At 49.0% G+C, this 114,898-nt stretch overlaps 2 protein-coding genes and 1 non-coding gene across 6 annotated transcripts; 2 read left to right on the top strand and 1 right to left on the bottom strand.

Annotated features, from left to right (window-relative positions):
* Positions 1-8,522: 8,522 nt before the first annotated feature.
* Positions 8,523-8,595, bottom strand: TRNAD-GUC (transfer RNA aspartic acid (anticodon GUC)). Its single transcript has one exon. It is a non-coding gene; the product is annotated as a tRNA-Asp (tRNA).
* Positions 8,596-13,599: 5,004 nt separating this feature from the next.
* ULK2 (unc-51 like autophagy activating kinase 2) lies at positions 13,600-75,875 on the top strand. 4 transcript variants are annotated; one of them, XM_057714848.1, is made up of 27 exons: positions 13,600-13,807; positions 14,682-14,774; positions 15,910-15,951; positions 24,943-24,975; positions 25,652-25,688; positions 28,566-28,739; positions 30,386-30,459; positions 32,197-32,298; positions 33,517-33,575; positions 35,341-35,423; positions 36,940-36,987; positions 37,319-37,407; positions 42,992-43,163; positions 51,913-51,973; positions 57,295-57,432; positions 59,880-60,025; positions 61,745-61,825; positions 63,318-63,604; positions 64,472-64,659; positions 65,293-65,396; positions 67,970-68,119; positions 69,497-69,705; positions 71,255-71,433; positions 72,069-72,187; positions 72,535-72,692; positions 74,560-74,695; positions 75,524-75,875. In XM_057714848.1, exons 1-27 carry the CDS (start codon positions 13,718-13,720, stop codon positions 75,580-75,582), a joined length of 3,111 nt encoding a protein of 1,036 aa, XP_057570831.1. In that variant the 5' UTR covers positions 13,600-13,717; the 3' UTR covers positions 75,583-75,875. The 4 variants fall into 4 exon arrangements, with proteins under 4 accessions (XP_057570831.1, XP_057570832.1, XP_057570834.1 ...); XM_057714849.1 differs by lacking the exons at positions 14,682-14,774; positions 15,910-15,951; XM_057714851.1 differs by lacking the exons at positions 13,600-13,807; positions 14,682-14,774 and having other exon boundaries at positions 28,533-28,739.
* Positions 75,876-97,383: 21,508 nt separating this feature from the next.
* On the top strand, positions 97,384-105,116 carry ALDH3A1 (aldehyde dehydrogenase 3 family member A1). Its single transcript, XM_057715606.1, has 11 exons — positions 97,384-97,395; positions 99,658-99,824; positions 101,146-101,377; positions 101,654-101,739; positions 101,982-102,190; positions 102,443-102,560; positions 103,049-103,190; positions 103,806-103,972; positions 104,381-104,480; positions 104,781-104,911; positions 104,982-105,116. The coding sequence occupies exons 1-11, from the start codon at positions 97,389-97,391 to the stop codon at positions 104,994-104,996; spliced, it is 1,374 nt and encodes a 457-aa protein (XP_057571589.1). The 5' UTR covers positions 97,384-97,388; the 3' UTR covers positions 104,997-105,116.
* The last annotated feature ends 9,782 nt before the right edge of the window (positions 105,117-114,898 follow it).

Here is a 114,898-nt window from a genome sequence, read left to right as displayed (position 1 = left end):
CGGGGCTTTTGCACTTGGAATTCCTCCACTCTGCCTGGATCACAGCCGCACTTCCGTCGGGTCTTGACGCCAGGTCATCTTTTCATAAATTATGCCCCTCCCCCCATACTTCCTTTCTCCCTCCCAGATTCAGTTTTCTCCTTGGTCCCTATCACTAGCTAACCTCCTAGCTGTTTTATTTACCCCATTTATGGTCTGTTTCCCCCACTAGAGAATACGCTCCTCGAGGGCAGGCACCTTGTCCACGTCATCCCTTTATGAGCACTTGCTGGGTGAACGAATGAGTGAACTGTCCAGGGGACGAGAACTCTTGTATCACGAGATCCTGGCATCCACAGTCTTGCAAAGCCACCGGGGAGCCAAAGCACCAGGGGTACTGAGTGAGCAAGACCAAGTCAGGTTACTCGCCAACCTTGGGTAACAGTGGGAGGCCCTCACCCATCGAGGCAACTGAAATCCTGACCCTCTGTCTCCTTGACTCCGCTTTTTACTCTTCCTCGGTCCCCAGCCCCTTTCTGGTTGGCGTTGGCTTTCTTTCCTCCCTCCCTCCCTCCTTTTTTTCTTTCTTTCCTTTCTTCCTTTCCTCCTTTCTTTCCCCCCCTTCCTTCCTTCCCTCCTTCCTTCCTTCCTTTCTTCTTTTTTTCAGGAACTGCCAAAGTTTCCCTGTTTAATACCACAACTGACCAAGGTCCAAGATATGAAGTTACCATGTTCAGGAAGCATGGGGGGCTGGGAGGGAAATCACCCCATAGACTCACCATGAATCATGTGTTAAGAAGAATACAGGGGAGTCCCTGGAGGTCCAGTGATTAGAACTTGGTGCTTTCACTGCCAGGGTCCAGATTCGATCCCTTGTTAGGAAACTAAGATCCCCACAAGCCAAGCAGCGTGACCAAAAAAAAAAAAAAAAAAAAGGAAGAATGCACACTTAATAACATAAAACCTGTCTATGTGTAGTAGTTAGTCGCAAAAAGCCATCTGTCTTCTCCCGGCTTGTAGAAAGGGTGTTCCAGGCTTCAGTGCAAATGCACACCCACAGCTCTTCAGGGTGTCAGGGATCTGGTCGTCACCGTCCAGCTCTTCTACCCCAGCCTGTGTCATGAGGTCTGCGATGATTTTCTCCAGGTCACCAATGTGACTGCTCACTCCTCAATTCTTCCAACAATCTGCTCGGTCGTGGTCTGACATTTGTCTTGCGTCTGTTGCAGGAGTGTCTGCAGCACTGAGGTGAGACCCTGTACAGTCTCGGGGGCAGATCCAGTCAGTGACTGTGAGTGTCTCTGCCAAGGCCAGTGTCCCTCATGTTCCCAAAGTTTTCTACAGTAATTTGCTATAGCTTTTATTATAAGTAAGGATAATATTAGAAACAAGAAAATCAGAGGAGGTGTCCTTATACCCACCGAATTCCTATCATGGCCTGTTTTGCTGTCCCAGGTCCATCTTCCTCTCTCTTTTGTCTCAGGCCCTCTGTCGACTTTACCTCCCGCAGGTTCCCTGGCAGTTCCCATCCAGGTGGTAAACAAATGTTTGCTGGATGAAGATCTGCTGTGTCCCCGCCTTATCCTCCTGGCTCGATCCCCTTCATCCCCTGCCCACCCCCCTGTACCGGCCGCCCTGGGTTAGTCACAGTAGCTGGACCTGGGCACTGGGAACCCTTGCTTCCTCACGTGCACCTGACCCACCTTCCCGATGCACCTGAAACACCACCGCAGCGTCTCCTGACTCCATCCAGGTACAATGAGCGGCTCCTCGTTCTACCTACTTCTGCTCTCAGCAGACCACCCAGCTTGTGGGAGGCCCCGGCCAGCGCAGGACAGGTGAATCGAGAGACAAGATGTATTCATTCAACAAACCCAGTCTTTACTGTGTGTCAGGCCCTTTTCTAGGCCCGGGGCTAGAGCAATAAATACGTTCCAGTGGGAGGACAGACACGGAGGCAGACAGGGAAAATGGGCGAGGAGGAGGTGAGGGGCCACGTGGAAGGAAGAGGCTCCCGGCCGAGGGAACAGCAGAGGCAAAGGCCTTAATGGGAGGCACGGAGGAGGTCCAGGAGGGACTGGAGGATCCCAGAGAGCCTTCCTGGAGGCGGCCTCTGAGCCGGGCCTTTGATACAGAACAGAGTCACGCCAGGCAGGGTTATGACAGCGATGTGAAGGGGTGGGTGGGCTTGGGAAATGACTGCTTCACGGAACGTCTGCTTTGTGGTGGGTAAGGATGATGAGAAACAGAGGCTTCCCTGGGGGTCCAGTGGTTAAGAATCTGCCTGCCAATGCAGGGGACACGGGTTCGAGCCCTGCTCCAGGAAGATCCCACATGCCGCGGAGCAACTAAGCCCGTGTGCCACAACTACGGAGCCTGTGTGCCACAACTGCTGAAGCCTGCACACATGAAGCCCGTTCCCCATAACAAGAGAAGCCACTGCAATGAGAAGCCTGTACACCGCAACGAAGAGTAGCCCCCACTCACCACCACTACAGAAAGCCCCTGGGCAGCAACGAAGGCTCAACACAGCCAATAAATAAATAAAGTAAATAAATAACTCCCCGCTCCCAACGCAGGGTCACGGATTTGATCCCTGGTTGGGGAACTAGATCCCACATGCCGCTTGGCATGGCCAAAAATAAAGCAGGAAGGGGTCAGGAGCCAGGTCTCCTGACTCAGGGTCTGGGGCTGCCACAGGCTCTGAGGGAACCCGGAGAACAAAACCAGCACCCACATCCCCGAATTAACATCCGCTGAGTTTCAAATCACCACTGGTGCAACCGACTGCCAGGAAGCCGCGCTCCGGAGGGCTGCTCCTCACGGCGGCTGGTCGCCCGCCGGTGTCGCCGGCCCCTGGGGACGTCCCTGGGCCGTCGGATGCAGCTTACGACCTGCCAGGAGGCGGTCAAGGCCGTCCTGTCACTCTCACCGAGTGGATGAGAAGACCACGCACGGGTGGGCGTGCAGAGCGGCAGACGGCCCGGGCCGGGCCGGCGGGTGGCACGGCCCGACCGCCCCGGGGCCCACTTTGTTAGCACCCGTCGGTGCTGAGATGTGCCCTGCGGACTCTCGTGGTCGCAGCGTCCGCGTCCTGGAGTAACAGACGCAGGCCGGACACGGCCGCGGAGCCTGTCCACGGCAGAGGGGTCGTAAGTCGAGGCGTCCTCACGCCGTGGGGCCCTGGGGAAAGGCCCGAAGGAGGGTGACTGCGGACAGCAGGGATGCCCCCGGCCCTGGCGCTGAGGAGGGAAGCCCACGCGAACCGGACAGAGCTGACCCACGGCCGGGACGGTGTTCCTCTCGTGGGGCCAGGGACGGCACGCGTGACTCCAGCCCACCCGCGATGCTCGAGCCCGGACCCGGGAGAGGCGCCAGACGTCCATGCCAGGGGGCTGTCCCGGACCCTCCCGCCCCAGCGGCGCCTTTCCGATGGGCCACCTATGCCAGGCAGCTTTCAGGATCTTAGGTCCCCGACCAGGGATCAAACCCAGGCCCGCAGCAGTGAGTGCACGGAGGCCTAACCACTGCACCGCCAGGGAATTCCCACAATTTCTGTCCTTGAGGGGCTACTGAGGACAGGGACCAAATCTTTCCTGTATTCTAGGTGATGTTGAGACTATTTGACAATACTAAATACAAACAATATTGTATGTGAAAATACAAATAATTTTAATCATTCTTGTTTATTCTCGGAGGGAACGAAACAACATATACCATTAAAGCCTCTTACCAACACATACAAGAAGCAGCACACATTACTTTTGTAATTACTTTGATAATTCCTGAATAATTTAGTATTTTGAAATGGGTGGGTGATTATTTCTGATGTGGCTATCACAAATTAGATGACAGTTCAGTCTGAACCATGATTTAACAGGAGGGAAGTACAGCAAACTCTTCTGAAGACTTCTCCATGAAATTTAAAGTCGTAAGGTGTTTCAGCATTCTTAATTTAAGAATAATTTCAGCGTTCTTATTAAGTAGCGAATGTCTATTGATATTAACTATGTTGTTCTTGGCTCTGAATCCTTTCTTAATCCTTGTAATAAGCTCAGAGATTTTAAAATATATTTAACATCTTTATCGTCAAGTATGTATGAAATAATTCATTGGTGTGTCTAATTAGTTGGCATAATTTCATTAATATTTGTTCATCTTCAATCCATGAGGCTGAAACATCATTTGGATGAGTTTCGGAATTTAATAAATGGAAAGACTTAAAAGTTCGCTCTCATGTTCACTGCCGTCATTAGAAAATAAGCTCCTTATCTGATCATTAAGCAGTTTAAAATTCTCTCTGGGAATTGATACTTTATTTCTGATAGTATGCCGTATCTCTTTATTTCTCTCTCTTCCTCTCATGTTTCAGAGTTTCCCTGACTTAGTTTTACACGTTGTCACTTTTTATCACTTGCTTAGTTAATCCAAACTTCTGTCTCAAGAGTTGAAACCCCTGGCATGTTTTCTGAATTAAAGATTAAAACTGAGAAATTAAAAATATGTTTATTCTTAGTTTATTTAAAAACAATAAGCCCATTATAAATTAACGTAAGTAACATTATTATGAAAAATAACTTTAGTGAGAAAGGTGATTTTGCATCATCAGTGCCAATATGGACATAATAAAAAAGACAGTTTGTATCTCTGAGTTCTTATGAAAAGAGTTGTGGACTCACCGGAACCTCTGAAAGTGTCTCATAGGCCCTCAGGAGACCACCCTTTGAGGACCAGTGAACTGATCTACCAGCTTCAGCAATATCCTGTAAAGATTTCGACTTCTCTAACACATAAGAGATAATGCATAATATCATGTATTAAATCCAAACAAAATTTTTCATTTATTATTTATTTAGCCACTCCCATTTTGTAATTTTTATTAAATTCTATAGAGCAGGATTGATAGAATTTTTAAACTGCTTTGTCATCCTAGGATAACAGGCTGCCTGTCAAGTTTTACGTCTTCATCCAAGTGCCATTATTTTGATCCCAGCTTTCAGATATTTTATCTCATTCTCCCTACTGTTTATTTGACATGTGCTAATATATACAAAATCTATCAAGGGGAGACTTAAAGCCAGTTAATTGAGTTGCAAATTTGTTGCATCATCCAGAGATAAATGAATACAGTGACGAAGCATCTCATGAAAACGTCGGAAAGTTTTCTATATTTGGCTATTTGGCTGAAATGCTAGACTTTCTCCCTAGCATGACAGTGGCACCAGCTGTACAAAATCCAGTACATTTTTCACATATATATTTATGAATGAAACCATTTCTCTTGACCATCAAATTCAATGGACAATTTTACATGTTGTTCCACGGGCTGCACATGCCCTGCAAGGCCCATTAAGTGACTTCCAAGTCTTCAGTTTCGCAGTTTGTTTGTTTTTAATGTGGACTGTTCTTCAAGTCTTTATTGAATTTGTTACAACATTGCTTCTGTTTTATGTTTTGGTTTTTTGGCCGCAAGGCATGTGGGATCCTTGCTCCCCAACCAGGGGTGGAACCTGCACCCCCTGCATTGGAAGGCGAAGTCTTTGCCACTGGACCGCCAGGGAAGCCCCTTCAGTTTTGCAGTTTAAGTACAGTACAGTCGGCCATCCACATCTGTGAATGCGCGTTGGTTGGATTCATGGATGGGAACCGCGGATGCGGAACCCGCGGATGCGGGGAGGGGCCGCTGAACCACCCGTTTTATGTGTTGACTTGAGCATCCGCGGCTGGGTCCTGGAACCAACCCCACATGAACACGGAGGAGGGACGACTGTATTGCTGCAGGTGGGGGCTGCCCCCAGCCTGAACCCTTGGGTCCACACTCCCAGACTGTTAAGGGAGAGAAGATGGTGGAGGAGGGCCAGCCCACTGTCCAGAGAAGGAAGTGGTTTGGGCCCTTGTTTGCTGCCCGTTTGCGCCTCCTTTGTAGGATCTTTTTGGAGGACTGTGGGCCTCTGGACTGGTCACCCCCCACCCCACCCTTTCCCTGTCCCCTGTCCAGCCCTCTCCAGGGGAGGAAGGGCCTGGCTTGGGGGTGGTGTGACCTGGCTCACAGTCCCACCCTTGGACCTTATGTCACTGAGTCATGATGCCTGGTTTCCCAGCAAAGCCCTCGTGGGTGCAGTCAGTGTGATGGGGGAGGGGAGGTGTGGGCGGGGGCTGCAGGGTCCTGGCTGACCCTGGGCGGGTGGATTCGTGAGGGCAGGGGACCAGCAGGGGACCAGCAGGGGACCAGCGCTCAACGCCAGGGAACTAAACTCCTGTTGGGTTGGGAATGGTGAGTTGAACATGCGAACGGAAGAGGGATGGGTGCGTCTCTGATGTGTTCCATTCTGAGAGTGCTTTCCTAAGTCAGCACAGTTAGCCTAGGTTCCCAGCTAATGGAATGGGCTGTGCCGTGCTGCACTGTAATAGGTTTATAAGACTCTTCACACAGGTATCTTACATCTGCTGAAATAAATACAGGTACTAGGGATCCAAAGAAATCATGACCGCATATAATACTGAACTCAGTTTTAACACGTGTGGTCACAGTGAAGTCACTGGATTAAAAAGATGATGTCTGATTTTTATCTATCAATCCAATATCTGTAATATCTAATGTACATTCCTAGTCAAAATTCTTCAGACTGAAATTCTTTTGTGGGCTTGAAATATATTTTTTTATAAAATATTTATTTATTTATTTATTTATTTATTTATTTATGGCTGTGCAGAGGCTCTCTCTAGTTGTGGGGAGCAGGGGGTACCCTTTGTTGCAGTGCACAGGCTTCTCACGGCAGTGGCTTCTCTTACTGCAGAGCATGGGCTCTAGGCACACAGGCTTCAGTAGTTGCAGCATGTGGGTTCAGTAGTTGTGGCCCACGGGCTTAGTTGCTCCGTAGCATGTCGGATCTTCCCAGATCAGGGCTCGAACCTGTGTCCCCTGCATTGGCAGGCGGATTCTTAACCACTGCGCCACCAGGGAAGTCCGAAATATAATTTTTAGAGAAATATTTTATCTAAGGTTGCATAGTCTAAGTTCTGCACTAGTATCAAAGAAATGAACACTTCTGTTTTTTACTAGTACTGTACTACTGTTCTGTGTACACTACTGTACAGTAAAGTACACAAAAGCACAACCGCTTGTAGAGGACGCACGCACGTGACAATGTATGCCAGACACGTGAACTAACTTACGTGATCAGACGTGCGAACGCACATTCACATCTTTGAAAGTTTGCAACTTGAAGGTTCGTATGTAGGGGACTAACTGTTGTTGAAGATGTGAAGCAAAGTAGCTGTGGAGCTCCCCATCTTCCAGCCCTGCTCCCATAGACACACACACAGAGCAGCTCTCACCCTGCCCAGAACTCGGAACCTCCCAGGAACATTCTCTTCCCGCAGCTTGGCCTCCAGCCCTGGATTCCCTCAGGAAGTCTAAGACCTTGGCTACCTGGTGCACCTGGGGAACCTGGGTTTGTTTTCTGTCTTCTCCAACCTCTCTCCAGATCTTCATCCCATCCAAGTTTGGGGATGAGGCTTAAAATCTTAATAAATAGTGTCTTATTGTTTAATCTGTGGCTGGACCTGTGAGCAGCCCTGGAATCAAGCCTTCTGTGAGCTCAGCCGGGGAGCCGTTCCCAGGCCCACCCCAGCAGCCTGGGACCTTTGGACAGACAGACAGATGGACAAATGGAGCACAGCAGTGCTCTGAACATTTCCAAGATAAACTGCATTTTTCCTTAAAAACAAAAAAACAAAGGAAGAATACTTGTCTGTGAAACAGTAGACTTCTCGTTGGTAATAGAAGTTTTACAGCCCGACTCATACCTTTCCAGAGTTGTGGTCTGTGGTCGCCTGGGAGACGTGCCACCCAGACTTCCCTGGGAGGAAGAACAGTCAGTCCCCAGCTGTCTGCTCCTCCGGGGCCTCAGCCCGAGGGCAGCCGGGCCAGCCATCCTGGGTCATGCCCTCCAGGGCAGCCCCAGCTGGCGATGGGTGAGCTGGGTGTTTTGGCTACTTCTGCTGGGGTGGCCCTGGCTTGGTCAAGCCTGCATCAGGGTTCTCCCCGTGCCCGTCACTGTGTCCTGTCCTGTCCTGTCCCTGCTGTCCTTCCCTCATGAACATCTCCATCCCAACTCCAGGTCCATGTCTGTTTCTGGAGAACCCGGCTGGGACAGCTGTTTTCTCATTTCAGTAGGTGTGTAATTTACAAGAGGGAGAGAAAAACTAGGCTGAAATGACACACTGATATTGTTCTTATTCTTGTCTAAAGCTCTAGTAAATCTGTTGTGGTTGAAGATGTGTTAGCTTTTTAAACCATGAAGTAGATTCAGTTTAAGAAGATTTCGGATAAAATTGCTTTGAAAGTAAAATTTTTTCATTTCCTTTATCATCATATCAATCAAGTATTTCTTTGAGGACTTTTAGTATTTCAGATGCTTTATTTGGACAATAGACTCATGATGTTCCCTGAAACTTATCCTCGTGATATTTGAAAATATTCTCTTTTTAAAATTAAAAAAAAATTTTTGGCTGTGCTGCGTAGCTTGCAGCAGTCTTAGTTCCCTAACCAGGGATGGAACCTGGGCCCTCAGCAGTGACAGTGCAGAGTCCTAACCACTGGACCGCCAGGGAATTCCCTGAAAATATTCTTTATTTCAATCATTAGTATTAACAGAACATTATGGTCATTCCTGTGAAATACATGCTAAGCATTTTAACTTTTAATGATTCAAGTTTTAAACACTTTGTGTCTAACAATTACAGCAGTAGCGAAAATAAGCTACTCCTATTTTTGGCTGAAATAATCAAATTGTCTTTCGTTATACAAATGAAAATGTTATCCTGATTCTTGCACAGTGTAGAAAGATGTGCCTTGCAGTTGCCATTTATCATAGGATCAGAAAATTCCTGGCTAAAGTCTATTTTTGGTATCATTTCAGAAGATTTGTGGTTATAATATTTCCTAAAAGCTTTAAGAAATATATCCAAACATTGTTGTCTCTTCCCTTTGTTTATTTCCATATTTTGCTATAAAATCGTCCACGTGTAAATATCAGTGCTCTACACACTAACTGTCCCAGGAATTTCAAGCCATCAGCCGTGTGATCGAAGCAGAGACAATAGAACCAAAATAGAAGCAATGATGTGATTTGAAGATAATAATAAACTGGCGACTCTCCTAATGCCTCCCTGCCCTGGAGATGGGGCCGTGAACGCCTGGCACGTTTACCCATCACAGGAGGCCCTTTTACCATCACAGCATCCCACCGCATTTGGCTGATAAACTAAGTTTATGTTAGAATTTTTATTAGTAAGTGATTTTACCTCTCACTGCAGTTACTATTATGCAATTTATGAACTGAAACATTTCGTTAGTTTGTCAACAGGCATGTTTACACACACACACACACACACACACACACACACGTTAACAGGACAGAGAACAAAGAAAGTGAATCAGGTTGGCAACTTCGAGTGATCCCAGAAGTGAAGTAAAAATCCCCGGCCTGCATCCTCGCATAAAGCCTACATTCAAGCCCTGGTCACCCTTCCTGGGTTGCCCACCCAGCCCCTGCTTCTTGGGGATCCCAACCCTCCCCCACCCCAGCACCCGTAGGCTTGTACAACTGACCTGCCCCCTCAACTCCAGATCCCACCTTGAGATGCTTGCTCAGTGCACCTCTCCTAAGCCGGGCTGATCAGAATCCCTTCCTTAAGAATGTGGGGTTATCGAATGTTCCTGGCTGCACTATTTATAATAGCCAGGTCATGGAAGCAACCTAAGTGTCCATCAACAGTTGAAGGGATAAAGAAGATGTGGTTCATGTATACAATGCTATATTACTCAGCCATAAAAGGAACGAAATTGGGACATTTGTAGAGACATGGATGGACCTAGAGACTGTCATACAGAGTGAAGTAAGAAGAAAAACAAATATTGTATATTAACACATAGATGTGGAATATAGAAAAATGGTACAAATCAACCGATTTGCAAGGCAGAAATAGAGACAGTTGTAGAGAACAAACATACGGACAGGGCTTCCTAGGTGGCGCAGTGGTTAAGAATCCGCCTGCCAATGCAGAGGTCACGGATTTGATCCCAGCTCCAGGAAGATCCCACATGCTGCAGAGCAACTAAGCCCGTGTGCCAAAAAATAAAAATAAATAAATAAATAAAATATTAATAAACTAAAATCTTTAAAAAAACAACAACATACGGACACCAAGCGGGGAAGGGGAGGGGTGAATTGGGAGATTGGGATTGCCATATAGACGTTACTAATGAGAAAAAAAATACCAAATTGTACACTCTAAGTACATGCAGTTTATTGTCTGTTAACTGTATCTCAATAAAAGCTCTAAAAAATGTAGTTTATTGTATGTCAATTGTATCTCAATAAAATTCTTTTTAAAAGAAAAAACAAAACAAAAACAAAGTTAGACATCCTATCCTAAAGGAAAAAAAATAAAATACGGTTACAAAAAAAAAGAATTTGGGGTTGAGACTGGTGGCTGCTGTCTGTCTGTCCTCCTGCCCTGTCCATGGACGGACGGACAGAGCACTGAGGGGAGAGAACAAAGAAGCAGACCCTTCCTCCAGTCCCCGGCTCTGCTGGGAACCCGAGACCCACACCCGTATCTTTATCTATGTTCCTCTTATTTTTTTTGCTTTATGACATTTGGCGTTGGTAATGTGCTCACCCACATAGTCCTAACTAAACGTCCCCTTAGCAAAGCTCCCCCACCCCACATGTCCCCACCACTTCTCCTCGGTAGTGAGCCTTGAGGTCAGAAAACCTCCTGTACAAGCTGCACACTTTATTTTTTAAAGCACTGGTGCATTCCCGGGGCCCGTGTTTAGCCTGTGAGTACAGGGCGGGATGCAGGTCTGAATGAAGAGCCTCTGGTGACTTCTAAAACATCTCCCAAATGACCTACTGTGGGGATGTCATTTTAATGATATTAAACAGCTTTAAATTGTACATTGGTTATTGGCTTCAACTGACTTAAATTCCTAGCGGTTACGACCTTGTGAACGGGGCTGAGTCATGAGCGATGTCTCAGGCACCAGCTCAGGGGACAGAGGATACACCTGTCCTCATCCGGATGCTGACGTGACCAGCAGGAAGGTCGAAGAGCTGCTCCTGGACGGTACTGAGGCCCCACGAGGCCCCTCAGTGGGCAGAACCCGAAACCAGCAGCTTCAGCGCCTCAGGACAGCTGGACCGCTCCCCCTCTTCTCCCTGGGATGGTGGCCGTTGCCAGGTACTGCGTGGGAAAGGCTGCCAGCCTTAGTCCAGGTGTGTTAGCCCTCCCCATGGCTTCCCTGCTGTCCAAAAATTTTATACCCATTGCTTCTACACAGAAAGTTTGTAGGAAGTGAAATCTCCAGGTGACAGTTGCACGGCTCTTACACAGGTGTAAAGGCCCATCCCTAGAACTGCAAAGCTTGCATTCTGCTCACCTAAGCACCGCCTGGAGAGTGGGCAGAGGAGGGAAGAGGGAGACCACAGCACTGGGCTGGGGTCAGGGAAGGGTCACCTACGGCCAGCTTTCATCTCCCTGTACACACCCAACACACATTTAAACAGTGCTTTGTAGAGTCAGGCACTGTTTCAAGCTCTTTCCACATTTCACTCCTTTAATCTTGTTAACAACCCAATGAAGTTATATATTGATGTTAATTCCTCATTTTACAGATGAGGAAACCTAGGCAGGGGAGGTGAAGTAGCTGGTTCAGGGTCCTACAGCCCATAAGATACTTATCCCGGAGAACGACTTTCCAGTGAATTTTGGCACATTGAATCCTATATCCTATTTAAATCCTCACTTAAAAAATTGTATTTATTTATTGGCTGCACTGGGTGTCTGTTGCTGCGCAAGGGCTTCCTCCAGTGGCAGCAAGCCGGGGCTACTCTTTGTTGCAGCGCGCTGGCTTCTCATTGCAGTGGCTTCCCTCGTTGCTGAGCACTGGGCTCTAGGCCTGTGGGCAGGCTTCAGTAGCTGTGGCTCGTGAGCTCTAGAGCGAAGGTTCAGTAGTTGTGGCGCCAGGCTTAGTTGCTCCACAGCATGTGGGATCTTCCGGGACCAGGGATGGAACCCGTGTCCCCTGCATTGGCAGGTGGATTCTTAACCACTGTGCCACCAGGGAAGCCCCTAAAACCCATATTTAAAGAGAAAGGAAGATAGAGACTCTTTCAAAGCAGTAAGGAATCATCTCCAAATGAACTTCTGTGCGTATATGCAAACTTGCTTCAGTTGCTCTTAATTTTTGAAGGCTGCAGATTTTCACAGGGTCTAACACTCACCTGGGCCAGGTGTTGAAGCGGGGGGGGGGCGGGGGGGGGGGGCGGGAATTATGTAGGTGTGCACGGTTGGGAGCCGAATCCCCAGACCTCACATTTTAAGGGTTTGAGAGAGAGGGCCGGTTCCTCTCTGGAGATTTCCCGGGTGGACTGCCTCAAGGTTGGAGGTTCTCAAGGTCCCTGTCCGGCCTTCAGAGGTCAGTGTGCAGGGATGGGCCTGGGACAGGAAATGCAACTCTGGAGGTGAGAGCAAACGCGCTAAACAGGCGCACATGCGGTCCAGGATGGGACCTGAGATTTCTGACAGTTTCAAGCACATGGTTTATAAAATGATTTTGTAAGACACCTCTTTAAGGGAAAGGTGACAAGTAAGTTCCTTGTTGCTTGAACTTTAATAACCGGGTGGAAAAGAAAACTCCCCTACACCATTGAAGGTAAGCCTGAGGTCACACCCGCAGGACCCCTGAGGCTGGGAAGCAAGGGTTCTCATTAGAGCCTTGAAAACATGCAAAACTGAGTCTGCGGGCATTGGCATTTCTCTGGGAGGACGGTCCTGAGCTGTCATCGGCTTCTCACAGAAGCCAAGCGACCCCCAAAGGTGCAGGATTCCTGCCCTACAGCACCTTGTGAGCGACCCTGAGCAGGAAACCTAGAAGGGTGGGGGCTTGCCAGCGTGACCCCTGACTTTGGAGGGCGCGGGGAAGGCTGGGCTCTGGGAGGTGCTCCTTTGCCCTCACCGCAGCCCCGGGGGCCACACTGCACAGGGCGGGAGTGCGAGACCCGCCTCCCCGAAGCCCGCCTTCTAGTCCATCCAGCCCCGGGCGCGCAGGCTCGCGCGTTCCCTCCCGCCTCCAACAGCAGCTGGGCACTCATTTTCCCGGCGGAGGGGGCGCTCCTGCCGCGCCGCGCGCTGCGGCCTACAAGAGGCCCTGACGTCGCGGAGGGCCGGCAGTCGGCGCGGAGCGGCCGGCACGCGCGGGCGGGTGCGCGGCGGCGGGGCTCAGGGCCGAGCCGGCCAAGGGCGAAGGGCGGCGGCCGGCGCGGAGCCGCGCTCGCGGGGAGGCCGAAGCGCCGACGGGCTGGGATGCGGGACGCCGGGGCCCGCACCTCTGCCGGGCGCGCGCGCGGCCCCGGGGGCGCCCAGTGACGGCGGCGGCGGCGGCGCCCCTGCCCGGCAGCGCCGAGCCCGCTGCGTGCGGGAGCCCGCTTCGCCAGGGAGCCCGCGGCCGGCGCCGGCCGGCATGAGGAGCGGCCGGGGCCGCGCCAGGCCTCGCTGACCCCGGCCCCGCGCGGCGCCGCCCCGTTTCCGCCCGGCCTCTCGGCATGCGCGCCCGCCCGGGCCCGGGGCCGCGGCTGCCCCAGCTCGGCGGCCGGCGGGCGCGCTCGGGGCCGGCGGGCCCGCGGTGCTGATCGCCGCCCGCCCGCGCCGACCCCGGGGCGCGGCCATGGAGGTGGTGGGCGACTTCGAGTACAGCAAGCGGGACCTCGTGGGACACGGGGCCTTCGCCGTGGTCTTCCGGGGGCGGCACCGCCAGGTGAGCCCCGCCGGCCGGGCCGGGCCGGGCGCGGCGCCTGAGGCGGGGCGGCGCTGAGGCGGGGCGGCGCTGAGGCGGCGGCCGCGCGCGGCCCCTCCCCGGCGGCCGGTCCTCGCGGAGCCAGCGGAAAACGGGCCGGCGGCTTCCCCGACTCGGTGTCGCGTCTCCCCGCGCGCGGCCCCGACGGCCGCACCGACCTCCGCCCCCGGGTCTGGGCGGGGGGCGGGGAGACCCAAGTCTCCCCGAAAGCGGGCTTCGCTCTTTTTTTTTTTAAAATAGCTTTCGCTGTTTCGCAGACACGCTCCCGGCAGGTTTTAGAATCTAAAGAGTTTGGGGAGGCACCTCGGGAGTGGAAATGATCCTAGCGGGCCGGGGCCGAGGGGCAGGTCCAGAGGCGGTGGCCTGGTTGCTTGGCCGGGAAAGTTATACGTGACCGCTGACTTTATCATGAGAAGGACTTCGAGCTTGAGGGGGAAAAAAAATAGCGAAAACGCGGTGAATCCTACCTAGCTGTCAAAATCCTGTTTTCAGTTAACGATATCACCTCCCAGATTATCCTCCGTAACTTTTAAATAGTTGTGAATAAACTGTGTCCTTTCTCCACTGAATGCCAGTTAATGCTACATGGTCTTCATATTTATTTCTTTTTAGTGGCTGTCTTGTAAGACATAAGCTTGCTACACCTTTAATTTATAAAATCATTTTCCTGTTAGAGATTCAGGTTCTTTTCCATTTTTCTTCTCAGTGCTGTTACATGAATTTGCAAAGAAAAAAAAATCTTTATGCTTATAGATTTTATAGGTTTTTTTTTTTTTTTCTGTTGAATTGTTTCTGTGGAATAATTTCCAGGAGTAACAGTGTTTTTCCTTTCCAGAAAACTGATTGGGAGGTAGCTATTAAAAGTATTAATAAAAAGAACTTGTCAAAATCACAAATACTGCTTGGGAAGGAAATTAAAATCTTAAAGGTATGTTTCTGTATGTGCTGTTTCATACTAGATTCAAACTTAAATGGATACATGATGACATCCTTTGCAATTTTGGTAGTTGGACCCAAGTTTGAGAATGTTCACCTGTTGCTCTCGTTTTTGCATGCTCAGTTTTTTGAAACATTGAGTACTGGGTAGCTATTTTCAAGAATAGATGTTTGTGGCTCTTGGCTAGTGCTTACTGGGATTAGATGAAAACTGACTTTAGCTTCTCATCATTTTTTTTCCCCTTAGTTATTGCGTTATTGTTGGAGAACAGGCAGTCCTCTCTTACACATTCTTTATCTCTTCTGTTGATCCCTTTCATGTTACAGTAAACTTTTTTTTTATTTTTTGAGGACTGGGGCAGTTGGAATCTTTTTTCCTTATAAACTGAACAAAGTTACTTTCCTTGGAAGTGGTTTATTTATTTATTTATTTATTTGGGACGTGGTCTTTTTAGATCACTCACAAGCAGTGTTATCCACGTGGGATGCTTTGAGGGAAAAAAAGTGGTCAAGTAAGTTTGGAAAATCCTGTTTACTAAATACTTCTTGAGAGTCATAAAGCATTTGACTCATTAAAGTTGAAAAATTTATGCAATGAAGAAACCAATTTAGTTGTGTTTAACCCAGTGTTTCCCAAAGTAATATAAACATGGAACCTTCATCTAACATTCATCAGAACTACTGTTCTGTGGACAGCTCTTTGCTAAGAATTATAGCTTGTTGAATTATACTTTGTTTTCTTTAGGCAAATCGTGCTTTTAAAAAGCACTTTGGAATTTTATGCCTTTCTTGTTGTCAGAAATTGTCTATTAAATCTAAAAGACTAGCAGAAAGTATGTGGTCATTCTAACTCTGACCTTTATTTTGTAAATGAGAGTAGTCACCTGTTAAGAGTGTGAAAAATTTGGACAGTAAAAAATATTTAGGCCCCAAGTAAAGTTCTATCAGGCTTGTTTCTTTTTATTCTTCAGTAGACCAGATTGTCCTAATCTAGTCACAGAAGTATGGTATACTAGAAGTAGTATAAATGGATGTGTGTGTGTGTATAGTTAATTTTATTTGTGTATTGAAATATTACAATTATTAGAATAAATACAAATATTTTGAATTCTCAATTTTCTTAACAGGAACTTCAACATGAAAACATTGTAGCGCTCTATGATGTTCAGGTACCTTATCTTGGATTTTTGAAGAAATATTTGTATGTTTGTTAATAAAGAACTTAAATTTTTTTTTCTGTTTCATACAAATTTAAGTGAACCTTAATAGAAATAGAAAATTACCTTATTCTTGTTGAAAAGATATATAGCTTGAGTTATATGTTCATTAATTAAGAATTTGTTTAAAATAGCATAGGGCAGAGGGATAAATAATGTGGTGCATGGGTAAACTTACTGACAAATGATAATATATACTACAGGGGTAGTGTTGTTTTAGGTCAAGTAGGGGAATATTCACGCTAGACCAGCATTTCTGTGATGAATGTAGAAAGGACTATTTTGGGCTATTAAAAAATCAGATAGAGCTTTTTTCTTATTGCAAAAGCAACCTTTGCTAATGGTGGCAATATTAGACAATACATGGAATAAAAACAAGGACACGGCGTGTTCATCACCTAGCTTTGCCTGTGACTGTCACTGTGGCAGGCAGTAGAGTTGCGTTACATGTGGAGGTTCTGAGGTTACCTTCTAAGGCAACGTTCCTGTATAGCCAAAATTACCCTTGGAAATCCTTTTAAAAACCCAACTTTGGGGAAAATTCTTTTTTTTTCCAGTGGAGTACAGAGCAAGTGGTTGGCTTGTATTTAGGGGCCGTATTGTGTTGTGAAAATGGTTGAATACTGGAATCACACTTGGCTAGGGGTGTTCACCTGGTGAGAGCCCCAGGGTCTGATGCTGGGGAGCGGCAGCTTCAGCTCCCCCCACCCTTCTCATTCCAGAGCAGACCAGGGTACCTGATATACGATGTTTTGTTCTTCTGTTTTGCTTAGTCTGGACAGTTGAATTCCAGGAAGAAAATGAACATGTTATGTGATTCTGCTATATGTATTTCCAGCTAAAACCATTCTGTATACGCTTGCATTACTCAAATTCATTCACCTCTTGAGGTTTGAGTGGCTGCTGTATGCCAGGCATTTCTGAGTGCTAGGAGCAAAGCCGTGAGTAAAACACAGTCCTTGCTCTCGGTGTGCTTGATTTTAGTGGACTGTTCTATATATCCTTTAAAAATATATATAGCCACTTCTCATGTAGTCAGGTCCTACTACAAAGTATTTATTTAACTAAACCCATCTTAAAAGATGTTTAGGTTTTTCCCATTATAAAAAAATGCTATGAGGATAATATATACCTTCTGAAGATGGCTGATTATTTCTTGTAAATTCAGTCTCTAGAATTGGAGTTATTAGGACAAACAGCACGCACACGTCTACAGTTTTTGATGGCAGTGTGTGACTATTCTCCAAAAATATTGCAGTTTAAACTCCACGCATGGAATGTGCGCATGCTGTGGGTATATTTTGTTACCTTTTAAATAGGTGTAATTCATTCTTTCATTTGAGAAATTCAGAGCAACCTAGAAAGAAGGGAAAAAAGTTTAAAGTAAAACTGATCTGATGTCACAGTCCCTATTGAGCTGTTTGTGTAGTTGTCTTAGTCTCTGTAGACAGAGGGCACCAAGTGGTACAAGTCAGCGCCTCGTACAAAAATTGTTAAATAATATTAACTCTTAATTTCCCATCTTTTGAGAGGTACAGAAAACCGTGTCAGTTTCAGTGTAGGTCTTGCTTTCAGGGTAGAGAGGGTAGTTGGATTTTTTCTATCAGAAAGAAAAATACTTAAAGTACTGGCTGTGGCTGCAGAATGAGATGTCATTAGGGAGAGCATGTACTCAGAAACCAGAATTCTGGAACAATTGGGAATGTCAAGGTGACAGCATAACAAAGTTTTCTGTTTTGTGCATTGTGTACTCCTGGAAATAACTTGTAAAAATAAACTTAAGAACTATTAGTCAAATGAACCTAGTCTTGAGCATTTGGCTCTCGAGTGAACAGAGTTCAGATTTGCTCCCTGGATTCTGACTGTTTGTCAAGGGTTATAGGGTGTTTGCAGAGGCTGGTGTAGTCGTTTTGCTCACTGGAAATGAGCACCGGTCTCACCCGCCATCTCTCCACCTCAAGTTTGTGTGCACTTTGATAAATTGAGAACTTTTGACATTGTAGTGATCAGGTTTCAGTTTAGATGACACTTAAAAAGAAACATTTTTCCTAATACAAAAGTAATATATGCCCACAGTAAAAATATTCCAGCATTGTCAAAATGAATAAATTAGGAAAGACATGGTACTTCCCATAGATAACCACTGTCTGTTACATTTATTTTAGAGTTTTCTAAATACATGTGTGAATCTAGTCATGTAATCTGACAGGAGGAGTCTGGGCTTGGGTCAGGGGCAGGGAGAGCCTGTGAGCTTCCCACACAGATGCAGCCCCTGTGAGGAGCCGACAGGAAAGAGGAGAGTATGAGGACCTGGAAGAAGGGATGTGGTGGGAGTGCAGGAGGGAGGGAGGAATAGTGCTGGGTGATGCAGGAGAGGATGGAGGGGCCACACGGGATGGAGCATTCTGGGCGTGAGGTAGGTATTGTCAGTTGGGAATCACTTAGTGTATGGATGTCAGTGATCTGGATAAGTGTCCGCCTCTTGGTAAGTTTTAGTGAGAACAAGAGTCATTTAATAGATGAGACCTCTGAGAAAAAAAGAAAGTTGGGTCTCTGTTTTCATCATTTTCCAAAATAATTTTTAGATGAATGAAAGGCTTAAATGTATAAAATAAGCAATAATGATCTCAGAATAATTTTTAGATGACTAAGAACTAGGAAGGTATTTTAAATCAAGATAAACTCGGGAGCCATAAAAGTAGTAGGGACATAATTTTTTAAAAAATTATTTTGTGGCAAATAATACTGTGAACAAATTAACAGCCATAAAAAGGAACTGACTTGATACGCGCTGTAACATATGAATCTCAAGCATTATGTTGAGAAAAAGAAGCCTTACACAGCTGCTGTGTGATTCTGGTCTTATGAGTTTCAAGAGGAGACAGAACTCAGCTTGGGTGATAGAAACCAGGGAAAGCGGGTCGGAGGTTGCTGCATGGTATTGGGGATGGACAGGAAGGGGGCATGTGGGAGCTTTCGGGGCTGATGGGAACGTTCTGTATTTTGATTGTAAGGGTAGTTACGTCATTGACTGTACGCTTAGATCTATACCACAGTAAAATGCAAGGAAATGCAGTTGATAAATGGTAGTTAGAGAAAATATTTTCAACCCAACAGATAACTGGCTAATATCTAAAGCATGTAAATCTTCTCACATATTCATAAGGAAAAGACATCCCAAAGAAAAAGTGAGCAAAGGATATAAATTGTTGGTTCTCATAAGAGAAATAAAAATGGCTAATAAATGGATGAAATGATATTCATGAACAAGTAGGGAAATGTAAATTAAGGTAACAGATGTCACTCCTCACCCTTCCGATTGGCAGAATTAAAAAGTGCAGTGATTCTTACTGGTGGGATTGGGGAGGAGGTGTAAAACATTCTCGTGTGTCAGTGGTACAGATGTGAATCGTTAGACTGTTTTGGAAATGCTGTCTGGCGATACTTTGCCTCCTAACCCTGAAGAATGGTCTCGACATTGCAGTCAGAGTACCCCTGGTAATGCCAGCCAGGGCGTGTCCTCCTCTGCATGGACCCCTGTCGTGGCTCCCCATGTCTTTGGGTGAAAGCCAAGCCTGTCATCTCTGGCTCTGGCTCCCCCTTCTCTGCACTTTGCTGCTTCTGTTCCGGGCTTCCTTGTGGTCCCTGAAGTGCTCTGTCCCTGGGCCCTTCCCCTCGTTCCTCCAGGTGCAGGTGCATCTCTACCTCTGTAGTCTGCACAGGTACACCCCACCCTTCTTTAGGTCTCTACTCAAGCGTTTTGTTTTCAGGGATGCTTTCTTCAGCCACCCTAAGTAAGACTGCAGTCCTTCCCCAGCACTGTCTCTCTTCCTTCCCTTTGTTTTTCCCAAAGCACCTTTCACGCTGGAACGTGCTCTGCATACTTATTCCTCTTGTTCCTTATCTTGCTCCTGACCCTCCCTTCTCAGAATTTAAGATTGGGGAGAACAGGGCCTTTAACTGTGTTGGCTAACTGCTCTATCCTCGGGGCCTGGGATAGTGTCTTTTACATCGTAGGGAGTTAAAAAAAATCTTTGGGGACTTCCTAGGTGGCACAGTGGTTAAGAATCTGTCTGCCAATGCAGGGGACACGGGTTTGAGCCCTGGTCCGGGAAGATTCCACATGCCACAGAGCAACTAAGCCCATGTGCTACAGCTATTGAGCCTATGCTCTAGAGCCCGTGAGCCACAACTATTGAGCCCGTGTGCCGCAACTGCTGAAGCCCATGCACCTAGAACCCGTGCTCCGCAGCAAGAGAAGCCACTACAATGAGGAGCCTGCGCACCACAGTGAAGAGTAGCAGCCGCTATCAGCAGCTAGAGAAAGCCCGTGTGCAGCAACGAAGACCCAGTGCAGCCAATAAATTAAATAAATAAGTAAATAAATAAATCTTTGAGGAGAAATATCTGTCACCATTAGAAATACGCACCCTTTTACTAAGCAACCCAGATTCCTGGGCATCTACCCAGAGCCACAAAAGCTTGAGAATTAGGATATGTGTCCAGGAACCAATATAGCTTTGCTTATAATGGCCCAAACTGGAAACAAGTGATGTTCCTTACTAAGGGAATAGCTTAATAAATGGTGATATAGTCACATAATGACATATAACACAGTATGAAAAAAAGTTGGGTACGTGCACTTGACTTGGCGGGATCTCTTTGGCGTTTTATTGAGTGAGGAAAGCAAGGTTCAGACGTTTATGATATCCTGTGTTTTCAAAGGAAAGTATGTGTGTGTGTATGTTTAACTTGACAGTTGCACAAGGAGGAGAAAGATATGGAAGGATACATACCAGATGTAAACATTGGCTGCTTGGAGAGGTGAAGATATTTAAGCAAAAAGGTGGAAATGGATATATTAAAATCAAAAAACCCCAGTACCTGCTCCCTTTGGGTGTGCGGGTCACTAACATGTCAGTGGGGTGGCTTCCAGACTGTGAGATTGAGGTGAGTTTTTGACTTTCTTCTGTCAAATTTTATGTATCTGAAGTTTTTGCAATAAACATACTTTTTAAAATTTTTAAATTTATTTTATTTTTTTGAGAGATTTATTATTTACTTATTTTTGGCTGCGTTGGGTCTTCGGTTGGGTCTTTATTGCTGCGTGTGCACTTTCTCTAGTTGTGGCAAGTGGGGGCTTCTCTTCATTGCGGTGCGTGGGCTTCAGTAGTTGCAGCACATGGGCTCAGTAGTCGTGGCATGTGGGCCCTAGAGCGCACAGGCTCTAATAGTTGCAGCGCATGGGCTCAGTAGTTGTGGTGCACGGGCTTAGTTGCTCCGTGGCACGTGAGATCTTCCTGGACTAGGACTCAAACCCGTGTCCCCTGCATTGGCAGGCGGATTCTTAACCACTGCACCACCAGGGAAGTCCCCATACATTTTTTTTATAATAAAAACAAAAGCAGTTTTCTTTTTGGGGGGAAAGGGGAGAAGCTACTTTGCTTGCTCTCTGTAATTCTTGGACAATCTTCTGATTATGAATTAGCATTCCAGGTATTTTTATGCCAGTTAAGGAATTTATACAGAGAGTTTTAGGCCTAACCATTATGGTTAGGAAAGGTGTGCTCTCCATTATAAATTAATAGGCATAGAAGCTTCTTAAAGTATGTAAAACAGTGGCTACTTGGGACTTCCCTGGTGGTGCAGGGGCCCGGGTTTCATCCCTAGTCAGGGAACTAGATCTCATGTGCATGCTGCAACTAAGAGTTTGTGTGCCACAACTAAGGAGCCTGCCTGCTGCAAGTAAGACCAAATATATAAATACTTAAAAAAAAAACAAAACAACACTGGCTACTCTGTGGAGAATGAGCAAGAGTGGACACGGGGCCACCATGTTGCAGATGTTCGGGTGGAAACGAGGAGGCCTGGAGGGGCTGGTGAGATGTTTAGGAGGCAGGGTTGATAGGACTTGAGGGCTGTAGGAAGTGAAGAGAGGGGAATTGAAGTTGGCAGCCCTTTGTCATATGTATTGAAGTGGTTTTCCCAGTCCTCCAGTCTCCTCCTAGGGTTCCATTAATTTGCTAGAGTGGCTCACAAAACCCAAAGAAAACTTAATAGGTTACCGGTTTACTGTAAAAGGATGTAGCACAGGAACAGCCAGATGGAAGAGGTGCTTAGGGTAGAGGGCACCCAGTGTGGGCACTCTCCAGATTTGATTGTGTTCACCATCCTGGAAGGTCTTGGAAGCCTGTGCTTTTGGGTTTCTGTGGAGGCTTCATTATAGGAGAGGAGTTTCTGGATGACAGGCTATGCATAGGCCCATCTTACACTGCCAGCCCGTATTGACAGTTGCTCACACCACATCCTTGCCTGCACTTGGCGGTTTCAGCCATTCAGACGAGGTGTCTTATAATATGACTGTGATTAGCATTTTCCTGATGACTCCTGATTTGAGCACCTTTGGTACGTTTATTAGTCATTTAAATATCTTTTTGAAATTTCTATAGAAGCCTGTTTTTCTGTTGGGTTGTTTTTTTTGTTATTAATTTGTTAGAGTTCTTTATATATTGTGGAGATGAGTCCTTTGGCAGATATGGGTGTTGTAAATGATTTATTCACTCTGTGACTTGCCTTTTTACTATCGTAATCATTGGTTTGGCGAACAGAATTTATTTATTTAGGCCATGCCACATGGCATGCAGGATCTGGTTCCCTGACCAGGGATCGAAACCATGCCCCCTGCATTGGGAGCACAGAGTCTTCACCCCTGGACTGAAATTATTAATTTTAATTTAGTCCAGTGGATTGTTTCTTCCTTTTGTATTTAGTGCCTTTGTGTCATATTTAAGAAAGCTTTGCCTACCCTAGGGTCGTGAGGCTGTCCTGTGTTTTTTCCCCAGAGTCTGTGTTGTTTTCTCTGTCACATTTAGCTCTGTAGTCTACCTGGAAGTGATTGTGTGTGGGGGGTGAGGTAGGGGTCACGATTCATTTACTTTTACAAAGGGGCAGCCAGTTGATCTGTCGCTGAACAGACATCCTTTCCTTCTGTGCTGTCATCTCTGCTTTGTGAGCTCAACTGTGGGGACCTATTTCTAAACTCTTACCTGTCCCCTTAGCCTTTATCTCACTGTATTTTTTCAGTATAGTTTTATGGTATCTAGTATCATACTTGATAGCTAGTAGTATAAATCCTCCAACTTTTATTTTTCTTTTCCTACATGATATTTAGTTATTCTTGGCCTTTTGCATTTTACATTTGAGAATCAACTTGTTAGTTTCCACACATGCACAAAACCTCCTTGGATTTTGATTGGGATTATACTGAAGCTTAAGGAGAATTTCTTTGTGGAAAGGTTTTAAATTATCATTCAATTTCTTTAACAGATATGTACCTTTTCAAATTTTCTACTTGTCAGTTTTAGTAAGTTGTTTTTCCTCAAATTGTTTTTCAATTTGTTCATTTCTTGCAAATTTCGGTCTGGTGGCATTGAGTTGTTCCTAATAATATGCTTTTCTCCCCCTTTCTTTTTAGAGAATAGGTTTTTTTTTAAATCAAGTTAATAAGAAGTTTGAGAAGGGAAATGATAAAATGAAATTCATTATGTTTAGTATTGTTGGTGGAAGTGCCGGGGGGTAGTTGAGGATGTGGATGTCTTAATACTGTTAGAAGGGAGGATAAATCTACGTTCAGCTTTGGAAAACCCTCGGTGTGGTCTGGCTCACAGGTGTGCTGGCCTCACTTCTCAGCCTTTCTGACCTACAAGTATCTCTTAGTTCTTCCCTGGGCTTCAGTACCATTTCAGTTTTGATTTGTCTGTCGATGACTTGATTGGTTTTGTTAAAAAATGAAGGCTCTTTCTCCTTCCTTTGCTGACTCTTTGCGGCTCTTGCAGCTGCTCCTGCTCCAGGTTACTCCAGCACTTCATGTAAAGGATGGGCATTTATGAAAGGGGGTGTGGGAGAGAATGATCGAATCTGTGGAGACTTCCGTTGCTTTAAATGTGCCTGAGAAGTCAAAGATGTTAAAGTATTTCTGTCTTATTTACTGTTTATTGAATGAGTGAGTGAATGCTTGAGGAAACTACATGGGTATGTGTACCCCCCAAATTGTGAAAACCAAGATAGGATTTTGGCTTCATCATGTTGAGGGAACAAGTTCTCTGTGTCTCTTTAGGCTCCCCTTAGGAGTTCCTCACTCTCTTTCCTCTGCAGTAGTTAGGGTATGGTGCTGTTTACATGATTAAACAACACTGGTTTGAGGTAAGATTTTTGTACTTTATACTTGAGAGGAAGAAAATTTTGTTGAAAGTTGTTTAATGATTTCTCATGTGATAAAATGTCTTCCCTTTGCCAACAATTTCCAGGTAATGTGATTGCCTTCAAATACATGTAAAAACCAGAAAAGCGAAGAACTCAGCATCCTGGACATGTATTCCAGAACTCAGACTGTGCATTTAGTGTTGCTAGGGAGGATTTATCAAGTCATTGCTCCAAATCGTAAGCTCTTCAAAGTGGAAGTGCTTCCCTGAGGACCAAAGAATCCTTCCTTTTTTTCACAAGTGGTAAATTTACCATAACCATAACCAAAAGATGAATCTTTCTTTAGTTCTCTCCGTGAACAGAACTGAACTTCTTGGTGACTACATTAGTGGCATTGAAGCTCAGATGCTTATGTCATTGTTTTAGGGATTTTAGATTTCACTGACTAATCGGTGTTGTGATTTCATTTTACTTGTGTAAAGTGAACACGTGTACTATTTGGCACATGGGCTTTTTTTTTTTTTTTTTTTGGCACACGGGCTTAGTTGCTCCGCGGCATGTGGGATCTTCCTGGAGCTGGGATCGAACCTGTGACCTCTGCATTGGCAGGCGGATTCTTAACCACTGCGCCACCTAGGAAGCCCCACACGTGTACTATTTGTATTAACTGTCGTTATATTTAAAATATGTGCTTAATTTTTTTCTCTAATCTAAACCATATTTAATATGTTTACTTTTTAGGAATTACCCAACTCTGTCTTTCTGGTGATGGAGGTAGGTAGTATACAGGTTTCTGTTTAATTTATTTCACATTTCTTTTGATTAATATGTACTTTAAAATTGACAGTGAGTTATTTGAAAATTTGAATTAAGTTGATTCAGTGATTTAGATTTTATTTTATAAGGAATATAAAATTTAAAAATGTTGATTCTGTACTTATAATTTGAGGCTAGATTTACATTATATACAAATTTTTTTTTAAACTGTTCTCTTGTTGAATATCCACACCCTGTATTTACTGGGTTGCTTTTTTTAAAAATTAATTTAATTTAATTTTATTTATTTTTAGCTGCATTGGGTCTTTGTTGCTGCGCACGGGCTTTCTCTAATTGCTGTGGGTGGGGGCTACTCTTCCTTGCGGTGCTCCGGCTTCTCGTTGTCGTGGCTCTTCTTATTGCGGAGCACGAGCTCTAGGTGCATGGGCTTCAGTAGTTGTGGTACATGGGCTCAGTAGTTGTGGCGCACGGGCTTAGTTGCTCCTCGGCATGTGGGATCTTCCTGGACCAGGGATCAAACCCGTGTCCCTTGCATTGGCAGGCGGATTCTTAACCACTGTGCCACCAGGGAAGTCCCTACAAATGTATTTTTTAGTTAAAAGTTAACTGATAATGATTGAATTAATCTGGACTCAGTGTCTTATTTTAATTACTTTTTCTTTTATGTTATCAGTATTGCAATGGTGGAGACCTGGCAGATTATTTGCAAGGTAATTTTTTGACTTTGTCAGTGTTCAGTATAGTACTGTAGTCTGTTTAATCTTCATTTACTTTTGAATTATGCTACCCTGTTTTCTGTGCTTGTATAGAAACATTCAGTACGTATTTGTGTATGTTTAATTGTGGTCACTTTGCTGACTGACTGCTGTTTGTTGTGGTTTTGCTCCTAAACTTTACTTGTGTAGAAGCACTTGTTTGTCTGTGCCCCTCTCTGACAGTTTTAGAGGTGGGGCCTCTCCCCAAGAGAGAAACCAACAGAATTTGTCTTCAGAAGACTTTAGTGGGCTGCTGTCAGTGAACTTTTAGTCCTTTTCCTTTACTTCAGGTAAAACCCCACAAAAACATAATGGAAGAATGTATCCAAGAATGTGTTTATTAATGTGAATGTTGGTTGTAAATTTTTTAAAAATGTTTTAAGGGGTTAAGGGTAACCTTGAAATTATTTTGTGGCACAGAGGTAAGGTTTTAGTACTAGATGTTGCTAGTATCTGAAGTGTATTCATGTAGGATAATAAGTGTTCAGTTCAAATTGCATCCCTCAAAAGTAGTTTTTACGACGATGTTAGATGAGGTCACCCCTTAAAGATGCACAGGAAATAGGCAAAAAGTCAGTAAAAGTTTCGTCACTCAGCCTAGAAATAGGTCATGGCAGTTGATGGTAAAAACACTAAGATATCAGATACACCCGTAAGGGGTATGGACAGTTTACAGAAGAGAAACAACTTATTTTAAATGTTCAAGTAAACGAGGAGTGCCTGTGGGACTCACATTATATTTCTGTTGGAGAGCGCTGGTCTGGAACATCTGGCGGTCAGAGGTCTGGAAGGTCTAATGCCATTAAATCACAAAACAGCTATTTAGTCCTTTTGTTTGCTTTGATAAATAAAGTGCCTTTCACATTTTCAAAAGATAGAAAACAAATTATATCTATTGTAAGTTTAGAATAAGATAAATTGTAAGGTAATTGATAGGTTGTCTTTTAACACTATGTCTAGCAGATACGTTCAGTGTGGCGGCCACAGCTGAGCCTGCCCTGCCAGGGTGCAAGGCTCAAGAGTTCATTCATATGAGTCTTCATGTTGGCTGTGCCTTTAAAATGTTAAGCTTTTAACAAGAGAATTGCAGTTTATGGGATTGTGTTGAGAGTAGGCATCCTGTGTTCCCAGAAATATGTGAATTTTTGCTATAGTTTGTGCCCAGAAACAGCCTAAACTAGATCATTAATTTTCCCCCACAGGAACAGTGTTAGAATTTGGACTCTGAATCAGATAAACTTTGTCTATTCAATAGTATGTCGGGGGCAAAGATACAAGTTCTAAGCAGCTGTAGTCATTTAAAGTAGCAAAATTTTTCTAAGCCCTAGAATGAAAATGTAAGTGAACGAAATGGAAGGAAAAAAACCTATACCATCCATTTTAATTGTTTCAGTGTTTTTTAAGTAAAACATTAGAAAAATAAAGCTCTAGTTGTTGATTTGACGCTCCCACTAAGGTGCATTTGTGTGTTGCCGTCTTCAAGGAAGTAGATCCTGAAGCATGTCCTCCAGCATGTCCACTGTTAACGTAACGTGTTCATTCATCTCCAGGGATGCGATGAGGGAGGATTTCACTTTTTACATGTTTTAGTGTATTCAGAGTTTTATTTTTCAATAGTGAGCATCAGGAAAAGAACTCCAAATAATTTGTAAAAGGCAATAGGTTAAGAACAGCCCTCACAGAAAAATGTATTTGATAATTTTTAAGCCATGGGGATTTAGTTTATTTGAAGATGTTAAGGACATAAAATGTCACTTAATGTGTCATTAAAATGATTTTAAAAGTAATATTTCACTTGTTCTGAGTGTTAATGTTATTTCTGTCTTTCTTAATCTTAATTGCATTTGGAAAAGTTATAAAGAACATATTCTAGGGTCGTATGGGCTGAAGTATATTCACAAAGGCTTTAAAATGGGGTCATGGATATTGAATCCCTCATGTAGATTTAAAGAATTACACTTTTGACTTTTAGATGTGTTGTAATAAAATATACATTTGAGTGCTTATGTGCCAGGCCTTTTTCTAAAGTCTTTATTATTGTGTGCTGTCTCGTTTGATTGTTACAACAATCCCATGTGGTTAGTCTGTGTTCAGCTTTTTATAGACGAGGAGTGGGCACAGCGGGTCACTTTTCAGGGTCACGCAGTAGGTAAGTGGAGGAGCTGGGATCTGAACAAGGGCAGCCTGCCTCCCAGCCCAGCTCTGTTAACCACTGCAGGCTCCAGGGTGCACATAGAGACACGGCTGTCTGCTGAAGAGCGACTACTCTCAAATCATAGCAGTGTAGACACGGCTTCTTACTGGTGTCTTTAGTTAGGAGAGGTGCTGCGGTGGGGCGGGGTGTTGGCAGCGGGAGGTGAGAGGAGACAGGTGTGGGGCCACAGATCCCTGGCAGGTCCACGTGGAGGCGATGCCCAAGTCTCGCCAGCCAAGCAGTTCACCTATTTTTAATTCATGCTCAGGTAATGGTTGGAGTTAAATATGGACATTTACCTAGGTATTTGATATGAAGGGACTTACTTTGGCTTGTGGAGGAGATTCACACTTTTCAAGCCCCTGTTGTTATACTCATGCTTCCCAGTAAAAATGGGAAAGGAACACCAAAAAGGAACACCACTGGACACGAAAGTTGCCCATGTAAATCAGTTCTCTTTACAAATCGGTTTAAAATGTTGAAATATCCACTGTTTCTTCATAGACTTGAAGTGTTAAGGTAAAAGCAGTGAACAAATGTGAATCCCAGTTCCTCACTCCCCCAGAGCTCCCCTCAGGACACACAGATGGTCCTTGCTTCTGTAGGCTGAGACGCTGATGGAACGCCTTTCCTCGCAGCTAAGGGCACACTCAGTGAAGACACCATCAGAGTGTTTCTGCGTCAGATCGCGGCCGCCATGCGAGTCCTGCACAGCAAGGGGGTCATCCACAGGGACCTCAAGCCCCAGAACATCCTGCTGTCCTACGCCAGCCGCAGGAGGGCCAGCATCGGCGGTGTGCGCCTCAAAATAGGTACCTGGCTGTGTGCCCCTGCACGCAGGCAGCGTTCTTGAGACTTGGTAACTTTAGGTAGTTTTAGTTCAGCTTTGTTGGAATGATGGATTTTGTTGAGACACTTGAAATTTTTATTGCGCTCAGTGAGGTACATTTGGATATAGGAACCCTTTAAGTTATTGGCAGCCGGTGCTAAAGTTCATATGGGGTGGGAGGACCCATGCTAGGGGCTCTGAGTGTGAGTCCTGGCAGGAATCCTGCTTCTCCTCCTCATGGGGAAGCTCCTGTAATACTCTCAGGGCTGCAGGCAGCACATTGATAACCCTGAACCTTCATAGCTCATGGGATTTTAACCTAAGGGACCTGAGAGTCCCTTTACTTCAGGCTTCTTATTTGGAAGCTTTTTTAGCACTCTCAAGATTATTAGAAGCAGTTTGTAATGCTCGATTTTTTTTTTTAAATTTTATTTATTTATTTATTATTTTTTTGGGGGGTACACCAAGTTCAATCAACTGTTTTTATACACATATCCCCGTATTCCCTCCCTTCCTTGACTCCCCCCCCTTCGAGTCCCCCCCACCCTCCCCGCCCCAGTCCTCTAAGGCATCTTCCATCCTCTAATTGGACTCCCTTTGTTATACAACTTCCCACTGACTATTTTACAGTTGGTAGTATATATATGTCTGTGCTACTCTCTCGCTTCGTCTCAGTTTCCCCTTCACCCCCCGCCCCCTCCCATACCTCGAGTTCTCCAGTCCATTCTCTGTATCTGCATCCTTGTTCTTGTCACTGAGTTCATCAGTACCATTTTTAGATTCCGTATATGTGAGTTAGCATACAATATTTGTCTTTCTCTTTCTGACTTACTTCACTCTGTATGACAGATTGTAGGTCTGTCCACCTCATTACATATAGCTCCATCTCATCCCTTTTTATAGCTGAGTAATATTCCATTGTATATATATGCCACATCTTCTGTATCCATTCATTTGTTGATGGGCATTTAGGTTGCTTCCATGTCCTGGCTATTGTAAATAGTGCTGCAATAAACATGATGGTACAAGTTCCTTTTGGGATTATGGTTTTCTTTGGGTATATGCCCAGGAGTGGGATTACTGGATCATATGGTAGTTCTATTTGTAGTTTTTTAAGGAACCTCCAAATTGTTTTCCATAGTGGCTGTACCAACTTACAGTCCCACCAACAGTGCAGGAGAGCTCCCTTTTCTCCACACCCTCTCCAACATTTGCTGTTTCCAGGTGATTTTTTTTTTTTTAAAGCTTTTCTCTTGGTAGAAAAATAATTTTTTAGCAGTATTTTAAGAAGTTTGCTATCTGGAGGAGGACAAAATCAGCTCAAATTCTATACCTGGTATTGATATGTAATGAGAGCTGTATTCGTTTATTATAATTAGCATTTTCTCTTGCAAAGTGTGGCACTCCCTTGGTTACAGAACTGGCAGAGCAGTGACTTGTGCAGTTGGTGATATTTGATGCTATTTCTTAACTTGTTGAAAGTGAGGTGGCTACTTTTTTCTTTGGTGGACAGGCTTATTCAATTAATTCTCACATTTCTTTGTGCCCTTTTGTATCTCAAAGAATCGTACGATCTGTATTAAAAGCAGAGGTATCATCTGATTTTCTCCTTTCTGTTTTGTGGAGTAGCGGACTTTGGATTTGCTCGTTACCTGCATAGTAACATGATGGCAGCGACGCTGTGTGGGTCTCCGATGTACATGGTGAGTGGGTGTTTGTGTCCTGTGTTTACAGCACGGCGGCACAAGCATTGGGATTTAAGGATAATGCTTGTTTCCAAGCAAGATGTGCTTTTCTATGTAGTCTGAGTTTGTAATATGTTACGAATGTTAATTATATTACTGATAATGCTGTAATACAGACGTCGTTTGCTTTAGCAGAGTGGATGGTAAAAGTCCGTCATCTTTACCCATTGGCATTTATTTTTTAACATGATTAGTTAGTTATTATGGTAGAAATCCCCGATTAGATTAAGTTGAAAATGAAAATTGACGAGGTATGGTCATGCTATACGTGATGTATAATTTTAGGAATACGTACAAAAACCTTTTGGGGCATCTCTGCAGCTGTAGGACGTAGTCATCTTTTGCATGTTGTCTCTTTTGACAGCATGCCTGTGTTGTACAAGTGTTTTCCGTTGGTGTCACACTGACAGCTTAGTTTTCCTCTTCTTCTCTCCTGTGGTTACTGTCAGGTCTCATAGGGTGAGGCTGTGAAACGTCTGAACTAATGTGAGGTGTTAAGCATGGAAATACCTTAATTCTGGAACTTCGGAATCCTATGAAGGAAATAAATATCTATTTCAATTTTAATTTAAAATGGGTTTATGTTCAGTTAGGGTTTCTTCTTATGTAAAATCAACTATGAGATCAAGGGAACTAGTAATCAAAGTTCAAAAAAAGTGTTTTGTGTTAGATTTACTTTTTCTTGATCAGAATCTTATTGTTTATGTAATAAATATTATAATTTAATATAATTAAATACTATTTTGCACTTCTTGAGTGTGAAGTTAGTTCAGCCTTGAACTAATAGCCTTGAGGACAGAAAGAGTGCTTGGGCTGATTATTAAAGGAAAGTGACTCAATAAGAAATTCACTAGGGACAATAAATAAAAATGTTATGCCTGGAAAATAGAATTTCACTGTCTTTAAGTGTATTTGACATTCCTGTTTAATGCTGCTCTTGCCTTGGTTGATGGCATTTTTAAAAAGCGACGTCTGGTGAGAGGTGAGAAAATAGCTGTAACAAAGCAGCAGAGGAAGTTTTCTTTTTTTTGGCCGTGGCATTTGGGATCCCGACCAGGGATCCAGCCCACGCCCCTGTAGTGGGAGCGCGGAGCCCTAACCACTGGACCACCAGGGAAGTCCCAAGACAGTTTTTATTATGGTGATTTGCATAATAAATTTTCCATTATTTTAAAAATTCCCAAATGACAGAAATAGGAATAATATAGCCAATATTTGTGTACCTACCGTCCATATTTAACAAAGTTAACATTATGCTGTGTTTACTTTGATCTTTTTTTAGAAAGAAAGTATTTCAGAAACAGTTCACATGCCTTCTGTAGCCCTCCTTTTCCCATTTCCCACTTTCCTTCTCTCCTGCCCCAGAAGTAACCTGTCCTGTAATTGGGGTATATTTTTCTTTATTATTATTTAATACTCTCTCTGTATTTTATGTGTCCATAATATTGTATAGAAATGTTTGTTTCTGCAACTTGCTTCTTTTCATGCACCATTGTTTTTGAGATTTACCGATAAACCTCACTGTAAGAAAGTGGCTCTGTATTTGCTGCAGGATTGTTTGATTAGGGCAGTATCCCAGTGTGTTGTTTTTATTTTGCAGTGTTGTTAGGAGTGTGACCGCTCCAGCTAGCTGATGCACGCACACTAGTTACGTAAATGGCCTGATGCGTGTCTCTTGCATGACTTTATCCCCAGGCTCCTGAGGTTATTATGTCCCAGCACTACGATGCCAAGGCCGACCTGTGGAGCATAGGGACAGTGGTGTACCAGTGCCTCGTTGGGAAGCCACCTTTTCAGGTACCTGGACTTTTTTCTGTTGTGCTCAGTTTGGGGATCTTCTCATTTTGCAGTTGCCTTTGACTTTTAAAATGAGGGATACAGTTGACCCTTGAACGATAGAGGGGTTGGGGCGCTAACCCCTTGCGCGGATCATGTAGTACTGTAGTATGGATTGGAAAAAAGTCCCTGCACAGTTCAAACCCATGGTGTTCAAGGGTCACCTGTACTTTGAAAGCAGTGTTTTTGGTTCCTTTGTGACTTACTTTGGTTTTGTTAACAGGTGAAACTGCTGTAGTAAGCCAGAACATCTCTCACTTTTTCCTTTTTATCTGCCTTCCCTGTAGTCGGGCTGGGCACGAAGCCTGTTAGGTCCTCCAGGCTGGTAAAAACCGGTGAGGCTCAGGGTAGCAACCTGGCGGGAAACAGATGTGAACAGTGATGTCAGCACTTCCCGCTTGGCCTGGTTCTGGGGTAGTGGAATCACTCAAGGGCTAGGGCAGGTCTGGGAAGATCACTGGAAACTGTCCCCAGCTCTCTGTTCCTGCCACTGCTGGGTGAGAGGTCGTTGTTTAGGCTTTATGGAAATTACCTTGAGGAGGTCTTCCTGTCCCATAACATCCTGTCAGAAAGAGGCCTCCTGGGATATAATCGGATGGATCCTCCTCAGTTCATGTTGCCCAGTTACAGAGAGGGTTTTTGAGTCTGAAAACTGGAACAGAGTGAAATTATTTGCCCAAGATGGTATTAAAAAGTCGGTGACACAGCCAGGTTGAACACTTAATCTCCCAACCTCGTTCAGCAGCTCTTGTCGTGAGGGTGCTGCTTGTGACTGTGGAGAGGCTGAGCAGTAGCAGTAATCTTAGTTCTCTTCCTTGAATCCCTCAGAGGTAACGTACACCCTGATTTTACACACTAAAATATACCTGTTGGGTAGGGTGTGCAACCTCCGGAGTAGTGATTCTTTTCTGTTTCAGGCCTCTCTGAGAATCTGACCTCAGAAAAGATACATTATTCCCAGGTGTGCAGAATTTGTGTACAATTTCAGAGGTTTTATAAGTTCCGAGTGCCCACCTCAGGCTCCCTCAGCAGTCCCTGGCTTTCAAGTTCAGAGTCTCTGTTCTGTAGCAGAATGTGAGCTTTGGTCATATGATTTGGAATTTTCGCCCTTAGTTGTTTAGGAAATTAAACCTTTTTCTTCCTTTTTTTTTTTTTTTTTTTTTTTAAAAAAAAAAACAGGCTAATAGTCCTCAAGACCTAAGGATGCTTTATGAAAAACATAGGAACTTAATGCCTAGGTATGTGTTTTGATTACACTGGGTTTTACTATCTGTCAATACAGTGTTATTTATTTGAATTCTATGTGTTTTTTGTTTTTCTGTTATTGAATCTTTTCTCAACTGACAGTAAAGAGAGCTTTCATTTTAACAGGAAATTAGAAAATTACTAGTGTATCATAGGTCATGTGTGCTGTACCATTTTCTTTCTTTTGAAAAATGTTAAGTTTATTTAAAAGAAAAACCTACGGAAGTTATGTGTGTTTTTTCAGGGGAGGGAGATGCAGATAAAATAGATGGGTATAAAGTAGAAAATAGCAAGGCCTTCCCCTGTTCTTAGGGATAATGAGTTTGCTATGTATCTTTCGAATTTTTTTTTTCTTTAAAAATTTTTTTTGTGCGAGTTCTTTTTTAAAAAAATAAATTTATTTATTTATTAATTGGCTGCGTTGGGTCTTCATTGCTGCACACAGGCTTTCTGTAGTTGTGGCGAGTGGGGGCTACTCTTCGTTGTGGTGCGCCGGCTTCTCATTGCAGTGGCTTCTCTAGTTGCGGGGCATAGGTTCTAGGCACACAGGCTTCAGTAGTTGCGGTGCATGGGCTCTGTAGTTGTGGCGCACGGGCTCTAGAACGCAGGCTCAGTAGTTGTGGCACACGGGCTTAATTGCTCCGTGGCATGTGCGATCTTCCCAGACCAGGGCTCGAACCCGCGTCCCCTGTGTTAGCAGGCGGATTCTTAACCACTGTGCCACCAGGGAAGCCCCTTTTTACATGTTTGAGTGCTTGTTTATGTATATATTTATACACACAATACAAATTACTTTGCAAATTATCATACTTTGCAAATTGTTCTGCAGCTTCTTTTGCTCTAAGTGTAGCATAGACGTTGTTCAGAGACAGCATGTGGAGAACTCCTGCAGCCTGTTCAGTGCTGCAGAGCATCTCCTAGTTAGATGCAGCATGCTTCCTTTAATCAGGTCCCTGTTTTCATTTTTTTGGATACTTCAGACAGGCTTTAGTGAGGAGAAAATGTGTGTGTGTGTGTACACACACATTTGTGGATTTCTTTAGGATGGACTCCTAGAAGTGGAATTGTTGGGCTCAGAGACACGCTCTCCAGCTTGGCTGGCCCTGTTTCCACAGCTGAACAGGCGCGCACTCCCTTCCCATGTTCTACCAGCAGGGACATTACCGTCCCAGTGCCTCCCAGACAGGGCTGGTTAGCTCCCCATCTAACTTGCGGAACGCTCCTGCTGGTGAGGCTGGCACGCTATTGGTTAACATCCTTTTGTCGTTCTTATTCTGTGAATCTTGTATTCCTGTTACTCACTTTTCTTACTGCCTTGTCCTTTTTTATTGAATTTCAAGAAGCTATTATTTCTCCCTTGTATTTATCTAAGCTCTGCCCTTTTGCAGACAAAATTGGAGGAGGCTCTTTGTCTAACAGAGAACTCTGTAGCAACTGTCAGTGCCAGGTCGACATTGTGTTGAAACTCAAGACGGCCTGTGCTTGTGAAGTGCTTTGTCCCCGCAGATGCTCCAGCGCGGGCAAGAAGCTCGCAGTGCGAGGATCGCCCCAAACTGATGCTGCTTCTCAAAGGCGGTTGCTGAGTGTTTGTTTGCTTGTTTTTTCCTTTAAGGAATGAGGCTCTACCAGGGTTGTCTTGGTATAAAATGTAGTATTTGTGAAACTGCATATACATTCTCATTTACCATAACGAAGGCAGAAGTCATATAGTTAATATGTATAAGCTCACCTCTCAGGTGGTTTTTTTCCTCCCTGCAGCATTCCCAGAGAAACATCACCTTATTTGGCTAATCTCCTTTTGGGTTTGCTTCAGAGAAACCAAAAAGATAGAATGGACTTTGGTAAGTCATATTTTCAAATTTTGTGTTGTATGCTAGTTTCTAATTTTATTTTTGTGTATTCTGAAAAGTTTTTTTTTATTTATTTTTTGTTGAAGTATGCTTGATTTACAAGGTATTGGTTTCTGGTATACAGCAAAGTGATTGAGAGAGAGAGAGAGACACACACACACACACACATATTCTTTTTCATATTCTTTTCCATTATGGTTTACCAAGGGTGCTGAACATAGTTCCCTGTGCTCTACAGTAGGACCTTGTTGTGCATCCATCCTATATATACTAGTTTGCATCTGCTAACCCCAGACTCCCAGTCCATCCCTACCCCTGCCCCGCCCCCTTGGCAACCACATGAAAAGTTTTTTTTAGAAGATACTATAGAGGTTTCAGAAGAAAATGGAAATCAATTTTACTTTTCTTTCTATCTCTTTGGCTTTTTTATTTCACATATTTTGTAAATGTATAGAAAGTATATAAATAGTTAATATAATTGATAATTTAGAAACTGCTCTCCTATGTGTTCTTTCACTATTGGCCCATACAGAACTATCTCAGTTTAATTTCTCCCTCTGAAAGATAAACATATTTACATGACTAAAGTTTAATTCCAATTTTTACAAAACTTTAAGAAAACACATATTTAGACTCCTTCATCTTTCCCCCTGTACAGCAACTATTAGAGCTACTGTCTACTGAAAATATTTACTGGGACAATGAACGGAGTGCTTCAGAGTACGAGGTAGTTTAGACTAAACCTGAGTTAAGCTCATTCCTGATTTGTATTTCTTGTGAACCTTCCTGCTGGGCTGTGCTCTTCTCCTTGTCTACTCTGCTGTTTAGTAGCACACAATTTGGAGACTTGATAAATGAGATGGTCTTTGTGGATTTCTAAAGAAATAATGAAATAAATTATACATACAGGAAAAAGTAAAAATATTGAACTGCCCTGTACTCACCTACTTATTTATCTATATCTGATTAGCAGGCTTACTGTGTAGGTTTTATCCTTGGTGAATAGCTGAAGAAACTAAAAACCAAATTAATAGATTTTTTTAAAATGTGCAACCAGCTGTAGGAATGTTTCTTCTAGGATAGAAGGGTGGAGTTTATTGTACAAATCAGCTGCCTTAGATTTCCTGTTAGGACAGTTAAGAGCCATAGTTCACAGAGTGATTAGCAGGGGCCTCATGGCAGTTCTCCATGCCTGGTCTGCTTGGGGACTGCACAGCGAGAGCACACATCCACCTGAGTCGCCTCGGGGGTGCTGTGCTGGTAATGGACGTTTTAAGATTTCACAGCCATTATTTTAAAGTTTTCATTGATTAAGAATTACTTGTAATTTGATGGGTTTTATAGATGATTTATATATGATTTTTACATTTAAAGGAAATGGAGTCTATAAGAAGTTAATAATAATTATGTGTGATCTGAAGGATATTATGTTGACTGCATTGACGAGACTAACCTATCTGCAAAAGTCAGTGTCATTTTAAAGGTTGCTTTCTCGTTTTCATTACAGAAGCATTTTTTAGCCATCCTTTTCTTGAGCAAGTTCCAGTAAAAAAATGTGAGTACCCACTTTTTACATTTCTACGTAGAGTGAGTGCAAGCTTAAGGAAAAATTAGTATTTGGTATTACAAAATTAATTTTTTATGTGCTTCTTAATATTTCATTGAGCTTTTCTTAAATACTTTAGTTGTGTTTATTTAATTACAATTCTGTTTTTCCTTCCAAGTCCAAATTGAAATAATTTAGTAATTACTGCATTGTTAGTTTCATCCATCTAATAAGTAGCTGGATGTGAATTTGTGGTCAACACAAAGCTGCAGCACTTGGGACGGGTGTGCTGGCAGACAGCTTGTGTAATTGCGCTCTCTTCATCGGCGTTTCCCCCCAGCCTGCCCGGTCCCGGTGCCCGTGTATGCCGGCTCTGCCTCCGGAGGCTCCTGTGGCAGCTCTCCGTCTTGTCGTTTCGCCTCTCCATCTGTAAGTCCTGGTCTTATTAAAAGTGGTGTTAGAGCCTGTGCCAGTGCATCTGCTCACAGACAGAGCCTGCAGGTGCGCCGCGGGCCTTCTCTGTGTGCGGAGTTTCCCAGTGCAGCGGAGGCCTGGGGGAGGAGCACTGCTGTTGAGGACCTCGGTTTGGACTCTGCTCATATCTGGCTGTGCACACTTCAGCAAGACACGTCACCACTGAACGCTGAACACAGAACTCTCAGCTTTTCACGCCCAGTGAGGTTGGGGAGGATGTTACTGTGACAGGTAGATAGGTAATGTGTGTTTGTTTTATGAATGTCATCAACATCAGTCTGGCAGTTACCCTACATAGAACTTCCAGTGGTGGAGGAGTGGCCTCTGAGCCGGACGTCACTGCCTTAGAGCCTGTAGTCGTGGTGACCGGCCCCGTGAGCTGGCTGCACTGCAGCCTCTTCCCTCCCCAGGGCTTCCAGAGCCGTGTACCCCGCGGCCATCTTCCCTCCAGTCTCAGTGCTTCTTCCTGCTCCTGGGAACTTATGGCCGCTTCTAGTCGTTCCTTCTTTCTGCTCTGCTCTCCCAGGGCTTGCCTTTCCCTCTTCTGTGCTTTTCTAGACTTTCCCCCACATCTCTCTTGCTGCCTGGGAGGGTTGTGACTTTGAGATTTTCACAAGCCAAGTTCCGGGGGCTGTTGTGTCAGCCCCTGCGGGTATTTTCCAGGTTGGCCTGGCAGACACACCTGTCTTGGATTCTACTGGCACAGGGGTCAGGAGGCTGCAGAAGGAGCTGGCTGGGTGATGAGCAGCTTGAGACTTAAGAGTCTGGGGCTTGGGGGCTCCCACATCCCTGACTTGCCATGTTCCCTATGACAGGTGACTCTGCTTCTCATAAGTAAAGTGAGTATAATTTACTCACTTCGTAGAGTTTTTTAAGGAAGAATGAGCAACAGCACTGGCTCGGGTGCCTGGCACACAGCGATACTCAGGAGGCTGCAAGTGCTGTGGTTCTTGTTTTCCAGGGGAGCCCAGCAGCCCGCAGTGAAAGCAGGTGCGTAAGTGGCCTGCTGCAAACGGATGAGTCCTAAAGCTGGCAAAAACCCATTCTGCACAGCCCTGCAGACCCACACCAACTAAAACTTACATTACTTTTCCGTGAATTTAAAAAAATAAGAGGGAAAAAAGTGTTGTATGTTTCCTGTTTCAGTCTGGAGTACAGGAAAGTGCTGAATGTGGAGTGACTGGGTAGAATGTGAGGAAGTGCAGGGAGACACTGCAGGCTCTGTTTGGAGCCAGGTGGGTCTGGCCTCAGCAGGCGCTGGGCCTGCTGCTCACGCACGGTAACCTGCCAGGCGGGTCAGTTCCCAGGCTGAGCTGCACTTCCTCATCTGTAATGCAGGCCTGGTTAACTCCGGTTGGAAGCAGGTGGGTGGTAGTAGGTGGCGGGTACTTGATAACTGTAGCTACCATGATGCAGCATGCATGTGACACAAAGTGACATGTGCGTGAAAAGCAGGGCTGGTGCTGGAGAAGGACAGTGGGGGAGCGCCTGAGCGTGGGGAGGCCTGTGGGGTGGTGAGACCCCAAGGGAGGAGGGAGAGGGGCTGCCAGGAGGGACGCAGCTGGGAAGTGCTTTGACTGGACAAAGCGTGCTGGGCTTTTGTTGGATTGGGACGCTTTGAAAGGGAAAGCAGACAGGAGGTGGCTGGACCTCTGGGAAGAGCCGAACAAGTGCTTGCGGGGGGAAGACGTATTTAGATGCTCAGCACTTTGGTGGAGAAACCTTTTTTAGAAGGCCTTTATGAGAAGCTAATGCTTGAAGTGAAAATAATAAGGAAAGCTGAAAATAAAAGGAGAGCAGAAATAATGTGATATAATTTCCAGTGAGTGAGATTAGGAAAGGGGATGGTGTGATAGGCCTTGCTTTCAGTGTCGTCTGCAAAAGTGAGATGATGTGTGCGTGTGCTCCCTTCCTTCCCAGGGCTGGAGTAGACTCTGGTGCTGAGCGTGGGTGCACGCAGGCACGTCCACATAACGTTCTCCTTTTACCTTCTCAGATAGATATCCATAGAAATCCTGGAAAAGGTGAAAAACAGAAACTCTGTTTTTCAAATCACTGTTTTAGTTATGATACTGGCTATAGGCTAAATGCTATTTGGATAGTTTTTTTTTTTTTTTTTTTTACTGTTTATTATTTTTGGGGGGGGTACACCAAGTTCAGTGGATAGTATTTCTTGAATATCTGTTGGTTTAATCACATTTATTAAATGCCTACTTTATGTGAAGTTTTGGTTGATACCAGTGAAAGACAACCAGGTTCCTTCATGGAGGAGCTTTTAGTTTAATTGCGTAGAGAAGAGGCAGGTGAAGCACCGCTATAGAAGCGTGTGTGTACACGCCTTTATTCCTGTGAGAGTGTGGACAAGACTAAGAACTCCGCAGACCCAGCAGGTAAAACCTCGCGCTCCCAGTGCAGGGGGCCCGGGTTCAATCCTTGGCCGGGAACTAGATCCCGCATGCATGCTGCAATGAAGATCATCCCACATGCTGCAGCGAAGACCCAGTGCAGCCAAAATAAATAAATAAACAATATTAAAAAAAAAAAGAAAGCGCAGGTACTCAATGGAAAGGGTTTCTCTTTAACAAATGAATAAAATAAAATAGATAACTAATGAGAACCTACTGTATAGCACAGGGAACTCTACTCAGTGCTCTGTGTGATCTAAATGGGAAGGAAATCCAAAAAAGAGGGGATATATGTATATGTATAACTGATTCACTTTACTGTACAGCAGAAACTAACACAACATTTTAACACAGTCTACTCCAATAAAAATTGATTTTAAAATATTTTATAATAAATAAATATTCCATCCAGAATCTAAAAGAAAAAGAATGTGGCAGAGATGCTCATGAGATGCACTGAGCTGAGTTTTGAAGGAAGAATAAACACGGAGTTTGTGAAAGAGAGGAATCCCCGTGGAATTGTGACCCTCTGAGGGACCCGAAGCCCTCCTTGGCCACTTATGTTTGTTAGAATTAAGTGAAACGTAAATTCAGCTGCTTAGTCTCCCTGCCCACATTTCAAGTGCTCACAGCCAGGTGTAGCTGGTGGCTGCCACGCTGGACAGAGCAGAGCTCTCCCGTCGTTGCAGGAAGCAGGCCAGGCTTCTCTGGCAGTCGAGTCTGGAGGGGACAGAGAGCGCTGGTGGCCTCCTTGGCGGGGGCGGGCAGAGCCAGAGGGCAGGAGAGGCTATGTCTTGGCAGGATTTGGCACCGAGCAGGGGAGGCAGACTTTTTGTGGTGAGCCAGCTGTTTGAGAGACATTACGTGGAGGCATGATCTGATCCACTGTGTGTTTTAGCAGATGAACTCCTCTGTAAGCAGGCGGAGGACGGGATGCGAGACAAGGAGAGAGGCCTCTTTGCCAGAGCAGAGACTGCAGCCCGTGACTACTGCAGGTTGTTAGGTTTGGTTTTGCTTTGTTTTTATTGAGCATGAGGGCCTGAGCTAAGTCAGCAGTCGGGCAGGGGAAGATGAGGGGCCAGGAAGAGCAAGGGGAGGGGTTGGTGGCACTTGGAGATTGCTTGAACCTGGAACCTAAGGGACAGCAAGCTCCTCATGGGGCCGAGTGGGTGCATCTTGAAGGAGCCACTCGCGAGGGAGCCTGGGGAGGGGCGCCTTGGAGCGTGAAGGCGATGTCCTGGTGGCGCAGGCGGGTGGGCGCGGGGCCGAGGGGGGCTGCGGCCCGTCGCCACTGGCCGTGGTCGCTGGGGCCGGAGGTGAGTGTCACCGGAGGTGAGTGTCACAGAGCGTGCAGCGTGGAGGCCCAGGGTGGCCCCTGGGGGTTCTGTGCTCCACTCATCTCTGCCGAGGGGCCACTGAGAGTAGGAAGCAGGGGGAGATGAGAGCAGGGCCCTGAGTGGAGGGGCGGTGGGTCAAGAGAAGAACGCCCCAGCACCGGGGGCGCAGAGTCGAAGAACGTGCGGAGGCGAGGAGCGCCCAGGGAACACGGCAGTGGGAGTCGTGGGCAAGTGTCACAAAGGCGGTTTTATTGGAGGGTTGAAGGCAGGAAGTGGGTTATGGTGGGTTAGGTGATACAGAGGAGGTGAGGGATTTGGGTCAGTGAAGGCTGAAATTTCAAGAAACATTGTAAAGCAAAGAAGGGAGAGAAGATGGTAATTGAGAGGGTTGCATTGATTTGAGATGTGCAGAAATAAAACATGTTTGTGTGCAGAGCGGAAAGCAGCCAGACTAAAGGGAGAGGCTGAAAGTGGCAGGAGCAGAGGGGAGTTGCTCTGGGTCCTTGAGGAGGTGGGGAGAATTGGTGGAGTGATGAGCTTTGAAGGCAAGAAGTGTCTCTTCCACGCAAGTGGTTGTAGATGAAGGCGACCTCATAAACAGCAGAGGAAGACACGGAGAGGGTTCCTGCCTGGAAGGACATGGCACTGGAAAGCAGTTGTGGACCTGGGTACTTGGGATCCAGCCCGGCTCAGCTGCTCTTTAGCTGGCAGAATTCCTAATCTTCTGAGCTTTGTTTATTTATGAAATGGAGTTCAGAACAGGGCTGGAGTTAAATAATACACAGAAAGTGCTTCACAGGGCCTAGCCCATGATGGGTGCTTTGTAATGTTAGTCCTTCCACCTTCCTCTCTCTTTATAACCTTGAAGCAGAAGAGCTCTTCAGAAATGTCCCACACGCATGCGTGCGTGCGCGCGCGCACACACACAAAGAAGTGATAAGGAGATTGGAGACTGGTTTCATTGCGCAGTGACATTCAGAGGAGCACTTGCAGTTTACGACTGGGGTTTCTGAAGAGCATTATGCCGTATTTTTCCTTTCCCTAAATAGAAACGGGTTAAATAGGGTAATGGGGACCTAACAATACGTTATGAAGTTCATTGTTTTAGGAAACTTGTATGTTGAAGACATTCAGAGTTGTCACTACTGTCCTTGAACTAGGCAAGAGGTACATAGCTGCTTACGCCCAAGTGTCTGTTTAGATGTATGTATACGCTTTCCTTCCCTTCCTGTCCTATCTCCCACAAATCAACTCCTTCCCCTGACAAAAAGAAAACAAAAGGAACACGCCCACACCTGTAAGGTTTTCTAAATCTTTCCTCTGAAGTGTAAATAAATAAATCTTTGTGCCTACATGCAGTTATCTGTACTGATTTGGTTACTTTTCTGTATGACATTGTCTCTTGCTTTCCCTTTTATAATTTTCTTCATTGGAGATTTAGAACTATCTGTGTGCAGAATGTCATTAAAGTCCCTGCACGTTTTGTTTTAGGCGTTAAGTGAACAGGTAGGCTGTGAGCGAAAGGGGGATGTGGAGACGATACAAACATTTCAGGAAGGGCAGGCGTGTCCATGTACGTGTATGATATCTTCTCAAGTGTCATTCTGGGAGTCATTATGCAAAGACACTTTTAAACTGTGCTTTTCTAAGGAAAAGATTTTCCAAAGAGATTTTAAAAATCTTAAATGGGATTGAACTCTGTGTCACTTTCATGAAAAGAATATTCCTTCGTCTAAAGGCTGTTCTGACTTGCATTTTATTATGAGGCCACTTCTAATTTTATGTTGTTAATTCTAGTCCCTTCCAGATATGCAGCACATTCAGGAAGAAAACTTACCCTCCCCACCATTGGGTCCTCCCGACTATCTCCAGCTGTCCAAAGGTTCTGCCAGTACTAGTAGCAAGAACTCTTCTTGTGACACGGATGACTTTGTTTTGGTTCCACACAACATCTCGTCAGACCACTCATGTGAGAATCTTTTCTGCTTGTATACATTATATTTCTGAATTTACTAGACTAGCATTTTTTAACCTTTATATCACGTTCTCTTGTGTATGACACCTTTTCAATTGGACGTTTTATTCAGTTGATGAAATTCCCAGAACTATATGCCTGCCTTCCTGTAATCTGCAGTCATCTTCCATGAGACAGTAACCTTGGATTCTGAAGGTAGATGAAAACTTTGTAGGAAATGATCTCATATTCTGTTTGTATCCAAATAGAAAGGAATAGAGAAGCCAGCAGAATGAGAGAAATTAAAGTTAAGGAGAGTAATTAAAGGAAGACCTCTTTTGGAAAAAACCTGAGACGCGGAGAGTCTTAAAAACAGTCTGGATGTGCTTCAGGAGCTACTGGCCTGAGTTCAGGAATGAGCTTCATAAATATACAGGAAGAATTTTTATAAAGGAAGCAGAATCCAGGCAGACTGCACACAGCCAGGGTTCTGTGGAATAGTGAAGGGCACCAGAAAACCTACAAAAAGAGACGTTAGACAAAACCATGAAGAAAGAAGGAACCATGGTTTCGTTGTGAAGCAGTAGCACCAGAAAAGCTGGGAATTTGGTTACTTTAATAATTGAATAATATCAAGTTGACTATGTGCAGATGTAGGAAGTGTGTATCAAGAGGTGTCTAGTTGTCAAATACGTATGTAGTAGCTGCTTCTGTTACCCACCGAGCTGGCGTTGTGAAGGCCATGGCCCCCAGATCACACACTCTGCAGGGCTGCTGGCTGGGCCGGGGAAGCACACAGCACGAAGAGCAGTGGCAGGTTCGGCTCAGTGTGCTGTGAGCTGGGAGCTACCTTTAAAAACCATCCTGGGTGGTGCTTTTACTTCACTAAAAAAGTAATTAAAAGTTAAAATTGTGAAATATTTCAAACAAAATAATGCAGCAGATACTCAGATCATCCACCATGCTAATTTTATTGATGTCAGCATTTTGCCATATATGTTTTAGGTGTCTTTTTAAAGGTATAAGATGCTGTAGGTATAGCCAGAGTACCTTACCTCATTCTACTCTTGCCAGAGGTATCTTCTTGCTCTTGCACTCCAGTGTGCCTGTATCCATAAAGAACATAGAGTATTTTTGTGATTTTACAGTTTTAAGTAAATGTTATGTAGAATATTTGTTTCTGAGTTTGAGTTTTTATTCTTATTTTTGCTGTGTATCTAGGTATATATCTAGGTGTGTATCTAGTTCATTTTAATACATGAATTTTATAGTAAAGCTAAACCACAGTTTATCCATTTCCCTACTGATTGTGACTCAGATTATTTCTGTCTGTTTACTCTGCAAAATGTGTTGTAACAGATGTCCTGGGCCAGAATTGCTTCCAGGTGGGTGCTGTAGATATGTCCACTTTCAACTCTGTAAAACACTGGTACAGAAAGGTTGTAGCCACTAACAGTCTCTGCCATGCTGCCCTGTGTTACCATGATGCCTTCTAAAGATTTTCAGTATATTTTTTCATATTTAACTTTACCTGGAAGTCGTTTTTGTAGATGGAATAAGATCAGGCTCTATCACTTATCCCAGCATCATTTGCTGAATATTCTGCCCTTTCTTTGCTGATATGCAATTCCGGACTTGTCATAGCAGGCTTCTAGAAAGGATTTATTTCATCGTGTGTGTGAGAGGGGTGGGAGGTGACAGTGGGGAGCATCCTAGAATTCTGTGGAACCACTCGGGCTGTTTCTGGCCCCTCACCCCCATATAGTTTAATTTCAACTTGAAAATCGTACAAAACGCCATTTGGGGATTTTGATTGGAACTGTATTGATTCTCTAAGACCTATTCAGGGACAGTTAGGATCTATACCGTATTAAACTTGTCTACTCAAGAATGTTTGTTTCTCCACTTACTTAGGTTTCTTTATTGTGTCTTGATGCATGTTTATACTTTTCTGCATAAACGACATTCATACTTCTGTTTTACTCAGGTTACCTTTGTGTTTTTTATAGTTGTGTATATGCTGTCTTAAAAGATTTTTTTTCCCGAAACTGCTCCTTTCGATGTCTTCTTGTGCTGTCAGACCCCAGGGCCGTTCCTCAGCCCATCTTCTTGATGTGTGCGCAGCATTTGTTATGGTCGACCACACCCGCCGTTTAGTTATTAAAATCTATCGTGAAGTATATCAAATGTGGGAGATGGTTTTTTGTTTGTTTTTTTTTGTTTTTAATTTATTTCGTTTATTGGCTGCATTGGGTCTTCGTTACTGCACACGGGCTTTCTCTAGTTGCGGTGAGTGGGGGCTACTCTTCACTGCAGTGCACAGGCTCCTCATTGTGGTGGCTTCTCTTGTTGCAGAGCATGGGCTCTAGGCACATGGGTTTCAGTAGTTGTGACACACAGGCTCAATAGTTGTGGCTCAAGGGCTTAGTTGCTCCGCGGCATGTGGGATCTTCCTGGAGCAGGGATCGAACGCGTGTTCCCTGCATTGGCAGGCAGATTCTTAGCCACTGTGCCACCTAGGAAGTCCCGGAGGTGGTTTTTAAAAGATTTATTTTTTTAATTTTTTTTTGGCCACACCACATGGCTTGCAGGATCTCAGTTTCCCAACCAGGGATTGACCCCGGACCACAGCAGTAACAGCCCGGAATCCTAACCACTAACTCCACCAGGGAACTCCCCAGGATTTAATTTTTTTAGGGCGGTTTTAGGTTATACAACAAAATTGAGAGAAAGGTACAGAAATTTCTCATATACCCTGTACCTACCTGTCACGTGCACGGCTTCCCGCCGTCAGCATCAGTCACCAGAGTGAACCGACATCAACACATCATAATCACCCAAAACCCACAGTTTGCTCTAGAGCTCACTCTTGGCGCTGTACGTTCTGTGGTTTGCACAAATGTAGATTGGCATGTGTCCACCATTATGTATATTTCACTGCCTTAAAAATCCCCTGTGCTCTACCTACTTATTTCTCCCCACCTAACCCCTGGAAACCACTCATTTCTTTTTTTTTTTTAAGGTGGACTGCTGCTCCTGCACTGTGGGTGGGACTCATGGCTCCCCTCTACAGCTCCCCCTCCCCCTTTCCTTCTTTTTTTTTAAATTGAAGTATAGTTAATTTACAATGTTGTATTATTTTCAAGTGCAGAGCAGTGACTCAGTTATACATGTATGTATATATGTGTTTCAGATTATTTTCCATTCTAGGTTATTACAAGATACAGTTCCCTGTGCTATACAGTAGGGCCTTGTTGTTTATCTGTTGTGTATATAGTAGTGTGCATATGTTAATCCCAAACTCCTAATTTATCCCTGCTTCTCCCCTTTGCTAACTGCAAGTTTGTTTTCTATGTCTGTGAGTCTGTTTCTGTTTTGTACATAAGTTCATTTGTATCTTTTTTCAGATTCCACACATAAGTGATATCATATGGTACTTGTCTTTCTCTGTCTTGAGTTACTTCACGTAGTATGATCATCTCTAGGTCCAGCCATGAAGCTACAAATGGCATTTTTCATTCTTTTTTTATGAGTAATTTCCGTTGTCTATATGTACTGCATCTTCTTTATCCATTCATCTGTCTGTGGACATTTAGGTTGTTTCCATGTCCTGAATATTGTGAATAGTGCTGTTGTGAACATAGGGGTGCATGTGTCTTTTTGAATTAGAGTTTTCTCTGGATATGTGCCCAGGAGTGGTATTGCTGCGTCATATGGTAGCTCTATTTTTAGGGTTTTTTTTTTTTTTTTTTTTAAAGTTGTGGTGCACGGGCTTAGTTGCTCCATGGCATGAGAGATCTTCCCGGACCAGGGATCGAACCTGTGTCCCCTGCATTGGCAGGCGGATTCTTAACCACTGCGCCACCAGGGGAGTCCTATTTTTAGTTTTTTGAGGAACCTCTATACTGTTTTGCACAGTGGCTGCACAAGTTTACATTCCCACTGACAGTGTAGGAAGATTCCTTTCCTCCACACCCTCTCCAGCATTTGTTATTTGTAGACTTTTTGATGGTAGCCATTCAGACTGGTGTGAGGTGATACCTCATTGCAGTTTTGATTTCTGTTTCTCTAATAATTAGCGATGTTGAGCATCTTTCCGTGTGCCTGTTGGTTGTCTGTGTGTCTTCTTTGGAATCTCTGTCTTTTAACTGTGCATTTAGACCATTGATATCAAAAGTGGTCATCGATACACCTGGATTAGTAACTACCATGTTCATTGCTGTTTTCTCTTGTTGTCCTTGATCTTCGTTCCTGTATCTGTATTTGTCTTCCACTCTCTTTCTACCTTTTTCTTTTTTTTTTTAAACTTTGTTGTGTTGGGTCTTAGTTGCCTGCGGCATGTGGGATCTTGAACCCGTGTTCCCTGCATTGGAAAGTGGATTCTTAACTACTGGACCACCAAGGAAGTCCCCTACCATTTGTGGTTTTAATTGAGCATTTATTATGGTTCTATTTTCTTTTCTTTCTTAACATATCAATTATACTTCTTTTTTTTTACTTTTTTTAGTGGTTGCTCTAGATTTGCAATATACGTGTGTAACTAATCCATGTCCACTTTCAAATACGCTGTACCATTCATGAATAGTGTGGGTATCTTATAATAAAATAATCCTAATTCCTTCCTCCCATCTCTTGTATCATTGGTGTCATTAATTTCATTTACACATAAGTCTACGTAAGTGTGTATATATACACATACAATATGTATGGAAGTGTGTGTAACTGAGCACATTGTTGCTGTTATTATTTTGAAGAATCTGTTACCTGTTAGATCATTTCAGAATAATAAAGTTAGAAGTTTTTATTTTGCCTTCAGGTACGCCTTCTTCAGTGCTCCTCCTTTCTTTATGTAGACTCCGCTTTCTGATCTGTGTTCCTTTCCTTCCCTCTGAAGAACTTCTTGAAGGCATATCTACTGGCAGCAAATCCCCTCAATTTTTATTTGTCTGAGGGTCTTTATTTCTCCTTCGTTTTGGAGGATGATTTTGCAGGGTACAGAGTTCTAAGTTGGTGGTTGATTTCTCTCAACACCTTAAAGATTTCACTCCGCTCTCTTTCTGCTCTGTGGTTTCTGAAAAGTCTCTGTAATTCTTATCTTTGTTCTTCTGTAGGTGTAGTGTTCCTTTCCTCTGGCTTCTTTCAGGAGTTTTTCTTTATTTTTGATTTTCTGTAATTTGAAAGTGACATGCTGAGGTGTCGTTGTTTGGGGCGTTTACCCTGCTGGGTGTTTTCTGAGTGTCCTGGATCTGTGGCTTGGTGTCTGACATTAATTTGGGGAAATTCTCCATCATTGTTTCAAATATTTCCTTCTGTTGCTTCTCTCTCTTCTCCTTTTGGAATCACTGTTATGCATACGTTACACCTTTTGTAGTTGTCCCACAGACCTTGGATATTCTGTGTTTTTTTTTAAAGTTTGTTTTCTTTATTTTTTGTTTTTCAAGGATTCTGTTGAAATAATCCTCTCGCTCAGAGATTCTTTCCTCAAACATGTTTAGTCTGCTAAAAAGCCCACCAAAGACATTCTTTATTACCATTACAGTGTTTTTTATCTTTTAATGTGTCTTTTTGATTCTTTCTGAGGATTTCCGTCTCTGCTTACATTGCCCATGTGTTCCTGTGTGCTGCCTGATTTTCCAGTAGAGCCCTGACAGTTGTTTTAAATTCCTGGTATGAGAACTCCAGCATCGCCACCGTGTTTGGTTCTGGTGCTTGCTCTGTCTCTTCAAAGTGTGTTTTTTTGCCTTTTGATATGCTTGTAGTTCTTTCTTGATAGCCGCACATGAGGCACCTGGTGAAAGGAACTGCTGTCCGTAGGCCCTTAGTGATGTGACGGTGAGAAGTGAGGGGCTGAGCCTGTGCCTCCGGTCTGTCAACTTCACAGGTGTTTCAGTTTCTTGCTCTCGCCTTAAGTGAAGCAGGATGGCTGGAGGGCTTGGTGTTGGGTGTTTCCCATGCCCCCAGGTCAGGTGGGCTCTGAATTTAGCCCCGCAGATGAAGCTCTGGTTGACTGTGTCCCCTGAGGGCAGCCTTTGTTCAGCGGAAGGGGGTGCTCTGACGTATGCAGATGTGGCTCCTTTCCCCTCCCCTGCTTCAGGCAAGAAGGAGTTTTTCTCCACAGTTACTGTGGCAATCTGACTGGGCTCCTCCTGTGACTGCCTCTCTCTGGAGTTTCTAACTCTGAGTTGTCGGCACTGAAGGTCCAGCAAGTTGTCAGTTGCAGCTCAGGTTTTCCTACCCTGGCTCTGGTGTCCATGGCGGTCTCTGCTGATGAGTCCCCAGGTAAGCCACACCTCCCTGGATTTACCTGTCCCTTCGGTCTTGGGAGCATCGGTTTGCCCCGGGGTGCTCCCTTCTCCTGTGGATCCAAGAAGAGTTGTTGATTTTTCAGTCTGTTCAGCTTTTTTACCTGTTGTTAGGATGGCAGGGTGACTTCCAAGCTCCTTACGTGCAAGACCAGGAACTGGAGGTCCCCGAAGGAGACATTTAAAACATCTATACAACTTAACAGTACTAATACAACAGATACCTGAGTGCGCTCCTGATTTTCTTATCTTTTTTTATCTGATTTTGCATCTTTTTGTCTCATTGCTCTACTTTTAGAGAAATTTTCTTAATGTTTTCTCTTACTGATGAAAAATTAATCAGTAGTCGATCTAAGAAATGGAAAATTTTATTCCATCCAGCCAACTTGAGAATTACAACCTGAAAGTCTTGCAGAAACTCTAAGGACTGTTCTGCCTATTAAAGGTCAAAGCACAGTTATATAAGTTTTTGAGACAATATGTCATACGTTAAATGACATATCGACAGCTACACAGTCCAGGTCTAATGTACAAAGCAAGTAGTGGGTCGTTGTGACCCCTGACAAGATTAAGAGGGAAGGTTATCTCCTAAGGAGTTATCAGTAGGAGGAGGTCATTGCAACCCATTATAAGATTAAGAAGGAAGGTTATCTCCTAAGGAGGTCTGGTTAATGCAGATGCAAAATATACACTAAAAGGGAGGGAGGAGGCCCAAATGGGCAGAGAAAAATTTTGTCTAAATTTTTCTTGTCTTGCCATAAAATATGAATTTTATTTCATCACTCTTCTATTGTTTTTCACTTATGCTCTCATATTTTTAATTTTTAGAGGCTCTTTTTATCCCCCTCTCAGTATTGTTGTTATTTCAGGGTGCAGTGTTTTATCTCTGAGTACACTAATTATATACATTTTTAAACTTTTCCCTGAAAAATATTTGTTTAGTTATTTTTCTCCCCCAATTTGTTTTGGAGTCTGGTTTTCATTTTAGATTCTTTCCTTAGACGTTTGGTGATTGTTATGTGCTCATAACTCAGAGTGGACGATTAAAATGCCATTTGAAAGCTTTGTATGTGGTCGGTCTTATGGACAGTGAGTCTACACTGGGAGACAGGTCTCAGTCATTGTCTCACACAGATTCCTTTTCGAAGGGCTGCTCAAATCTCCCAGCAAAGACTCAGCCATTAGGGATGTCCGATTACATTGCTGAGTTTAAAGTCCCTTGACAGCATTCCCCTCTGGTGGTTATGCTACCAAGTTGACATATGATTAGGTTCCATCACTTCATTTTATTTTTGATTTCTAGGGATTGTCCTTTTCTTTTGACTTAATTTTGTTTCATAATGATGTATGATTCCAAACTCAAAGCTACAAAATGAAGAGGTGAACTCTTAGTGAACTCAGCTTCCAGCTCTGTCCCCTCTGCCTGTTTCCTCCATTACCCTGTAGGCAACCATTGTCTTTAAAATCGACTCCTTCCTTGCCCCCTCTTTATCCCCTTACTCTGATTTATTTTCCTTTTATGCATCTTGTCACTCCCTGATATTACTGCCTTCTTTCACTACTAGAATGTAAGCTTCCTGAGAACAGGGACCAAAATAAATGTATTTCTCAGTTCCAGGTAGGGCCATTCAAAGAGATATGTGTGATTATTTTTTTCCTTTTTGAGTATTTTGAGGTTACCATAGTTTATTTTATTTTTAAAAATTTGTATTATTTGGTCAACACTGCTGTTTCACATCAACACATATGAATCATACCTTTGCAGCCATGTAATGGTCACACAGGGCAGTGTTGATCTAGTGGCCACAGAGGTGACAAGGAATGAGGCCCCTGCATTCTGGACTGTGCTCTCTTCCTGCAGATGGGCGACATCTGAGCATGAGGACGGCCTGTGGCTTCTGTGTCCAAGAGGCCCCAGCTTCATGACATCTTGTTCAGCCAGCCATGCAAGACCCAGGAGAGTGTCACGCAGGGATGGGGGTGCTCCAGTGTTAGAGTGAACTAGACTGGGGGTACAGGCAGCTGTACTAGAATGTGACACGTGTTCCTAAAAGTCATCACACCTGCAAAGTAGTTCAATAAAAACCCACAGAGTTTATGGGCAAATTGGGATTAAGAGCATGACAAAAACCTTTGTCAGTGAGACATGAAAAGGAACATGATAGAAACAGTAGCATGGATTTTGCACGTGTTAAAAGGTGAAGAAATACGTACACACTGAAGGGAGTATGACACTTTACCTTGAAAAGACCTGGTGTTGGCAGCCTGTGAATTCAGCTGGGTGCAGTGTTCTGTGCTCACCTGTGCTCACCTGTCGTTACTTATGGGCGAAGTCACAACATAAGCAAATGGTAAATTTGTATTGTGATCACATTGTTTCCTAATAGTTATGTTGGAACAATATACATTTTTTAAGCAGGTGATATAGCAGAACTGACTGTATTTTTCTCTTTTTCCTTTAGATGATATGCCGATAGGAACTGCTGGCAGACGTGCTTCTAATGAGTTCTTGGTGTGTGGAGGGTATGTTTGCATATATTTCACTAAACATTTTTTCATATTTGTGTGTGTATGTGAGTAAAGTTATAGAACTATGTTCTTGATTGTAAAGTTTATTTTGTTTCACAATGTATTCTTTCTTTAAAAATTTTTTTAATTATGGTAAAGAAATATAAAATCTGCCATCAACCATTTTCCAGTTTGAGTTCAATAATAGTGTTAAGTATATTCACAGTGTTGTGCAGCAGGTCGCCATATATGTATATATGGTTATATATTATACTGTTATATTTAGATCTTTAATCTATTTTTAGTTGATTTTTGTATATGGCAGAAGATAAGGGTCCAGTTTCATTTTTTGCATGTGGGTATCTAGTTTTCCCAGCACCATTTGCTGAAGAGACTGTCCTTTCTGCATTGAGTGGTGTTGGCACCATTGTCAAAGATCATTTGTCCGTATATGCAAGGGTTTGTTTCTGGGCTGTCTGTTCTATTCCATTGGCCTATAGTGGAGTAGATGTCTTTATGCCAGCGCCACACTATTTTGTTTACTGTAGCTTTGTAATATGTTTTGAAATCAAGACCTGTGAGACCTCTGGGAATTCCCTGGTGGTCCAGTGGTTAAGACTTGGCACTTTCACTGCTGTAGGCCTGGGTTCAATCCCGGGTTGGGGAGCAAGCCTCATGGTGCAGCAAAAAAATAAAAAAGAAAAATAAGTATGGGACCTCCAATTTTATTCCTCTTTTCCAAGACTATTTTGACTGTTCAGGGTCCTTGCAGATTCCATATGAATTTTAGGATAGGTTTTTTTTTTCTATTTATGTAAAAATTACCAATGGGATTTTGATAGGAGTTGCACTGATCCGTACAAAACACTTTGGGTAGTACTGTTAACATCTTAATATTAAATCTTCCAATCCATGAATATGAGATGTCTTCTTTAATTTCTTTTAGCAGTTTTCTGTAGTTTTTAGCATACAAGTCTTTCGTCTCCTTGGTTAGACTTATTACTCAGTATTTTATTCTTTTCGATGCTATTGTTGGTGAGGTTGTTTTCTTAATTTCCTTTTTGGATTGTTCATTGTTAATATATAGAAATACAATTGATTTCCGTGTGTTAATTTTGTATCCTGCAACTTTGCTGAGTTTACTTGTTCTATTTTTTTTTTTTTGCATGTGAAATCTTTAGTTTTCTACATATCTGTGAACAGAGATAATTTTATTTCTTCCTTTCCAGTTTGAAAGTCTTTTCTTTCTTTTTCTTGACTAATTGCTCTGACTTGGAATTCTGTGTTGAATAGAAGTGTTAAGAGTGGCCATTCTTGTCTCATTCCTGATCATAGGGGAAAGGCTCTTTGTCTTTCACCATTGAGTATGCTGTTAGCTGTGGGCTTTTCACATATGACCTTTATTATGTTGAAGTAATTTCCTTCTATCCCTATTTTATTTAGTGGCTTTATCATGAAAGGGTGTTGGATTTTGACAGATGCTCTTTCTGCATCAATTGTGATGATCATGTGCTTTTTGTCCTTTGTTCTGTTAATGGTGGTGTACTGTAAACCCCATTTGATCATGGTATTTGATCCTTTTAATGTGCTTTTGAATTTGGTTTGCTAGTATTTGGTTGAGGATTTCCACATTAAATTTCATCAGGGGTATTCTGTAGTTTTCTTGTAGTGTCTGTGTCTGGCTTTGATGCTAGGGTAATGCTGAACTCATGGAATGAGCTTGGGAATATTCCCTCCTCTTCAGTTTTTTGGAAGAGTTTGAATGTTGATGTTAAGTCTTCAACTGTTTGATAGAATTCACCAGTGAAGCCCTTTGGTCCCAGACTTTTCTTTGTTGGAAGGTTTTCAGTTACTGATTCGGTCTCATTACTTATAATAAGTCCGTTCAGATTTTCTTTCTTCACGATCCAGTCTTGGTAGGCTGTGTATTTGTAGGGTTTTATCTGTATCTTCTAGCTTATCCAGTTTGTTGGTAAGCAGTTGTTCATGGTATTCTCTGAAAATCCTTTCTATTTCTATGGCATTAATTATGTCCCTTCTTTCATTTCGAGTCTTTTTTATCCTTAGTTAATCTTGCTAAGGGTTTGTCAGTTTCATTGATTTTATTTAAAAAAAAACTCTTAATTTCTTTGATTTTTTTCTCTTGTTTTTCTGTTTTCTCAATTTTCTTTACCTTTCTTCTAATCTTTATTATTTCCTTCCCTCATGTGGAATACATCTTGTTTGTCTTCCTATGAAGACAACCAGAAGCTTAGGAAAAGAGTTCTGAATAAATCAGGATGTACAGTCTGTATGTGTTCTGCCATCTACCTAGTATTTCCCTCCTGCTAGCTTTGGGTTTAGTTGTCTTCTTTTTCTAGTTCCTTGATATAGAGTTAGGTTGTTGATTTGAGATCTTTTCTAATTTGAGATACAAACTTCATTTTAGCACTACTTCATTGTATCCCCTAAGTTTTGGTATATTGTGTTTTCATTTTTCTTTTTCTTGAGATATTTGCTGATTTCTTTTGAGATTTCTTCTGTGACCCATTGGTTGTTTAAGAGTTGTGTTGCTTAGTTTCTGTGTATTTGTGGATTCTCTAGTTTTCCTTCTGCTGTTGATTTCTAGTTTCTAACCATTGTGATTGATTGGAAAAGATACTTTGGATGATTTAAATTTGTTAAGATTTGTTTTGTGACCTAAGATGGGGTCTGTCCTGGAGAATGTTTCCCATGCAACAAAGAAGAATGTGCTCTGTAGAATTGTCTTTTCTCCCTTCAATTCTGTCATGTATTTGCCTCATATATGTGATAGCACTGATGTTTGGTGCATGAGTATTTTTAATTGTTATATCTTCCTGATTAATTGACCCTTTTATCATTACATAATGTCCTTTTTTTGTTTCTTATAACAGTGTCTGACTGAAAGTCTGTTTTGTCTGATGTTAACATAGACAATCCTGCTCTCCTTTGGGTACCATTTGCATGGAATATCTCTTTCCATCCTTTCCCTTCCAGCCTAATAGGGAAAGATTAATTACTGCCATTTTGTTACTTTTCTGTATGTCTTGTGGCTCTTTTGTCCCTCATTTTCTCTCTTACTACGTTTGTATTTTGTAGTGTTTTTTTGGGCTGATATGCTTTGATTCTCCTCTCATTTCCTATTGTGTATATTCTATAGGTATATTCTTTGAGGTTACCAGTGAGATTACATAAAATAAAGTTGTAACAGTCTATTTGAAACTGATAACTTCAATCACACTCAAAAACTCTACTCCTATAGAGTATAGGAGTATACTGCCCGCCCCCCACTTTATGTTACTAATGTCAGAGATTGCATCTTTACTTAGTGTTTAGTCATCTAGATTTATAATTTGGGGGTACTGCTGTCTCTTAGATTCCATACAAGAATTTAGGACATGCTTATCTCAAAGGAGCAGGAGAAAGAGTGATGGCAGAACTGCCCAGTGGCTCTGAGAACAGAGACTGTTCTGTCATCTGTCTGGGCCCTCTGCTTTGAGAGCAGCATGTCCCAGATGGGAGCTGCTCTGTCAGCCTGCTTCCTGGGGTTGTGGCAGGGAGTCCACAGGGAGGGTAGGAACAGGTCCAGAGAGAGGTAGTAGATATTTTGAAAAAAATAATACACTTGCAGGAAGTGCAAGTGAAAACAGAAATATAAAAGGAAGATTTTAAAAATTATGCTGTATACAAACTTAAAATGGTTTGATGCAGGTAAAAGACTTATTTTTCATGGAACTGTTAAGATTTTGTATCTCCATATCCCAATAGCTGTCATCTCATATGACCATCCCTGTAACTTTAGTAGTGGTATATTTAATTATTTCCTTAGAACCTCACTTTTATGGAAATTACTTTGAAATGCTTTATTATATTGAAATGAGTAATTTTTGTCTAGGGGTCAGAAATTTTCCTGGAAAACTAGTTCTAATATTATAATATGTTAGGAAAATATAATTCAGGATATAGAATTTTACTTTCTAGCATCCCTTCAGAAACATGTATTGAGGGAAATATATGTACACGTTGTTTGATAGTAACTAAAGCCCTCAGAAGTCTTAGGATCTGAAGTTTTCAGCCTCCAGTGCTTTGGTGTTACCGGGCACAGATTTAGTCTGCATCTCAGGAACCATCGCTTGGGTCAGGAGCACAGGAATGGATTCACAGTGGTGTGTGGGTAGACTTCACTTACGTCTCACTGGCCAAGAGAGACACATGGCTGCAAGGGAGCCTGGGATGTGTGGATGTAACTGGACAAGTCACACCTTCCATAAAATCTGAGTTCTGTTCATGGGGAGCAGTGGGCGAATGGATATTGGGGAAGCAGCTGACATCTTTGCTGCAGATGAGATTTTATTTATTTTTTAAACTATTTATTTATTTGATTGCACCGGGTCTTAGTTGCAGCACACGGAATCTAGTTCCCTGATTAGGGATTGAACCTGGGCCCCCTGCATTGGGAGTGCAGAGTGTTAACCACTGGACTATCAGGGAAGTCCCTAGATTTTTTTAATTTAAATATGAAATCTTCTAATGGTTCCAAAAGTTCTAAAGTGACACTTTAGAAGATAATCATACTGTTTGCTTAGATAACTAAATATATAATCTCTTTATCTCTGTAATGTTATAATTGGGCAAAAGTGGGAGATTTTGTGGCTTTTTTATAATTGCAGAAGGGCAAAAGAATGAAATAACTCATCTTTCTTAAGGCCCAGTATTGTTCCTGATGTTTTAAGATATGTTGTAAATTGAATTGAAAGTCATCTAAGGACATGCTGTTTCTGAATTTATGAAAAGCAAGGAGAGAAACCAGCTACACTACAAAATGTGGACCTCAGATCAGCTATGTGCAGGGAGGGTCGTGCAGTGTATTTTCTGTCTTCATCAAGGTCTGAGTTCCTTGGGAACGCTTACTGCACTCATAACTTTTGTAAACATTCCAGTCATCTCGGTGCTTGAACTTCCTGTTCTTTTACCCAGCATATTTTCCTAGAAGTATTTTTCCTTTCGCATAAGGAATGAATAGCAGAATATGAGCAGATGAAGCTGCGTTTTGCCGGCCTGTGGACCTCTCCTGTTGTAGAGGAGCATTTGTCCCCTTTGTGTTACAAGTCTTCCTCCTCAATATGCATGTACAGGCCAGGAGACTTCTTTAAAGGAGAAGTGTGGGGTTTTTGGCTTTATATATACTTTCAAGGTGATTATTTCTTATTCACATTCAGAAGTGATCATTTGGCTTCTTCTACAATTTTCTCTGAATATCACCAATGGATCAAATGAAAGGAGAGTGATCTCACTTGGTTTTCTGTTCTTTTTCAATGGATGAATTGTGTCTGCAGGCAGTGTCAGCCCACTGTGTCCCCTCACAGTGCAGCCACCCCCATTCCCGTCCCTACGCAGATAAGGAACTACCAGCGCATCGAGCAGAACCTCAGCTCCACTGCCAGCTCTGGCGCACATCCACATGGCTCTCCAAGGTAAGCGGCAGTCGCGTCTTTCTCAGTGCTGCTTCCTGTCTTTTAAAATTGCTATTGTTGTTGAAAGATCTTTTACCTTCCACGGTCGACTTAGTCTCTTACGTATGTGTGTCATAAAAGAGGTGTGCAAAATTGAATAATAACAATTTTTTTTGTAATGGATCTATTTAAATGAAATTTAAGCTTGGCTGGGTAATTAATATAGTATTTTATATATATGTGTATATATATGTCCACAAGTATAATTATTTTTTAAGAATTGAGGACGAACTTGTTAAAAAATGAAGTCTCACCAGTTTTAGCAGACTATGTACATGTTATTTATTTCTCCCACATCCTAAACCCCACTCAAGCAGAAAAGGGTTGACAAAGGTGTAAGTCCACAGAGACAAGGAGAACGAGAATAAGTGTTCAGTGGGTGAGCACTATCGACACATTTCTGGAAGAGAGGAAGAGAACGGGGTGGGGGGGGGTGCAGGGCAGGGCAAGTATGCGAGCAGAGCAGGCAGGGGCTCGGGCAGAGCAGAGCACCCCAAGTCTCAGCTCAAGCGGGGCAGCTGGAGGGGAACACGGCTGACAGCAGGAAAGCTGCCTCCCGAGGGAAGGGCTTGGGTGCAAAGAAAATAAATGTCTGCGGGACTTCCCTGGTGGTGCAGTGGTTAAGAATCCGTCTGCCAATGCAGGGGCATGGGTTCGATCCCTGCTCCAGGAAGATCCCACATGCCACGGAGCAACTAAGCCTGTATGCCACAACTATTGAGCCTGTATGCTGCAGCTACTGAAACCCGCGTGCCTAGAGCTTGTGCTCCACAACAAGAGAAACCGCCAAAATGAGGAGCCCGCGCACCACAACTAGAGAAAGCCCATGTACAGCAACGAAGACCCAACACAGCCAATAAATAAATAAATACATTTAAAAAATAAAATGAAAACAGCAGAGTGGATAGCAGTGAACTGGCAGCAGTTCTCAAAGTGTGGTCTCTGGCTCCGTTTCAGAGGGTGCATGGGGTGGAGACTGCTTTCATGGTAATTGTAGGACACCATGTGCTGTCTGCACTATGCTGAGGGTGTGAGCGCAGTGGCGGGGCTGCTGCTGGCGCCTCAGGACACACCATGGGAGTGGCTCCCGCCCTGCCGCTGGCCTTGGTCTCTGTACCTCCACACCCTCACGGCACCCAGGAGTGTCTTTAGTGAAGCAGTAAAAGGTATCATTTCTCTTTGAAAATCTCGACCTTGAGTGGAAAGTAGGCCTACAGCACCTTTGCCGCACGTCGGGCTAGTGGCCCTCAGGAAAAGCCTTATACAGTTGTCTTCCTCTGAGCTGAGTTAGCCGCTTTTTCGTGGAACACCTGGTGCTTGAGAGGACAGCTGCGGTTGTGGTGTTGACAGCCCTTTTGTCAAAAACGAGCTAAGTTGGTGGTGGTATTTTGATATGAATGTGGCATTTTGGTTTGTATGATGTGTCAGCGTTTGGAATATCTTCATAGCTCTGTCCACCAATATTTTCCAAGGGACCAAATGTTAAAGAATCATACATAGATATAAGATCCGTTCCAGGTACAAGATACTTTGCCAGAGAATGGAGTTTAATGGAACAGAGTACAACTTTTACGGATGTGGTTTCAGATTCCACGTTGCAGCTGACCTTAGAAATGGCCACTTGCTGCGTTTTGGTGTAGCATCGAAGAGCAGTGTCACAAGTGTCTGAAAGGCTACCAAAGTGCTCCTCCCTCTTCCAGTTACAGATCTGTAAGGCTGTTTGTCTTCATTCACTCCTCCCAAAGTAACACGGAAAAGAGACCGAATGTAGGCACAGTACGAGCACCCAGCTGCCATCTCTTGAGCCAGACATTAGAGATTTGCAGAAATGTAAAATAATGTTATGCTTCTCAATAATTTATTTTGTTATGGAAAACATTTTCATAATATTATGTCATAAGTTTATTATTTTTAATGAATTAATTATAAAAACTTAGTTTTAATTTCTAATACAGTAAAAAATCAATAGATATAAGTTGCATAAACAAAAACTCTCTAGGATCTTCTGTAACTTTAAGAATGTAAAGGGGACCTAAGACCAAAACAGTTGAAAATGATTGGTATGGTATCCGTGGCCTTTGTTAGGACAAGATGAGAATGAGATTATAAACTCAGTTTGTTTGTATTTGAACTAAGGGACTCTGGAAGGATACGTTAGGAACTGAAAATAACGGTCACCTTTTGAGTAGGAGTGAGGGCGTGTTGGGAATCAGGTGGGATGCGAGGGTGGGAAGGAGACCTCGCTGTGTAGTTTCATACGTTTTATGCTTGTTCCATGTGGCCACGTTCCATATTTAAAAAAAAAATCTCCTCCACAGCATCTTGTTAGGAGGTTTTAGAAAAAAGGCAGAAATGAAGATAGAATCCTAGCACCTGCCAGCAAGGGAGTGATTTCCTTTCTCCCTTAGGTCTGCAGTGGTGCGCAGGTCCAACACCAGCCCTCTGGGCTTCCCCCGGCTGGGATCCTGCTCCCCGGCGCCAGCAGACGCGGTGCAGACGGGTGGACGAAGACTCTCCATGGGCTCTTCCAGGCCTTACTCCCCCTCCCCTTTGGGTAAGGAGTTGTTTCCAGCCTTCTTTCGTGATGAACAGTGTGACACGACACTCTGTAGGGACACTGGCGCATGGTGGCGGGGAGTCCCAGCTGACGGGGAGCCGTATCCTCCAGCTTCCCTGCGCTGCTTCCCTCTTGAGAACCTCTGTATAAATCTGTCACACCACGGTTGGGAATATGATAATATAAACAGATCTTATGGGTAAAAAGCATCTCCATTGGGTTTGGGCTCTAAACACAAAATCAGAAACCCTGGTTCAAGTACATAAATGCCTGCCCTACTTGGCACCAGGACTTAGGAATAAAAGACAGTGAAGTACATGACGGCACCGGGTTACGTCCACCAGAGGCCTTCCCGCTGCGGGGGCCTGGGGTGGCAGCTCCGCTGCGACCCTCCCACCTCTCCTGGGTACCATGTGCAGCACCGAGGAGAGCTCGAAACCACCCGCCCAGGGCGCACAGGGAGGCCACAGAACAGCAAACCCAACCCAACAGGAAGACCTCAGAGCACATTTCAGGGAAACTCAGAGACAAAGAAAATGCTCCAACTTCAGAGCATGTGTGAGAGAGGCCAGAGCAGCGCAGATTGCAGAATCGTGAGAAACAGCCGCCCAGCAGTGACGTGGGGGAGAACGGGCAGGGAGGGGCCAAAACACACGGATGCATGTGGGCACACACGCACACTTCCGAAAGGACAGGCCCCACCCTCCGTCACGACTGCTGGAGAAGGGCTAGGAGGAAAGGGGAGACACCTCAGCCTCGAGGAGGCAGACCGAGAAGGTCCGAAGCAGCAGCACCCAGGAGCCCCAATTCACAAAAAGCTTGATATTTTTTTTTTAAGTTTACATCACCACTTCCCCTGTTGCAGTGGTTTTGAAGCTATTTTTAGCTGCAAAGCCTTCTTCAAACAAAATCTTGGCCCTTCTTCACCCCCTTGGCAGCCCCTGAGTCTCTCCTAGTTCTCCAGAGACAAGGTCCAAACCTTATCCTTGCTCTCAAGGAAGCAGCCCTTCCTCGGGGCCGAATCTTCGCCTGTCTACCCCACCACTTAGTCAGGGCCTCTTTTTTGTGGACACGTATCTCTTGTCTGCTTGAGCTCCCTGAAGCCTTCCCAACTCTCCCTCTTGTTAATTTGGGTTTGCAGAGGTAGATGCAAAGAAGGGAGCTGCAGAAACCTGCACGAGGGCACCTGGGAAAACTCTGTGTTGGAGGGTGGGGAGGAAGCAGGAGCCGGCAGGGCGCCCCTTCAGAACGTCCTATAGGCCTGCCCCCATGGGGAGAGGGGAGGAAGGAGTGGGCGGGAAGCTGAAGGGGTGTCCCCAAGCACCAAGCCATCCAGAATCTCCCTGACCCACGCAGTCACGGGTTGGGCAGCCTGGGGGGCAACCTCGGCAGGAACGTGGTGGGTGGAGGGGGGCAGCTGTGCCCCGGCAGCTCCGTAGGCCCCAGATGCTTGGTACCGACTCTTTGCCTTTTAAAGACATGCCCTGCCGACATCAGAGGTTTGCCCGGCTCTTCCCCCGTCTCTGCTTTCCGGGCAGGTCCTCTGGTGCTTTGATCTCAGTGTGCCCAGCACGCTGGTTGCTTAGCATGTGGGAGCTGCGCTACATCTTTGCCAATTCAGTTCCGCTCGCTGTGTTGTGCGGCCTGTGCAGGGCTGCCTCCCAGCCTCTGTTAGCGGTGAGCTGTCTCCTTCCTTCACCCTTTCCTTCCTTGCAGCTGGCGCCGTTCCCGAGCCTCCCTGTCAGTGCTGCTGTGGGCATCCTCAGGGCCACGAGTCCAGGAGCAGGAGCTCGTCAGGTAGGAGGGGGACGCACAGCGTTAGCAGGTTATGTCCTGTCGTAAGTGGATTTGAGTGATGTTTCTCTGGGCTGAACAAACCAACAGAACTTGCATGAAACACTTTCCCTGCTCTCCTGTCTCTTTGGGAGCTTGGTCAGTGTGTTTGGGCACAGCATTGCCAGTTGGCTGTCTCGTAGGGGAAGGGCTCTTGCAGGAAGCTAAGGCCTAGGGATCACATAACTTGGCTAAGCTCTGGTTCTTGTCACACAGATAGGTAATGAAAATCAGTCTAGAAAATGAGGTTTCGTCGCTTTGATTAATACTGGTTTTGATCAGAGCTACCAGGTAGCATGAGATAAAAAAAGAAACATGGGTGTTTATTTGCTTTATTATGTAAAATATGTATGCCTGAAAAGAGATGTGGAGATCACACTTTGAGAAGTCAAATTTTATTGTATGTGCATTTGAGGAGTTGGGCAGTGCAAGGGATGCTGTGTTACTTAGAGAAGCACTTTTCTAGGTTTAGTGTTTCATATTCTGTGTTTCCTTAAAAATAAAGCCTGAATAACTTTCTTCAGATCGTGACATTTTGTCACTGTTTTTTTGTATGTGTACATATATACACACGTGTGGCAGAACCCAGTTCTGGAAAGTAAAATGCTCGAGTGATGATGTGATTAAGCCAAGAGTGGTCAGCGGCAACAGCTCCTGCTTATTGCTGTCGGTTTTGGGGAAGGTGGTGGCCTGCAGCCACTGCGAAGCTTTGTGTGTCTTTACCGTCATTGTTGTAGTTTGGCAAGAAGCTCCGAGGACCTTGTAACTGGAGCCCCAGGCTTCGTGCGTGTTAGGTCGGCACCAGGGTTTGTGGGGGGCATTCCCTGTTGTAGCCAGCTGTTCATCGTATCAAGACCCCATCTGCCAGGGTCCCCTTAAGAGGCAGGAATACCTGTGGACAGGTGTTTCCTTTATAGAGAAGGTGGATACTTTAGGTTTTAAATGAATTTCGTGAAACTGACGAAAATAAATATCCATATACTTGGTTTATTTTGACAAAATAAAATCCAGGAGAAGTGTATTACCTTTCTAATTTTCCTTCCAACATTCTTTTTTGAATAAGGAGTTATTCTAGGTTAGCTTGAAAAGTTTCTTTTAGTTGCTGTGTGAGAAAAGAGAATAATTACGTGGACAACACACTCGTGTGTGTTCATCCACACGTGCCGTGTAGCTGTGTGTTGTGTGTGTCAGCGTCACCCACTTGCTCTGTAGTCCTCTCTGGGGCTGACCAGATGTCGCGTTAATTGCGCCCTGTGCCCGCTAGACCGCCGTCGTTAGCTCCCTCCCCTGGGGGCACCGCCGCGCCACTGCTTTGTAAAGGATGCCAAACACTTGTCTCCTGCCCGGTAAACAACTCTTAGAATATCTCATGGGGAGCAAGACACTTGTTAGAATTCTCACGTCAGAGGTGTCTTCTCCACTCCGGGTTAATAACCTCGCCTCGTGCCCTGGGCAGGTTCTCCCGTGCTGCAGGCCCAGGCGCCACAGCCCCTCCTGTTGGGTGCTAGACTGCAGAGCGCCCCCACCCTCACCGACATCTACCAGAACAAGCAGAAGCTCAGAAAGCAGCACTCGGACCCTGTGTGCCCGTCCCACGCCGGGGCTGGATACAGCTGCTCCCCCCAGCCCAGTCGGCCCGGCAGCCTCGGGACCTCTCCTACCAAGCACTTGGGGTCCTCTCCACGGAGTTCCGACTGGTTCTTTAAAACTCCGTTACCGACAATCATTGGCTCTCCTACAAAGGTGTGTTTTTTAAGCCCTTTTGTAGATGTTATGACTTTGCTAAATTAACACTTGTTAACGGGGGCACTTTGTTCTGGATGGTCAGCTGAGGTCCAGCGACGGACCCCGAGAGAAGCTGAAATAGAGAAGTTGATGACTCACAGGTGGTGGAGGGAGCGCCCGGAGGCCACACGGGGACGTCGTGTCAAAGTGCAGAGGGAGACAGGACCTGGGCCCGTGCCTTTATTAGGGTCTGTGGGTGGAGGGCTCTGGGGTTCCCGGGCCAAGGCTGGATGGGTCAGTCCAAACCAGAGGGCTGGGTTCTGGTCTGTCCCATGGGGGTCTTGTCTAAGGGGTACCTGGCGGTGGAAGGCCCTGGGCGATGGGGAGATCACCAGGCCTGTCGGGGAGGCCGTATCCAGAGCCTGCGTTTACCTGTGACTCTGTGGGCTGCTGTCTAGGGGTGTGCTTGTCAGTTTAAGGTCCGTGCAGGCTGCACAGCCCAACGCAGTGGACGTGGAAGCAGCAATACCATGGAGGAGCTTAACGGAGCTCTCAACAGCAGGTGGTGAACTAGGATGATAAGTGCTTTATGGAGGGCGTTCAGGAGGAGAATAGCTACCGTGTAATCAGCACCTGCTGTGTGCCAGGCAGAGCATAAGTCCTTTACGTGCTGAACGCTTTAGGTACATTTTCCCATGTGATCCTGAAAAAAGGAAGCAGGCTTAGCGTAAATGAACTGTCAAGGTCACAGAGACTGGAGGTAGAAGAGCTGGGATGTGAATCCAGGACTGACAGAGTCCAGTCTCTGCTGCGGCTGCTATGCCGTGAGCCTGACGATTCTGAACCCTCTGCATGTCGTGGTGACCAGTTTACGTGTTTCTTTAGACCACGGCTCCTTTCAAAATCCCGAAAACGCAAGCGTCTGCCAACCTGCTAGCCTTGGCCACTCGTCGTGGGTCTTCTGAGGGGCAGTCGAGAGATGGGAGTGCCCCACAGGAGTGTCCTCACTGTCTCTCAGGACAAGGAGGGGAGCGGCAGAGGTCCGAGCCGCAGGTCACGGCAGCACTCGGCAGGTAACAGACACCATTTCCTTCCTGCCTTAAACAGGGAAACTGTAACAGCATCTCTCTTACTTTTCTTGTTTTTAATTGAGAAATAATTGCCGTCTTTATTCCACATCTCAGTCCAGAAGCATGATATATTTTCCATCGATGACAGTATTTATGTTTCTGACTAATATTTTCTCAATTAAAACGGTCAAGTACAGAAAGTGCTGAAAAGAAAATTAAAATAATTCATAGTCCACCACCACCGAGATTAACAGTTTATTATAGTTCCTTCTAATCTTTAATACATCCACTCCTATCATAAAACAGCCAGACCAGGTTAGGAGCCAGTCTCTGACAGTGGTTACCATGTACACTTAGTTAATGAACTACTCACACTTAGAATCTCTGAAAACCGTAGCTGTTTCCTGTACCTGTGTGAGGCTGGAGCCCTTCCTGAGTTTCCTGAGTAGCCTGTTTCTGCTTTTTGTTTATTTTGGTTATTGGTGTTTATCTCTGCCTTGTATTGTTTGGTCTCTTTCCTCTCTTGTTCTTTGACTTCCCTTTAACCTTTTTATGGCTTGGCTTAAATCACCCTTATTGACATGTCTGGATTTTTTTTAAAGTATACATTTACATTATTAGCATTCTTCTTTTTAGGTCTGTCAGTACTGGGAAATTATCAGATCAACAAGTGAAAACACCTTTCGGTGGACATCAGGGCAGCACGGACAGTTTAAATGCAGAACGACCAATGGATACAGGTAAGAAAAATCTGGTTTCTTTTTAGGCAGGTAATCTGTTTGTTAGTTTCCTATTGCTGCTGTAACAAATCACCACACGCTTGGCAGCTTAAAACAGCACAAGTGTATTATTTTCCGATTCCAGGGGGCAGAAGTCCAAAATGGGTCTCGCTGGGCTACAGTCAAGGTGTAGGCCGGGCTGTGGTCCTTCTGCAGACTCTTGGGGGTGTGCCTGCTGGCCTTGCACAGCTTCCGGGGGCTCCCTCATGCCTTGGCTCTTGGCTCTTCCCCGGGACAGCCAGCAGTGCCGGTCTAGACTCAGACCTTCCGCCTCCGTGGTCTAGACGTTCAGGACCCACTGGATCACCTGAATAATGTCTTTATTTTAAGGTCAGCTGAGTAGCAACCCTAGTTCCATCTGCAGCTTTAATTCCCCTTCGCCGCGTAACACAGCCTGCTACTGGCCCCGGGGGTCAGGACGTGGGCACCCCGGGCGTGGGGGTAGTGACTCTGCCCGTGTGCCTCTGTTGACTGTTCGTGAACCTGTGACCAGAGCCCTTCATCCAGCCCTGTCATCTCATCTGATTTCCTAGGAGCCTGTTGGGACAGGGACTATCCAGTGTCTTGATGATCATGAGTTAGAAGGGATTCTGGCCAGGATTCTTTTTTATCAGTAGGATAATACTGGCCAGAGCTACCCTAAACACGTGTGCACTCTTAAGCATTTCTTACACAGCAAGCCCATCCTGTAAAGAACCATAGGTCACTGAGACCCCTGGCGCTTTCGTAGTTGTTCGGGGACCCTTATGCCCATGGGCCCACACCTAGATGATTTTAGACTGCTTGTCAAACGACGAAACCCAGGGGCTGGTTCCAGACCCTAACCCAGACCTGTTTAACTGGGATTTCTGAGACAGGGTTTGAGGGATCTGTGGCGTTAACAAGCTCCCCATGTGATTATCATGTGATTATTATGTATTTGAGAATCATTGTTGTAACCTCTTTGTTCTTGTTTTCTCTATAATTCTTTGATTGTCTCTCCCATGAGCCTCCAAAGGAGGAAATATCTAGACCAGCAAATATCTGAATGTGGTTTCTATACTCACTCCGCTCTCTTCTTGCTGGCAAGGTTTCTGAAGAGAAGTCTGATGTAATTCTTACCCTTGTTCCTCTTATAAATGAGGCGTTTTTTTCCTTTGGCTTCTTTCAGGATTTTTCCTTTGATTCTCTGCTGTTTGAAGATGAAATGCCCAGGTGTAGATTTTTGGGCATTCTTCCTGCGAGGTGTTCTTTCAGCTTCCTGACCTGTGGTTGGTTCCGCATTTGTTTTGGAAATGTCTTGGTCGTTACTACTTCAGATGTTTCTTTGGTTTCTTTCTCTTTCTCCTCCTGATATCTGTGCTTCACGTAGATCTCTGTAGCTGTCCTGCAATTCTTGGATATCCTGGGATTTTTGTTGTTTTCATTCTTCTTCCTCTTTGCTCTTCAGTTTTGGAAGTTCCTGTTGGCGTATCCTCCAGCCGACTGATCTCCTCAGCCATGTCCTGTCTGTCCATGAGCTCATTGAATACGTTATTCATTTCTGTTTCTGTGATTCTGACTTACAGCATTTCCGTTTGAGTCTCTCTTAAAGTTTCCATCTCTTCTTTTGTTACTCATTTGCTCTTACATGTTGTTTACTTTTTCCATTCGGGCTCTTAACATTAATCAAAGTTATTATAATTTCTGATCTGATAAGTCCAATATATGTGCTATATCTGAGTCTGGTTCTAATGCTTGCTCTGTCTCTTTAAGCTGTTTTTACCTTTTAGCTTGCCTTTTAATTTTTTGTTGAAAGCCAGAAATGATATACTGGATATAAGGATTGAGTTAAACAGTGTTTATCTGGCCCAAAGTCAGGCTGTGTTTAGCATTTGCTGTAGCTGTAGGTATCAGGGTGAACTTTTCTCCTGTGTCTTTTTTTTTTTTGTCTCCCCTGTTGTCTTTGAGTTTCCCTAGATACCCCTTCTTAAATGCCTAACGATATTTTCTTCTAAGAAAATATAAAATATAAAACAGCTGAGCTCTTAGTTTCTCCACATCCTCACCAACATTTGTCATTTGTAGTCTTTTTGATGATGACCAGTCTGACAGGTGTGAGGTGATAATCTCATTGTGGTTTTTTTTTTTGCATTTTCCGACGATTAGCAGTGTTGAGCATCTTTTCATGTGGCTGTTGGCCATCTGTATTTTTTGGAAAAATAACTATTCAGATGTTCTGCCCATTTTTTAATCAGGTTGTTTCCTCACATTTTTATTTCCAGTTCTTCGTTTCCACTTTTTCAAATTATCCTCAGGAACGCCTGCAGTTCATGTATTTTAGAAGTACACAGAAGTACCTGAATTCTAGGCTTTTGTGAAAAGAAGATTCACAGCTGTGAAGAGATTACCTTTGAATATTTTTAATGGAGATCCATATTGAATTTTCTGTTTTTTAGAGTAATAAATTCTTATTGTAAATAAAGAAAAAGAAAAAAAAACGCATACAAAAGGGAAGGTCTCCCTGTAACCCCAGCCTCTGATACATGACGCGTGTGGTGCACTTTGTGTTGCAGCCCCTGCAGGAGCCTGTGGTGTTGCGCCGGCTCCTCCTTTGGGGACAGCAGCGAGTCCCAGAGCCGCGCTGTTCACGGTGGGGTCCCCTCCACACAGGGCCGCGGCCCCCACTTGCTCCCACGTGGTCCTTCGGACGAGAACCGCCTCAGGTGAGGGTGTCTTACTCCACCCTGGGCTCGTGTTTGGGGTGCAGGTTCTGATAATGGCCTAACGGTGTGACATAGTTTCTTTACCAATGACGTGGAGGTAACGATTTACTTTACCTTAAAGGGTCATAAAGAGTAAATGAGGGGACTTCCCCGGGTGTCCAGTGGTTAGGGCTCCCAGCTTCCACCACAGGGGTCGCAGGTTCCATCCCTGGTCGGGGAACGAAGATCCTGTATGCCACACAATGTGACCAAAAAGAAAAAAAAGCAAAAGAGTAAATGAGGCAGTATTTGTGGGGGAAAAAAAAAAAACTTTGTAAAGTGAAAAGTCCTATACTATATAGTTGTGGTGATGTATAATGTTATAGCAGCTTCCCCACGGTGGGGCAGCTGTGCATGTTGGTGCTCCTTAGCTTACATTGAATAAGGCTTATTTTAGTACATCCAGTAAATTTTTTGAAAATAATAAGTTGTTATTTATTTTTGTTTTTGTGGATTTTTTTTAGAAACATAAGTTTACCTTTTTTGGGGTACTTTGAGTCCCTATCTTTGCACTTAATCCTGTATACTTTTAGATATGCTGATAGACTGGGTTTATCATCTGTAATCTATAAATAGGTAATGGATACCAAAAATTAAGAAAGTGTTTAGATTGGACTTGTTATCATTTGACATCATCTTATATATCATACTTTGTGTGCCTTACGTTCTCTTATGCTAAATCAGTTACTAGTCAAAATACCAGTAGATTAATAAGCAGAGGATAAAAATAGATAATGAGAGTGGGAAAAGAGCTGATAATCTTGATTTTAGGCATATTAATTAAGAGTATTAAAGAAGAAAATAGCACATTAAGAAAATCACATTTTATACCTGTTAACTAAGCCAGCATTTAAAACATATAATGCCCAGTGTTGCTGAGGCTTAGTGGGGTCCGTGCACTCACTCATAGCTGTTTAGAAAATAGCATGCCAGTTCTCACAAAGAGCTATAAAAATATTTATAGAAATGTTTGGCCTGTGGTAATCCCATAAGAAAGCAGTCTTATAAAGTATTGATCACAAATAAGTAACTCAAAAGAAGGAAAGATTTCATTATGCTGTTATTTGTGTTATTAAAAAATCAGAAATAGTGTAAGTGCCACCGATAAGCATTTGGGGTATCGTTTAGTGAAGCACCACGTATCCACTGAGGTTTGTACCCGTGAGGACTGCAGCGCAGCAGGGAGAAACGTGTGTGCTAGACATTTGTGTAACACAGGTTTTAAATGTAGCTCCGACGGTTCTGTAAGGCATGGCGGTGAGCACGGGAGAATAAAGCCTATTTGTGTTCCCAGGGAGGGGTCGGGGGCCTTTCTGTTAACGTGTCCTCTCTCCGCAGGGGGCTCCAGCGGCTCCGGAGGCTCCCTGTGCTCCGCAGGCGGCCGCGTGTGTGCGGGCTCCCCGCCTGGGCTGTGCTCAGGCTCTCCCCCTCCGGGGGCAGAGGCGGCTCCCAGCCTGAGACACGTGCCTTGTGGTGCTTCACCCCCCAGCCTGGAGGGGCTTGTCACCTTTGAAGCCCCTGAACTGCCTGAGGAGACGCTGATGGAGGTGGGAAGAGACCTGTGACGTGTCACTAGGGCTACGCCAAGGAGGGTGTTGGTGACGAGAGGGCAGAATCCGAGAGCAAGCCCTCGTGGCTCCCCCACTTTTTCTGTTTGGCGACGTTGCTCACGTATTTTCAGAATAGTGTTGACAGGGACACACGTTCATAACAAGCTTGGTCGACAGCAAGTGACACATACAGATTGTGCATTCTTAATTTTTTAATCTGAAGTTTATATACTACATATAGGACTTTTAAAACATAATCTTTTTCCTGAAACCATAACTTTTTATTCCCAAAGCTTGCTCTTCTTCATAAGATAAAAATGGTACACTTCAACTTAGGTGTAAAAATAAATAATGATGCCAGATTAGTCACACTGAGGAATAAAGTCGCCCCGCAGACAGGACAGTCACGCTTGTGGGCCAGCACCTTCCCTCCACAGAGCCACATGTGTTCACGTGAGGCGTGCAGCGCTCACTTCCAACACAGAGGTGACCTGGGTGGTTCCAGAGCCCGGCTAGCTAGTTCCTCGTGTCCACTCTAGGACCGTGCTCCGTGGGCTGCGTGCCCTCCAGAGCAGCTAGAGGACTAATTCTCTCCCTGCTGGACCTCTCATATTGCTGTTATATGTGAAGGAGAATTAAGTGTTTCACATAAAAGTTATAAAACATTGCATGCAAAATTTTAAGTGATTCTGTAGTATGTTTAAGTTGTAATTTTGAAAATGTGTATAATCTAAGATTGGAAAAGCAATCTTCAGAGTTTTTTCAGCCTCCATCAAATAAGGCATAAATTGTGTTCTAATATGTATTGGAACGTATAGTCTAACTTGCTGTCACAGAGCAGAGAAACTTCAAAAGTCGATTAGTTTATTCTCCTGTCTCCTAGACACGGATTCTCACCCCTTTTTAACCATAAAAGGAGAGTGAGAACCTTAGTCTTATTTGAGATTTCAAAATACGTTTATAGCCAAAAAAGAAATCTCAAAACAACATTAATTCCAGAATATAATACTGCTATTATAACTGTCTATACTGCACTCTTTAAATGAAAAGATCACAGAATTTAGAGCTTTGGTGTTAGGAATCACCATTAACTGAAGAACCACGAGAAATTAAAATAAGTGTCTCTGAAATTGTAAGTCAGTAGAATTCATAAACTGTCAAGAAGTGTGGTTTAGTGTGCAGACTATCCTTATATTCTTGTATCTTGGTATCTGTTTTGTCTTGTTTTTGTCTCATGTATGTTGGTTTAAGTGTGCTGTGTTTCTTTTTTTCCTGGTGGCAGCACAAGGACCTTGTATCTTTGAGGCTGAATTTTGTGGGTGCTCTCATACATCCATACACACAGACACACGACACACTCTTGTTTGGTTTCATTTGTGTTTATTTTCTCACTAGTTTTCTGGAATTTAAAATTTTCCTCCTCCTTTGAGCATTCTGGCATTCGTAACATAGAAAAGCATTAGCAGGGGCCATGGTTTGTGTGCAGAAGTGAGTACGCGCCTCTCCTTAACCTGCAAGTTTCTGAGACAAGTTGGCTTTGCTGCAGCGGGAACACACAGACACCTTACGCCACCTGACTGGGATGCTGCTGTTCACGGAGTGTGTGCTGGACCTGACGGCCATGCGGGGGGGCAGCCCGGAGCTCAGCGCGTCCGCCGTCTCCTTGTACCAGATCCAGGAGAGCGCCGTGGTGGACCAGATCAGCCAGCTGAGCAGGGACTGGGGGTAGGTGCCCCGGCCAGCAGTCTCCAGAGGCTTCCTGCCCCCTGTAACCTGGTGTACGAGCCGGAGGCCTTGTCATCCGCGGCAGGGCACGGCTAGCTAGCAGAGGCGTCAGGGCGTCTCTGAGTTATCGCACGGTGCTCGATTTCGTTGTGAGTCGAGACTCAGAGGTTCTGCAGCCTTGGTGTTGCCTTTCCTATAAATTAAAGTGTTGGGATATTTGATGGTAAAGAGGTTGTATTTTTTTTTTAATTTTATTTATTTATTTATTCGGTTATGTCGGGCTCCTTGCGGTCCTTTCTGGTGTCCGAGGCTGTCTGCTGGTGTTCAGTTGGTTCTCTGTGGGAATTATTGCGTCCTTCGGTGCATTCCCAATGCATCTGTGGAGAGGGATGCATTCCACGTCCCTCTACTACGCCGCCATCTTTTTCACCCCCCAAGAGGTTGTATTTTTATCTGAGTGTGCCCATTGTATTCAAGGTACACACGTCTGTTTCCATTGCGACCCTCTTCCCTTCAGGAGTCGTTTGTGCACTAGAGGGTCGAGGGGAATGATGTTCCCTTGGAGGGGCTGTTGTGATGGGGCCCTGGCCCGTCGATTCACGGGCTGACGCTCTGCTTGCTGTCTCTGGGTGCAGGCGGGTGGAGCAGCTGGTGTTGTACATGAAGGCCGCACAGCTGCTGGCAGCCTCTCTGCATCTCGCCAAAGAGCAGGTCAAGTCCGGGAAGCTGAGCCCATCCACAGGTGTGAAACAAGGTACGAGTGGAGTGTGATGAGGCCCCTGGGGGAACAAGCGCTCCTTTTCCCCTTACACTGAGAGGGGAACTTTTTCATGAGGGGTCGCTGTGTTGTTAGGTCTTAAACGGGAAAAGATGCTGGCCTTTCTGCTTTTCGGTTTTGCCACATAACCGACACAGAGAGCAGTCAGAAGCGCTTTGTTCTCCGTCTCCTCTTGACTAAGAGAACGTATGGAAGAATGATTTCCAGTCACTTTTTTCAGGGATCATTTAGTGTCGCTTTCCTTAAATCAGCAGCAAAGTTGCATGTCACCATGACTCTGTTTCTGGAGGAAAAGTAAAATTCCTGTTTCAACTTTTTTCCAGTTGTCAGAAATCTGAATGAGCGATATAAATTCTGCATCAACATGTGCAAGAAACTGACAGAAAAGCTGAGCCGCTTCTTCTCGGACAAGCAGAGATTTATTGATGAAATCAACAGCGTAACTGCAGAGAAGCTCATCTATAGTTGTGCTGTAGAAATGGTAACCCTTTTCAAGGTGTAATGTCGTAGAGTAACACCGCTTGTCTTTAAGGGCATCTTTTGAATCGCACACCTACTTGACATCATCCTTTTAAAGGGAGTTTGTGCCCCACCACTGCCCGTCCCAGGTGCTGTGGCACCTCTTCCTAAAGCAGTGGTCGGACTTAATTAACATGCAACAAACGTAAGTTGTGTTGGTTATATCACATTTGGTGAAACCTTCCCGTACCTCTTAAAGTTTGCTGACATAAGGCGTGATCCAGTCTTTTCATAGTTTGCATCGAAAAGCTTTCACTGGATCCTCATTTTCTACTATTTAAGAAAATTGGCTTGATAAAATATTAGAAAAAATACTGCTCTGTTACCCAATCTGCAGAAATTCATGTGTTCAGATTCCACAACTGACCTTACTTAAGTATAGACACAAAGTATAATCTACTTTTCCAATTATCTGGTTATGTTAGTGGAAATAAATTGTTTTCTGTATCTTGGTGGAAACATTGCTCTGAAGTAAGCATGAAGTTAGAGACTGTTAAAGAAGTGGTTATGTGGGGAAAAATGATTGAGCAGCCTTATAACTTTTACCCACCCTAACATGCCTTCCTCTCCCCTCAGATTCGTCTGCTCTGAATTGTACTATTACATTACCTCCTTGGTCTTATTTTGAAAGCCATCATAATAAAAAGTCGTATGAAAATAAATTTGGAATATAAACTGTTGGTGAGACTAGTATACGTTATATTGCTCTAAGCTATTGAGCAGCGTGCACTGTGTCAGTCATACGCGTTGTATCGTTTTATACTGAATTAAGACTTCGTAAGACAGATTTTCTTTTAGAAATGTGTGCCAGGAAAGATGTCCTCTTGTAAGGAGTTAGGGTGCTTTCTGTCTCTTCTGATGGGAGAGCCACGTGCCTCCAGCAAGTCTCTCTCTGTGCCCTGGCTGCTGGGCAAGCCTGGAGACCCGTGCCTTATATTTAGTCATTTGCTTCTCCTTCCTTTTCAGGGCTTGGATTTTCTGTATGCATTTTATTTATCTTATTGTAAGTGGCTTTTACGTTTTGCAAGAGACAGAGCATACTGACAAGTGAATTAGGACACTGGGTTACGACAGTCTGGGCAGTGAGCGATTCAGGAGAAGAGCAGGGGGCTGTTGGGGAACAGATGCTCCATAAGCCCGTGAGTGACACTGCTCCCGCCTCCCTGGGGAGCCCCGCCCAGCCCACTCCCGCTCCCTTGGCCTCAGCGCCACTTCCTGGAGGCTGTCCCTAAGCGCCTCTTCCTCCGGGTCGACTTAGACGCCCGCCCCTCGCGTGTGCTCCGTGCCATCTGGGGCTTCCTGCTGGGATCCCTCTACCCCTTGGAGCACACGGCCCACGCCTCCCTCCGGGCTGTGAGCTCACCTCCATCGTGTGCTCGGTGCACACGATGACACTGAGCAGGTGCCCAGTAAATGCCTCCGAATGAATGACTACCACACACCAGAAAATGCTTTGCCGGAAAGAAGCGGCTGAGACGTGGCTTTAACATCATTTAGTTATTTCATTGTGACAAAATCTACTTTAATGAAATGCCAGGTCGCGGGTGTGGAAGTGTATGTCTAGCTTTTTAGTGACGTCTTAGAAGAGCCAGTTTAGAAGGATAAGTCTTACGCATTAATGAGTCTCTGAGTTCAAGAAGGTTATGTTTGAATGCAGAGTAACTCTTTTTGTCAAGAAACTCTTCCTTCGTGTCACTCGTCCAATAGATGATATCATTCTGTCAAACTATTAATTTTAGACAGATGCCATTTAAAGCTGCCTTGCCCAGGTGGATTCATGTTTTCTTGGAAAGGCTGAGAATCTTCTTGCTTGTGTTGACTGGTTCCAGGTTCAAGCTGCAGCGCTGGATGAGATGTTTCAGCAGACTGAAGACATCATTTATCGCTATCATAAGGCGGCCCTTCTTTTGGAAGGCTTAACCAAGATTCTCCCGGACCCGGCAGATATTGAAAATGTACACAGATGTGAGTTGACTTAGAAAGTGGTGTGTGTGTTGCTTGCAATTTCATTGTCTCCTGCTGGTGCAGTAGGAAGAGCATGGGGTTTGGAATCGTGCTGCCTGGGGGTTGCATCTTGGCCTTCTAGCCTTGGGCTAGTCACTTACCCTTTCTGTGGTCTCTGTTCCTTCTTCTGCAAGAGGAGGAGGAGTGCCTGCCTTGCAGAGCTGTTGTGAGGATTAGCGATGATGCTTGTTCAGAGCTGATGGCTTTTGTCATCAGTCTTTAGATTTCCACGCTGCTTTACTGTGTTGGCAGGTGTGCTTGTGTGTGCAGAGAGCTTTATTTTTATCATTAAGTAATAAGAAAGGCAACTATGTTAATCCTCTTTGGCTAGTGACGGACAAGCCCTGTGAAAACCCTGTCACTGCAGATTTGGCGTAGACAGCAGAGCGGGGATGGGTACCAGGATGGTGCTTCCACTTGTCAGATACAAGGCCACTCATGGTTTTTGAGGAGGAGGTGGTGGACCTCAGGAGGAGGTGTGGTCGTACCACATTTTGAAGAGCCACAAGGGGCAGGCAGCTCTAAAATTGTTTGCCGCTGTGAGCAAACTAGCTGTTGAAACCTAAATGTTCTTTCTTTGACGTGTGAATCTAGCTTTTACCACTGTGCAGCACTAAGCTAGACAATTACTAGGCAGGAAGAAGAAAAAGTACTCAGAGCTGTTAACTTTGGGGCAAAGATAGAAGAGAGGTAAGGGTGTAGATGGAGAGAGATTTTTTTCCATTGGTTCTACTTACCTTGGTTTTGAAAATATAAATGACTTTTATTATGAATTTATTTTATTTCTAGATAAAGCTAGTATTGAGAGAAGATTGTCAGCACTCTGCTGTAGCACCTCAGCCTTGTGAGCAGCAGCAGGCCTGCCCCCCGGGACCAGCGGTGGACGTGAGATGATGCCTTTGGGAGCACAGCTTGGGTCCTGTCGCCCCACCCCCAGGAAACTGTAGGTTCCTACTCGGTGACTACCAAAGAGCAAGCAGTGATTTCAAAAAGGAAAAACAATCCCAGAACTACACGTTTGTAGGAAATCTGCCTTATCGGAGAAGTCACCCCTTCCCTTTTTCTTTGTAGAAGCAGAAGCAAGAATATTCCACTTGGCTTTCACTTTGAACTTGGTAAATAAACAGACCTTAGAACTAGAGTCATCAGTACAGTTATTCTTAAGGGTTATTAGGAACGAAGCGGTGAGCGGCTCTTCACGCCGGTCACCGAGCAATGTGTGGGGCTGCACGTGTTCCCTGAGGCGGAAAAGGAAAAAGTACGTCTTGTCCAGGCAGCTTCGTCCTTGGGGTAAGTCTGTCTGAGTCTGAGCACGTGTCCATAAACAGCTCAGGAAGAAATAGCTTAGGAAGGAGGGAAAGATGACTCTTGGAAGATAGTGTGAAATCTTCAGTGTGATCTAATGTGGACAATTAATAATCTTCCAGAACCTTTCGTATTGCACTAATTTATTAAAACAACTGTGTATTGGATTTTGCAATTTAAAACTAACTGAGGCACAATGGACTTGTTTAAAATATTTTTCTTGATTATATATGCATACCCTTTCCAGAATTCACATGTAATCTCTCGTGGACTTTTAAGTGGTAAAAACTTGTGTTCATGTGAACCTTTGCATCTTCTTAACCTGCTCACCTGCACCGGCAGGTCTTCTCGGTGATGTTGTTAGTTGCCGGCTGTGCGCTTCTGTTCGCTTCTGTGCGTGCGGGATGTGCGCTCCTCCCTGGGGCCTCTGGGTTTGCGGAAGGCGAGGCTGTGGGGCAGTATTAGCACAGACATCGCTCCCGAGGTGCTCTCAAGAGTTGTAACAGGGCTAAAGCAGGGTTGGTGACCTGAGGGCTTTACAGTGATGTGGTGTTCTACATGAAGTTAGTGAGAATGAGGTTTGTTTTCTTTTAGGGAAGTGGGCGGCCCTCCAGCCTGTGTGACTTTCGTGTTAATCCTGACAGTTCACCAGATAGCTAGTCGGAAGGACGTGGGCACTTACCATCCCCCAGAAACAGTGCCTACGTTGTAGATTCGTTGGTTTCTTTGACTTACCTGCTTGAATACTTGAAGAAACCATTCTCCAGTTTTAATCCTTTTAGATAATATAATCTGAACTCTGACAGATTGTGCAGAAGCTCTTTGGCATTAATCTAATTTAGTGTACTGATGAAAGCAAAAACATGGCTTTCCTTTACTTTGACAAAGTAATGTAATTTTTACCTTATTTATCTGTATGAAATTCCAGCAGTTAATTTGAGCATTTATTTATATGATGTTTGTATTTTTAGGTCTTTAATACAGTGTTTCTACCTCTCATTTGTAACTGCATGCGTTATTCAAGAAACTAGGTAAAACTGACTGAATTGTTGTGTAATAGCCTTTTTATTATTGCCTGTACAGATGTATATTAAGGTAAATAAAACTGACCAGGTGTTTCTGCGGTAAGGCTGGGTCCCTACAATGGGGCTTGTCAGGCCAGGTCCTTCCTCCGTGAGTGTGGAGGCTTGGTGGTTAACACCCGTTGCCCTGCCCCAGGATGTCGGGTGCTCGGTGACTGTCCCGCAGGCCGCTGGCAGCGTGGGCTGTGTGGTGGGGTCCCTGCTCTCCCTGCAGGGGTGACGCGCACTGTTACTGGTGATGCTCTATTTTGTGGGATGTTTTGGAGTGTAAGGGGCAGTTTCTCATACGTTCTTTCAGTACCTCCGTGTCATCTCATTCATCCTCAGGGGGGCGGGTACATTCCGGTCCCTCCTCCCCTCTCCCCTTTGCTTTATAAAACAGGATGGAACAGGTTCACAGCGAGGAAGTGCCTGGTCTGCAGTCAGAACCTAGGGAGGCGGCCGGGCGGTGCTCTGTGACTGAGTGCATTCTTCTTCTCATGCGAGAAAGGTCAGGCGGTGTCAGGTGGTAGGTGGTGTGCGTGAAACCGCGACGTCTGAACAGCCGAGAAGGACAAACTGTGAACTCGTCGCTGATGGTTCTGATTAAACTTCCATTATCAAGGCCAGTTGTTTTAAGAGATGTTGCCTTGATTAGAGCAATAATAAACAAATGCTTTATGTTTCCATGAGTGTTTTTTGATTTTTGTATCGTCTGTTTCATAAACTAGAAACGGACCCGCCCACACTCGTGGGTTGACACCTGTACCCAGGCCGTGACCTGGGCAGTCACGCAGTAGAGGAGGAGTCTGCGAGTGCGCCGGCTGCGTTTCTGTCATGAGGATTTGCCTTAACGCGCCTGTGCTGGGCCTGAGAGATGTTCCCCACACCCCTTCTCGGGAGGAAGAACCCGAGTGCCCGGCTGTCCTTCTGCCCCTCCTGGGGTCCTGGGGTCAGGAGAGGAGCCTGGAGATGAGGTTGCTGTGCGGGCTGGGTTGCCTCCGTCTCCACAGGTAACAGGAGGGGACTCCAGCTAGGCTCCGGTATGCCGCGTTGTTGACTTGGCGCTAAAGAGCCCTAGAGGTGATGCACGGGCCTCGGGGGAGCCTCGCTGCATCCCCCCTGCACCTCCTGCGGCTTCTGTGAGGCCTGCCCTCCCGTGGGAACGCAGCAAGGCCGGTGTCTGGGCCGGCAGCCTCCTGCCGTGGCCGGGCGCGGCTGAGGAGCCCTGTGCCCCCCGCCGCGTGCCTGGGGACTGCTTCCCCTGGGCCCTGGGCCCTGCCTGAGCCTGCTCCTGGTTTGTCACCGCCCTGGCCAAGGCACTGTCTTTGGAGAGGGGTCAGGATGGCACCGTGCTCTCCCGAATCAGAGGAGACGGCATCAGAAGTGGCCCTCCTGGGAGAACACTGCACGCGGGAAGTGACCCTCTGCCCCTGAAGTCCCGGCTTCTGTGGAAGAGGTGGAGCCACACAGCTGAAGGGGCGCAGGGGTCAGGGCCCAGACTGCTCTGGAGGATGGAGCAGAGGCTGAGAGCCTGCCCACAGCGCGGCCCCGGGTCCCCTCCACGGAGGGCCACACGGCTGTGGTTCATGTGCCCTGAAGACCCGTCGTGTCGTTCAGTGTGTCCTTGTCGAACAGCCTGGAGGAGGGGATCCGAGCGGAGGCTGCTCCCGCTGCCCCCCTCTCCCTCCACCCCAGGCCGTCCCGTCTAGGAGGGTTTGCTCAGCGCAGGCTGCTCTCTGCCTCCTTGGGTGCAGCTGTCTTCATCTTGCATGCCCGCGCACAGCGGTGCGTCCTTGGGCACTTTCCTTCCTAGGCTCTCCACGCCTGTCTGTGTCCGGCGCAGCGCTAGTCCCGGGTGGTGACAGGGAAACCAGTGCCTGGGTGTGAAGGTGTTTGGATGCCCCCAGGCCGCGGGCGGTGGGCAGCCCGCAGCTCCCAGCTGTCCGGGTTGGGCCGAGGCCCGGGTTTCAGGCTCTGGCTGGACACCTTCTGAAAGGACACAGCGCCCTCCCCGGCCGGGCCCTGGCCGCGTGCTTGCAGACGTCCTGTCCCTGTGGACCGGTCTGGCCGTCGCAGCAGAAGGTGTGCAGCAATCTTATGTTCGTTACTTCATTTGATCCTCATACCAACCCTCACTTGCCTCATTTCACAGCTGGAAAAAACAGACCTGGAAAGGGACTTCCAAAGAGCAGGGCCGGGGCCGAGGTGTAGGGGCCAGGCTGCTGGGGGGCTGCCCACGCTGCCCCTCCTGCACGTGCTGGGGCCCCGCCCTGCTCACCCGCCACCTCCTGACCCCCCCCTTTCTGCCGACACCTTTTCTGCCTCTCGGTGCCCAGGAGTCTCCTGCTGGACGCCCCCGCCCCCCACCCCCGCCCAGCGACAGGCAGCAGGTTTCCGGACGCAGGTGAGGTTAGCAGCTCTGCCACCCCCTTGGGGCTGGAGCAGGGGCCCAAGAGCAGAGGTTTGGAATCACCCTCGGCCTCCTGGGGAGGGGCTTCAGGGACATGTGGATGAATGGGCACTTGGCAGTTTCCCTGCTTGTTTGTTTATGGGTCCACGTGCCCCTGAAGTAGACCAGCAGAGACTCGCCGGTCCTGGGTGGGAAGGGCCTCAACCCCAGGTTTGTCAAGGGGACCACGCAGGCCCTGGTGAGACCACGGCAGCACGCCGCGAGCTTTTCCCAGGGACGCGAGCGGCGCCCTCCCCTCGCTCCTTCGGGGGGGTGGCACGCGGAGCCTCTGTCCTTGTCTCGAAGCCCCGAGGCTGCGCCTTCCCCACCCCTGCTGCAAGGTGGGGCGAGGGGAGAGGTGCTGGGCTGTAAGCTGGGGGTGAACCCCAGGGCGGCGCATCTGGGGACCCGCGCAGGTGGCAGGATGCCTTCCGTGGAGGGAGCGTCTGGGGGGGGGGTGGAGGCACGCGCCCGTGCGTGTCCAGTGGGGCGACAGCTGTTCCTTCGCTGTCGGGAGTGTCTGCTGTGGGGTCGAGGGGCCACGCCCCGTGATGCCGATGTTACTGGATGAGCTTGTTAATTTTGTAATTCTTTCACGAGGTATTTTAGGTACGGGAAAACTAACGTCAGATCATCAGCTAGGAAAGGGATCAGCAGTAACCACAGCAGGTGAAGGGAGTGAAGGTGGGGAAAATGCTGGGAGAAAAGAAGGAAATTCGCCTCCCCCGAGAGCCCTCACCCGTCTCCAGTGTGAAGCCTTCTGTGAGCAGTGGAGTGAAAAGCCCCCTGTGCAGACAGGCCGAGGGTCCTGGTCTTGGGGGTGGGGTGGGGGGAGCCGTGAGGGAGGCCGAGGCTGGGGGCCCCTCCCGGGTCCCAGGCTGGCTCCTCGTCACGTCTGGGTTCTGGAGACGTGAACCTTCCTTTCTACTGAGAATGCGCGAAGGTAACGTTTCTTAGACAAGTTGATCCTGAGCACACGTCAACGTTTATTCAGTCGCTGACGACGGAGCCAGCGTGTGATAAAAGCGGTCGGTTCAGAAAGGACATGAAAACGGGGGATTCTTGGGAAACAGGCTTATCACATAAGCAGCACCCTTCCATGTGGTCACGGACGCATCACCTGCTCCTCTGTAACGTCGCATCAGAGAGGAGATTGGACAGGACGGCTGAGACACTCTGTGTCGCCCACTTTCCCCATCCAGGACCGAACGGCCCGCACCATCGGCACCTCCTCAGCTCTGCTCTCGTGCTGCAGAATGTAGCCGGGGCCGCCACAACGCACCTGAAATTTAAGTTTCCTGTAACTTTCATGTGTCACAAACTATCCTATTTTTTTTTTTCTATCTACTTAAAATGTAAGAACCATTCTTAATCTGTAGGCCGTGAACAGACCCGGCCCGCAGGTCGTTGTGTACACTCGCGGCGCCCAGATGAGCCGCAGAGGAGCCAGGCATTGAGGGCATGTGGTGGCGGACACAGGCCCCCGGGGACGTGTGCCCCTCGCCGTGCATGGTGTCAGTTAACACGGGTGTGCACAGTGTCCGTGGGTTAGCAGCACAGCCCTGGTGATGGTTCTGCTCTTAAACATTTCATCAGATGGTTAGTAAACACACAGCATGCAAAGTTTGCACAGTTCTTAGTTTTGGAACATTTTGGGGAGCACTTGTGTTTCTGCTTCTCCGACAAGTGAGGCACTTGTTACTCCTGGTGTGTGGGCTTGGGCAGGTCCCCTCGCCCCCTGGGCCTCCTCTTTTCTGTCCATTGAAGATCAGAGTAGCACCTTGGCGCACAGCTCTCGTGGGGAAAATGCCCTTGGCACAGTAACAGGCACTTGAGGGCCTGAGGAAAACCTAAGCACACGAGCTCCTGGGTCCCCACTTGCCCCCACCCCCAGAAGCCCAGCCCCTTCAGAGGGAAGCAGGGAGGTGAATCTTGCATCCCATTCCTCCAGGGAAACTGCCCCAAGGAGCTGTCTGGACCCCTCCTGAGGCTGGTGAGACCAGCCTTTGCCTTGAGAGTGGGTGGGGCATGGGGTCCCAAAGGAGAAACAGAGGGTCCTCAGAGGAAAGACTGCCTTTGGTCTCCCACTGACCTCTGCCCCCGGGGGCCTTCATGCTCTTGTGTTGAGTTTGGCCCTGGAGGGGCTTTTGTGGGCGAGAAGGGCCAGGCCTCCAGCCAACCAGGGTAGAGAAGGAAAAATCCCAACTTGCTCTATGGTTGGGTTTAGGGTGAATGCCTGGAACACAGGGAGGAGGGGTCTGGTTTGAGGCAGGGTCTAGGGAAGGCGTCTCCTTCTCTGTGAGATGTCCCCTAGGCCAGAGGTTGACAGATAAATGTCAAGAAACAGTAATATTTGACTTCAAGTTTGGTCTTTTCTCCTGCTTTGTTTGTTTTTTAATTAATTTATTGGCTGCTGTTGGGTCTTTGTTGCTGCGTGCAGGCTTTCTCTAGTTGTGGCAAGTGGGGGCTACTCTTCGTTCTAGTGCACAGGCTACTTGTGGCTTCTCTTGTTGCGGAGCACAGGCTCTAGGCGTGTGGGCTTCAGTAGTTGTGGCACATGGGCTCAGTAGTTGTGGCTTGCGGGCTCTAGAGCACAGGCTCAGTAGTTGTGGCGCACGGGCTTAGTTGCTCCGCGGCATGTGGGATCTTCCTGGCGCAGGGATGGAACCCGTGTCCCCTGCATCGGCAGGCGGATTCTTAACCTCTGCGCCACCAGGGAAGTCCTCTTGCTTTGTTTGTTATTCAGAACTGTTAAGCACCTGCTGTGCTGGGGGAGAGAGGCCTGGCTGCCCTTGCAGGGTGTACCCTTCAGACAAGAACAAGAAGGGCGGTGAATGTGCAGAAGAGAGGTGGGCGGTGCTGTCGCTGTGGGGCTCGTGGCGGGGGTGACGGGGCCAAAGTCGGGGAGAGAGAAGTGGCCGTTGACCAGGTTAAGGAAGGAGGGGAGGGTGTTCTGAGAGCGGGGCGAGCGTGTGCAGGGGTCCCGTGGCAGGGGAAGCCTGCAACAGTGGAGGCCGTGGCGACACGGCAGTCGTTCTCTGTCCCAGCACCACTGGCTTTTTGCAGTGCAGTGACCAGTTTCTGAAATTACCCTGTTTATATCTTTACTTCTTGTTCTATTCACCTCACTAACATGTCAGCTCTCTCCGGCCAGGAGTCTGCCTTGTGAATAGGACAGCGCCTAGGACAGTGCCTGCCAAAGAGCAGACGCTCAGCACATATTTGTGGGAAATGATGATGTTGATGATGCTGGTGGTGGTGGTGGTCCTGGTGGCGGTGATGGTGGTGGCGGTGATGGCGGCATTCTAGGCGGACAGACACTGTGTGCAGTCCTGTGCTGTCGCACTTCCAGGAGTCTCCACACGTGGATGCGTGAGGACCTGTGAGGAGACTGAAGTCACTTGCTGAATCTCGCGGTGGTCAGTGCCTGCGGCAGGATTCACCTCAGGCAGGCTTCCCTGAGCCTGCGCCCTGACAGCCCACCGCAGGATGCAGGTATGGCAACGACCCTGCTTGTGTGCAGAGACTGTCCTGTGCTCGTCCGTGCACATGTGAGCACGTCCATCCCGTGATGGACACGCTCTCGGCACCAGCCCTGCCTAACCGAAGGTCAGGGTGTGGAGTCAACGTGAGTGGCGAGGAAGGCTGGGGAAGGCCCCCTTGCAGCCGTAAGGTTTGCAGCAGGGGGTTGGCCTGATTGAACTGGCGGGTTGGAGAAAAGATGGGACGTGGCATAAACGGATGCAGGGACACCTACTGAAACATCCTCAGAGGAGAAGATGCCTGCTTTTAAGAGATAAGGGGGAGCTGAAACCCAGGCGACTTGGAGATGAGTAGGGTGTAGACATGTCAGGTAAGGCTCTCCATTGCTAGAAATTGTGTCTGAGTTCCTCTTTGCTGTGTAACAAAACCACTGCAAAAACAGCGGCTTGACACAGTACACACGTGTTATTTCTCATAATTCTGTGGTCCAGTTGGGTGGCTCTGCTCTGGCTCTGCGTGGCTGGTGCTCAGTGGCCTGGGGTGGCCTCCCCTGTGCTTGTGGGTTTGCTTGATGTTCTGCCGTGGACCACCGGCCCAGCCCCATTCAGGAGCCCCCGGCGTCAGAGGACAAGGCCCGGCACTCCACTCCTCGGCCCTGCGGAGCTGCATCTGCCCGTGTCCCATCAACCGAGTCCAGGTTCGAGGAGGGAAAGTAGACTTCACCTCTGGGGAAGCGCAGCAATGACCTACCGCAGAACCCTGTGCTCACCCGTGGGAGGAGCCCCTGCGGCCGTTTTTACAACCTGCCGCGAATGGAAAGGACTCTGGCTACTTTAAGCTGAACGGAATTGGTAAAAACGGACTGTTGTAAAAAGAATTTTGGGGAGGCCTGGGAACAAAATCAGAAATCAAAGCGCAGGACGTGCAGGACAGTCATCGCCCTGCTGTGACCCCGCGTCCGCTGCTGCTCTGGGGGTTCATCCTGTGGCAACCCTGCCCCGTGTCACAGAGGAGAACCCCGGGGCCACCTCGCTCCTCCCAGGTCACACACACAAGACCCTGTTTGCAAGGCAGATCATCGCCTCTGTGTGGAGGGGAGAGGTCCAGGATAAGGGTCTGTGCAGACATCTGGGCGGTGGTGAAGGCTGTGCCGAGGGGCCTAGGAGAGAGGAGGCTGGGAAGTCAGAGTGAGGAGGTCTGGGGTGGCCCGAGCCGATGACCTGGGGAGTGGCCACCAGGGGGCGCACCTAGCAAACCAGGTCGCGGAGACTCATCCAGCGGTCGACCGGCCTCTGTCCGACCTGTGTTCGCGCCACGAGCCACAACCAGTGGCCCGGAGGCCCGGCCAGCAGCAGCCCTGCCGCGGACCCCCAGGTGGGCTCCCAGATGGTCCCGCAGCAGCTCAGCACCCGTCCTCCTGTGGCCTCCCCTGCCCCCCACCCATGCCCCCTGAACTCACTCCCCAGCGAAATCCTGCATAGGAGCCTGTGTCTCGGCTCTGCTTTCTCGGGCCTGAGGCCAAGACGATGCTTCAAGCCCCCAGCCCCACCCCCACCCCGCAGATGGAGGGCCGAGGGCCTCTGGCACCCGCCTCCAGCAGGACCCACGGGGGACTTATATATATCTTCTCACTGGGGGACAGGGGGACAGCGTGACATCGTGGATGGTGTTTGACACCTGAAAAGCCAGGGGGCCAAGAGGTCGTACCTGGCCAGCGGCCCTCAGACACTTTGCAGTGTTTGCAAAGGATGTGCGGGGGTGTCACAGGGGGAGGTGTGGGCTGGGGTCCTGGCCAGGCTGGTGTAAGGGGACCTTGGCAGGAGACTGGAGGCACTGTCAGAGGGGGAGGGCACAGCCGTCTGCCTGAGAGGTGGAGTCTCCTATGTCCTGGGGACGGAGGGGTTGGGGGCTCCCCCAAACCCACCCCTTGAGGGAAAGAGAAAGCTCTGGACTCTGCCGTGGCAGAGGGACCCTCCCTCAGACCCGCAGGCAGGGAAGCTTCCCTGCGCCTCGCCTGCCCCACACTGGGAGCGGCTGAGAAGGGGCTGGTCTGTCTCCCAGGCCCAGCCCGGCGGTGCCGAGATGCTGGCTGCCTCGACGGAGCACGGCTCCTCTGCCGCGGGGCCCGCTCTTCTCTCAGCATCCCGAGAGTTGACAGGTCCTGCTTCCCCTTCCCCATGGAAGACCCTTCTCCCTTTTATATTTATAAGTACTTTGGGCTCATTGCAGAAACCTTTACAAGTACAACTAAAAAGAACAAACCTCCCATCACCCCAGAGATTATATTAACATTTCAGTTCATCTGCCCAGATGATTTCCCTGTGCAAACAAAATCTTCTATGAAAATAGAATTACAAAGTGGAATTGGTTCCTTTTTAGAAACAGAAGGAGACCAGAAATAGACGGTAAGGGTGTGCTTGCGATTCTTACAGAATTTTAATACCATAGCATGTAAAAAAAATAGAATTACAGGGACGTCCTTGGTAGTCCAGTGCTTAACACCACACATCCCCTGCAGGGGGCACGGATTCAAACCCTGGTTGGGAAACTAAGATCCCGCGTGCCAAGCAGTGCAGCCAAAAAGAAAAAAAAAGGTGCTTCCTACACCTCCCCAGGGTATTACTTTAAAAAAAAAATAGAATTATAGAAAATGTGCTATTTAAAAACTTGCTGCTCTTGTGTATGAATATTTTATGAACATCTGCCCTCTTAGGATCTGAAGCCGTTTGGCTGCACCTTCCCTGATTTAACGGGTCCCGACCTGCTGGGCTGGGGCGCTGCCGTCCCGTGCCCTTCGCCGGCGGTGCCCCGGGAGGCTGCTGGCACCTCACGGTTCACTCACTTCTTTGGTTTCTTAGATAAACTGCGGTGCGGAAGCTGCGCCCAGGCCCGCCGCCTCTCTCTGCCCCCGCGCTGCCCAAGCCCGTGGCTTCCGGGACGCGATCCTGTTTTCCCTTCCGTGGCTCTCGGTGTCCCCCCGCGGGGGAGCCCGTGTCTGCACTGGGGCTCTGCCCGGCAGACGCTCCCACGACCACCAGACAGGTCTTAGCGTGGACGTCCCACAGATAGCTCACAGTCTACATTTCTCTCCCTTAGGGCAGAGAACGTACTCTGTGGGGTGGGGTAACGATGGACACGGGTTGTGACACCTCTGTCCAGACCCACAGAGTGTGCGAGACCACGAGTGGCCCGCGTGTAAACTCTGGGTGGTGGTGACGTGTCCACGCAGGCTTAGCGCTTGTGGCAAATGTACCACCTGGGGGGGCTGTTGCTGGTGGGGGAGGCTGGGCATGGGGGGGAAGGGTGCATAGGACCGCCCTGTGTCTTCCCCCCCAGTTTTGCTGCCTAAAACTGCTCTAAAAAGTCTTAATTTTAAACAACGAAATGTTTTAGGAATACAAAACATATATATAAAAACAGTTAACAGCTGTGCTCCCTGCACCCAGCTTTAGAGATTGCATACATGGAAAGCCCCCCCCCCCCCGCCATCTGTTCCTCTCCCTGCCCCCGAAGGTTACCGCTGTCCTGATGTCACCCTCCACCCTTGTCTCTCAGCAAGCCCAGCCTTGCTCACGTAAGGCCGGAGCTGCTTCACACCTGGACGAGCGCTGGGCCACTTCCCCTGACGCGCTGCACGGCCAGCCTTGGGTTCTGTCCCAGGTGCGCCTCCAGCCGGCCCCGTCCCTGTCCCTCCGTGAGGGTGGGGGCCCGCTCTGCTCTCCGTCCACCGCAGCTCTGGCACCGGCACCGGCACCGGGGGGCTCCGTAGACGGTGCCTGTGCGTTTGCTGCGTTACTGGGTCCACGTGGATGGGGTTTGTACAGAGTTTTTTCTTGTGGTGACACACACACGACGTGAAGTTCACCGTCTTCACCATGTGTAAGTGCGCAGCTCAGTGACATTAAGCACATCCATGCTGTCGTGCAGCCGTCCGCACCGTCATCGCCAGAGCCTTCTCGTCTTCCCAAAGTGAAGCTCTGTCCCCGTGAAACCCTCACTCCCCACCCCTCCCCCAGCCCCGCACACCCACCCCGTCCCGCTGTCTGTCTCTGTGGATGTGCTGACTCCAGGGACCTTGTGTGAGTGGAGCCACTGCGCTCGCCCTTCCACCACTGGCTTAGTTCACTTGCACGATGTCCTCGGGGGCATCCCTGCTGGCGCAGGGGCAGGACTTCCTGTGTCTGTGAGGCTGGATGAACCTCCGCTGTGGCTCATCGCGCAGGCGGCTTTGACCGGGCCATGCTCTCCAGCGGCTACGTGGCCCTGAGAGCCACTGCCGGCCCCTCCCCAGCATCACCTGGAGGGACCCAGGGGAAACCGGCGTGAGTGCCAGTGTGGGAGTCACCGACTGTCCACCCCACCCAGGGGTCCCAGGGCCTGAAATGCCCCATCCCGTTGGGCTCCAACTGCCCCTCCTTTGTGCTCTCTGGCCCTTTGCCCCATGGAGACCTCGCTCAAGGGCAAGGGAGAAAACTGACTCTACCAGCATCTCTCCACCATGGAGACAGGGAACTAGAAAGCGCGGCATTTTAAGAGTCCAGGAAGTTGTGAGCCCAAGGGGGGCAGTGCGGCCTTTTCCCTTCCTTCCCTAACACGCACCCCAAGATGGAGTCTGCACCTCTCCAAGCCAGCCGAGGGGGGCCCCGAGAGAGATCGGGGCGCCCAAAGGGGACCCTCCTCACGCAGGGGACGTGCTGAGCCGCCCTCTGTCATCGGCGCTGATGCAGCTGAAGAAAGAGCCAGAGAGACGGCCGGGCAGAGGGCCCCGGCCAGCACGTGAGGGGAGCGAGTCTCCTCCAGCTGACCGCGCTCCGAGACCATCTGGCTGATACCGGGGGGCTGCCCGCCAGGTGAGGGGACCCCACGGAAGGTGCGGTGGAGGGTGGAGGCTGGAGCTGAGGGTGCGGGAAAAGCTCTCCTTTCCTGGGACCTGTGTGGTGGGCAGGAGCTGCGTGGCCCCTGAGGGCCCACAGAGGCCCGGGGGAGCACGAGAGAAGTCCAAGGACTCCGCCCTGGTGCTTTCTCCTGCCAGCCCCCATGCCAGGGGACGGGGCCACAGGGGGCCTCGGGGGACGTGCTGGGGGAGGGGGTGCACACGCCAGAGCTGAGCTGGCGGAGGCCATGCCCTGGCATCAAAGTGCCAAATCAGGCTGGACGGAGCTTTGGGCACCGGAAATGGACCAGGAAGTGATGGGAGCCGCTTGGAATGTTTGAAGGGACAGAAAATAAAGATTTGAGGAGGCACAGCCAGAGGCAGGAATTGAAAACAAATTAAAAAGCCGTTTTGTATTCATACCTCACTTGGTTCAAATCCTTGTCTAGAATTAAAAGCAGAAAGCTCTCCAAGGGGAGAGGAAAGAGTGCGGGGCACAGATGCTGGGAGGGAGGACGCGACTCACCTGAATGTCAGGACCGTGGTGGGGGTGGGGGCTGAGGGGGGTGGGGGAGGAGGGGGAGGGTCCTAGAGCTCCTCCTGGGGCAGCAGAGGGTCAGAGCAGCTTAGGGAGGGAAACCGTTGGGATTTTGCTGGCAGTTGATTGTAGGAAAGTGTGTGTCTGATTACAGAGCCCGGAAGGAGGGCACCATCAAGGCTGCGAAGGTGGAGAAGAGCTTACAGGTGAGCAGGGAAAGGGAGGGGCAGAGGCCATCAGGGAGGAGAGAGGACTCGGAGAGTGAACACGAAGGAAACAGGAAGAACTCGATGGAAAGTTCCAGTCCTTGTGGTGAAGCAGAGACTCTCAGAAGGGCATCTAAGACAAACGCTCCCCTTGGTGTTTACAAGAAATGCATGTACAGCAGCAGGACCAAGAAGGGCTGGAGGTAATGAGGTGTGCAGACAGGTGCAAACAGAAACAAGGCAGGACCGTCCGTACTGTTAACATCCGACAAGGGGGCCTTTAAAGGTTGAAACGTGTGAAGAGGAAAAGCAAAAATTATAGTGAGGATCAGTCATAAACTTGTACGAACAAAGCAGAACGGGGTTAAACACACAAAGCAGAAGTATTAGAACTGTAAGGACAGCTGGATAAAAACACGGTCATCAGGTAATACACGTCGCTCAGAATTAGGCCAAGTGAATAAAAAGGGATGAGGTCCAGGAATAATCAGTACATTTGATTTAATAGGTGGAGAGTCTTACACCTATGAACAAAAACATACATCTCATTCCTGTGTCCCTGGAACGGCTACAAAAATTATCTTATTTGACCATAAAGAAGGCCTGAACCAATATAGAAAAGCAGAGAAGGCCATATGTTTATCATAATCTGAGAAAACTGGCAGTAGGTAGTACAGGTGTGATGGATCTAGTGTTAACTGCTTTGGTGTTAGGAAACACACTTCTGAACAACAAAGAGGCCACCAAGAGGGAAATTGAAACCTATCGGAAAGCAGGGAAAACAAGAATGTTACGTTGTCAGACCTCCAGGACACAGCAAAACCGTGTTCAGTGGAAAACAAAGACAAAGGCCATCAGTATTAAAATAGGAAAACAAAAGTCAAAGGACCCACTTGCTCAGTTTAGTACAAAAAGAAAGTAGGAAGATGGAATTAATGAAGAAGAACAGAAATGAACCAGAATCCTACACTCACGCTTTTCTTAGAAGATAAGTGTGGCCCGGTCTTTGCAAAAACTGATGAGCAGATGAACGCGAGCTCACCCTGACTTACACTTTCCTTGTGAAAGAAAAACGAGATACGGACACACACAAGATGAAGATTCAGGAAGGACACATTATGAGAGATTCAGGAGGTTAAAACGTTTTGAGGAAACTGTATTCAGCACTACGGCAAAAGTCCGAAAACCCAGGGGGAGATGGGTGAGGCCGAAGGGTGTGAGCCTCTGAGGGCGTCGAGAAATCAATGCCAGGTGAGGCCTGGCTCTGTCACTTACCAGCTGTGTGACCTCAGGCCGGTTAGCCTCTGTGCTTCTGTTTCCTTATCTATAAAATGGGCATAACAGTTCCTACCCCTTGGGCGGTTGTGAGGATTAAATGAGCCCACGCAGGGAACGTGCACATTATTGATAAAATAGTCTCCTTTGGGCTCAGAGTAAATAATAAAATAATGCAGATCTGAACGTCCTGAGAATTAGCTGAACCATGTAGGATTGGAGAGAACTCTCCTCGTTCGGACTGAAACAGAAGAGTTCTCGTTGACTTTACGAAACCTTGTGTGCAGCAAAAGATGCCGTAAGTCCAGTCCATGGACAAGTGACACGTGGAGGAAAATGCTGGTGACTCAGCGGCTATGATAGCAAGAGCTGTTAAACGTTGACAAGGAAAACAGAAGAGAAGTGGCCCGGGAGGCGGCTCGGGGCGAAGGCCGGCGCAGGTGCAAGGACCCGCCAGCCTGCCTGCCGGGGTCAGGAGCAGTGGAGAAGTGGCCTGACTGGACCACGGCCCAGACAGCCTGCTGGCCTCCAGGGGCTGCCTTGCGGAAAGCCATTGGGCAAGCGTGCCAACATTCCTGAGAGTCTGTTACGAAGAAATAAAAACACTGGTAAGTTCAAGGAGGCTTCTGGAGCATCTGTGAAAAGCTGGAAGCCCAGTGGCTCCCCCTCAGCAGAGAGCATTCTGGTCCCGTGCGCATCAAACGTGGTTGATGTTAATACTGAACAGCCACGAGAGGGGACGGGGTGGATCCCGCCGTCCCCCTGCCTGGGGGACTGTGCCCACCACGGAGGCAGCTGGGGGTCAGGACCCGCGTCCGGTGAGACCCTGTTTTAGACACATCTACAGCCCCCAGTGTGTCATGTATGTTTAACTGTATCGGGTGTTATGTAAGCACTGGGAGAAACCCAGGTGCACTCTGGCATTTCACGGGGTGCTGAGAGGGCAGCTCTAAAGACGAGTCATCACATTTGTGCAGGTTCACAGAACTTTGTGTGATCAGCGTGCAGAAATAAAACGGAAAGATTCTTGCCCTTTTAGACTTGGTGTGCGATGGGGTGCACTTGATGTGTTTGTCCGGAATCGGCGTGCGGCTTCCCACGCTCGGAGGAGAGGAGCGCCCGGCGGGCTGAGGCCTGCCCTCCGGTGGGTGGGGACTCCGGGCGGGTCCAGGCCAGGAGCCCAGCTCACCATGACTTGCACTTTGCCGGCCGTGCAGCCTGGGCTGCCCTCGGTTCCCACTCCGCCTGGCTTCCTGGGTGCTTCCTGGGTGCCAGCACGGGGGAAGGTCAGGGTCAGGTGACAGCAGGGGACCTTTACAGCATCCTTGGGGGAGCTTCCCTCTTGCTCCCACTGACTCCTGGGCTGCACACCTGCAGCTTCTCTGACCCAAGTCTCTGCACTTGGGGTGGAAAGAGGGGAAGAGGCCCCGGGGTCCTTCCTGTGTTTTCCTGGACACACAGCTGGTACCTACTCGCTTTGCTGCTCTCTGGGGAGAAGCTCTGTAAACAGTAGCTGAAATCCCAGCATCCTCCGCCTGGAGGAACCCAGGATGGGGGACCCCGAGGTCAGAAGTGACGTGCAGGGGGTGATGCCGAGTCCAGCCTGCCCTACCCGGCCTGTCACCCTCGCATCCAGCCGGGCCCTGGCAGCCAGCCCTCTAGGTCAGCGAGCCCCACCACTGCGCCTCATCGGGAAGTTTCTACAGGAAGTTGACGTGGAGGGTGCGTGGCCGGATCTCAGTGGGGAGGTGGCATCCGTGGCACCAGGAGGAGGGCACCCAGCAGGCGACAGCAGGGGAGCTGGGGCCGGAGAGGGAAGGCGGAGAGGAAACCGGGAGGAGGAAGGGCAGCCAGCCTGGAGGCTCAAGGGTTCCCAGAGGCAAGACCTAGGGACCGTACTACATGAGGCAGCAAGCAGCTTAGCGTGGCTGCAGTTGCAGCCCACTGCAGCTTACCTCTTTCCGTGCCTTATTTTGGAAGGAACTTCACTTTCCAGAGTCCTTCCATGCGTGTTGCCTCCTTAGGGTCCCACACACCTGCCCGCGATTCTGGCACCTCTATTTTAACGGATGGGGACGTGGGGCCCCCCGGGAGGGTAAGCGCCTTCCCCAGGCCCCACAGCCGGGGACCCCTGGGCCAGCCCTCACTCACCCTGCATGCTACCTCCAGCTGAGATGTTAAAATAAACGTCTTCCTTTCGAAGTGTTTTGGACTTAGAGAAAAACTGCCGAGGCCGAGCAGAGTTCCTGGGTCCCTGCAGGTGGCCCTGCTGTGAACATCTTGTGTGGGGCAGCTGACGGGCGGAAGCGGGGGTGCCAGTGACCGAAGCCCGTGCGCTCCCGGCGTCCGTGCTTTGTGCCGGACGTCCCTTCTCTGCCCCGGGGTTCCCATCTGAAGACCACCTTCCATGTGCCGTCCCGTCTCCGCGGGCTCCTCTGGGCTCAGACTTCCCTTGTTTTGGTGACCTTGATGGTTTTGAGGAGGCTGGTCAGGTATTTTGTTGAAGTTCCCCCAATCTGGGCATGTCTGATGTGTATCTCGTGGTGAGACTGGGGGTTTGGGTTTGGGGAGGAAGGCCACAGAGCGGAAGCACTGTGTTCATCACATGGTATCCAGGGGACCTGGCGTCACCATGACCTTGACCTTGACCACCTGCTGAGGCCGTGTTCATCAGCTTCTTCCCTGTAGGGTTCCTCCCCTGATCAGGCCTCGGGAAAGAAGTCACTACACACATCCCACACGTCAGGAAAGAGGGTTACAGTCCACTTCCTTCTGGGGGCGTCGTCTACGTAAGTGATTCTGAATTCTCCTGTAGGGGAGATTCCACATTTTCCTATTCTTCTCAGAGTGAAGATAGTGCATATACTATACATATTTCAATAGCTTCACTGAGGTATCATGCAGTGTACAACTCGGTGTTGTTTAGTTTCTTGTGCAGCCATCACCACAGGCGAATCATGAACATGTCTGTTCCCCCAAAAGAGCCCCGTCCCCCTCAGCAGTCAGTCCTCGCCCCCAGCCCCCACCCCCTTTCTCAGCCCCAGGCAGCCCCCAGCCTACGTTCTGTCTCTGTGCCTTTGCCTCCGCTGGGCGTTTCCCGTGGATGGGATCATGCACTGTGTGCTCTTGTGTGTCTGGAGCGTGTTTTGCACCAGACTCGTCCACGGGGAGGCGCGCATCCGAGCTTCATTCCTTTCCCTGGTGTGATGACATCCCGCTGTGCGGACGCACCGCGCTTTGCTTATCCATGCATCCGTCCATGGGCGTTGAAGCCTGTTCCCTCTTTCCGGCTCCTGTGAATCGTGCTGCTGTGAATGTTCACGTCCAGGAGTTTGTGTGGAAACAGGGTTCCTTCCTCCTGGGTGTCGACCCAGGGGTGGCATTGCCGGATCATTTGCCAGCTCAATGTTTAGCTCTTTGAGGAACTGCCCGTTTTCCAAAGTGGCTGCACTATTTTACACCCCACCAGCGGTGTAGGAGGGTTCCAGTTTCTCATCTTCTCCAACACTTACTATTGTCTGTCCTTTTTTTTTTTTTTCCTTCTTTTTTTCAATAGCCATCCTAGCGGCTGGGAAGTGGTATCTCATTGTGGTTTTCTCTTTCATTTCCCTAATAACGAATGATGCCTAGCACCTTTATACAAACAGTTTGTTGGCTGTCTGTATATATTCTTTGGAAAAACGTCTGTTTGAATCTTTCATCCATTTTTAAATTTTTTTTTTTTTTATTATTGACAAATGATCCAAGTAGAGTTGTCATACATAGTTCTTTATATATTCTAAGTTCCTTATCAGATCCATGATTTGCCAATATCTTCTCCCAATCTGTGGGTTTTCTTTTCACTTTCTTGCTGGTATAATTTGCAGCACAAACACTTTGACTTTTGATGTAGTCCACTGTTCTATTTTTTCTTTTGTCACTTGTGCTTTTGGTCTTGCGTCTAAGAAACCATTGCCTGACCCAAGGACATGAAGCTTTACTCCTGTGTTTTCCTGTGGAAGTTTTGTAGTTTTAGCTCTTACATTTAGGTCAATGGTCCATTCTGAGTTAATTTTTTGCGTATGGTGTGCGGTAAGGATCCAAGTTCATCCTTTTGCATGTGGGTATCTCGTCGTCCCAGTGCCGTTTGTTGGAAAGACGCTTCTTTCCTCACTGAATTGCCTTGGCAGGCTTGTCAAAAGTCAGCTGGCCGCATGTGTAAGGGTTTCTTTCTGGGCTCTCAGCTCCAGTCCATTGATCTGTATGTCTGTTTTAGGCCAGCATGACGATCTTGGTCACTGCAGCTTTGTTATAGTTTTGAAGTCGAGTCCTCCAGCCTTCTTCTTCTTTTCCGGGATTGTCCTGGCTATTCTCGGTCCCTTGCATTTACATACGAATTTTAAGATCAGCTTTTCTATTACTGACAAAAAAAAAAAAGCCAGCTGGGCTTTTAACAGGAATTGCATTGAATCTGTAAATCAGTTTGGAGAGCGTTGTCACCTTAACAGTAGTACATCTTCCGATCCACAAACATGTGATTTCTTTCCATTTATTTAGATCTTTAATTTTTTTCAACAGTGTGTTGCAGTTTTCCGTGTGTAAGTCTTGCACTTCTTTTGTTAAATTTGTATTTAAATTTACTTCTTCTCTCTGATGCTGTTGTAAATGGAATTGGTCCTCCCAGTCGACATCTTCCTCGGTGTTCTCCACAGCTGTTCCTGCCCGTCATCCTACCTCTTTCCATCTAATCACTCGGCCTGAGGAACAAGATCCCCAGGTTGGCTGGAACTGTCAGTGTGATGAGAATCAGAACGTTCAGAAGCCTGGCACGAGGGCTCTGCTGTGAGGAATGGGCACAAATGCATCACCTCCCGTTGGCATCACTTTGGTTGCATCTCACTTCCAGGGAGACGGACGGCTTGGCTTGGGTGAGTGAGCCTGGGCTTCGGTGGCTCCAAGGGCTGGTCCTGCCACCTGTGAGCGGTGAGAGCCTGGACCGACCTTACGAGCCTCCTTTCCCCCTTCTATAAAATGGGGGGCTGTCACCCTCCCTGAAGAATTGTCCTCAAAGGCCCCACGTGTTCAGGCACAGCACAGAGCGACTGCTGCCTGAGTGCCGGCCGTGACGACCATGGGCAGCCCCAGACTGGTGACGCATCCCTGGGATAATGCTTCGTGTGACACGCGCCATTGTCAGATGACTTCATGCTTGCCACGGAAAACCTTTTATTCATCCCTTAGAACAATTTCTCATAAAGTTTGATGCCATCAGCCTAGCTCCTTGGCCACTTGAAACATGTGAACGGAATTCTGTGCCAGGGACCAGTATAAAATCTCTCCCATGTTCACATCATTACCGTCAACCTTCCCAGCTTTATATAGTTATAAAGTATAATTTTGTAAACACATACAAACGTTTCTAACATGTAGCAGATATTCAACAGTAAATAATATGATTTTCTCATAGCAATTTCTTAAAGGAATAAACACACAGATCAAAGGGAACTCCTCCCAGTAAACTGGTATCAGTAACTGGTGAGTCAGTGGTTCTCAGACTTCACCTGGAGGCATCAGAATCACCTGGAGGGACGTCCCTGGTGGCGCAGTGGTTAAGAATCTGTCTGCCCATGCAGGGGACACGGGTTTGAATCCTGCTCTGGGAAGATTCCACATGCCGAGGAGCAACTAAGCCCGTGCACCACAACTGCTGAGCCTGTGTTCTAGAGCCCGTGAGCCACAACTATTGAGCCCATGTGCCACAACCACTGAAGCCTGCGCACCTAGAGCTCATGCTCTACAATAAGAGAAGCCACGGCAATGAGGAGCCTACACACCACAATGAAGAATAGCCCCCACGCGAAGCAACTAGAAAGCCCATGTGCAGCATTGAAGACCCAACACAGAAAAGAAATTAATTAATTAAAAAAAAAAGAATCACCTGGAGGACTTGTTGCACCACCAACGGCTGGGCCTCATCCCAGAGTGTCTGATTTCTTCGCGCGTGTGGGGCCAACAGGTTCAGTTATGTTGTTAATAGCAACTTATTAACAACTGTGAAGACACAGGACTTGGTTCCCTGCCTCTGTGCCTTTGCTTTTGCCGTTCCAAGCCCCCTGCTGTTCCTTGCCTAAATACCTCCCATTCAGCTCAGACTCTGCTTCCCTCCCTCAACACCTTCATCTGAGGCCCTGTAGCATCTTGCGCATATTCCAGCCACTACAGGGTTCATATTATTTTGAAACTTTCTGTTTATTCCATCTTTCATTTATTGAGCACTTAATATGTGCCAGACAGTGTTCTAGGTGCTGAGGATACAGTAGTGAACAAAGCAACTTCTAGTTGGAGGGTGACAGGTGGCCACTAAATGAGTAGACAGGTAGCATCTCAGAGGGTGATACATGGTCTGGAGAAACAGAACGTGGAGGAAGGGGAGGAAGCGTGATGACAAGGGTGGTGAGCAGAGCCACACGGGCAGATGGAGGGGGAGGGGGGTCTCTTCTGCAGGGAAGCAGGGCTGGTGGGTAGCGGGGGCAGGAAGTGCCCAGTGGGAGGAGGCCCAGAGTCCGAGGTAGCAGGGCCAGTATGAGAAGTGGCCGGATGTGTTTTCCACACCTGCCTCCATCCCCTGAGCAGATGCCCAGCAAACATCTGTTACTTCCAGAGTCCTCCCTGCCCGAGCATCTCTGGCTCCGGGGGTGACCCCACCAGGGAGATTCCTGGCAGTTGGTACTGGTCTGGGCCCTCTTCTCTGCTGTTCGACAAGAGGGCAGCCCGATGGGGCCTCGTGTAGAAAGCCCTGGTCTTCAGTTTCCCAGGCTTGGAGATCTCCCCACGCCGGGGTGCTCACCGTGACTGCACCTCCCCCGCCTTATGTAACCAGAGGGGTCGGGGCAACAGCAGCTGGCAACCATGCTTGGAAAATCTGGACGCAGTCAGGTCAGGCTGAATCAATCAGCAGCCCTGGGCAAACACATGGGCTCCTTTGGAAGATGGGATCCGGCTCCACCCAAGCCTCCACAGACACATTCTTGCATTTCTGAGCAGAACAAAAGCAGACAACCCAGGCCTAATCCTCCAAACTGGGAGCCTGGGGCCGGATTACTACACCCCACATTTGAAAACTGTTTTGTTCTTGTTATGCAAACTTCCTGGGCAGGGACTTCCAGGGCCCAGGGGGTGGGGAGAAGGGTCCTTAAATGCGTCCCCTAACCTCTAGCCTCCCATTCCAGGAGCTCCAGCCCCGGAAGAGTCTGTCAAAGGTAACCCTCTTCCCCATTCTCTTCTCTTCCTAGAAATCTCTGGCTGCAACCTGGCCGGGAGTGGGTCCACCTCTGCGGCTGGTCCTCCCCACACCCAGGAGCATCTTCTGAGCATCTGCGGCTGGCTGCCCTGAGGGCCCGAAGCTCACGTCTGGCAGCTTTTCCACCCCCAGCACTGGGAGGTGGAGGCCCCGGGATCCCTCGGAGCAGGGGGACCAAGGGGATGGTGGGTGAGAAGCCTTGATTCAGTCACCCAGAGGCAGAGAGAGATAGTGACTTTGCCGTCTGCAAACTGGGAGACCAAAGGCAGAGCATTTATTGTATGTTGGCCTCACTTTCCTCATCTGTAAAATGGACTCACAATGGCTCCTCCTTCGTGAGCGCTCCTGCAGAGTGAGGGTTTTTGTGAGGATCAAAGGGGATGATGACACTTGGGGGCAAAGAGGCATAGGTGAAGCAGGTCGGCCGCAGGGGTGTGGGGCGGAGGACGGGTCCTGGGGGAGGCATTCCAGCTGCTCCCCCTGGGGTGTCAGGTGCAGCGAACCTGAGCTGCTTTCCAGCTCCACTGATCTTTGCAGTGGCTGTGAGGGGACACTGCTACTAATGTGCCCACAAAGGAGGCGCCTTCCCAGAGACCACGCAGTTCCAGGTGCTGAGCTGGGGGCCTGCCCCCCCGTCTCCCTCCCACCAGCTCTTCCTCTCTGGACCGCCCAGCCTTGGTGACTGATGGCCAGAGGCCGCTGCCCTCGTCTGCTCACACAAGGCTGGGCAAGGAAGCAGGACCTTCCTGCAGGGCTGTGTGGCTGGGGTCATGGCCAGCAGGGGGGCCTGGCCCCTGGCAGGCTGGGCTGAGGGGTCCCAGAGGGCTCCTTCCAACTTCCCGTCGGACCTAGGGAGGGGGCTGTGGCAACCCAGAAAGCCAGGGTTGGGGTCAGCGCTGTGGAGAGCGGAGGCAGTGGGAGGAATCAGAAGTCCCTTGCTGGAATTCAAGCAGGATTTTATATATATAAACACGTAGATACATATACATCTATAAATGGCTATTTCCATTTTGTAAAAAAATGACATAGACCATACATAATACCATACGTATATCATACACAGTGTATATACGTGTGTTTACATGCATATGTAGTATATATATGGTATACATAATTTTTTTGCCAAATGGAAATACCCTTATTGTGTTTTTTCTGATGTGAGAGGTAACGCCGTGTCTGGACATGGGTGGAAACCACTGGGAGGACAGTAGGAATTGCTGGGGAAGGAGGGAGTAGGGACACTTACTTTTCTCCGTGTCCCTTTTGTATCTTTTGCATTTTCTATCATGAGCATGTGTTACCTATTCAAAAAGTTAACAAACATTTAAAAAAAAATGAAAGCTCACTGCAAAAATAGTGAAACCCTTCAGAAGATGAAAAGGAAGTTCACCTCTAATCCACCCCCGCCCCCCAACGGTCACCACGCCGGGGCCGCCCCTCCAGGCTCTCACGTGAACAGGCGCACACGTGCCTGGTGTTTCTTGTTCCTGGTGCCCAGAACATATCTGGCACAGAGAGCGCCCTTGTAAAGGTGCTGAAGCACCTTTCCATCCCTCTCCTCATTACTGCACCATCCCCGGCACGTAGGGGCCCCAGACGCCATTGACCTTGTCTCCTGCTCACAGACGTTTAGGATGTGTCCAGGGTCTCTCTGTTATGCATAAACCTGATGAACTTTCTTGTTCAGGAATGTTTAGGAACGCTCTCGCTTCTGTGAGCTCCTGAATGTGGGCCTGTACGTCACAGAGAAATAGATTTTAAAGGTTTTTGCTGGTCGTAGCCAAATGCCCGCAGCAGAGCCATCCCACTTGGCCAGCATGGGTTTCTCTATGGGCAGCTTTTTCCTGGAAATCTGAAGCTCTTGTAAGTCACTCTGTCTTGCAGGTGTTACAGGCACACACGGGTTTAAACACCAAGCCTGGTTCTGTCTGGGAAGCCACCAGTGCTTTTGAGAATGACAGCTTAGCCAGAAAGGTGGTGCGGGTATCCTGATGCTGGGTTTGCTTTAGTTAGCGTGGGGGTGGAACCACCACCCATGTCCTGGAATCTGGTCTGGACTGTGGCCTGGTTGGGTGTGCAGAGCACGGGGAGTGTTTGCCTGGGAGCGTCACCAGCTCTGCCCGCAGGTAGAAGTGGGCATGGGGCCTGAGAGATGCCCGGAAGGGCCTGCCCCGCGCACCCTGCCAAGAACCCACCATCAGCAACTGGAGACACCCTTAGGACCACAGGCCACTGCTGCGGAGTCCTCACTGCGGGGGTCTGTTTTCTGCTGGGGGTATCCCCACCGCCAGAAGAGTCTAGAAAACAGGGTTAGGGAGCTGGGAAGGCCCCGGGGAGATCTTCCTGTGAAATTATCAGCAACGGCGGTGCTGCCCCGGAGACCCCAGGTCCCAGAGGGCGGCCGGGAAGCGCGCGCCCTCCTCCCCGCTCCAGCGCGCTCTCCGTCCGCAGGCACCATGAGCGCCGTCAGCGAGGTGGTGCAGCGGGCCAGAGCCGCCTTCGTCTCGGGCAGGACGCGCCCGCTCCAGTTCCGCGTCCAGCAGCTGGAGGGGTTGCGGCGCCTGGTCCGCGAGCGCGAGAAGGACCTCGTGGGCGCGCTGGCCGCCGACCTCCACAAGGTGCGCCCCGACCTGCCGCGTGCGTCCCAAGGCTCTCCGCGCGCCTCAGGACCCTTTTAACGGAGGGGAAGGCGCAGCCGCTGGGATGGGGCGCGCCGGCCTCTCCTTGCGCCCTGCGGCGCCCCAAGGGCCACGCGCCCCAGCGCAGGGCGGGAGGCTCCTTTCCGCTGTCTGCCACCCCGCCTCCTGGCTTCACTCCCTTCTCCACCCGGCCCAGCGCGCGAGGCCCCGCTTCCACCATCTCCTTCGCACATAACACCCCTTACCAGCCTTCTCTTTCCTCCACCTCTCAGCCGCCCCAGGGAACAGCCCAGCCTCCCCATCCTTTCCTCCCCCTGGGCACAATCAGACACCCACCCCCCGAATTCTCAGCCCCTTCCCCTTGCTGCCCCCAAGTCGCCTGGACCCGCTCCCACCCTTCCGTCCTGCCTTGGAGGAGAGCAGAGAGCCTGTGCAGCTCACCCTCCGTCTGTCTGCTGCCTGGCCCTTTGTCGCTGTATTTTTTTTTTTAATTGCTCAATATTTCTCATCTAAGGACAAAAAACAAAGGCAAGAAAACACACTGCTGACCTCACGACTTCTGTCTTGCTCTGCATACACACACAGCCAGAGTCCTCTGGAGAGCTGTTTATCCCGTGGTCTGCACCCCTTTCCACAGCCCTGCACACTGGCTCCCCCGCCTCCTCCAGCTGTCCACTCCCTCCCTCCCTCCCTCTCCTCTGAGGGGCTCCTGGATTCCCTCCCCACTCTCTTTGGTGGCCTCTTTCCTGCAGCCACTTCTTCAGGTGGGTCTTCTTAGGGCTCCGTCCTGGGTTCACGTCTCATTTTCACACATAAGCCTTCACGGACACCCCCCAGCTCTGTTCCCCCGACTCACTGGTGGCCCTCAAATCACTGTCCAGATCTGAGGTCCCCTGGGGCACCTCAGACTTGGTGTGTCCAACCTGTCTGGGCCCCCAGCACTGGCCGAAAGGGGCCCTCACAGACCCACCACCCAAAGGCTAATCCTTAGCTCTGCCCCCGGGCCCTCTTGCCCAGTCCCCTGGGCTGGGGAGTCCGTGGTGAATGGCCCCCATCGTGTGGGCAGCTGACCAAGCCTGGCTCTGTCCAACAGGCCCACCTGGAGCATGAGGTCCAGCCATGCTCCCATGTTGCAGATCGGGAAACTGAAGTCAGGAGAGGGTAGGAAGGTCATTCAGGGTCACGAAGCTGGGAAGCAGCGGGCCAGGACCACCGCCAGCCCTGGGGCCTCTGCTCGGAGCCCCGGCTGCACGGCCCTCGCCCTGGGGCCAGCGGGCCTCATGGAGCCCTCTCTCTGTAGAACGAATGGACTGCCTACTATGAGGAGATCGTGTACGTCCTGGAGGAGATCGAATACATGATCAAGAACTTCCCCGAGTGGGCTGCGGACGAGCCCGTGGAGAAGACCCCCCAGACTCAGCAGGATGAGTCCTACATCCACGCGGAGCCCCTGGGCGTGGTCCTCATCATCGGGACCTGGAACTACCCCTTCAGCCTCACCATCCAGCCCATGGTGGGCGCCATTGCTGCAGGTACCAGGGGCCCCGTTCCGGGTCGGGGAGCCATGAGGGACCCCCATCCTCCAGTGCAAGGGGGCCAGGCCTGGGGGCTGAGGCCTGTGCGAAGATGGGGCCTGGGCTCAGGGAGTGGTCTGATGGGTCCAGCTCTCACAGGAGGCCACGGGGACCAGGCCCCCCGCGGCCAGGCCCAGCCAGGCCAGATGTCCACGCAGCCTCGTGCGTCCTCAGTCCCTGGGAGGGCAGAGCAGGGGTGGCCCTGGCCTAGCCCTGACTCCGTGTGCTCTGCAGGGAACGCGGTGGTCCTCAAGCCATCGGAGCTGAGTGAGAACATGGCGAGCCTGCTGGCCAGCATCCTCCCCCAGTACCTGGACAAGGTAATGGGCTCTCCAGGGCACAGGAAGAACTGGGCCGGGGCTGGGTCTTCAGAGGTCAAGAAACAGTGAGTTCTCCCAGCCAGGGGCCAAGCCAGGGGTGGGGCGAGGACAGCTGACCTCTCCCGTGGGGGTGACTGGAGTCCCCGAGCCAGGAAAGGGGGTCCACTTGGTGGCGGCTGCCTGGGCGGGTGGGGAGGGGGCTGTGGTCCTTTCTGGGCCTCACTTCTGTCCTCGCTCTGAAGGATCTGTACCCGGTGATCAATGGGGGTATCCCCGAGACCACAGAGGTGCTCAAGGAGAGATTCGACCACATCTTCTACACCGGGAGCACCGGGGTGGGCAAGGTTGTCATGACAGCTGCGGCCAAGTACCTGACCCCCGTCACACTGGAGCTGGGGGGCAAAAACCCCTGCTACGTGGACAAGGACTGTGACTTGGACATCGCCTGCAGGTGAGGAGACTCGGCCCGGCTGCCCCCCTACCCAGGCAGACGGCAGTGCACCCTGAGCGACGCTGGCGTGGTCCCTGCCCTCGGGGTGCCTGCAGTCCGGGCAGGAGCTGGGGGTGGGGGCGCTGAGGGGCCCCCCTGCACAGCTCACAGCTCAGCCCCTTACGCCCTGACCCTGGGCTAACTGAGCCAGAGGCCTGTTCCCGGGGAGACCCCCAGGCTGGCAGAATGCCGTCTCACCAGGAGTTTTCACAGACGCATCGCCTGGGGGAAATTCATGAACAGCGGCCAGACCTGTGTGGGGCCTGACTACATCCTGTGTGACCCCTCCATCCAGAACCAAATCGTGGAGAAGCTCAAAAAGTCCCTGAAAGTGAGTGTTGGCCCCGGGGGTGGGTGACGGGCTGCCAGGCAGTGAGGTGGGCATGGACTTGAAGAAAGACTGGATTATTTTTTTCTGATCACGAAAGTAATCCACACTCACTGTCGATAATTTAGAAAAGACTGACAAGCATAAAGAAGGGGGAAAATCTCCACCCAGAACCCCGCCACCCAAAGCCAGTGGCTGCAGACTCGGTGTGTCCCCTCCATCTCCTTGCTGTGCCCGCACGCGTTTGGCCCAGACGTGATGTCCAGACACTGTGCGTGCATTTCTTTCAAACAACACTGCACTTCATGCGCCAGCAAAGTCGTGGGGCGCCCAGGGCGCGGCAGTCCCGTAGTTCTCGGTGCGGCTGCACCATCGTCCGCTGCTCCGCCGGGCGGTGCCCGTGTGTGCTCCCAGGTTGGGGGCGCCAGCGACCTCGCAGCCTGGGGCCACGACAGGGGTCCACGTCCTCACCTGGAGCCTCTGCTCCACAGGAGTTCTACGGGGAGGATGCCAAGAAGTCCCGCGACTACGGGAGAATCATCAACTCCTGGCACTTCCAGAGGGTGATGGGCCTGATGGAGGGCCAGAAAGTCGCCTACGGAGGCACCGGGGACGTGGCCACCCGGTACATAGGTGAGTGCACTAGCCTCTCGGGAGAGCACCGCCCGCCCGCCAGGGCTGCCAGGGTTCCCGCGAGCTGGTGGTAAGTGGGCACAGACCCCTGAAGAGCAGACACAGCCCTGTGGTGCGTGCCCATCACTTTCACCAGTGGCCCCAGGTTGGCTCTGGGCCTCTCCTTGGGCAGGGACTGGGCACAGCCCCTGGGAGGCCCCTCCCTGGTCCAGAAGCCCCCCCCCCGCCACAAGGCCTGGAGGAGGCCTCACCTCCTCTGCGTCCCGGCAGCACCAGTGGAGGGTGCAGGCAGCAGAGGCCACAGGCGCCCCGGGTGTGCCAGGCGGGAGGGGCCCCTGTGCCTGGGCTTGAGGGTCAGCAGACGGGGCCCCACTTGGCCCCCAATTTGCCAGGAGGCTGAAGACCTCCAGCAAGGCTCACGTGGCCAGAGGGGCGCAGTGCCCGCCCCCTGAAGTGCGGACCCCAGGCCCCCCCAGTACAGGTGAATCCGTAGTTCTCCCCATGGTCCGCCGGGATGCAGCCTCGGCAGCCTTGTCTGTAAGGGGCTGGAGGAGACAGCCAGAAGCTGGGCGGGGGTCTCCGTGCTGGCCGACGCCGGCTTCTTTCCTGCCGCAGCCCCCACCATCCTCACGGACGTGGACCCCCAGTCCCCGGTGATGCAGGAGGAGGTCTTCGGGCCCGTGATGCCTATCGTGTGCGTGCGCAGCCTGGAGGAGGCCATCCAGTTCATCAACCAGCGCGCCAAGCCCCTGGCTCTCTACGTGTTCTCCCTGAACGACAAGGTGGCTGGGGTGCCCTCCCCGGTCCCCCTGCAAACAGCCCCGGGGCTCACAGGCCTGGGAGCAAATCCCAGCCTCACTGCTCACTCCCTGCTGTGTGACGTCGGGCAAGTCACTGAACCTTCCTGAGCCCCCTTCTTCTCAGCTCTGAAGTCAGCACAGAGCATTGAATGAGATGAGGACCCACTTGGTGCTGAGCAGGCTGTGGCGGGAACTGGCGCTCTTACCACCTCCTCACAACACTCTGCGGGGAGAGTGGGGGACCCAGACCGGGGCCCGGGGGCGCGGACAGGGGCCAGGGCTCTGCCTCCACCAGCTCGCATCCTTGCGCCTCCAGGACGCGCCCCGGCCGGGGGGGAGGGGCTGGGGGTCCTGGGGCGGGATACTGAACCCGGGGCGGGGCTGTTACAGGTGATTAAGAAGATGATCGCGGAGACGTCCAGCGGCGGGGTGACGGCCAACGACGTCGTCGTCCACATCACCGTGCACTCGCTGCCCTACGGGGGCGTGGGTGAGTCTCCCGTCCCCCGTGGCTGTCCCCCCACCCCTGGGCTGGGCCTCAGGGGCACTGACCCCTCCCTCTGCCCGCATGTCCACCAGCCACACTTACGCTGAAGACCCCGAGGTCCCCCGAAGGCCACCTGGGCCGGAGGCCACAGAGCCACCTAGCGGCGGGGCTGGGCTGAGACGTCTGGCCACTGGTCCCGCTGTGGACGCCCTGGAGAAACCCCGGGGACCAGGGTGGCTCGGAGAAGGGGCGCAGGAGGGGCGTCGGGGTCTCGGGGCCCCCCTGAGCTGGCTCCTCCCACAGGGGACAGCGGCATGGGGTCCTACCACGGCAGGACGAGCTTCGAGACCTTCTCCCACCGTCGCTCTTGCCTGGTGAGGCCTCTGCTGAACGAGGAGGCCCTCAGAGCCAGATACCCCCCGAGCCCGGCCAAGGTGAGAGGTGGGGGTGCGGGGAGCCGCTGGGCCCTGGGGCAGGGCCTCACCGCCGCTCGTGTTCCCACAGATGCCCCGCCACTGAGGCGCTGCCCTGGCCTCGCTGCGCCGCACTCGGACCGCTGCTCCCGGCGCCCCCCAGCTCCCAGCGCATCCCGCCTCCCCACTCCGCCCCCTCGCTGACGTAGAGACCAATAAAGTTTCCCACCTGCCTTGCAACACGCGTGTGCACCTCTGCAGCCCTGCCCCCCACCTCCGGTTGCCCCCACCGCTGTCGTCAGCTGACAAGCCGTGAAGGTCTCCCCAGAGCCTCACTTTAGCCCCAGGGCCCCTGGACTCGGGGACACCAGCTCCATTTCGGGTGTGTCCAGTGGAGGGGTGACCGAGGAGGCCGAGGCGGGGGCCCCTGGGTGAGACCCGCAGTGGGTGGTCCACAGGACCCCCTGGGTGGCTCCAGAGTGATGCTCCTGGGGTGGGAGGACAGGGAGCCAGGGCAGCCCCAGGACCCTCAGTGCCCAGCAGTAGCTAGGCCCTGGGGGGGTCTGGCCTGAGGGGCCTGAGGAGCCGGGACAGGGTCCAGCGAGGGCCGTCGGAAGCAGGGCGCTGGTCAGAGCAGGAGCCAGGGATCGGGCTGGCAGGTGAGCGGGGCAGCAGGGGGAGACCGGCCGAGGCTGCCCACCACCGTCACCGTAGGCTGTTACCTGTGCCTTGTCCCCTCCAGGAGGGGGAGGGGAGGGGGACCGGGCAGGGGGCGAAAGGTCCTGTGTCACTGGATGTCTACTGTGCATATGGGCTCCTTATTTTGCAAACATCCAAATAATTGAATGATAACGAAACCAAAATCTTCTCAAACCCGCTGCTGCTGCAGTTACTACCTCGTTTCCCTGCCCTTCTTCCTCCCACCCACCCATCCAGTTGCTCTCCATGGAAACCACTCTCGGCCAGGCCCCGACCCTTGTAGGCAGACCCACCATCAGGGCGCCAGCCTCCCCAGCCCCCTGTCCGGCCACCCCTCCTTCCAACACTCTCCCATCATCTCTGGGGTTCTGGAACCCCGCACTAGTTCTCCCACCTCCCCAGATTCTCCTCCCAAATTTAAAGTCTCCGACCCTGAGCTCCTGACTCGTGCATCCAGTACGGTTTAAGCTGTATTCACAGCAAAGGCAACATCCTGCTCAAAAGCGATGTGTCCCTCGATCTCCCAGAGCAGAGCCACCCCCGGCCAGAGCGGGCAGGAAGGAGGAAGCCTCTGCCGGACCCACCCCCTCTCTCCTCCACCGCTACCCGCCAGCAGCCCTGTATACCCATCGGCAGGCAGGAAACCCAGGCTTGGGAAGAGTGTCGCCTGGTCTCACTGCGCCCGTCACAGGGGCCACATCTCAGGAGCATCTGCTCCTTCCTGACACCACGGAAGTGTCACCTGCAGTGACATTTTGAGTGTCTCCTCAAAACCCTTGCCTGAGGAGGTGTCAAGAGAGCTGGAAACACTCAACCCGGGGAGGAGATGGCTCCGGGTTTCCAAACACCTCATCTGCATTGTTCCAGAGGGAAGATTAGCGCCTTTGGGAAAAATCACCAACGCTTCTCTTTCTCTTTCCCCATCCTGTTCTTCCTACTTACTGTCTTTCTTACAGGGCTAACAACCTAAGCTGTGATGTCCCAGACCTGACCTGTTCTGGGCTAATCCTATTTCCAAACTAGATTTAAACTCAAAAGAAAAAAAAAAATCCATGAAAAAAAACTTTGATCTCACCCCAACATCGTGACTCCATCTGCTGTTTTTTCTTTCTACTGTTTTCCTGGATTAAGGAATAAGCTGAAAAAATATTTGCACAATTGATTCAATCTTCCCAAACAATTGCCATTGTCCAAAATGTAAATGACCACGAACCATCCCAACTCACGGGTCACCAGCGAGAGCAGGTGACATTCCGGGTTGCTCCTCACAACCTCCGTCACACTGGACGGAGGGCACAGAAGGGCACCCGTGATGTCCTGATTCTTGGCCTGGTAGCCACAACCTTAGCAAAACGTCCTCTGGTTCCATTGTTTGGTGCTTCTAGTGTTTAGATTCTCAAACAAAAAACAAGCAAACCGTCTGTTGTGGTCACGGTCTCTTCTTTTGTTGTTGTTGTAAAATGGAAGGGAAGATTTCCTCCACTCGTTTGTTCAGCAAATATTTTTTGAGTGGACTCTCTGCGGTGCTGGGACAGGGGTGAAAGAAACGGGTGGGGTCTGTGCTTTTGAGGAGCATGTTTGATTGGGTGACTTAGGAAAGGCTGGGTGATGCTGCAGGAGCAGGCCGACCTCAGGACGGCTGTGGTTAACGCCACGGGAGGCTCTGCTCCTTGAAGCCCCATCCCCGCCCCCAGCCGCTAACAGAGCTCCCCTCCAGGGCAGGCCTTGGGGTTCACTGAGGCAGGGGAGGGGGAGGCGGAGGGTTGCACAGGTCGCCTTCCTTGACAGCCCCCCACTCCTGCCAGCTGACAGGGTGCTGGGAACCGCAGGGGGTCGTCGCTATCGGGGCAGCAAATGTCTCTGCCACAGTCACGGGCACAGACGATAAACACGGAATACACAGATGGCCTCCAGGTGCGGCGCCCAGGACACAGGAGAAGGGCCCGACTGGAGAGTTACCCTCCGCCTGGGGACTCAGAACCAGCTCTGAACTCACTGCCGCGGGCTGGGAGCTGGCATTGCCCCCATAACTGCCCTTGACTCCAACCAAAGTGGTGACGGGACACAAGCCGGCCGGGCCAGGACCCCCCAGGCGTCCATGCCCTTAATTATCAAGCCAAGCAGCCAGCCTTCTATGTGAGGACAGAGCTGAATTCTCACCCAGAGCCTGGCTGCAAGGGGTTCTGGGAAAGGTGGTCTCAGCAACGCAGAAAGCTGCCGGCCCGAGGGGTAGCGGATGCTGAGGGCCAGCTGGCCTAGTGCGTCTTCATCTCCAGGTGGTTCTAAGTTCAACGCTTACGTCCTGGGGTTAGTGTGAGGATAAAATGAGAGAATGCAGGGACGCACTTGGCTTGGAGCCGCACCAGGGGCTCGTCACCACTGCTGAGACCTCCTCCTGCTGCCTCTGTGGTTCTCCAAGCCGGACTCTGAGGTGGGCTCGCAGGTCACTCCTCAGTGGAGCGTTTGCATTAGAAAGTTTAGAGCAAATGGTCTTGAGAGAGTGACCCAGCCACGGCCAGGGCCGACCAAGGCCCTCCTCCAGCACCAGCCTCCCTGGACACGCTGCTCCCGGGGCCCCCACCCGCCGCTCGGCCATGCCAGCAACCGCTGACTTTCCAGCCAGGAGTGTTATGTAAGCTGCATGTTTATTGTTTCTAAGAAATTTTGAAAATACCAAGCGAGTGTGGCCTAAGCTGCTTGATTCCTAAAGGCAGCAGAGATGGTTCTGCAGGCGAGGTGGTCACACGCAAAGCCGCTGCCCAGGCTCAGAGCCAGGCCCGGCAGGGCAGACAGCACTGGTGGCCTCCGGTCAGCCCACTCCTTCCAGGGAGACCCAGGACGGGAGGGCCCTGGGGAAGCCGTGCGCCTCGGGGGGCAGGGTCCAACCACGCTCACGGCAGGGCTGACCCGTGGCCTCCGGTTCCCCGCCTGGCACTCAAGTTCTCTGCCAGGAGGGGAGCCTCCACCCACCAGGTACTCACTCTAGGCTGCTGTCAACTCCTTTTAGCAAAACAGGAAGGGAGGGGGCTAGGGGGGTGGGGGAGTCGGTGGGAAGATGTTCTCACCTCTCTGGTTTGAACCAAGATTTTAAGTCAAGAGATAGGGAGAAAGCTCACACCCTCTGTTCCCTCACACGACAAGGCCCTGCAGGCACCAAGCGTCCCTGATGACTGCCTCGCCGCCTGGGGAACACTGCCTGGGCCTCTGGTCCCAGGTGCCCATGCACAGAACATCTTTCCTTTGAGCCAGCGCCAGATGTGAGCTCACAAGTCCTTGTGTGACCTTCTGGGAAATAAATGTTCATGCTGGTAGCTGTTTTGCTGGAGAAAGATGGCAGCCCTCTGTTCCCTGAAGCCTGTCTGCCTGGTAGGCGTTTACAGGGTCGGGGGCTGGTAGAAACTGGAGTGACCTGTCCTCTCTCTTGGGGATGCAGAGGGAGAGAGGAGAGGAGGCTGAGCTGGGCTAGATGCCCTGGCAGGAGGAGCCTGTCAATGCTGTTACTCTTCAGAGAACAGCCCAACAGTTGCTAGACAGACAAGTTTTCCTCCTCTTTCCACTCTAAACCTGTGCTCAGCATGACATAGGTTGGAGAGGCAACTGCAGAGCACACATGCTGTGTCTCTACCCCATGTCCGTGGCAGACATTGCCAGTTCATCCCAGAACCCGCAGGCTCTCTAGTTGCGGGTGCTCAGGCTTAGTTGCCCTGAGGTGTGTGGGATCTTAGTTCCCCTACATTGGAAGGTGGATTCTTAACCATTGGACCACCAGGGCGGTCCCAGCTCATTTATTTCTTCTGTTAATACTTTCTGGGAAGCTCAAAAAAAAAATTTTTTTTAATTGTGGTAAAATACACATAACCTAAAATTAAACATCTTAAACATTTAAAAGTGTAAATAGCTCCGTGATGCTTAGTATATCCACACTGTCATGCAACCAATCCCCAGGACTCTTCATCTGGCAAAGCTGAAGCTCTGTGCTCATTAAGCAACCCCCTCCCCCTCCCCCAGCCCTTGGCAACCACCTGTCTCCTCTCTGTCTCTGTGGACCTGACCACTCCAGGGCCTCATACAAGCACCTCAGATGGCACCTTTCCAGTGTTTGTCTTCTGGCAACTGGCTTATTTCACTTACAACGATGCCCTCAATGTTCATACTGTTGATAGGTTGCGTGGCATCTGTCAGGACTCCTTCCTCTTTAAGGATGGGTAATAGTCCGTTGAATGAACAGACCACGTTGTGTTTATCCCTCCGCGGACACTTGGACCGCCTCCACCTTTTGGTTGGCTGTTTGTGACTGGCCATCCTTCGGTGCTGACCTCCTCACCTGGAGGCACCTGCAGGCTTAGGTGCTGGTTTGCTTGCGCAGGCCTCCTCGTTTCATGAACTTAATGCTCTCTTGAGCAAACACTCGGGTTCAACCAACCACCTGATGAGAGGCGCAGGTGCGCCGGAAAGCGCGGGGAGGGGCGTCCTCTTGCCCCCAGGCCGGCTGTGATCCGATGGGCCAGGGAGGCTCCTGTCAGGTGGTCTGGAGCATCCTCGGCCCTTCCAGCTGGGCGGCCTGTCTCCCTAGCAGGGCCCACGTGAGGGACAGGGGGGCGGGGCCTGCTCAGCGGGGTCCCTGCGCGGACACGAGGCTGCGGTGGGGAGAGCGCGGCAGGTGCAGGGGGCAGGGCTTGCAAGGAACCGCCCTCCACTCAGCCTCTCAGGGGACATGTGAGGACGCACGGCTGGGGCAGACCCTCGTAGGAAAAAGGAACAGCCAGGCCACAGAGGGACCAGACACGGCAAAGACGCTGAGAAAACCACGTGCGTGCGCGGATGAATGAACGAACGAAACGGTGGCCCCTCCCCCGGGGGGCCCAGGGTCTCCCGTCTCCGCCCCTCCCTGCGCCGCCCCCCTCTCCTCGGCTCCCACGGGCGGCCCAAGCAGCCCCAGGCCCCCAGCTCCCCGTCCGGGCCTCGCCGAGTCTGCACAGAGCTGCGCCTCCGGAGCCCGCAGCCCCGCCTTCTCTCGGACCTGGCTCCACACCGACTCCCGGGAGGGAATCTGATTGGCCCAGCCTGGCCGAGGCGGCCAATACCCTGTGGCGGAGGGGCGGTCACGTGGCTCGCGGGCGGGCCCCTGCCCGGTGCCGTGGCCGGGGTCACCAGGGCCGCGTGCGAGCGCCACGTGCGCCACGTGCGAGTGCCACGTGCCTGGCGCCTGGCCGTCTCCCCGGGGCGCCCCGGCCTCTGTAACCCGCACCCGCGGCCCGCGAGGCTGCGCTGCGTTGCGGCGTGTCCTCCTCCGAGGCCCCTGTTGCCGCGCGGGCCGCCTGCAGCGGAGGCCCGGCTTCCCGCGTGAGCCTGCGCGCGCGCGGGTCCCTCCCCGGCCCTCGAGGCGGGCGCGGGCTCGGCCGCCTCGGCGTCAGGAAGGCCCCTTGTGGGGGGCAGCCCGTCCCGGCCCACGGAGCGCGGTGGCCCCGGGGCGGGCGCTCCCCGGAGGGCGCCTGGGGGGCGGCGGGGGCGGGCAGAGCCCGGCCGCCAGGCCGAGGAGCCCGCGAGGGCGGCCCGGCGGGGAAGCCGCCGCCCCCTGGCCTCGCGCTCCCCGCTCCGCAAGCGTCGTGGGCGGCTGCGCGCCCCCAGCCCGCGCGGCGCCGGACAGAGCCCGCCCTGCAGGAGGGGCCGGGCACCGGGGCCCTGCGGCTCCTGCAAGGGTCGCGCCGGGGACAGCGAGGGGCCGGGCGGAGGACCCACAGCAGGCCGGGCGCGGGAGGCCCCCGCCGCGGGGCCGGGCCGCGGCGTCTGCGCATTGAAGAAGGAGCCCCCGGAGCCGGCCGTCCCCGGGGGTGGGCAGGGAGGCGCGGGCAGGGGTCCCGGCCGCGGCGGCGCTCAGGGACGTTGCCTGGGCGGCTGTGGAGGAGCGCCTCGCGGAGGAGCGCCCTGGTGCGGAGCATCAGGAGGGTGGTCCCCCACGGCGGGGGTGGCGGCCGAGCGCGGCCCCGGGGGCCTTGGGCTAGTAAGGTTCTGTTCCCTGAGCTGGCTGCTGGTTACGTGGGGCGTTTGATGTACGAAAATTCGTGGAGTTGTACGCTTCTTGTGTGTGTGTGTTTTTCTCTACGAGTGTTATACTTCAGTAAGAAGCTGAAGAAAAACGGAAATTGCCGCCTGGGCCTTAAGTCAGAAACCTGTGGTGGGACCGGGTTAATGGTATTTTTTTAAAAAGCTTCCTGGGTGAATTTTTTTTTTTTTCTCCTTTTTGGCCATACTATACAGCACGCGGGATCTCAGTACCCCGACCTATGCCCCCTGCATTGGAAGCCCGGAGTGTTAACTGCTGGACCACCAGGGAAGTCCCCGGGTGATTCTAAAATGCAGGTTAGAACTACTGGTTTAAGCCTGAATGTGGTGTTCCCATCCCCTTGAGATGAGCTTATGCATGGGTGTGTGTGATACTAGAGGAAGTTAGTTGGGGAACTTCTGGGAAAGTTATCTTGCTCCCCAAAGGGGTCTGAGACAGAGATTTGAATATGAAGGTTGTCATGGATGGGGGGGGGGAAGCAAATGAGATGGTCGGAGCTGCTGCAGCCATTTTGTAGTCATGAAGGAAAAGTCAGGGGAGCACAGCTGAGCTGACTGATCTATAAGCACTAGGGATCTGATTTCCTGCACTAGCACCATACACAAAGCCTGCATTTTCCAGTTTGTTCCATCACCAGGATCTTGATCTTGCCCCTACCACTTTTTTTTTTTTTTGGAGGGCATACCTCTCGCAATGCACTACACACCACGATGCCCCTTCCACATCCTGCCCAGCACTCCCCTGGTGAGGGTGTCTTTGGATGGATGGGCTGAGAACACAACCTAGGCTTCCTTGTAGCAGCACCCCCCAGGGAGGAAGACTGCCCAGACCTCTGGTTGTCACAGGCTTTGGGTCTCTGAGTAATGAAGGTTTTCCTCCCCTTTTTCTGGACTGTTTTAAGATGTAGGTTTATTATTTTTCAGGGATGGCAGGGCCAATAGATCAGGAGATGACTGCTCACAGTTCCCAAGAGGTGGGGACATGACATACAGGCCACCAGGGGAAGCACCAGGGTTAGTCAGGAGGGGAAACGTAGGCAAGAACCTTTCTGGTACTTTCTGGAGAGTGAGTGGCTGGGGTGGGGCTCATTTGAATCAGCCCTACAACTGCACCCAGGTGTCTGGTACCTGCCCTGAGGTGATTAGGGCAGTTGGATGGTGGCCCAGAGCCCTGAGGGGCGTGGTGGCTGGTTTGCTGTGAAAGATGTAGAGTTGTTTGCTCTTGTTTGCAGGCAGGGTTGTTCATATCTCTAGGAATGAGCTGGCCCTGGAGGGGCAGTCCCTTCAGGGTCAGCAAGGCCCTCTGTGTATTTTCATGGCTTCATAGCACATTTCTTTTCAGCACTGGATAGTAATTCTCATTCTTGTAAACGTCTCTGTGGCTGATAACGCACCCCCACCCCCGGCTGCCTTTCAGGCTTTGGGGCCCCTTGCACGTGGCAGGTCCCTCATGAGGGCCTCTGGTCACTGTTGAGGCTTGGCCAGCCAGCTCTGTCCCCCTACCCTTGCCCACCTTGATGTCCACCAGGACCTGAGCCCAGGCATTTCTGTGAGGAAGGTGCCCTTGAAGTCTGGCCGGAGATGTGGAGGGAAGAGGTGTCGGGCAAAGAGGGGAGCGGTTGCCAGAGTCTAGGAGGTGGAGGTGGGGTGTCGGGGTGGCCTTGAGCATTTTGCAGATGGTGGTCCTGTCCAGCTGTCCTTTGCCCTGAAGATGTATGCGGAGCTGGGGGACCAGGCCAGGGTCCCCTCACTCCCCAGTGGAGAGCTGGGTGTTTGGCAGTCACGAGGCAGGGAGGCGGGGTCACAGAGAGGGACTTTGGCCCTTGGCCTGGGGGTGCAGGCCTCAGGGCAGCCAAAGGGCAAATGCAACGGCTTCAGGCCTAGTGAAGTGTAACCAGGCGAGGAGAGGTTTTCAGGGGCCCAGCAGCCCCAGCTATGCCTGTCAGATCCCTGGGCCATTGGTTACACAAGGGCAGGGCCCACGGGCCAGTCCCACCTCCAGGGGGGCTCATCTTCCTGGTCCTCCTGGCATTGCTCTGTGCTGGTGTTTGCTGCAGCTGGTCTGTGGCAAGAGGGTAGCCCGAGGGCCCCCCGCCCCGAGGTTGCTAGGCCGACCCAGTTTGCCCAGGTCAGTGGCTTCTGTCCTGGTTGTACATGAGCTTCCTTACTGAGTCACTGAGCCCTTCCGTGCACACTCCAGCACCTCATGGCACAAGGAGGCTGCTGGGCACTGGAAGCAGCTCCAGGGGAGGCTCCCTCTGCTTGGTTGGAAGCCTCCCCAACCTCACGGTGTGTTGTGGGCTTGCACGGACCCTCTATCCTCTTCCCCTCTCCACCCCCACCATTCCTAGGATTTGGTTGCTTTGGGCCCTTCTTCCCTGTGAGGGTCCTGGGCAGGCCTGAGCCCCTCCCTGCTCTGCCCTTGCTCAGGGTCAGGGCTTGGGGAGGGTGAGGGGGCCAGGAGGAGAGAGGATGGAGATGGGACAGAGGAGGGGGGTGGGTCCCAGAAGCTTCAGGGTCTCCTGCTGAAGACCAGAGGAGATGGAGCTGCTTCCTGGGGTGAGTGTGGGCCAGCCCTGCGGTCGGCCGTGGCCACAGGCGGCGGTGACCTGAGGAGCTTCCCGCTGGGTCTTGACGGGGATGCGGCTTCCTCTCAGGCTCCTGGAATGGTCCCTTGCCGGGCCAGTTCCATGCCGTGAGATGCCGGGCTGCCCAGAGAGGTCCTGTGAAGGAAAACGGGGCCCCAGCGGAGAGCCCACTGACCACAGGCGCCCACAGTGACCGTCCCCCCCGGGGGGTTGGAGACACAAGTGCAGTAAAAACACCATCCAGCGATCCCAGCAGCCCACGTGCCGTGAATGGGCGCTAATTTAGGACAGTTACGCTTTGGGTGCACAGATGGTATCATTTTTTATCTGTTCGGCATCCCATCCTTTGGGAGAAGCAACCTGGCCCCCCCAGGGGGTCCCCAGCACCCCTCCCTCCCACCCTTCTCCTCCGTTGCCGTCACAGGTTGGCTCTGCCCCCCGGCCTCCAGCACCTGCCTCTGCGGCCACCGGTGTCTGGAGCTTAATCATCTCGCGTCAGTTTCTCTTGTTTCCACCAAGGAGCCATGAGTGACACAGACGTTGGCAGGAGGGAAGAGGTGGCAGGCCGCTGCGCCCTGGCCCAGGGAGCCTGGGGACAAGTTCTCACTTGAGAAGGGAGAGGTTCGCAAAGTCCCCGGGGTCTGTGGCCTCGTCACCG

Source organism: Hippopotamus amphibius, chromosome 17 (genome assembly GCF_030028045.1).
Source record: "Hippopotamus amphibius kiboko isolate mHipAmp2 chromosome 17, mHipAmp2.hap2, whole genome shotgun sequence".
In the NCBI taxonomy this organism is placed as follows: Eukaryota; Metazoa; Chordata; class Mammalia; order Artiodactyla; family Hippopotamidae; genus Hippopotamus; species Hippopotamus amphibius.
The sequence above is the reverse complement of the archived record's forward strand: the minus strand, read 5'-3'. Positions and strand labels throughout refer to the sequence as shown.

Coding starts and splice junctions, on each gene's coding strand:
- ULK2 (XM_057714848.1), top strand. CDS start 13,718: ATGGAGGTGGTGGGCGACTTCGAGTACAGCAAGCGGGACCTCGTGGGA. Junction 30,460..32,196: donor GTGGGTCTCCGATGTACATG/GTGAGTGGGTGT, acceptor CTTTATCCCCAG/GCTCCTGAGGTTATTATGTC. Junction 63,605..64,471: donor TCATTGGCTCTCCTACAAAG/GTGTGTTTTTTA, acceptor GTGTTTCTTTAG/ACCACGGCTCCTTTCAAAAT.
- ALDH3A1 (XM_057715606.1), top strand. Junction 101,740..101,981: donor TCCCCCAGTACCTGGACAAG/GTAATGGGCTCT, acceptor CTCGCTCTGAAG/GATCTGTACCCGGTGATCAA. Junction 104,481..104,780: donor GCTGCCCTACGGGGGCGTGG/GTGAGTCTCCCG, acceptor CTCCTCCCACAG/GGGACAGCGGCATGGGGTCC.